General features: G+C 53.8%; 5 protein-coding genes and 1 non-coding gene across 15 annotated transcripts; 2 read left to right on the forward strand and 4 right to left on the reverse strand.

Moving 5' to 3' along the window:
* Positions 1-2,331: 2,331 nt before the first annotated feature.
* On the reverse strand, positions 2,332-24,755 carry Snapc4 (small nuclear RNA activating complex polypeptide 4). Of its 3 annotated transcripts, XM_042681268.1 has the most exons (24): positions 24,686-24,755; positions 21,557-21,698; positions 21,101-21,147; positions 20,149-20,316; positions 19,914-20,039; positions 19,383-19,461; positions 19,000-19,081; positions 17,498-17,602; positions 17,345-17,417; positions 17,045-17,209; positions 15,701-15,848; positions 15,389-15,495; positions 15,138-15,232; positions 12,458-12,552; positions 10,844-10,923; positions 10,153-10,614; positions 7,896-8,124; positions 7,428-7,498; positions 6,876-6,986; positions 6,287-6,314; positions 5,150-5,799; positions 4,235-5,110; positions 3,262-3,385; positions 2,332-2,542 (listed from the first exon to the last, which is right to left on the reverse strand). In XM_042681268.1, the coding sequence occupies exons 2-23, from the start codon at positions 21,687-21,689 to the stop codon at positions 3,269-3,271; spliced, it is 4,047 nt and encodes a 1,348-aa protein (XP_042537202.1). In that variant the 5' UTR covers positions 21,690-21,698; positions 24,686-24,755; the 3' UTR covers positions 2,332-2,542; positions 3,262-3,268. The 3 variants fall into 3 exon arrangements, with proteins under 3 accessions (XP_042537202.1, XP_042537201.1, XP_042537203.1); XM_042681267.1 differs by having other exon boundaries at positions 4,235-5,799; XM_042681269.1 differs by lacking the exons at positions 2,332-2,542; positions 3,262-3,385 and having other exon boundaries at positions 4,734-4,905; positions 5,696-5,799.
* Positions 24,756-26,088: 1,333 nt separating this feature from the next.
* Entr1 (endosome associated trafficking regulator 1) lies at positions 26,089-34,819 on the reverse strand. Of its 3 annotated transcripts, XM_042681180.1 has the most exons (10): positions 34,692-34,819; positions 34,460-34,609; positions 33,746-33,814; positions 32,736-32,851; positions 32,063-32,479; positions 30,340-30,413; positions 29,607-29,718; positions 29,244-29,306; positions 27,963-28,102; positions 26,089-27,016 (listed from the first exon to the last, which is right to left on the reverse strand). In XM_042681180.1, exons 1-10 carry the CDS (start codon positions 34,759-34,761, stop codon positions 26,917-26,919), a joined length of 1,311 nt encoding a protein of 436 aa, XP_042537114.1. In that variant the 5' UTR covers positions 34,762-34,819; the 3' UTR covers positions 26,089-26,916. The 3 variants fall into 3 exon arrangements, with proteins under 3 accessions (XP_042537114.1, XP_042537115.1, XP_042537116.1); XM_042681181.1 differs by lacking the exon at positions 34,460-34,609; XM_042681182.1 differs by lacking the exons at positions 33,746-33,814; positions 34,460-34,609.
* Positions 28,522-28,591, forward strand: Trnaa-ugc. Its single transcript has one exon. It is a non-coding gene; the product is annotated as a tRNA-Ala (tRNA).
* A 107-nt stretch (positions 34,820-34,926) lies between the features above and the next one.
* On the forward strand, positions 34,927-46,105 carry Pmpca (peptidase, mitochondrial processing subunit alpha). Of its 2 annotated transcripts, XM_042681041.1 has the most exons (14): positions 34,927-35,010; positions 36,454-36,656; positions 37,040-37,119; positions 37,518-37,600; positions 38,746-38,840; positions 39,546-39,646; positions 40,380-40,643; positions 41,629-41,721; positions 41,804-41,922; positions 42,279-42,369; positions 42,482-42,544; positions 44,212-44,356; positions 45,807-45,985; positions 46,027-46,105. In XM_042681041.1, the coding sequence occupies exons 1-13, from the start codon at positions 34,943-34,945 to the stop codon at positions 45,974-45,976; spliced, it is 1,575 nt and encodes a 524-aa protein (XP_042536975.1). In that variant the 5' UTR covers positions 34,927-34,942; the 3' UTR covers positions 45,977-45,985; positions 46,027-46,105. The 2 variants fall into 2 exon arrangements, with proteins under 2 accessions (XP_042536975.1, XP_042536974.1); XM_042681040.1 differs by having other exon boundaries at positions 45,807-46,105.
* Positions 46,106-48,855: 2,750 nt separating this feature from the next.
* On the reverse strand, positions 48,856-57,021 carry Inpp5e (inositol polyphosphate-5-phosphatase E). Its single transcript, XM_042680892.1, has 10 exons — positions 56,189-57,021; positions 52,909-53,032; positions 52,333-52,430; positions 51,781-51,905; positions 51,544-51,663; positions 51,338-51,445; positions 50,775-50,936; positions 50,565-50,680; positions 49,900-50,036; positions 48,856-49,648 (listed from the first exon to the last, which is right to left on the reverse strand). The coding sequence occupies exons 1-10, from the start codon at positions 57,019-57,021 to the stop codon at positions 49,516-49,518; spliced, it is 1,956 nt and encodes a 651-aa protein (XP_042536826.1). The 3' UTR covers positions 48,856-49,515.
* Positions 57,022-58,252: 1,231 nt separating this feature from the next.
* Sec16a (SEC16 homolog A, endoplasmic reticulum export factor) lies at positions 58,253-98,828 on the reverse strand. Of its 5 annotated transcripts, XM_042680942.1 has the most exons (32): positions 98,728-98,828; positions 90,704-91,410; positions 87,747-90,277; positions 86,189-86,325; positions 83,617-83,714; positions 81,036-81,159; positions 80,363-80,561; positions 79,574-79,748; positions 78,797-78,939; positions 77,650-77,711; positions 77,411-77,549; positions 76,820-77,068; positions 76,491-76,588; positions 75,671-75,752; positions 74,460-74,577; positions 74,207-74,318; positions 73,983-74,088; positions 73,073-73,213; positions 72,176-72,289; positions 71,725-71,908; positions 70,057-70,302; positions 69,155-69,237; positions 67,232-67,384; positions 65,056-65,133; positions 64,807-64,863; positions 64,547-64,658; positions 64,043-64,180; positions 63,624-63,718; positions 62,845-62,919; positions 62,248-62,307; positions 61,444-61,521; positions 58,253-59,743 (listed from the first exon to the last, which is right to left on the reverse strand). In XM_042680942.1, exons 2-32 carry the CDS (start codon positions 91,341-91,343, stop codon positions 59,675-59,677), a joined length of 6,696 nt encoding a protein of 2,231 aa, XP_042536876.1. In that variant the 5' UTR covers positions 91,344-91,410; positions 98,728-98,828; the 3' UTR covers positions 58,253-59,674. The 5 variants fall into 5 exon arrangements, with proteins under 5 accessions (XP_042536876.1, XP_042536873.1, XP_042536870.1 ...); XM_042680939.1 differs by having other exon boundaries at positions 67,232-67,312; positions 87,747-91,410; XM_042680936.1 differs by having other exon boundaries at positions 87,747-91,410.
* Positions 98,829-108,129: the final 9,301 nt, after the last annotated feature.

Raw genomic sequence — 108,129 nt, forward strand, 5'->3', positions numbered from 1 at the left:
GGCCATGGCCAGGCTTACAGGGGTCCTGGCAGAGGTCAGTGCAGCCTAACCAGCACATATTGACCACACAAGGCTTGGCAGCCACCCTGGGTGCCAAGTGGGACACGTGAGGGCTTGTGCAGTGGCTTCAGTCTAAGCAGGCACGGGCAGTTTGTTCTCTGCGCCTCACATACAAGCTTCCCCACTGGCCTGGCTTCCCCCTCATCCTTGCCCCTGGGCATCCCCACAGCCAGTCCCAGGAGGCTGCTAATGGCAGGACAAAGCTTGGCCAACGTACAGGAAGGAGGGGCAGCAAAGCCTGCTGCTGACTGCTCTAGCCATCTCTTCCAGCAGCCCTTGGAGCCTTGTGCCCACCATGGGTGCGGGGAAACCCCAGGCCGCACCTCAGCCTGCAGAGCTGGTTGAACTATGTTGCCACTTGGCCTGCCCGGTTGGGTTGAGGCAACAGCAACTGAGGCAGCAGCTGGGAAGGGCAGGCAGCTGGCAGTTGGGACCGCTCCCTTTCTCTGACCCACAGTGGCATCTAGCTATGCAAGACATAGGCAAAGGTCATCCTAGACCCTTGGGAAGCAGGGCCCATGCCATGCCTAGGTCAATTCACAGGCAGGGATCCAGGGATCCATTCCCCTCACAGGGAGCCAGGGCCAGGTCCCTAACCCAGTGCTTGACCTGGGATATGAACAGGGATAATGGTGCCTTCCTCGTGTTCTTCAGAACAGGGCAGTATCTGGCACCTGAGCCCCAGCCCTGTGCCGTCCTGGAGTAAAAATGGAAGACCCCATGGAAGAAGAGGGAGTAAGTCAAGCACAAAGGGCCAGGAGTGTGGCTCAAGTGGCAGAGCACCTGCCCAGCAAGTATGAGGGCCTGTGTTTAAACTTCTAGTACTACCACAATCAACCAACAAGCAAACAAACACTGTATTAAAATTAAGGCAGGAGCTGGGCTCCAGGTGGCTCCAGTCTATAATCCTCTGCAGGAGGCTGAGATCTGAGGATCATGGTTTGAAGCTCATCCAGGCAGGAAGTAGAGCTGTGGGTCAAGTGGTAGAGCATTAGCCTGAACTCCAGGCTCTAAGTTCAAGTCCTAGGAGCTCCTTACCCCCTTAACCACACACAAAATTAAACTAGGAAGCCAGACATCAGCGGCTCACGTCTATAATTGCAAATACTCAAGTGACTAAGATCTGAGGATCATGCTCAAAGCTGATCTGGACAGACAAATACAAGACTTTCAGGGCTAAGAATGTAGCTTAGTGGTAGAGTGCTTGCCTAGCATGCATGAAGCCCTGGGTTCGATTCCTCAGTACCATATAGACAGAAAAAGCTGGAAGTGACATTGTGGCTCAAGTGGTAGAGCTCTAGCCCTGAGCACAGACAGGCTCAAGAACAGAGCCCACCCCCCCCCCTGTCCCCCCCCAGGACTGGTGGCACACGACTGTAATCCTACCTGCTCAGGAGGCTGAGATATAAGGATCATGGTTCAAAGCCAGCCCAGAGCAGGAAAGTCCATGAGACTCTTATCTTCAATTAATCACCAGAAAACCAGAAGTGACACTGTGGCTCAAAGTGCTAGAGCACTAGCCATGAGCTCAGGGACAGCACACAGGCCGAGTGCAAGCTCTAAGACTGAAAAATAACCAAACCAAACCAAACAAAACACAACAACAAAACCCACAAAAAATGCTGAAATTCAGCAGCAAAAAACCTCTCAAAATTCCCAATAGGTAGCCACTGTTGCCATGGTGACAGCAGATACTGGCACTAGGACTGGGGGACATGCCTGTCCTTTTGCTCTATTTGTAGTAGAAAGAGGAAGCATGCTACAAAAACAAAGCCCACAGCAGGGTCACGGGCCTGAGAGCCTGCCTGGGGTTGTGCAGCATAGAACTACAACCTATGTTCACAAAACAGGGAAAACAGCATCTCCATTCTCTTCTGGCAAGCCTCAAGCTCATGAGCTTAATAAGGCCCTGGAGCAGCCTAGGGAGGCTCTGAGGACCTGTAGCTGAGCCGGCTGGTCCCACACAGGTCTCCAGACCTGCTTTTTTTTTTTTGTTGGTCGTGGGGCTTGAACTCTGGGCTTAGGCCCTGTCCCTGCGCTCTTCAGCTCAAGGGGAGCGCTCTACCGCTTGGGCCACAGCACCACTTCCGGTTTTCTAGTGGTTTATTGGAAATAAGAGTCTCATGGACTTTCCTGCCCTGGCTGGCTTTGAACCGTGATCCTCAGATCTCAGCCTCCTGAGTAGCTAGGATTACAGGTGTGAACCACTGGCGCCCGGCTTGCCCTATTTTTTAAGACAACAAAACCACAAAAGTTCATCTTGCTTTTTAATTAAAAAAATAGAACATTTATTTCTTCCAATATGTGGATTTGCACGCAGGGACCAGGCCAGCTTGTGTCTGCTGGTCACTGTAGTGTCATTCCCTCTTAGGCCTGTCTGCAGGCTGTCAGCTTCCCAGGCTTCAGCCACTTCTCCTGCGGCCTGTGATGGGCTCCCAGGTAGGCATGGGGCCTGTGCTTCTGGGCCATAAGAGTCCTTGTCCTGAAACACAGCAGTGCCCCATCAGGGGGGCACCCTGGTCCCCAGGCACACCCACATAAGCCCACAGACAGTGTTGGCAGGCAGGAACCCCAGCAGCACCACACCATGTAAGGACAGGGGCCATGGCTCAGGTGGGCTATACAGAGGCTGGCTGCCGAACTCCTGACAATTCTGCCCTTCCTACTCTAGACCTGTTTGTCCCTGGGCCTGCTGTTCCAGGGCCCACTTTGTCTCAATCAGTACATGCCAGGGCCACCAGGCACCAGCTGCCCTGGTCCTGGTGACCAGTAGCAAAAGCAAGCAAAGCCTGCTCATTGTAGGCCTGTGGTCAGGGGAGACAGAGCCTAAGCAGGTAGACAGACTCTGCGTGTGTGCTGTGTGAAGCAGACACTAGTAAAGCGACCTTAGTGTGGAAAGAGGGCCAGTCAGGCCCTCAGAAGTCAGGGTAGGTGTTTCTGAGGAGGAGACCTCAGTGAAGAGAGGAAATGAGTGCCGGAAGTGGATGAGGAGTGCCAGGTGAGATGCTCTGCTAGGGCCTGAGGCAGAAGGCTGTGTATGAAGCCCCTTAGAGGCCTAGGCTCAGATCAGTGTTCCTGGAGAATCCCCGAGTGTGGACTTGCCTCCCCAGGTTCAGCCACATGCCTAACCCCATCACACCTGCCCCAGCTCACATCCTTGCGGGTCAGGGGGAAGGGTGGCACCCTTCACCAGGTACTTACCTACTGCTCATGGCAGCCGCCTCCGCTTCCGGGCGTGCTGGGCATGACGGGTCCTGAGCACATGAAGGTCATCAGAAGTGTCCAGCTGGGAAGGGGCTGAGGCCTTGCCGGGGTGTGGGGACCTCTGAAACGAAGACCCAGGGGAGTGACCTTTTCAGCCACAGCAGGCAGGGAGAGCGCCATGGGTCGTGACCCCCCCAAGTCAAAACACTCGGAATGTGCCGTTCTCTGCCCTTGCCCAGGACAGGCATGTGGCACGAGCTGAGTCATGTAGTGACCATGAGAGGCCTTCCTGGGGCCTGGCTTTCTGCCACCATCCTCACATGGGGGCCTCCCATCATGTTTAAGCAGTGCCTGGCAACTGGCCTCTCGATCCCTAAGAGGCCTCCTTCGGGGGGGGGGGGAGGGGGGGTGGCCTCTGCCCCTTCAGCTCAAGGACTCCATGGAGGATCAGACAGCCTCCTGTGGAAGGGCAGGCGCTAAACCTGCGCATTCCCATGTTCCCGCCTCACCCCCGTACAGGGCCTGTACGGCCCTTCTGGCTTGGCACAAAATCTGGGGAACAGCAAGGACACAGGCCCACACCTTTTTTGTTCTAAGGCTCACAGTGCCAACCCAGCTCAGAAAACTCTAAGGGAGCACAAGAGATGCCTGGCAGAGCTCTGCCCCCACAGCAGCACAGAGGCAGCAGCCCACCTCGGGGACAGCGTTGGATGAGGCCTGAGCACCCTCGACTCAAGCGTGCAGTGTGTGGGGATCTGGCCCCCACAGCGAGCCCCCCTTTACCCACAACCCACATGGGTGGCTTTGATGTAGAAGCCCCAGTCCTAGTGGGCTGAGTGAGCTTCCTTCTCAAGAAACCCACAGGCAGCCCTGCTGGGCAACTTCCCCACGCCTGCTCCCACTCCCACCCCACAGGCTGGGAGGCCCCATGCGGCCCCCTGCTCAGGGGAAGTGGGCCTCATGCCCTTACCTGGGTGGGGCTCACGGCCACCGGGCCCACTTGCACTACACTGGACATGTCCTTGCAATCCAGCTCCCCCAGGTCGTCTTCACTCTCCGTGTCCACCCTTGGGGCCAGTGACAGGGTGGTGGGGACACCACAGGGAGGCAGAGTGGCCAGGAATGCAGGGAGCGCGAAGGTTGCCAGGAACCGTGTCTTCAACAGGAGGTAGGCCGGGTTGTCCCGGAGCCGCCTCCGCACCAGGCCCAGCGAGGACTGGGTGGCCCCGGCCTCCGGCTCGGCTCCCGCCAGCAGAGAGGCGGCCTTCTGCTCCAAGGCCTTCTTATGGAGTAGGAGGCTGGACAGCACCCGCAAGTTGCACAGGGCAGGGGGCTGGTAGGGCAGCCTGCTCTCTAGCTGGGGCACATGGGCACCTTGCTGCCCCCTCAGCCACTTCCTCAGGGCAGCCTCATTCTCTTGGGAGAGCAGGCCCAGGTCCCACGCGCCCTTCTCAGGCCTCTCCAGGCTCAGTGACCCCGAGGAGTTCCCTGGTATCCCCACTGCATCACCCCTGCAGCCAGGGGCACTGTGGGTAGGCAGCTGGTTCAGTCTGGGGGGTTCTGCTTCTGTGTGGCTGGCCTGGGCCTCTGCTGGGGCACACTGGGGCTCACCGTCTTCAGCTGAGCTTCGCGACAAGAGGCCTGGGGGGGGCAGTGTCGTGGAGGAAGGGATAGGCTCTGGGTCTGCACTGGCTGGGGACAGGCAAGGGGTCTCAGCAGGGGGAGGTGGCAGTGTTGCTGGCAGCCCTGCAGGGTCGGGAGTGGCCACCTGCCCAGACACGCCCACCATAGCTTGCACGGGCACAGGGAGCAGCCCCTGTGCTGTGAGCACCCAGGTGACTGGCAGGGGCAGGCTGGCTAAGGGAGACCCCCCCTGGGGTGGCAGGCTGAGGGGCTGAACAGGCAGCTCAACAGGGCAAGGGGTGGTGGGGAAAAGGGGCAGGACTCTGGGCAGGCTCTGTTCCTGGGACGTGGCAGGGGCCTGAGGCTGCCCTAGACTGCTTGGGGGACAGCTCACAGGGCCCTGACTGAGGCCCAGAGCAGGGAGGCTGCAGGCAGAAGAGGCTGTACCGTGGGCTCCTGGGAGGACAGGGGTGAGGGTCACAGCTTGTAGGCCAGCAGGCCTCTCATCCTTGGCTGAAGCCCCAGCCTCCTGCCAGGAGCCCCAAGGGCTTGCATTGGCCAGCACAGGGCTCCCGGGCCCTGACAGCGTGGGGTTGGTAATGGTAAGGCATGGGGCTGGGAGGCCCTGGGAGGCTGGGGGCAGAGAGGGCTGCAGGACCACAGGTGAGGAGACCAACAGCTGGGGCTGGAGAGCCACGGGGGCCTGGGTGGCCTTCTTGGCACGCGACTCCCGGAGCCGCTTCTCTCGCAGCAGCTCAGACACTGTCTTGGGCTTGGGCCGGGGGCCACATGGGGCAGGCGCAGGCACCTGGGATGAGGCAGACTCAGTGTGGCAGGACCCCAGCCCTCTGCACCCTACATGGCTGGTGTTCTGAGCAGTGCCCTGGGGTGGCGCATTCGGGAAGGGGCGGCCTGTGGAAGGAGAGACACCAACTCAATGAGGAGCTCTGGGCACATGAGGAAGCCTATACGTGGTATCTGTTGAATACAAGGCCCGAGTCCTAGGTCTGACCAGAGGCCGAGCTCTAGCTACCCGTTCTCAGGTCTCCCGCCTCACCACCCAAAATACTGGGCTCTCACAGCCTCTCAGCCAGGGTAGCCAATGTGCTGGGAACCCAGACTGTTTAACAGACCACTTAGGAACAGCCGCTAACTCTCAAACATCTTCAAAACCAGGATAGTGGGGCCTCACTGATTCTGCTCACTGTGTGACAGGGCACTGGGGAATGGGACTGCCAGTGGATTCCAGGAGGGAGCCCTGGCTGCTCTGCTCCGGGCTCCTCCAGACAAGCTCTCAGCCTGGACTGTCCACCTGCTGCTGGAGGCTGCACTCAACGCACAGGCAGGGCACTTGTGACCTTTCCCACCAAGTTCAGGGAGACACATGGGGCACGGGTACCTGGGGTGCTCCGGGCACTGGCGGACTCCTAAGGACGAAAGCAGAAGGGAGTCAGGTCTGTATAGGTCCCTGCTAGGCAGCCCCCTCAGTCTCTCCCACATTTCTGCACAGTTCAGCGGTGCTGGCTGCTGTGCTCTCCTGGGACAGCCCACTCTGTAGATGCCTGGCCAGAGCCCACTGGATAACCAAGCCAAGGCAGTGTGGGGCCTGAGGCCCAGGGGCACCAGAGTTGTACTTGATCTTTAGATTAGTGACACATTTCACTGTCCTCCAGGAAACACCTGGGGGGAGGCCTCCTGCTGACAGAACTCATGGAAATTCAGTTTTTGGAGCAAATGGTGCCCACAGCTCCCAGCCTAGCCTCTGTCTAGGATGTTAGAGAATGCTGGGCTCCCAGCCTATGGCTGAGCTTCATCCTACCTGCAACTGCCTCCCAGGAGGGCCTGGGCAGGACAGAGCGGGTGGCTGTTTTGGGGGATGGGCCCACTCTTCCACAGGGTCTGGGAATGCCCCTCACCAGTGGGGGAGGTCACTGCCGGGGAGGGGACGCCCGCCTTGCCCTGTTTCTTGTTGCTTCCAGCACTACTACCTGCAGAAGACGTGACAGTGGTGCTTGAGCACCAGGCTGGAGTGCTGTGAGCGGCCGGGCCTTCCTCTCTCGAACAACCTCCATACAGCCTGCAGTGTCTATCTGGAGCAGCTGAGGGACATGGGGGGGGGGGGGGGGGGGTTAAGAGCCACCTGGCCCCTGCTCCAGCCCCACACAGAGCCCCGGTGTCCAAGGTGTCCCCATGGGATAGAGGGAGCCCTAACAATGGCTGCGCACAGAGCAGATCCAAATTCTTCCCTGCAAGCACGGTCACAAAGGCATCACAGGCCCAGGGCCTGGACCAGGGGCGTGGCCGCGCTGCCCATGAGCACAGTGCGGCCCAGCCCTGGCTTCCTCTGTGCTCCATCCTCACCTTCTCTTCCTTTCAGCTTCTACTTCAACCTGGGGCCCAGATGCCACCCCATTCCCAGGACACCAATGTACCCCATGGGGGCAGTAAACACTGACTAGCCACATTAAACCAACCACACTTATTTTCAAGGATCAAAAATGTCCTAGTTTGTAGAACTGCAAGAACAAGGCACAGCTCACCTGGATAAACAGCGTGAACACTGGAGTGCTGGCTAGGTGTGCATGCTCCAGCTTCATCCTGACGCTGTCAGCTGGGGGACAAGGCACGTGGGGAACAGCTCCGACTGCAAAGTTCCCCTACTGGAGCCTCAGGTTGGCTGCCAGGCAGGGGCAGGAGAGGCCTGGAGGGGCCCAGGCTGCCTCCTCTAAGGGGCAGCAGGCATCCCCTTTAAGCCTGCTCATCACCAGGTGCCTCCTTGCTTGGCAAGCGCAGCGATTCTTTGTGTAGCCCATATACTCCTCCTCAAAACCTTTGGGTACTGGTGCCTCTGACTCTCTCTGAGGAGCCCATCCTAGTGTGCTCCACCCCTCAAAGATTCCCAGAAGTGTTTCCCAAAGACCAGCTTGCCACAAGGAGGCATTCAAGCTCCTGTCCCTGCTGCTCTCCTTTCCCCCCACCCCTAGACCCCCGAGGAGCCTGGGTAGTACCGTGAGTCTGCACTGCCCCCGGCCTCCGGGAAGCCTGTGTGCAGGGCAGGGTGACGTCACCCACCCAGGGCGTCACGGCCAGCAGAAGCTTGCGATCCAGGAGTCTCTGGCGTAAAGTATGTCTCTGGCGCTGCCGCCACAGCCTCTTCAGGTGGGGCCCAGTCATGCCGTCTCCAGGGCCAGGTCCTGGGGGTGAGTCAGGCAGGGCTGGCTGCCTCTGTCTTTCCTTCTGCAAGGAGAAAGGCTACCTAGGCCCTGGGACAGACCAGGGTCCCTAGGGTAATCCTAGTCCCGTGCACTGGAGGCCAGAAAGGATCGTGCAGGGACCCCCTCAGTGTATGATGAGACAGGGAGGGTCTGTGGGATCAGGGTGGTGCCACAGTGGTGGCCCACCCATGAGTGTGCTCGTGTTTGTGTGCATGTGTGCTCAGACTCTCAACAGCACATGCTCCACGCAGCCCTGTTGGTTCTCAGCACCATCACTGAGGCATCTTCTGCACATGCAGCATCTCCTGATAAGGAGACTGGAGGCCGGGGCCTCCTGGATACCTCCCAGACTAACCTCCAAAGCATATGCTGTGGGCTCTGCTAGCTACATGGTGAAGTGTAATGTTCTCAGGCACAGCCTGCCCCTGAGGAGGGTAGTGGGGTCCCAAGGCCTGGCTCCTGCATGTTAACAGTTCCTTGGGCCCTTGGTAGCTCTTTTACTAGCAAGGCTACCAGTACACATAGCAGCAAAGGCCATGGGAAGTACGCTGCTTGTCTGCAGAGCTGCAGCTTCACTCTGCTGCCCTGAAAGACCACACTGCTGCTCTAGACAGAGTTGCACCCACACCTAGGACCCCAACATTTTGAAGACAGAGATGGAGGAGGGGAAAAACTGGGAGAGAACAAGGGAGTGACACTGTTCAAAAGAAAACGTACTCACTGCGTGACTTACAAAACTGTAACCCCTCTTTACATCACCTTTACAATACAATTTTTAAGAAATTATATCAAAAGCTGGGCACTGGTGGCTCATGCCTGTAATCCTAGCTACTCAGGAGGCTGAGATCTGAGGATCCAGGGTCAAAGTCAGCCTGGGTAAGTCAGTCCATGACACTCTTATCTCCAATAAACCACTAGAAAACCAGAAGTGGCGCCGTGGTTCAAAGTGGTAGAGCGCTCACCTTGAGCTGAAGAGCTGAGGGATAGTGCCCAGGACCAGAGTTCAAGCCCCACAACCAGTTAAAAAAAAATTACATCAAAATATTCATCTGCACAGAAACTGAGCGGTTAAATAAAAAACTGAAGACAGGGACAGGCAGACACCTATGACCAGGCAGGCCAGGGAGGGCTGGCTCATACTCTGTACAAGAGGACAGACACACCCTTGCAGGTTGTGATACATGGAGGACAGCTCCTTCCCTGCCCTCTTCCCTTCCCCCCACTTGGGACTGAAACAACGCAGATTTTCCTTCAAATGAAGTTAAAGTATCTCATTTGCAACTGTAGGAATGGGAATGTAGCTTAGTGGTAGAGTGCTTGCCTAGCATGAATGAAGCCCTGGGTTCAATTCCTCAGTACCACATAAACAGAAAAAGCTAAAAGTGGTGCTGTGGCTCAAGTGGTAGAGTGCTAGCCTTGAGCTAAAGAGCTCAGGGGCAGCACCCAGGCCCAGAGTTCAAGCCTCACGACTGACCAAAAAAAAAAAAACAAACCGAATGAACCTATGGAGATCTAACAATGAACCCCCATAGCTAACGTAGGCCAATAAAAAAAACAAAACTTTTTTTCCTGTTGGTATTAGGGCTTGAACTCTGGGCTTGGGTGCTGTCCCTGAGCTTTTCATCTCAAGGCTAGTTCTCAACCACTTGAGTCACAGCACCACTACTGGTTTTCTGGTGATTAACTGGAGATAAGAGTTTCATGGGCTTTCTTGCAGGCTGGCTTTGAACCTCGATCCTCAGCAATCAGCCTGAGTAGCTACCAGCACCCGGCCAAAACAAAAAACAACAACAACAAAAACTTAAAATGCTTGTAAATCCAAATGCCCGCTCAGCCATGTTCTGAATTGTGACTTGAAAGCAAACATGTTCGCTGCCAGCCTCAGGAAGGCTTCCGGCCATGGGGCCACGCTGAAATGAAGCAGTACATTCCAGCACGTGCCCCAGGGACACACTAGTGCAGGCTAGACACCAGGCTGCCATACGGTCCCTCTGCCTCCGCCTCCACCACTTCCCCCTTGCCTGTATTCTGGGGTGCTCAAGAGACCCACCTCGCAGGCTGGCTCCTCCACGTTCACTGGGTGAGTGTCTGGTGGGTGTGGGTACTGGACCCCTCTTGGGATGGTGCCTTGTATCCTGGAAGGCGGCTCCCCTCCAGGAGCAGAGGTGGTAACTTCCTTGGGGCGACTTGGGGCAGTATCAAAGCCCTTGGGGAGGGAAGAGGAGGCACCTCCTTTCTGTGGCTGGCTACCACTTTGCCTGGCAGGAACCCACAGGTCCAGGTCTGGTACTGTGTACTGTGGGGGCAGCAGCACTCTTGCTTGCCCCTGAGGCTCTTCCAGTTCCGCCTCTGAGCTCTCACTGCTGCTGCTGCTGCTGCTGCTGCTGCTGCTGCTGCTACTGCTGGCATCAGCACTGTCCTCACTGCCGCCGTCACTGCTGCTACTGGAGCTCCAGCGGACCCTGCGGCGAGGCCTCCGCCGCCGCCGCCGTCTAGGGAGACTCTGATTCCTCTGAGGGAAGGAAAGGGCCACTTGGAGGGGCAGCTAACCCAGCACAAAGAACAGCCTCAGGTCAAGTTCTGCCCAACCAGGACACTGCCAGGGGAAAGAAAGGGTGCTGCTCACGGCAGGGGTCTGGCCTGTGGCCTCTGCTGCCCTTCTTCCCCTAGCAGTCCCAGTGGCTCTCCTGGGATGGGCCTTCTGACTTCCAGAAAAGCTCCAAAAGGAACAAATGTCTTACCCCAACCATGATTTTCCACTTGCTCAGACACTGGGAACCTGACCGATGAGGTAGTTCAGAAGCAATTTTTGCCCAGTGACCTACGAAGGCAAAACCACAGGGGTACTGCTGCATGCTGCTACCTTACACAATACAAGCTGATAAACTTGTGAAGGGTCTGTAGCCTCCAGGAACAAGGCAGGGCCTTCAGCACCAACTACCCACTCCCCTATGCCCAGCAAAAGACCAAGTCACTGATGCTGATGCACCTGCATCTTGGGATGACCAGCCCAGAAAGTTCTGGGTCCAGTCGTGGGGCCTGAACTCTGGGCCTGGGCGCTGTCCCTCAGCTCTTCAGCTCAAGGCTAGCGCTCTACCACTTGAGCCATAGCGCCACCTCCGGCTTTTTTCTTTTTGCTTATGTGGTGCTGAGGAATCGAACCCAGGGCCTCAGGCATGCAAGGCAAGCGCTCTACCACTGAGCCACCTTCCCAGACCCCCCCACAAGTTCTTAATATGATCATCCAAACCAGACTACAGCCACACTTCAAGACATTTCTAATGATTTATGTGTCAGCAGGAGTGATACCCGCACCTTGAGTTTATGATGCAGAATGAGAAGGCGTAAAGGAACCCTTTCTTATGTGTCTTGAGCCAGGCAACACCACAACTAGATTTAGTCTAAGGAGATATTGTTAACATAAGCAACTTTTTTCTTTTTTTTAACTTAGGGACTGGGCACTGCCTCTGAACTTTTTTGCTCAAAGCTAGTGGCTCTACTTGAGCCACAGATCCACTTCTGGCTTTTTGGTGGTAAATTGGAGACTAGAGTCTCACGAACTCTCCTGCCTAGGACAAGCTTTGAACTGTGATCCTCAGATCTCAGCCTCATGAGTAGCAAGAATTATAAGCATTTATAGCTCCTATTTAGCTCAATAACAAAAATGAAGAAATGTTCAATGTCTGTGGAGAGAAGAGCTCCTCTTCAGGATCAGCGGTGCGGCTGCTCATGGCTACATGCTGTCAGGAGGCACAGGGGTACTACAGCTTTCCCTGTGCAGGCTTCTGCCAGAGAGTAGTAGTTAGGTCACTCTACTTCCTTCTATGCATTTGCACTTCTGGATTTTCTATACAGATTGATAGTAATTTGTAATAGGGGCGGAGAGGTGTGGCTCAGTGGTATAGCACTTGTCTAGCATGCATGAGATCCTGGGTTCCATACATTACTCCCCCCCAACACCCCAGAAAAAGACAGAGCAAAAGAAATTCTAATAGGGGAGGCCCCCCATCATCTGTCACAGCGGCCTTCTTAGGGCAAAGCGTTAAATGGTTCAAACTCTGGGCCTCTAAAGTGGCTGCAGGGGGGCTGGGAAGGTGGCTCAGTGGTAGAGTGCTTGCATCGCATGCATGAAGCCCTGGGTTCGATTCCTCAGCACCATATAAACAGAAAAAGCTGTAGCACTGTGGCTCAAGTGGTAGAGTGCTAGCCTTGAGCTGAAGAGCTGAGAGACAGCGCCTAGGTCCAGAGCTCAAAACCCATGGCCGACATACATACATACATACATAAAGTGGCTGCAGACCCTCAAAGGGACTAAAGCCAGGAGACACAGATGGGCAAACACCTCCATGACTCACCAACACCATATTTTTCTATTAATTCAATTAACTGCTCCTCTTCTTTTGCATTCCATCGTCCCTTCTTCAAGCTGAAATGTAATCTTCTGAGATAGCTGAGAGCAATGTGGAAACAAAGGAATATTTTAGTCTCCTAACTTCCCAATAATTTCTTAGGCATGATATCAAAAGCACAAGAAATGTAATGATTGGGCTGGGAATGTGGTTTAGTGGTAGAGTGCTTGCCTAGCATGGATGAAGCTCTGGATTCAATTTCTCAGTACCACATACACAGAAAAAGCCGGAAGTGGTGCTGAGGCTCAAGTGGTAGAGTTCTAGTTTTGAGCAAAAGAAGCTTAGGAACTGTGCCTAGGCCCTGAGTTCAAGCCCCAGGACTGGCACAAAAAAAAAGAAATGTAAGCCGGGCGCTGGTGGCTCACGCCTGTAATCCTAGCTACTCAGGAGGCTGAGATCTGAGGATCGCGGTTCAAAGCCAGCCCGGGCAAGAGAGACCGTGAGACTCCTATCTCCAATAAACCACCAGAAAACCGGAAGTGGTGCTGTAGCTCAAGTGGTAGAGCGCTCGCCTTGAGCTGAAGAGCTGAGGGACAGCGCCCAGGCCCAGAGTTCAAGCCCCACGACTGACAAAAAAAAAAAAAAAGAAATGTAAAGATAAACTTCACCAAAACCTAATACTTTTGAGCTTCAAGGGACCTCACCAAGAAAGACAATGGCTAGGTGCAGTGGCTTCTAAACCAAGCCACATAGGAGGTAGAGACTAGAAGGACTGCAGTTTAAGCCAGAGTTAGCAAAAAGTTGGCAAAATCCCCATCTCTGCAAGTAAGCCAGGAGTGGTAGTACAAGTCCATAATCAAGGGCTAGGAAGTTGGCTCAGTGGTAGAGTGCTTGCTTTGCATGCCTGAGGCCCTGGGTTTGATTCCTCAGTACCACATAAGCAAAAAGAAAAAAGCTGGAAGTGGCGCTGTGGCTCAAGTGGTAGAGCACTAGCCTTGAGCTGAAGAGCTCAGGCCCAGAGTTCAGGCCCCATCACCGGACCAAAAAAAAAAAAGTCCATAATCAAGTAATGTAGGAGGCCAAAGGAAGACTGCAGTCCAAGGCCAACTTTAGGTAAAACCACAAAACCCTGCCTAATTATTAACTAAAGAGAGCTAGAAACATGGCTCAAATGGCAGAGTGTAAATCTAGTTTGAGGCCTTGAATTAAAATCTTGGTACTGCATAAAAAAAAAAAAAAATAAGTAGGAGCCAGGCATTGGTGGTTCACGCTACTCAGGAGGCTGAGATCTGAGGAGCATGGTTCAAAGCCAGCCTAGGCAAGAAAGTCTGTGAGCCTCTTATCTCCAATTAACCACCAGAAAACCAGAACTGGTGCTGTGGCTCAAGTAGTAGAGCTCTAATTTTGAGCAAATTAGAGCTGAGGAACAGTGCTCAGGCCCAGAGTTCAAGACCAAAAAAAAAAAAAAGTAAGTAGGAAGACAAGCTACAGATTGGAAGGTTATTTGTAAATGGCCTATCTGATAAGGGGCCTGTAAGAGAATATACGAAGAACTTTTGCAAGCTAATACAGAGATGACCTAAACATGGCAGCACACATTTACAATCTTAGCACTCAGGAGCATGAACGGTCTGAGACTAGTCTGGGTTATATAGTGAGAACCTGTCTCAACCCTTCCCTCCAACAAAACCAAAGAACAGTAATTTAACAAACACTTGACACAGGGCTGGGAAGGTGGCTCAGTGGTAGTGCTTGCCTTGCATGCCTGAGGCCCTGGGTTCGATTCCTCAGCACCACATAAGCAAAAAGAAAAAAAAGCCAGAAGTGGTGCTGTGGCTCAAGTGGTAGAGCGCTAGCCTTGAGCTGAAGAGCCAAGGGACAGCACCCAGGCCCAGAGTTCAGGCCCCACGACTAGAACCAAAAAATAAATAAATAAATAAACAAGATAGATTAAAAAAAAAACACTTGACACAAATGCTCAGAATGTTCTCAAGGTTAACACATAGTAAGTACCTATCTTCTCTTTATTTCACTAGTGACGCTGCTCTGAACATTCTTGTAATAGTAATATATTGTTCCCACTTTCAAGTTTTTTGGGTTTCTTATCTATTGATTGTTTTGGGTTCAGTTTTCTTTTGCATGTGCTAAGGAACTTCCCTAGTACCCCACAAAGACTGTGTCATCCTATGGTCCCGCCAAGTGTGTGACATTCCAACCCCCTCCGATTTGCCGTCCTAGTGCAGATGGCACTGCGGGTCTGGCTTGTTTCTGTAATGACTGACTGGGAGCATCTTTTTAGTGCTTCGTGGACATTTGTGACAAGTCTGTGGAAGGGTTTTCTCAGACTTAACTGGGTGCTGTGCTACTGAATGGGGTTTCTGCCTGAGGTAATCCAAAGGACTTAAAAGTAGTGGGGTGCAGTATGTACCCGAGCTGCCAGAAGGAGCTGCTGCCTATGTGGACCAGGGAGCCACCAGCATCTGACTCTAGACAAGTAACTCAAATAGCAGAAAAGTCTGGACTGGCAAAGAAACAGCTTCTCCTGCTTCCCTCAACCCTGATATAGGAAGCCCAAGAGCCAGCCTCTCCTAGGACCGTGCATCCCTGAGTGATGGTACCCTCCTGGCCTCAGCTCCCTGGCGTGACCCAGGAGGCCTCCACACATCCCCAGGGCTGCAGGGCTCACCGGTCCCGGCACTGGGCATCACTCCTGCCTGGCACCTCTTCTCTGATTTTAAACCAGTCCTGCTCCCCGTACTTGGCAACAGCCTGAAGCAGCTTCTGTAGGAAGGGACAAACAAAGGTACCTCTGAGGGTATGTATAACTGTACCCCATTAACTTGAGGTTAGCTGAGGAGACACTGTAGGCAAGCAGCCACTTGGGACATGCCAGGTAAGCTTCCTGGGCACCCACCCCCTCAGGTCCCACAAACTCACAGCGTCTTCCTCAGGGGTCCAGAACCCCTTTTTCAGGCTAGGATCCAAGCTCTTGGTCCATCGGTAGATCAGCTGCATCGAGTCTCTCCCTTCCATGTAGTAGACAACTGGGGGTGGAGGGGATGTGTGGGGGTCTGCACAGATGTCCTGTGCAGATGGAGGACAGGGCTGCACACAAGATGGCCAATTACAGAGTCACACAGAGGAGAGCCTAGGACAATGTTACCCTCCCTTCTATGCCAATCCCTAATTTCAGGTATTGGGAGGAGAGGGGGGTGGAATGGGAGGCATCCCAAGAGGCCTCGTGCTCACTTCTGCGGTATGGGATGTGGTCCCCGACACGCATCTCCTGGACCAGCTGGGTGAGCATGTGGTCCTCCTCCTCTGTCCACTCCTTGCGCTTCAGTGCTGTGTTGTGCTGCTGGAATTTCTGCAGGCACTGGAAGGCACTGCGGCCGGTCTTCCCAAGGCCAAACAAAAGCACACAGGTGTTAGTGGGCCTTACCCCGAGGACTGAGCATATGGGTGTTAGTGGGCATTACCCCAAGCACTGAGCAACAGGCAGAAAGGCTCTGTGGGGCCTCCAGAGTACAGGAGGGCCTAGGAGCCAAAGGGAGCGACCTTCTTCCAGGCTCCTGCAGGTCAAAGCATGTTGCCTCAAGATGGAAATACCAAACATGGGACACACAGCCCCACAGCCCCCGAGAGGACCAGCTACCAGGGAGAGGAGAGGGCATGATTATAGGGAAGAAAGCTCCCAATAGTAACTAAGATGATGTCCAAACCATAGAGCAGGACATCTGAGCCCTCTCCAGCTCAACAAGGTGGCCAAGGAAGAGAGAGAGAGAGAAAGAAAGTATGTATGTGTGTGTGTGTGTGTGTGTGTGTGTGTGTGTGTGTCTCAGACCTTGAATTCAGAGCATGGCACTGTCCCTGAGCTGTTTCGATCAAGACAAGCACTCTACCACTTTGAGCCACAGGGCCACTTCTGGCTTTGTGATAGGTTAACTGGAGATAAGAGTCTCATGGACCTTCCTGCTAAGCTGGCTTTGAACCATGATTCTCAGATCTCAACTGCCTGAGTAGCTAGGATTATAGCATGAGCCGCCAGAACTTAGCTAAAAAATTCATTGCAAATATAACTTACCAAGTAAATAAAAATCACCAAGTTGAATGAACAAAATTACACAGCAAATCTACCAAGAGGCCTAAGAACCCTAATTTTTAGCATGATCGAAGGCCCAGAATAGACCAGAACCGACCCACTCTGCATTTAGAGGTGGATAGGCCTCTCCTCAGAAAGCAGAAGGGCTTCTGTGAATAGTTTTAGCAAGTTTAGTTTGTCATGCCCTTGGGTTCTGCCACAGACAAGTGGTAAGCTTTTTAACAATGACAGTCCCTCACACTGAAGGATGCAAAGACCGCACGACACCTATTTGAACATGAAAAACTGCATTCCTAGAAGAATTTAGGGTCAGAGAAACAAAAACACAAAGGACATATTCCCTAGAAATCCACTTACAAGTGTTATGCCAGATCCTCTCGTGCCCTTAAATGATGATCATGGGACAAGAGACCCAAGGAGAGAGCTTTTCTCACCTTAGGAAGCAGATAAGCTACCGATACACGTCAAGCCTACACAATGCTGCCTCTTACCCCTAGCTCCTCTGCAACTAGCTGCCATTCCAGGTGGCCATGCTTGGCTGCGATGGCCCTCAGCCGCTCTGCCTCCTCTGTGCTCCAATCCTGCTTGTTGATGCTTGGGTGCTCAGAGCTCTGCCAGAACTTCTGAATCTCCTCTGCACTGCGGCCTCCTTCAAACTACAGCAGAAAGCCAAGGTACACAGACTTCAGGGCGGGTGATACCAAGCACACCCAGACACAGCTCTGGACTGAGCCAGCTCCACTGGCTGGAAGGGACTATGTACTGCGTAAATCAGGCCTGTTCTGACTCACATTGACATTGGAAATCTTCTCCCAGTCATGGCTGTCCAGCCTGTTCCCCAGCAAGGCTTCTTCTGGAAGCTGGCTGGAGAAAGGCGCAGGGAAACAGTGTCACACCCAGCCTGCTGGCTTCCCCTTCCACCCAGGGGGGAGGCCCCTGCTCACTTGATATCCTGGATCTCCTTCTCCGCTTCCCTGACTTGCTTCTCCAGGGCCTGCCTCTCTGGCTCACTGGACACACGGCTCTGCTTCTGGCGTAAATACTCAAGCCTGCAAGGGAGAGCAGACACAAAGGGGCTAGAGGCCCTGGTTTTCTGAGCTGCCCATGTGGGATTTGTCTATGGCACAGACAGGAGAAAAAAGACTGCCAGAGTTTGCTTCCTCTCCTACTCTGGCTTTTCATCACAAAGAAAGCTGTGGTACAGTCTCTGAGATGTCCCTTGGGCCAGAACAGTGTTGTCTAGGACAAGAACAAGCTGCCATGCATTTGCAGAGGCAGGGCATGGCTCCCTAATGCCTGTGTCTCAAAGCCTGGCCCACCCTGCCAAACTAGGCACATAAAATGCAGGTGCCTGCAAGAAGCCTTGACCCTTAGGCCTCACGCTGATGCTATAGCCATGAACTGCTTCCCAGACCTGCTGAGGGATGAGTCCCTGCTGCACACTCAGACCATGCAGACACCCCTGCCACCTGGCCTAGCCCTAGGCCTCTGGTGCTCCAGATGTTGTATGTTTCGAGACCACTAGAGAAGCCACCACTTAAAAGGCCAAATTTGAGGGCTGGAAAGGTGGCTCAGTGCATGCATGCATGAGGCCCTGAGCTTGACTGCTCAGCACCACATAAGCAGAAAAAGCTGAAAGTGGCGCTGTGGCTCAAGTGGTAGAGCACTAGCCTTGAGCTGAAGAGCTGAGGGACAGCGCCCAGGCCCAGAGTTCAGGCCCCATGACTGACCAAAAAAAAAGGCCAAATTTAAGCCGGGCACTGGTGGCTCATGCCTGTAATCCTAGCTACTCAGGAGGCTGAGAGCTGAGGATTGTGGTTCAAAGCCAGTCCAGGCAGGAAAGTCCATGAGACTCTTATTTCCAATAAAACCACCAGAAAACCGCAAGTGGGCTGTGCCTCAAGTGGTAGAAGGCTTGACTTGAGCTCAAGAGCTGAGAGACAACACCCAGGCCCAGAGTTCAAGCCCCACGACAAAAAAAAAAAAAAAGCGCCAAACTTGGAGTCTTTGTTGGAGTGCTAACGGGTGGCAGGGGGACTCCAGTCTCGTGAGCCCACAGTCTCAGCTGCTCTCTCTTGAAGGTAGGGCCCCTGGCTCCAGGGGGGCGACAGCATCTGCAGTCATGTACAACAGCAGCGCCTGCACTTTAACACTCATGTGACCTTTCTTACCAGCAAGCCCACAAGGCAGGTCTCGAGGACAATCACCTTCCACGGGAACCAGAAGCCCAGAGAAGAGAAAGTGCCCAAGGCACACAATGAAATGAAGCTAGCTGTTCAGCCAACTATGATGATCTCTTATGGAGGAGGACAGAGTGCAGGTAAAGGCATCTTGGGCTGGCAGAACAGTGGCAGAGGACAGAGTGTGTTGGGCCAGACTTCACAAGCCCACAAGGCTGCTGGGTTTCTGCTTCAGAGAAGACTGGATGACCTGTCTGCAGACTTACTTTAGCAACTTGGGCTGGAGCAGACGCTGCAGGCGGTCGCTCACCACAGACTTCCGGAGCAGGGCTTTCTCCCAGTGCTTCCCTGGGGACAACAGTAAAATCATGACATACTTACTGTCCTCTGAACTGTCTCCAGGCCCAGGCACCACTGCTGGCTCCCAGCTATAGCAGAGAAAGTAGGTGCACCAAGGCCTTTCTGGATGCAGGTGAGCAGCTGGCTAGGTCTCTCTCCAGCCAGTAACTGCCTCTGAGGCCTACCTAAGCCTACGACAGGCCTTCCGGGGTGGGTGTTCTGAGCAGGAGGGAAAGAGATGGGAAGTGAGGGATAGGCAGTAGAGTGTAGAAGCTGGGAAGCCCACCCACGGGCCTGCCATGGCTCTTACACTTGGTCACCAGGAGCGCCTCGAAGGCCTTGATTCCTTGGGCGGCCTTCTCTCGAGTGTCTTCATTGGCAGGGGGACCCTATCAAACACGGCGGCGTCAGGATGTGTAGACCTTCTGTGCTCACCTTCAAGGACTATTGCCTTCCCCCAGGGCCCCACCGGGACTCAAGAGTGCCCATCCACATACAAGGCCAGGCAATCTGATCTCCGCACCCTGAACTGCTGCTACACAAACAGCTCTGGGCATGACTACTGCACAGGGTGGGTTCAGAGGACTCCATGCTCATGGCACAGAGCTGCCATTAGGAATGGTGAATCTATACTGGGCTTGCTAATGCCCCACACTTTCTCCAGCCCCTTGATGTCCTACTCCCAAGCAAGGGATTGGCTTGCCCCCCTTTTCGTAAGGAGGCTGGAGAATGTATCCTGAAGGATTAAAAGAGCGAAATACCACTTCCCAAGCACCTGGGAACTAGAACCCTTCTCACAGGCACAGAAGCCTTCTGATGAAAACAGGCTATGACCACTCACCACTCCAGTGACCTTGTCCTTGAAGTACGGCTTCATGAAGTGGCCTATGTACATGTTGGGAGGCAGGCTTCTGCCTTCCTTCATCTTGAGGCCTTTGGAGCCAGCCAAATCCCATAGAATTTCCTCCTGGGGTAGAAGCAGTCATGTGTGGGAAGAGGGCAGGCTGCAGAGAGTATCCCCACCCTATGCCCTGTCCCAGGAACCTGGCTAGGAGCTTCAATGCAGATGGTCCTACCTGCTGCTCCCGGTTCTGGGCCAGCAACTGGCTGACCTCTGCCAGCTTCTCTCGGATGACCTCTTGGTAGACCATATTGAGCTGCAGACAAGTCTCAGGGTCTTCAGGGAGTGTTTTATCCTTGTGGTCCTCTTCATCATTGCTGGCCTCACCCCACCTTTCCCCTTCCTGGTGAAGAAACAGAAATGGCAAATGAGGAACTGGCACCTAGAGGCATTCCCACTCCTTGAGGTCCAGTCATATTCCAGTTCCTGGGCCTCTGACGTGACACTGGTACATGAGCACCAAACGTGGAAAGAGGTGACCCAGGGAATGGAGAGAGAGGTCGGGCTTGGTAATGAGCCTATCATTCTTGAGGAGGAACATGAGAACTCTTTTCTTTTTCTTTTTTTTTTTTGTCGGTCGTGGGGCTTGAACTCTGGGCCTGGGCGCTGTCCCTCAGCTCTTCAGCTCAAGGCGAGTGCTCTACCACTTGAGCTACAGCACCACTTCCGGTTTTCTGGTGGTTTATTGGAAATAGGAGTCTCACGGTCTCTCCTGCCCAGGCTGGCTTTGAACCGTGATCCTCAGATCTCAGCCTCCTGAGTAGCTAGGATTACAGGCGTGAGCCACCAGTGCCCGGCATTTTTTTTCTTTTTCTTGTTGATCGAGGGGCCTGAACTCTGGGCCTGGGCACTGTCCCTAAGCTCTTCAGCTCAAGGCTAACACTCTACCACTTGAGCCACAGCACTACTTCTGGTTTTCTGGTGATTCACTGGAGATAAAGTCTCATGGATATTCCTGCCCGGGCTGGCTTTGAACCTTGATCCTCAGAGCTCAGCCTCCTGAGTAAGTAGGATGACAGGCGTGAGCCACTGGCACCCGGCCGAGCAACAGAGTTTAAATGCACACCCCTCCAGGCCACTTTACAGGGTAGCAGCAGGTCTGTCTCAGCCAGGTGAGTAGTAATTACCAAGACTGGAGCACCAGTGGTGTCTGAGTCTTCATTGGGCAGCGAATCTGTCAGAAATACAAGCACATGGTAATGAAAAAACAGCAAGAAGAATGGGAGCAGTGGGCAGGAAGAGCATGCAGGGAAGGGATGAGCCTCTACAATGGGTGCATCTGCAGAGCTAACTATGCAGTGATCTTGGGTGGTCTGGGCTATAGTAACTGCCAGGCTGGCATGGTCACCCAGAGAATCCAAGAGCCCAAGGCAGGATGGCAGCAGAGGCAGGCTGCCTACACAGAGACAACAGGTCCAGGGGCTAACTACGCAGTTTTTTGCGTTGTGGTAAAAGTGAAGGCCAGCTTGAGAAAAACTCAGAACCTGGCAACACAGCATATGTCCTCAATATGACAGAAGAGAAGGAAACCCAAGGACACAAGGATCCAACCACACCCTAGGGGGTCACATACAGAGGCTCACCTGCTTCAGAGCCTGAGGAATCGAGACTTGATTCAGAGACTTCCAAGTGCATGCTGGAAGAACTGGGATCCAAAATCCTTTCCAGCTCCTTGATCTCCTTTGTTATTTTCTCTCTTTCTGCATCTATGTCCATGGCTTCTGCCTGCCTCCACAATATGAGTGTTAAGAATCAAGAGTGCCCACATCCCATCCTTCTTCAAACAGACACACCTACTCAGGACAGCCGGAGCCTACTCCAAAGCCGAAACTGAGTTCTCTAGAAGGTAGACAGACCCATGCCCAGATGTGGGGAGCCTGGGTCTGTAATCTGATTCTCTTTGGCATTTCAATAACTCATACTTGTTTTCAAGGAATGTTACTGGTTAAGTCTGAGGAAAAAAGAAACTGGGAAGAGAGATTATTACAGAAAACAAGCACAGGGGCTGGGAAGGTGGCTCAGTGGTAGAGCACTTGCCTTGCATGCATGAGGCCCTAGGTTCGATTTCTCAGTACCACATAAGCAGAAAAAGCTAGAAGTGGCGCTGTGGCTCAAGTGGTAGAGTGCTAGCCTTGAGCTGAAGAGCTGAGGGACAGCGCCCAGCCCCAGAGTTCAGGCCTCACGACCAGCCAAAAAAAAAAAAAAAGAGAGAGAAAAAAAGAAAACAAGCACACACCCAAGGGCTAGCCACAAAGAAGAAAACCATCCTAAACCCAGTGTAGTAACACATGCCTGTAATCTCAGCATTTGGTGAGAGTCTGAGGATCCCAAATCTCTGGCCAGCTTAGGATGTGAGACTGTCTTTTAAGAAAAAAAGGAAAGCCATTCTCCCCTGTCTTTGGCACATGCTTCTCCCAGTTCTCTCAGCTGAGTGCCCACGCTGCAACAAAACAAAGCAACCACCAGGGTGCAGCCTTCTGATGCATTAGGAATGCACTACTCTTCATTCACCCAGGGGATGACTGCAAATCTGTAAACAGAACACAGCTGACCCCAGTTGGACCTGCAGAACCTGAAGACCACTTGCAAGTTCAGAGTGGCCATTTGGCCAGGAGGCATCTTCTTCAGAAAGCCTGGCTTCTAAAGAACGAGCAACTGGTTCTTTGAAGAGAACTACACATTTCCTGTCCTTGTTTCCAGACAAGTGAACAAGGTCACAGTCCCAAATTCAGATACTGAGTCGGGTTCCACAAGACCACTTTCCACGACATCACAGGCTGCCTTTTTGCCTGGTGCCCCCCTCCTCACAAAAGACAACCTCACAGACTCCTTGTGGAATCCGGGGTGAGGGGTTGGCTGAGGTGCTGGTGGCTCACACCTGTAATCCCAGCTGCTCAGGAGACTGAGATTAAGGATGGCAATGTGAAACCAGCCTAGGTAGGAAAATCCATGAGACTTATTACCTCTAACCATCAAAAAGCTGGAGGTGGAGTTATGGTTCAAGTGGCAGCGTGGCAGACTTGAGTGAAAAAGCTCAGGGTAGCGCCCAGGCCCTGCAGGAATAGCAGGAGAGGAGAGGTGGGGGAGAAGAGGGGAGGGGGGGAGTGCGGGAGAGGGGTGAGAGAGGAGAGAGGTGGGGGTGAGAGAGAGAGCAGGGGGGGAGAGGAGAGAGCAGGGGAGAGGGAGAGGAGAGAGCACCAAGGGGGGAGAGGAGAGCTGGGGGAGGAAGAGGGGGGAGCACGGGGGAGGGGAGAGGAGAGGGGAGAGCATGGGGGAGGGGGAGAGCACGGGGGAGGGGGGAGAGGGGAGAGCATGGGGGGAGGGGAGAGCATGGGGGGGAGGGGAGAGCACGGGGGGGGGGGAGAGGGGAGAGCACGGGGGGGGGAGAGGAGAGGGGAGAGCACGGGGGGAGAGGGGAGAGCACGGGGGGGGGGAAGAGGGGAGAGCACGGGGGGGAGAGGGGAGAGCATGGGGGGGAGGGGAGAGGGGAGAGCACGGGGGGAGGGGGAGGGGAGAGCACGGGGGGAGAGGGGAGAGCAGGGGGGAGGGGGAGAGCATGGGGGGAGGGGAGAGGGGAGAGCAGGGGGAGGGGAGAGCACGGGGGGAGGGGGAGGGGAGAGCACGGGGGAGAGGGGAGAGCAGGGGGGAGGGGGAGAGCATGGGGGGAGGGGAGAGGGGAGAGCAGGGGGGAGGGGGAGAGCATGGGGGGAGGGGAGAGGGGAGAGCAGGGGGGAGGGGGAGGGGAGAGCACGGGGGGAGAGGGGAGAGCATGGGGGGAGGGGAGAGGGGAGAGCAGGGGGGAGGGAGAGGGGAGAGCACGGGGGAGAGGGGAGAGCACGGGGGGAGGGGAGAGGGGAGAGCACGGGGGGAGGGGAGAGCACGGGGGGAGGGGGAGAGCATGGGGGGAGGGGAGAGGGGAGAGCAGGGGGGAGGGGGAGAGCACGGGGGAGGGAGAGGGGAGAGCAGGGGGGAGGGGAGAGCAGGGGGGAGGGAGAGGGGAGAGCAGGGGGGAGGGGAGAGCACGGGGGGAGGGGAGAGGGGAGAGCACGGGGGGAGGGGAGAGGGGGAGAGCAGGGGGGAGGGGAGAGCAGGGGGGGAGGGAGAGGGGAGAGCAGGGGGGAGGGGAGAGCACGGGGGGAGGGGAGAGGGGAGAGCAGGGGGGAGGGGGAGAGCACGGGGGAGGGAGAGGGGAGAGCAGGGGGGAGGGGAGAGCAGGGGGGAGGGAGAGGGGAGAGCAGGGGGGAGGGGAGAGCACGGGGGGGAGGGGAGAGGGGAGAGCACGGGGGGAGGGGAGAGGGGAGAGCAGGGGGGAGGGGAGAGCAGGGGGGAGGGAGAGGGGAGAGCAGGGGGGAGGGGAGAGCACGGGGGGAGGGGAGAGGGGAGAGCAGGGGGGAGGGGGGAGAGCACGGGGGAGGGAGAGGGGAGAGCAGGGGGGAGGGGAGAGCACGGGGGGAGGGAGAGGGGAGGAGCAGGGGGGAGGGGGGAGAGCAGGGGGGGAGGGAGAGGGGGAGAGCAGGGGGGAGGGGGGAGAGCAGGGGGGGAGGGGGGAGGAAGGAGGCGGGAGCTGGGGCGGACGCAGCCCTGCCTGCCGAGCCCCGGGCCGGGCCGACGGGAGCACGCCGGGGCCGCCCGACCCTCCCGGGACCCGGCTGCCGGCCCCGGGGAGCGGCGCCCCTCGGCGGGGACGGCCCTGCCCGGCCGGGCCCCCTCACCTGCGCAGCGGCCGGCACGGTCTCAGGGTCTTCACCTGAGGGGACGGCCCGGACCCCTCCCGTCGCCAGGCGACCGCAGACCCACGCTTCCGGAGGCCCCGGAAGCGGGTGGTGCCGCAGGAAGTCCCGCCTCCGAGCAGCGGCGCGGGGCCTGCCGGGAGGGCCGCACGGCCCCGCCGCGCCGCCCCGCCCCCCCAGCCCCCCGCCCGCCCCCCGCCCCGCCCCCCCGGCGCCCCCGCCCCGCCCCCCCCCCCCCCCCCCCCCCCCCCCCCGCCGCTGATGGCGCGGGCGTGCGGAACCCCGGGCCGGGCACCGTGGACTGGGTCCATCCCCCGCCCCGCACGCCGCGCGGAGCCGGCCCCACGGGCGCCCACTCGGGGGCGGACGCTCCGGCTGACAGGAGCGGGCTCGAGTCCACGGCTCCTGCCTTTGGAGACCTTGCCAGCCCGAGAGTGCGAAGACACCCGGCCCCCCCCCCCCCCAGCCTGGCAGGACACTCGGTAGTCAGCCAGCGGGACCGGGCCACGCGGCTTAGAACTGGCAAGACTGGACAGATGAACGCGGGGTGCTTCCGGGCGCCCGGAGTTTCTGCTGTTCACCAAGGCCTGCCTGCAATGGGGCTCAAAATCCGGGCACGAACTCCTACGCTACCCAGGAACACCTCACACAGACCAAGCGAACTGCAGACACGTGGCTGTGCCCCTCCACCCGCGTCGGCACCTCACTCCACCCCACTAGCCTTAGCCTGTAGCTGCCACCGTCGCAGGGAGCCAGAGCCAGGGCAGGTGTGGCCTGAGGGCTGCTCTGGGTGGCTCCCCTGTTCCAGGCCCAGCCAGTGAAGGAGCCCCAGACCTCATCTCACTTGCCTGTCCCTCTGCTCCAGAAAGTCTTTCTCACACAGGCCTGGGGACAGGTCTGCAGGAGATGCAGACTGTTCTGCCCTAACTGGCTGACCTGGGAGTGGAGAGAGAATGGGATGCATGATTCACAAGGTCCATACAGGGGCTAGGAAAAGCCCCCGCTTTACCTGTAGTTAGTCAGAATCTAGCAGTTTAAATATCTTGTCTGAAAACCCAACCAACCTCATTTGTAGGGGCATTCTGAAGTTAGAATCCCCTGTCCAACACTCCCAAAACACTGCTCTGTAGCTTACCCACCATGCAGACAATGTGTTACCCCCAGTCTGCCCCTGCTCCCAAGGGCAAGGACCTAAAGGCTGAATAAGCCAGCACACGTTATCAGCAATGCCAGGATACCCAAGAGACAGTCCTTGGTGCCAGAGGACAGTAGGAAGGCATGCCAGGAGGGCCGATGCAGGCCTATGCTGATTGCAGGTCATTACACAGGCCTGCTGGCTCTCAAGCATGAACAAACAGCCAAGCCAAAGTGAAAAGGCGATGCACGTTAACTTCAGCATTTATTTAAACAGAAAGCTGTCAATCTGAACAGGAAGGGAAAGGAACTTTTAAAAATGTAACATTGATAAGGAAATAGCCAAAAGGCACGGATGGCTGTTGTATCTTCCCCACTGGAAACCCGGCACCCCCTGGGAGGCCTGCATTTGTTCTAACTTCCTGAATTCTCATACAAAATGGCCCATAGCAGAACCTCTAGCCAAAACCAGCTTTCCCGAATTAAAGTATCTATTTCATCCCTGAAAGCTCAGTGGTCAGACAGCTTCACAATGTGGGATGTCATGACCTCAGTCCCCGCAGTCATCTACTCAGTGGAACCTCTGTGCTGGGGCCACGGATCACAGGAGCTGCCCTGTAGAAACTACCGGGGGCTCGCACTCAGTGGGGCACCGAGTGATCATAAAGACACCAAGTCCAAGTCCCTATCCAGGCTGCTCACCTCTGCAATAGCTTATAAAATCAAGGCTGAGTAGTGAGCTTCTCATACAGTTCATGTTCTGAGATGATAACAAAGTTATTAGCTCAGTGGTACTTTCATATTTAAAATTAAAAGATGACTGGATTTTGTAAAACTTTTCAATAGGTTACTGCATCTGGAAAACAGTGTGAACATCACCAAGAAGCACTGCACATAAACTGACAGGAGCCGCTCCAGTTGCAGGTGACCAATAATAAATACTCTTTTAGGTCATGAAATCAGCATCTCATGATAAACACTTTGGGTGAAGACTGCATAGTTAAGGGGTGCACATTCAGTTAGGGGTGCAGTGTTGATCTCAGCACACACACCTGGGGGCTGGAAGCAGCTAGTGGTTCTCAAGAGTTCTCCTCCCCATCTTTAATTTCAGAAATTCTGTCTATAGATTTAAGGATTTCAGCAACAAGATTCAGTGTTTCTGCCCCAGAAACCAGCTGCCTAAAATGGAAAAACAGATATTAGGGGCAGTTACTGCAGTGATTCAGCAACAGAAGGACTAAAGCAAAGGGGTTCCAGAGGGGAAACCCTCTAGTTGGCTGGGGCTCAATAGGAAAATGACTCTTATTACCCACCAGTGCTGGTATGCTGGCCAGCACCATATACAGTACCATACACCCCAGACTGGGGGCATTTGGCCCCCAATTTACAACAATGGAGAGGAAGCCACTGTTCTTCAGAAATGGAAAGGCAAATTATCTTTCCCCAGGCCATGTGTGTTACAGTAATCTTAAGATGCCTGGGGCGGCCAGGAGCCATGGCCAAACATGATTGAGGGCATGCTGTGCACTGTACTTGGTAGGTAAGCTTTATTAAATAAATTTATGACATAGTGTGCTTTCAATTTCCCATAGGTTTATCAGGATACACCTGTATTACATCAAGCTTCTATCATCATCAATAATAACAGCAACTAACAGTGCCTTCTATGAATGCACCTGATTCTCATAATAGGAGAGAAATTATTATCATTCCCTGTATTCAGAACCTTTGGTGGCTCACATCTGTAATCCTAGCTACTCTGAAGACTGATATTTAAGGATCAAAGTTCAAAGCCAACCTGGGTAGGGAAATTCATGAGATTCTGATTTTCAATTAACCACCAAAAGGCCAGAAGTGGAGCTGTGGCGCTAAGTAATAGAGTGCCAGCTTTGAGTGAAGCTTAGGGACAGTGCTTAGGCCTTGAGTTCAGGCCATAATAATGGCACAAGAAAAAGCTGCCTGGCTGCCATAGCACAGCCTGGTGGCTTAACAAGACCATCCACTGCACTTCCTTCTCTGGAACCCCCCAGTCCAGTTATGGACTGCAGAGCCTAGGTACCACCCGGAACAGCATGCCAACCTTGCCTGTCACCTGCCACGGGGCTTTTGGGCCCCAGTCACTCACTTTATGGATGCGTGTGCGCTGTTCATGACCACACGGAGGTTCTGCAGGGCTACGTCGGTGTTCTGCTTCACCACTGTCAGGCTGGCGCCTTGCCCTGACCGCAGGGCTTCATTCTCCCGCTTGAAGTTGGAGATCTGTGCCTGGGGAGGGTGGAAGATGGAGGAGGGGAGGGAGGAGTCAGCATCGGGGGCAATCCAGTTGGAAACAGATTTCCCTTGGTAGAGACAAGGACTTGGCCTCGGACTGGCACCCCTCGGGACAGATGCTCTTGCCTAGCTGGGGATTCTCCTAAGGGAGGGGCATACACCTCAGACACAAGCATGTACTGAACTCCAGAACATTCTAAGAAGTACATACCCCACCTGGACCTGGGGCAGGGATCCCTTTGTTTCAGGCCCAAACAGAAAACTTTGGCCATTCTGATTTGAAGCAGACATGAGGTAAACCCAATGGAAGGTCGTTCGCTTTTTCTTCTTGTGGTTCTGGAGATTGAACCCAGGGCCTGAACTACATTCCTAATACTTTCCCGTTTTAAAATTTTATTTTGATGGGGCTGGGAAGGTGGCTCAGTGGTAGAGCGCTTGCCTTGCATGCATGAGGCCCTGGGTTCGATTCCCCAGCATCACATAAGCAAAAATAAAAAAAAATTTTTTTTGAGACAGGGGACTACCAAATCGCCCACACTAGCCCCAAACTTGGCAATCACCTGACTAGCCTCCCCAGTAGGCATGTGCCTCCATGCTTGGTTCACATCTTTTTCTTTTTTGCCAGTTGTGGGGCTTGAACTCAGGGTCTGGGCACTGTCCCTGAGCTTTTTGTGCTCAAGGCTAGAGCTCTAGCACTTGAGCCACAGCGCCAATTCCAGTTTTCTGGTGGTTAATTGGAGGTAAGTCTCATGGACTTTCCTGCCTGGGCTGGCTTTAAATCACGATCCTCAGATCTCAGCCTCCTGAGTTGTTAGGATGACAGGCATGAGCAACCAGTGCCTGGCTCACATCTTTTTCTTGAGCTCACATATACATGGCTTCACAGGAGAAAAGGAAACTTTTTTTTTTCCGGGGTAAAGGGGGGTGGGGGGGACCTTGAATTTAGGGCCTGGGCTCTGTCCCTGAGCCTCTCTCTGTGCTCAAGGCTAGCGCTCTACCATCTGAGCCACAGCCTTTCTGTTTATATGGTGCTGAGAAACTGAACCAAGGGCTTCATGCATGCTAGGCAAGCACTCTACTATCAAGCCACATTCCCAGCTAAAAAGGAAACATTTAAGGTCTTTTCTCTGATTACCTGGAGCAAGCTTATTTCTTGCTTTAGCTTCATGACATGATTTTCTGCCTTTACAGCTCGTTTCTGTTGTCCAAAAAAAATAAGCACAGTTATCACTGACAGCACATTCTCAGTACAGGAGACTTATTATCCTGATGCGGCCTTCCCCAGCCCCACCTCTATGGGCAGAGCCTCCAGGACATCTATCCCCAGCACCTGGGCTCTACCCTGGTTCACGGATGGCCTTAGAACCACCCACCCTGGGGTAGAGAGTACCCACAATACCAAGGGATGCTAGTCTACTAGACAGGCCCAGTGAGCACACAAGCACGGTTCGAGGTGTGCCCTGCCCAGCTGGCTAGCCCAGAGCAGAGCCCTCCGTACCGTCATCAGCTCAAGGTTCTGCTCTACTTGCTGGACCACTGACTCCAGGTCATGGAAGTCACTCTCCTCCTTGATCATCTTTGCCTCCAACTTCCGCTCAAGCGTCCTCACCCTTGTAAAGGAAAGGTCTGAGTTGAGTTCATGCAATCACTTTATTTCTCTTTTTATTGGTTGTGGGGCTTGAACTCTGGGCCTGGGCGCTGTTCCTCATCTCTTCAGCTCAAGACCAGCACTCTACCACTTGAGCCACAGCACTCTTGTTTTTTGGCAGGTAACTGGAGATCAGACTTTCATGGACTCTCCTGCCTGGGCTGGCTTTGAACTGTGATCCTCAGATCTCAGCCTCCTGAGTAGCTAGGATTACAGGCGTGAGCCACCAGCGCCTAGCCATGCCATCATTTTCAAGAACACTTTTAAAGACACTTTAACTTGGGTTAGTGGATAAAACACACTGAGAATCTAACCCCATAGGTTGAACCTCAAGCAGAGGTGAGGCAGCAGGGCCTCTTGAACCACTGTGCTGGGATCCCAACAGAAGAAACGGGGCTGCCTTGGGCTGCAGCTCCCTGGAGTTGTGCTGATTTGGGTCTTAATGCTGAAAGATACTTTCATATAGAGGACAAGAAGTGTAGCTGGTGTTAAGAGATTTACAGGGTAGCCGGGTACTTCGATATCACTTAGAAACCACGTTCCCTGAGTGATAAAGTTCACTCCTGACTAAAAGCTTACATACATTTCTGTTTGGCTTTCAGAGAAGCTCTGAACCTCATTCAGCTTTCTTCTTAGCTTAGAATTTTCATCCTTCAACTGTAGAGAAAGAAAATCCTGATTAAAAAGCCCAGTATGCCTCACTCACAACTTTTCTTGTGGTGCTGGGAATGAAATCTAGGCCCCTGTGCATGTGAGGTAAGTGGTCTCCTTACTGAACCACACCCCAGGCAGAAATACCTTTCCTCAGAATTTTTTTTTTTTTTGGTCAGTCATGGGGCTTGAACTCTGGGCTTGGGCGCTGTCCTTGCACTCTTCAGCTCACAGCAAGCGCTCTACCGCTTGAGCCACAGCGCCACTTCCGGTATTCTAGTGTTTTATTGGAGATAAGTCTCATGGACTTTCCTGCCCGGGCAAAGGCTTTGAACCATGATCCTCAGATCTCAGTAGCTAGGATTACAGGCATGAGCCACCGGTGCCCGGCCTTTCCTCAGAATTTGGACTCAGGGTCTTTTGTTTGCTAGGCAGGTGCTCTACCACTTGAACCTTTTTATGCTTTATAGTTGAATTTTTTGGTAGGGGTTTGCCAGTCCTGAGACTTGAACTCAGGGCCTGGGCACTGTTCCTTAGCTTTATCACTTCAAGGCTGGTGCTCTACCACTTGAGCCATAGTTCCACTTCTGGCTTTTTGCTGGCTTGGTAGATAGGAGTCTCATAGACTTTCCAGTCTGGGATGGCTTCAAACCACAATTCTCATATCTCAGTCTCCAGAGTAGGGTTACAGATGTGAGTTACAGTGCCCGGCAGGGCTTGCATTTTTTAGTGTGGCTGGTCCCTGGGGACATCTTCCTACTACCCAGTGCATCCTGCATAACTATTATAGGAACAAGCAACCATGCCTGGTTCATGGATGGAGACAGGGTATCACAAACTTTCTGCCTGGCTGGCCAGGAACCTTGATCCCCTAGCTGCCACCTCCCAAGTAGCCAAGATTACGTGTGTAAGTCATCACACTTTACCAGAACTGATACACAGAAATACCCTAGGTCAATGGAATCAACACACAGCATACTTAGGGAGAATGACCTGTGGCCACAGACTCCAATTCTTCCCACAGAAGTCTTGTAGGATGATTGTTATTGAAAACTCTACTTCATTTAGGATGCTCAACAAGACGTCCATGTCATGGACGTGTCCATGTCATCCTCTTCTGATAACCCAAGCTGCCTGGAGCCAACCAGCTCTTAACCCTCAGTGCTCCTCACTGAGGTTCATACCAAAATCAACCTGAGGTAGCCTTCCCCTTGGAGAAACTCCTTTCTTGTCATTCCTGGGGCTTGAACTCAGGCCATGGGCACTATCCCTGAGCTTTTTTGTTCAAGGCTAGCGCTTTACCACTTTGAGCCAAAGCGCCACATCCAGTTTTCTGGTGGTTAATTGGAGGTGAGTCTCACAGATTTCCATCTCGGGCTTTGAACCATGATCCTCAGATCTCAGCCTCCTGACCGGCTTGTTTTATTTTCTTTTTCAGTGCTGGGGTTGAACCTAAGGCCTCCTTGCACACTAAGCAATGCTCTGGCACTGAGCTCCTCCTCCAGTGCATACCACAGGGACTCACTCTCACAGCATGTTCCCTGAACATCTGTCTGGTCTACGCAGCTATGCCCAGGACACCCAGGAAGCAGGACACTAGGAGATCACTGCTCAGACCTGGGCTCCATGCCCAGCGCCATAAGGCCCTCACTTACTGCTTCATAACTTATCTGCAGTGTCCGCAGGTGTCTGTCTCCTAGGGACTCTCCATGGGCCGCAAAGTCTGTGCTAGGACTCCCTGCTGGAGATGCTGGAGAGACACGTGAGTCTGTGTCACTCAGAGTCCACGGGGGCAGAGACTCGGTCCCAACCAATTCCGACGGGGTGGAGAAAAATGACAGGTAGGTGGCGCAGGGTGATGTGCTGGTGCTGGCCCTGGGCGGGTGGGTCTGCTCCACAGCAGATGGCATATAGGCCCCGTTCCACCCATCGTCCTCGTCGTCCTCTTCATCCAGGAGGTCCCCAGCCCCTGTTGGGTCTTCGAAAAATGGCTGTTGATATTCCAAGCCATACCCCATGGTCTGGGGGTTGGAGGAGCTGTGGTCCAGACCCAGCGTATGCCTCGAGGTCTCCTAGAAACAATGAAGGCAAATGCTGTGACCTGGAAGCCACCACATACCCGTTTTCTTTCTCATGTTCAGCCTGAGACCTGAAGGGATTCCCCTGTCATCTACCCCAAAGGGGCCAAACTTGAGCTGCAATGCTAACCCTCCACTAACAGTAAGAGTTCCCAAGTTTTGCTCCTCCTGCTCCCACTGTACACTCCAAAGTACTGCGAGTTAGAAGAGATGCCCTCTAAAGCCATCTGATGCAGATCTTCACATGTACCTTTGGGTAACTTCTACTGCCGGCTGTGTCCTCTTTGGATAAGCCAAGGTTCTTGGTTTTCAGAAACTCCTTAAATGAAAATGGGTTCGCCTCTTCAAGGTCTTCAAGTTTGTCATCTGAAATGGGCATCGGAAAGACAGTTAGAGGGAACTGTCTCGTTCATCCCTCCAGAGCCCAGCATGTCCTTGGAAATGCCACCACCATCATTTCACCATGACTCAAGACAAGGGGAAACAATGCTGCTTCCTAAGGGGTCAGAGCATACATGCATCTGCATCCTTGCCGCTTCTCAGTCCCCAGTGGAACTCTTTGGTAACACCCCCCTCCCCTTCCTTGGCAGTACTTGGGTTTGAACACAAAGCTGGCTAGACAAGCTCTCCATTGCCTGAGGCTGGTAGGTATGGTTATCTGTGAGGCAGGGTCTCCCTTTCTGCTCAGGCTGGCCTAGAATGTGATCCTTGTGGGTACTTCCCACCATAGCAGGGTGACCCAGTTGTCTCCCGTTTTCTTATAGTGCCACGACCTTATACAACTAGGTAACCACTACACAACTGAGCTCTACTCCAGGCAATCCCTGGAGTCTTTTCTCGTTACTGGGCTGAAGGTACCATGAGATGGGACCCGGAAGCCCCTCAGGTAGTGAAAAGATTGGGAACTGTCCCATCTTCCCACACAGGTAACTAAGTGAACTGTCCCTCAGCCTTTCTCTACACGTAGCCACATTTCAGTCCTTTAGCCTACATGCCAGCCTGGGTAAGTGGGCTCTGACCCTGCTGGCCCCTCTGGTAAAACTTCCCCCTTCCTGGATCTTCCCACATCTACATTCTGTTGCCCTCATCGTCTGCTCCCTGAGTCAGGGTAAAATGCTTGGGGTTCTATCTGTACTTGGTTTTTGTGGCTTAAGGTACACTCCTTATATCCTGGCAAACCAACGGCTTCCTCTGCAGGACATGTGACTGGCACCAAGTGGTGGATAAAGAGAGAAAGAAAGGATCACTGAACTACTCTACCTCCAAAACGTGTCTCATGGGCTCCTGCTGGACCTTGCTTAGTACATTTCCCCTTTCCATAGCCAAAATCTGTAAAGAGACATCATTACCCCACCATGATCACAGGGGATATTACACAGCAGTAGTTTTCTGGGGGCAACTGTGGACTCTCACTGAGGAACTTAAGGGACCAGACCAGGGCTCCTGTCCAGGCAGGTGACCTGGCTCCCAGCGACCGATCCTGATGTCTGGGGCAGCGAAGATGCCTCCAGTAGATTCTGGTGCCTGTGTGTGTGGGCATGCTAGAGATACACAGCTGGACTGTCCAGAATGCCAGTGTGTGTGAGCACACACACGTGTGCGCGAGCACACACACGTGCGCGCACGCTAAACACAGCTGGACTGTCTGAATGCCCTTGTGTGCGTGGAAGTGACACACACCGAGGGCCTGTCCGAATGCTCCAGAACCAGCCCAGCCCCTGACCTAACCGCCTACCCACCTGCACCGGTGCTGGCCGAGTAGCTGCCTAGCTCTGCCTCGCCCGCCGCCAGACGCATCGCCAGCGGCCGCCAACTCTAAGAGTTGGGAGGCTCCCGGCCCTTCCCCGCACCCGGCGGCCCGGGGGCCGGCCTTCCTGCGCGGGGGGCCGGCTGTGGGGAGGGGCTCCCGGGCCAGACGAGAGCTGGGCGGCGCCCGGCCTGCGCGCCCCGGGCGGCCGGCGCCCCGACTCTCACCTGTGTCTCCCACGGAAGCCAGCACCGGGCTGGGCACATAGCACATAAACGTCGGCCGAATGCCGAAGAAGTGGGGGTGCAGGTCCCCGCCATGGGGGCGCTCACAGTCTAGCTGGGGGAGACAAGACCGGCGCTCATAGAACGCAGGAGCTGTAAGCGACAACGAGAGCGGCTTCACCGCGGGCCGCCCGGCCCGGCCCCCCGGCCCCCCGCCGGCCCCGCGGGCCCTCACCGTCGGGAACGACGAGGCTCCGGGCCCGGGACAGCGGGGGCGCGCCCGGGCGGCGCGCGTAGCCCGACATCGCCACGCCCGCCTAGCCCGGCAGCGGCTCCATGGTCGGCCGCTGCGCCGTCGCCCGGCGCCGCTCCCAGCCTCTCGCCGCCGCTTCCGCCAGCGCACCGGAAGCGCGCGCGCGCCGCCGCGGCCGGCGGGGGCGGGGCCCTCGGCGGAAGCGGAAGTGACGGCAGAAGAGCGGCGGTGCGATGGCGACCGTGGTGTCGGCCGCCGCGCGGCTGCTGCGCGGCTCCGGGGCCCGGGGCGGGCGGCCGAGGTGAGCCGTGGCGCGTCCCGGGCGTCGTCCCGGCTTCCGCGCGTCCGGGGGCGCCGGCGGGGCACGCTGCCGGGCCGGGCTCCGTCCCGCGCCGGCCTCGGCCCACCCGGGCGTCCCGCGTGCGGGCGTCCCGGCCACCCCCTGCGGGCGTCCCGCGTGCGGGCGTCCCGGCCACCCCCTGCGGGCGTCCCGCGTGCGGGCGTCTAGGCCACCCCCTGCGGGCGTCCCGCGTGCGGGCGTCCCGGCCACCCCCTGCGGGCGTCCCGGGTGCGGGCGTCCCGGCCACCCCCTGCGGGCGTCCCGCGTGCGGGCGTCCCGGCCACCCCCTGCGGGCGTCCCGCCGGCCGGGCCGGCCACCCCCTGCGGGCGTCCCGCGTGCGGGCGTCCCGCCGGCCGGGCCGCCTCGGGGCCTGGGGCTGCTGGGGTGTCCGCCCCCTGCACCGCACGGGCTGGGGTGAGGCGAGGGGAAGTAGTTGCTGTGCCCAGGGGGTGACTGGACTGAGTATTGACGGTGTACATTTACTGAAGTGAGGTGCGTCTAGTGGTAGAAGGTACTGGAAAAGTCGAGGCAGTGGGATGAGAGGAGGCTCGAGTCGGGCAGGGTGAGATTGAAGCCAGGAGCTGGCGGAGGGAGTAGACGCGCGGAAAGCCCGGAGCAGGAGCGGGAGTTGGGTGCTCAGCAAATGTGTCGCTGGGACGGGCTGACGAGTCATTATGACTTGGACAGCTGGAAGGCGGGAAGAGGCTGGATGTGGTGCCGGGCCTTCCAGACCCCGTGGGACTGTGGCTTCTGGTTAGACTATAGCGAAGGTGTGAAGGGCACAGCTGGCGTAGCTTTGTATGGACACATTAGTTCCTGCTAAAAAGCCTTCTTTTTTTTTTTTTCCGGTGGCTCATGCCTGTAATTCCAGACTGAGGTTTGTAGTTCAAAGCTAGCCCTCTAGCAGCAAAGTCCATGGGCTTTTATTTCCCTTTAACTACCAAAATGTTTAAAGTGGAACTGTGGCTCAAGTGGTAGAGTGCCAGCCTTGATAGAAAAGGCTCAGGGACAGTGCCCAGGCCCCGAGATTGTCCTAGTTATTGACTGAGTGCCCAAAACCTGTAAAAGTAAATGCTTCAGAAAGGGAGAAGTTGCTAGTACTGGGGTTTAAACTCAGGGCCTGGGCACTGTCCCTTAGCTTTTTCAATCAAGGCTGCCACTCTACCACTTAAGCCACATCTGCACTTCCATATTTTTGATGGTTAATTGGTGCTAAGAGTCTCACTAACCTTTGTGTCCTGATTGACCTTGGACTATGATCCTCAGGTCTCAGCCTTCTGAGTAACTAGGGTTGCAGGCCTGAGTCACCGGTGCCTAGCTTGAGAAGTTGACTTTCAATGCAGAGAAAAATAATTCCGTACACCCATGTGGTCATCACAGGTATGGGCGTTTCTATTTCACAGGTTTGGACTCCCTGCACACAGGCAGTTCAGCAGTGGAGGCGCCTACCCCAGCATTCCCCTCTCTTCCCCCTTACCTGGTGTGCCCAAGACTGTTTTTGCTACAGTTGATGGACAGGAAAAGTTTGAAACTAAAGTTACCACACTGGATAATGGACTTCGGGTAGCATCTCAAAATAAGTTTGGGCAATTTTGTACAGTAGGAAGTAAGTACTCCTGGTGCATGGGGTGGTCTTTCATGCTTGACTGTGTGGTGCCCTCAGTTCACTGTCAGTTGTAACTAGCGTACCAGTTATGAATTGTGGCCTGAGTGAAGGCTTGTTAAACAATCAGAAAACAACCCAAATAAGAAGCAGTGGTAATTACTGGTGATTGCATTTAGCAAAATGGCTGTCCCCTTCACCCTCCCTTCTTCCTGTAATTCTGAAGATGTTCACCATGTGCAGGATTCCCTGGAAAGCAGGGCATGGTCAGGATAATGAATGTGCTCCCCTATAATTATGTTGGCCATAACAGTCATGGTTTTGAGAGATTTTTCTAGATTAAATCTGTTTTGATTATTTAACCTGTCAATTTTTTTCCTTATCAGTTCTTATTAACTCGGGATCAAGATATGAAGCAAAATATCTTAGTGGAATCGCTCATTTTCTGGAAAAGTTAGCATTTTCGGTCAGTGTCTAATTTGTAACTTCTGTGACTATGCTCTTGGGTAGGAATACATACACACATATGTATATATTTTTATTTTTTACTTTTTTTTTTTTTGGCCCGTTGTGGGGCTTGAACTCTGGGCTTGGGTGCTGTCCCTGCGCTCTTCAGCTCAAGGCGAGCGCTCTATCACTTCAGCCACAGTGCCACTTCCAGTTTTCTAATGGTTTATTGGAGATAAGAGTCTCACAGACTTTTCCTGCCCGGGCTGGCTTTGAACCGCAATCCTCAGATCTCAGCCTCCTGAGTAGCTAGGATTACAGGCATGAGCCACTGGCGCCCGGCTAAAAGTAATACTTTTTCTTAGATATATTTCAGTTATTCTAAAAACTGCTTATTTAAGCTTTCTTATTTTATAGTCTACTGCTCGATATGACAGCAAAGACGAAATTCTGCTTGCCCTGGAGAAGCATGGTGGTATCTGTGACTGTCAGACTTCAAGGTATGTCAGCTTCATGCATACACAATTATGTGCGTATGTGGAACTCTCCTCTTTGTCTCGGTCAGAGTCCCTTTGAGCCCTTTCTGTTGGGAGGCTGAAGAGATTGATGATGGCCTGAATAGGTGTTGAGTGGAGAACTGGGGACAGAGAAACACAGCCCCCAAATGGGTGCAGACTCCACCAATTCAGCAAGTCTGTCAGCTGGCAGCCAGGGACACAACATGATCTGAGACACTTGAAGGGTGGACACGAGAGCCAGGGCTGGGCGGGGGAATGACAAGTTTAGACTGGAGGTGGAAAGAGGCACAGAAAATGTGGCATTGGGACTGTTCCGGTTGACAAGATGGGGTAGTCTAGATCCAGGTGCGGCCAGTGGCCAGTGCCCAGGTCTGGCTGCAAGCAGCAGTATGGCTGTGGTGCAGCCAAGGCATTTATTTGCCCAGTGTGTGTCGGTACCTAGATTCAAAACTCCAGCCCTGTGGAAGAACCTGAGCAGTGGGGAAGCTCTTCAAGGGGCCCTGGTAAACCCTCCTTGGTCCTGCAGGCCCATGGCTCAGCGTGGCCTCTGCTTTGTCCTCACATGGCTGTGCAGCAGTGCAGCACTCCTCCTCACAGAGCTGTGATCTGGTGTCCTGCACGGGCCCACTCCCTTCTGGGACTTGGATTCGCTCGATCTGACATCCTACTGTTCTGGCTTGTTCCCTCCCCATCCTCCTCCAGCCTTGTGCTGTCTGGAGTGTTAACTAGACTACAAGCTCCCTGAGAGCAAGACCAGAGCTGTGGGAGCTGTGTATGTTTCCACATGGACCAAAGCTGTGGAAGGCCACGAGTATTTGTATGGGCCATGCGCCTTTCCCTGTGGACCAGTCTTCCTGCCAGGGCCTAGGAAGCACAGGAGAACGGGCCTCTCCTGAAAGAGTGTGTTGGTGAAAACTGCAGAAGAGTTGGCTGCGTTTGACTCCATGGTGTATTCCGCACAGGAGCCTCATCTGCAGGCAGCCATGGCTTCTCCCACCAGGGAGTTCATACGAGGGAGAAGGGAAGAAGACTGCAGGTCCTAGACCCAAACAGTAGAAAGTCCAAGCTGGAGCCCCAAGTCCGATGCGAGTTTGGCTCCTAGCAGTGCTGACTTCTCTTTCTTACAGAGACACCACCATGTATGCGGTATCTGCTGACAGCAAAGGCTTGGACACTGTGGTCGGCTTGCTTGCTGACGTGGTTCTGCACCCACGCCTAACAGGTATGAGCCACAAGGCCGCCCTGGGCCAGCAGGCAGCAGGGTCAGTGAAGTGCTGGAGTTAGACCAAGGCCGCCCTGGGCCAGTGGGCAGGAAGAACACTTGTCACTGGAGCTGTCCATTCATGGGCCAGGGACAGTGCGACTTCATTGAACATGGTGCTGATGTTCAGAAAAGTCTGGCGTTGTAGAGTGTTCGGTGCTTGAATACCTTCCTCTGCCCTTTGAGAGTTTCACTAGGATTTAGTCTTAGAGACAGTCACAGACTGCGTCCATACTGCCAGAAGTTTCCACTGCATGACTCCTCCTTCCTTGCGAATGACAGGACTTTGAGTTCCCACTTGGAATGAGCCTTGGGGAAGAGGTGCTGGGCACCCCAGCTGCCTGGCCTCATACCCCAGGCTTAGTTCTGCCTTAAGATCCTGGGGTACTTGGGCTAGCCAGCTGAAAAAGGGCGTCCTGACTGGTTTCCTAAGCACTATCATGTCTGCCCTGGCGCCTGTGAGGCAGCCGGCGTGGGGCAGGGTTAGAGGGAACTAAGGCTCCAGGCCCCAGTCCCTGCTTACCCAGGCTCCTCACACAGATGCCCCGCCCCTCAACAGTGGAAGTGACCCCTGCTCCCACCCAACCCAGCCTAGCTCAGCACCTGGATTAGTGCCACCTTCTGTGTTGTGGCTGGTGCACCCTAAACCCGTCTCTGTTCTTCCAGATGAAGAAATTGAGATGACACGGATGGCTGTCCAGTTTGAGCTGGAGGACTTGAACATGCGACCTGACCCCGAGCCACTTCTCACCGAGATGATCCACGAAGTAAGAGTCCCCATGGCAGTGCCTGCCTTGTGGGGCCCGAGGTCCCTGCGCTTACCTCATAGTTGTATTTGCAGAAGCTGCTGTGTGTGTGGACTTTTGGGTTTCCGTTTCTTAAGTGAGTAACAAGATCTTGGCGGTTCTCAGCTACAGGACCCTTTTAGTTTATATCTTCTGTGAACTTTTGTTCTTGAGAGGTAGATTGCACTACATTTACTTTCTTGGTAGAGAGACTTGAATTCAAGATTTCCCAGCATGCTTGGCAGGCATTGTACTACTTGAGCTATGCCTCTAGCCCATTTTGCTCTAGTTATTTTTGAGATTAGATTTCATAGGGGTTGGAGGCCTGGCTCAGTTGATAGTGCACTAGTCAGTGAGTATAAGTATTAGGTACTGAGTTCAAATCGTGGTCTCAGACCCCCCCCCCCCCAAAAAAAAATAGTATCTCACTTTTTTCCCAGGCTGGCCTGTACTGTGGTCCCCTATTGGTGCTTCCTGCTGAGGTTCAGACATGCCCACTCTCCCATCTATTGGTTGAGATAGATCTTGTGAACTTTTTGCTCAGACTAGCCTTAAACTGAAACTCTCTGCCTCCATTTTTATGCATTTTCTTAACAAGCAGACGGTGTCTGACATGAGCATTCTTTTCTCCAGAGACTGAGCTGGAGGCAGTGCCAGCTGTTGGGGAGACCTCTGTGTTCCATTCCTCACGCGTGTGTCCCTCCCCATTCTCCAGGCTGCATATCGGGGGAACACTGTGGGCCTGCACCGTTTCTGTCCCACAGAAAACATAGCAAAGATTGGTCGAGAAGTGCTTCATTCCTATCTGAGGAACTACTACACCCCTGACCGCATGGTGCTGGCTGGAGTAGGTGTCGATCACGAGCATCTGGTAGAATGTGCCAGAAAGTACCTCCTGGAGGCCCAGCCCGCTTGGGGGACAGCCGAGGCTGTGGAGGTTGACAGATCTGTGGCACAGTACACTGGGGGGATTCTCAAGGTAACCTGCCGTCCTGGCTGTGCGCACACCTGGTGTGGGCTCTGGCGTGCGTGTGCCTCTGTGTGCGTCCCCCCTCAGCGGGCAGCTCAGCCCTGCACAGGCACGGTGTGACATGCACTGTGTGATAGAATGAGTGGAGAGAGGCCAAGAGTGCTGTGTGTTCTTTGTCATGTTTCTCGTAAACTTTCCTGTTACTTTTACTTCTTTTTTTCCTTTGGCTGGTCCTGGGGCTTGAAATTAGGGCCTCCAGGGACCGGGGAGGTGCCTCAGTGGTAGAGTGCTTGCCTCACATGCATGAGGCCCTGAGTTCGATTCCTCAGCACCTCATAAGTAGAAAAAGCAGGAAGTAGCGCTGTGGCTCAAGTGGTAGAGCGTTGGCCTTGAGCTGAAGAGCTGAGGAACAGCTCCCAGACCCAGAGTTCAGACCCCCACAACAGAAAAAAAAGAAAAATTTGGGTCTTTGTCTCTCTGTGCTCAAGGCTAACACTACCACTTGAGCACCACTTCTAGTTTTCTGGTGGTTCATTGGAGATGAGTCTCACGGACTTCCCTGCCTAGGCTGGCTTTGAACTGCGATCCTCAGATCTCAGCCTTCTGAGTAGCTAGGAAGACAGGTGTGAACCACCAGCATCCTGCTCATTCTTACTTTTAAAAACAAAGAGGCTGGGCGCTGGCTCATGCTTGTCATCCTAACTATGCAGGAGGCTGAGATCTGAGGATCGCGGTTCAAAGCCAGCCCAGGCAGGAAAGTTTGTGAGACTTATCTTTAATAAACCACCAGAAAACCAGAAGTGGTGCTGTGGCTCAAGTGGTAGAAGTACTTGCCTTGAGCTGAAAAGCTGAGAGACAGCACCCAGGCCCAGAGTTCAAGCCCCACAACTGATTTTAAAAAAGAAAGGAACTGAGTTTGGGCCGAGAGCCTGCTTGTGCACGACTTGTCCACCCTTGCACACAATCTCAGCCTAACACTTGTGTGGCCTCACAGGTCGAGCGGGACATGTCCAATGTCAGCCTGGGCCCAACTCCCATCCCCGAGCTCACGCACATCATGGTCGGCCTCGAGAGCTGCTCCTTCCTGGTGAGTGCAGGGTGGGTCGGCGCGCCCAGGTCGGTGGTGAGGCCACTCGCGGGTGACCCCACCCCACTGTCCTTTCCTGCAGGAGGACGACTTCATCCCCTTTGCCGTGTTGAACATGCTCATGGGAGGAGGGGGCTCCTTCTCGGCCGGTGGGCCTGGCAAGGGCATGTTCTCCCGCCTCTACCTCAACGTGCTCAACAGGTGGGTGCTGCCTCTGGCGGGCACTGCCTGCCTTCTGAGACCACTCGAGAGCTAGGCTCTCGGGGCTCACGCCTGTAATCCTAGCTGCTCAGGAAGCTGAGGTCCAAGGATCACAGTTCAAAGCCAGCCTAGGCAGGAACGTCCTTAAGACTCAGCTGCAGGTGGCAAGGTGGCACAAGTAGTAGAGCACTAATCTTGAGCGAAAAGGGCAGTGCCCAAGCCCAGAGTTCCAGCCCCAGGACTAGGGGGAGGGGGGAGAGGGGGACGGGGATGTGCATGTGAGCCATGTTTTCTGCAGTGGCTCATGACGTGATATGGCCATGACCTCCCCCTCGGCCTCTCCGTGTCCCTCACAGGCACCACTGGATGTACAATGCAACTTCCTATCACCATAGCTACGAGGACACGGGCCTCCTGTGCATCCATGCCAGCGCTGACCCAAGGCAGGTGAGGGCCACGCTGCATCACCTCCGCCCCCGCCCCCCCCCATCATGACCCACCTGGCCAGGCTGACAGGCCCAGATCACACCCTCATTTTCACTCTTGCTCTTCTCCATAGGTTCGAGAAATGGTAGAAATCATCACAAAGGAGTTTATTTTGATGGGTGGAGCTGTTGATGCGGTGAGTGAGGCCTCTGGACCCCTTGCAGCCTGTCCCAGCCGGGTTTGGGTGGCCGGCGCCTCTCTGGTCTCCCAGCCCCAGCCGCAGGACACTGCGCTCTCTCTGCTGCCCACAGCAGTCGTGAGTGAAGGCAGCCCTGGGCCTTTTCCTGGCTAGAACATACTTTTAATACTCACGTGAGTTTTAAGTTTTTAAAAATTTACTTACTAATTTTATTATCTTTAGGTAGCTGTACAAAGGAGTATTCAACAAAGCAGTATGAATGCAATCCACCTTGGTTTTTTCTTTTTTTTTTCTAGTCCTAGGGTTTGAACTTAGGGCCTGGGTGCTGTTCCTGAATTCTTTTGCTCTACTACTTTGAGCCACAGCACCACTTCAAGTTTTCTGGTGGTTAGCAGGAGATAAGAGTCACAGACTTTCCTACCTGGGCTGGTTTGAGCTGTGATTCTCAGATCTCCGCCTTCTGAGTAGCTAGGATGACAGGCATGAGCCACCCATTGCCCAGCTAGTTTGCACTTATTTTGATGTTTGGAAGGTCTGTCACTTCCTGGGCCAGAACTGGTTAAAGTAAAATTTTTTAAAAAGCCAATTTGCATACACCTGGGGAACTGCCAGTGCCCAGATGCACGTGCCGTGCATGCGCTGTGGGCCTCCAGCTGCTGGTGCTTGGTAGCACACACTGCTTGCAGGTTTTCTTTGCTGCATGTGTTTTCTAAATTTTCTCTAGTGTTCACACAGTTACATTGTAATCAGAAAGGAATTATTTACTTAGGAAATAAAACCTGTTGGAACTTCAGTACTTTGCTAGGCGTGGTGGCAAGGGAGCTCTCTTACTCTAGTATCTTGCTAGAAAATGCTTTCTGCTAATGTCAGTTTGGGATAAACTAATAGTATGTAAATATCTGTCTGAAATGCAAAAAGAAAAATGACCTGTGCAGAGTGAAGACTTCCCTTCCCTAGAGAGGGTAGCGCGTCTCCACGGCCATCTGCTTCCCATTGTGTGCTTTACAAAGTGGCGGCCCGCAGACCCGGTAGCTGATTGTTGCTTGTGCTGCTCTGGGCCTTCATGACCCCATTCCTCGAGCCACAGTGTTTTGTCCACACCCGGCCAGAGGCTCAGTGTGTGCAGAGCACCATTTGGTGGATTCCCCAGAGGCCTGGGGCACTTTGGTGAGCTGTCGCCTGGCCCAGGGTATGCAAGGACCCGGATCTGCTCTTCACTATTTCCTCCTGGTTTCCTTATGTGGTCCGCTTTGGGGCCTGGCCTAGAACTGAGCATTTCACCTTCTGCAGCAAGCAGCCAGGCAGCAGGGAGTTGGGGCACAGCACCCTCACGCCAGGTGTGCCTGGAACCTTTGGGCCCGTGGATGGCCTTTTTGCTGGGATGTGTTTTGTTTTTTTTTTTGTCGGTCGTGGGGCCTGAACTCTGGGCTTGGGCACTGTCCCTGAGCTCTTCAGCTCAAGGCTAGCACCCTACCACTTGAGCCACAGTGCCACTCCAGCTTTTTCTCCTTATGTGGCGCTGAGGAATTGAACCCAAAGCCTCATGCACGCAAGGCAAGCGCTCTACCACTAAGCCACCTTCCCAGCCCCCTGGGATATGTTTCTGTGAGTCCCTCTGCCAACTAGAGCTAGCTGTTGGTGACCATGGAGGTGTGTGTCCTCAGGTGGAGCTGGAGCGGGCCAAGACACAGCTGATGTCCATGCTCATGATGAACCTGGAGGCCAGGCCTGTGATCTTTGAGGACGTGGGGAGGCAGGTGCTGGCCACCCATTCCAGAAAGCTGCCCCATGAGCTGTGCACACTCATCCGTGAGTACGCGCTCAGTGAGGCAGCCGCGCGTGGGGGGGTTGGACTGTGGGGGTGGACAGGAGTCCCTTAGGGTCCGCTATACATAAGCCTGGTGTTCACTAGGCAGCCTGGGTAGGGGGGCTGGGTTGTGGGCACTCACAGCCTGCCTGGCCTGCGCTGGCTCCTCGGAGCGTGTGACCTGGCTTCCCTGCAGCCCGCCCTCCTGGGCCTACAGTCCTGCTGGGACTCGGGAGCACCCTGTCCTTCCCTTAGGAGCCTGCTCCGGTCCTTGATTGCAACTGTCCAGTCTCCTGAGGCTTCGTCTTCTCTAAAAAACAAACCTAAGCTGGGCACCAGTGGCTCATGCCTATAATCCTAGCTACTCAGGAGGCTGAGATCTGAGGATCATGGTTCAAAGCCAGCCCAGGCAGAAAACTCCATGAGACTTTGATCTCCAATAAACCACTAGAAAACCGGAAGTGGCGCCGTGGCTCAAGAGGTAGAGCGCTAGCCTTGAACTGAAGAGCACAGGGACAGCGCCCAGGCCCAGAGTTCAAGCCCCTTGACCTGGTGGCTTTCTGGGCCCCTTTTTCTTCTTTCTCCCTGTCTCCCTGTCTTCCTCTCTTCCTTGTCTTCCTCTTTCCCCCTCTTCCCCTTCCCCAACTCCCCCCTCCTCTTCTCTCCTCGGCTCCCTCTTTCTCTCCCTTCCCCCTCCTCCACTCCCTCCTTCTCTCCCTCCCCCTTCCTCCACTCCCTTCTCCTCCTCCCTTTTGTGCTAATAGAGGGTCTTGAACTCAGGTCAGGGCCTGGGTGCTGTCCCTCAGCTCTTCAGGTCAAGGCAAGAGCTCTACCACTTGAACCATAGCACCACTTCCAGCTTTTTCTGCTTATGTGGCGCTGAGGAATCGAACCCAGGGCCTCATGCATGCAAGGCAAGCACTACCACTGAGCCACCTTCCCAGCCCCCCTTAGCTTTTTTGCTCAAAGTGTGCTCTACCAGTTGAGCCACCACTCACTCCACTTACAGATTTTTAATGGTTAATTAGAGACCAGAGTTTCGTAGACTTTGCTGCCTGTGAACTGTGATCCTCAGATCTCACCCTTCTCCGTAGCTGGGATCACAGCATGAGCCACTGTGCCTAGCAGCTTTAATTTTTAGACAGGATCTGATTATAGTTCAGGTTGAGCTGCAACTCTGAATCCTCTCTCTAAACATTGGGATTACAGGCATACACCCCCAAGCATGGCTGTCTGATGCATTTGAAAATAACTAGAGCCATCGATAGCTTCGCTGTGGGCTGGGAGCTGCCTCTGTCCTTTCAACCTGGCCCACCCCCCCCCCTCAGCGGCAGGGGGCCTGGAGCCCTCTGCGGCGCCCAGGCTGGCCAGAGTAGCGCACCTCAGCCTCTCCACCCCGGTGCACACACATGTGCTGGCATTGGCCCAAAGCTCTCTCGCTGTCCTTGCCAGGCAATGTGACGCCGGAAGACATCAAGAGGGTAACTGCCAAGATGCTGCGTGGAAAGCCCGCGGTGGCTGCTCTGGGAGACCTGGCTGACCTGCCCACCTATGAGCACATCCAGTCTGCGCTGTCCAGCAGAGATGGGCGTCTGCCCAGGACGTACCGGCTCTTCCGATAGAGCCCCTCCTTATCCCTGGGGGCCTGAGGCTGCAGGCGAGCCTGCTTCCACACGTGTGCCTGTGTGACTCAGTGTAAGGCGGTCTGGTCTGGCTGTATAAACGGCATGCACAGGGGCTGTTGACCTGAATGAGCTGATGTGGTCTTCATGGAGCTTTCCCCAAGGAGCAGGCACCGCCCTCGCGCCAGGGAGAGGCAACAGAGCTTAAGGTGCTGGGTTGGGAACCACCTTTTGCTGCCTCAGAGCTGGGCCCCTAGAGCTGGACATGTGCTCCCCCGCGCCTGACACCCAGCCTGCAGCTGCTGGAAGAGCTGGAGGCTGGGCCGGCCTGACACTGCACACAGGCTTGAGTGCCAGTGGCCTGCTTGTGCTGCCACAAGAGCATAGGCCCTGCCAGGAAAAGAGTGGCTTCTACCACAGTATTCCTTCGCCCTCAGCTGAGAGACAGCCTAGGAAAAGATCCTTAGTGGCCACTAAATAGCAGCCCGCACCCTGAGAATTGCCTGTGTGGTACAGCATTTCAGCCTCTTTTGCCTCCATTATGAAATGCATTTGGGTTCAGGAAGTCATCGTGCTGCTATACTCCGGACAGGGGCTTCCTTAGGCCAGAGTCAACCCATGGTGCCAGCATAGCCTGTAGTCAGACGCTTGGCGGTGGAGAGATGGGCCTTGAGCCTGTGTGTGCCACTGCAGGTGGTCCTGGAACATGAGTAGTTCTCAAACAGACTCTTGCAGAACTTAGCAGGAGCTCTGGCAAGGGTTGGGCCTGGGAAGCTAGATAAGCCACAGGGGCAGTTCCTACCAATTGGTGGCACATGGCAGTCCATGGTGTGGGAAGCTGTGCTGCATGGTTTGTTAAAGGCAGCAATCTCCCTGCTGTCTGTAGTGAGTACTGAGAAACCCAGACTTTCCAGGCATCAGTATGAGATCTGAGGATCATGATTCAGTGATTCAAAGCCAACCCAGACAGGAAAGTATAAGACTCTGATCTGTAACTAACAATCCAAAAACCAGAGGTAGAGCTGTGGATCTGGTGGTAGAGTTGCTACTCCTAAGCAAAAAAAAATCTAAAGAACAGCGCCCAGGCCTTAGGTTTCAAAGGATCTGTACCCAAGACCCCCAAAAACTAATCCCCCCCCCCAAAATGGGGGCCCAGCCCTAGTACCTCCTAGTTTGTTTTAGCCTGCCACCTGTCCTTACTGTCCACAAGGGAAGTGTCTCCGCAGACTACTGGCTGGAAATCACTCCATCCCCTGCAGCTGGAGCACGGGAATGGTCTGCCTGAGACCCCTACCATGAGCCAGGTGTTGGGACTTAGTAGTTACCACGTGGGGATGAGGCTACCGCTGGAGAGAGCCTTGCAAGACAGGTGCCCCCAAGAAGGTGTAGTCACAGCTGGAGCCAGCTGCCCGGGGTTCCTCTTCACCTGCCAGCCGTCTCAAGACATTCAGAACACCAGGAGTGGTGTTCTGAAAGCTGGCACTGCCAGCCAGGGGCTGCTCTGCAGTGACTTGTTACACTTCTTTGCCTGGGGCACCCGCTGTGCCCTGCTCTCTGTGCCAAGGCTGCTCCCTCCTTCCTGTCGCCCTCTGGGCTTCCAGCTCCCCTTCCTTAAACACTAGTGTGCAAAACTTCTGCCTGCCCCGTGGATTCTGAGGTCTAACAGCACTGTGCGCCACAACCAGTAGAGCCCCACGGGGTGGAAGGCAAGCCAGGCTCAATGGTGTATTCTTTTGCTAGACTGGCACTCTACCACTGAACCGTACCAGCAGACCTTTTGCTGCCCGGGCTGGCTTTGAGCTGTGATCCTCAGTTCTCAGCCTCCTGAGTAGTCAGGATTACAGGTGCAGTCCACCAGTTTCAAGGCTTTGTTGTGTTTTGTGAGCCAGGAGCACTGGGTATAGCCCAGGTGGTGTCACTCAGCATCCTGAGTGCTGGGATTATTCGCTCTGGAACATGCTGCCTAGTTAACCATGAGCTCAGTTTTAAAGACACCTGGTTAGATTTTCATTAACCTGAATTTTTAACTTTCCAATTGAAATGCTGTAATGCTAGTGTCAAGTTCATTCACCACACTTGGGCTCCTCAGATGTAATGACTTCCCAAGATTCAGCCGAAACTAAGGTGCTCCAGTGTCCGAAGGGTTTGGCTCAGCCTGTAAAGGGTGTCAGTGGCTCACACCTGTAATCCTAGCTACTCAGGAGGCTGAGATGTGAGACTTGAGGTTTGAAGACAGCCCAAGCAGTAAAAATTTGTGATTGTCATCGCTAGCCACCCACCCAAAAAACCAGTAGTAGAGCACCAGCCTTGAACAAAAAAGCCCAGGAACAGCATGTAAGGCCCAGAATTTAAGCCCTATGACTGACAGAAAAATCCTTCAAATCCTTCTCATTTCAAGCCTCATCACCACAAAAACCTTGCAGACAGACTGCCGATTTATTTGGAATCAAGCAAAACTAGAGTCTGGCCATCTGGGTAGCTTGAGGGATGACCTACCCTGGTCACAGCTGCATTGCCTTCAGGTTCACGTGTTTGTAGAAGCTGGTGCTAACAAGCGTCACCTGGGGTCTGCTTGGACTGCAAGTCATTGCAATTCGGGTCAGTTAGTCTGGAGCAGCGGCCCCTCTTGGCTAACCCTGCGTGTGTCTTGAGCAGCAGACTGGCGCTTTGTAGCCTTGAGAATGAAAAGGGCCTGCATACAGATGCTTCCTTCGAAGACTCAGCCTTGGGCTAGAAAGTTCACAATTCAATATACACATTTATTTAAAAATATAAATATGGAAAAATAAATAATTTTAGAAGACTGGTGTGGCTATCCCTAGGTTTTAATACACTCAAGGGAGCAGCAGAGGGTTTTAAGCTCTAGGGACGGGAGGCAAGGTGGAGCTGTCTGACTTAGGGTGTGGTCCCGTTCTGTGGCTGCTGTCACTAAAGCAGATGGTCGCAATCCATAGAACTCGAGTTTCACAAGGCCGGGCTTGGCCTGGGGGGGGGGGGGTCGGAGCCCTGAGACAGCCTAGCAGAGGGATGCCAGGCCACATCCTCAAGTGTCTAGCTTTGGTCTCTGGTGGCAGGGTTCGTGGCAGCTAGGGTCTGAGTGTCCAGGAGATGCCCAGCCCTGACCCGGATGCCTGTGTGCCCATGTGAGGGTTCTCTGTGGACACCTAGAAACTAGGGCTCTGGTTTGGGGTGTGAGTGAACGGAGGAGAGGCTTCTGGCACTAGTGGGCATGAGGGGAGGCACCTCGTTCGGTCCACAGCTGTGTGGGGGTTGAGGGGCGCCCCCTGGAGGCAAAGGCCTGCCATGCACCCACGGGGACGTGCCAAATGAGAACCGCTCACCCAGCTAGAGGAAGGCCGCTTCTGCCCCACGACAGCCCCCCCCCCCCCCCCAGCTGCCCATCACTGCTGCTGCTTGTGAGGAAGCAGGACAGGACTCCCAAAGGGGCAGGAGTTGCCCAAGAGCAAACTTCTGCCTTTGCAGCGGCCTGTGCTCCAACATTCGCCTGGGCTGCCATGACCCGTCTCCAGAGAGCGACTTCAGGAAACAGTACAGACAGTGCTGGAGCTCTGGTTCTTCAGCACTTGCTGTTTCTGCATCTCTTTTGAAATCCGTCTTTTAATTCCTATCAAGTACAGTTCTCGGTCAAACTTGCCGGCAGCTAGTGGGATGCTGTGGAGGAGGAAGCGTCAGGAGAGCGCCCAGCAGGAACTAGGGCTTTCTCATCTAAAGCCCTGTGCCTGTTCCCAAAGGGCCCAGCCGGGGTCACAGGGCAAGCTTCTGCATGCGCCGCGGGCTCATGGGGCAGTGACCACAGGGTTGCTGGTGCCACAACTCAGGAAGGGTCACCCCACTTGACAGGAGCCACTTGGAGCCCAAGCTTCAGCCCACTGCTGTGCGGGAAGACACCCAGAGGGACTTACTTGTCCCGTCCTGGCCTCACTTTGACCCGGAACAGGCCGTACACAGGGCGGTGGTCAGATGTCTTGATGCCAAGGCAGGAAGAGTACTTTAAGGGACAAATGTCCCCCTTGTGGCGGCTTCTATACAAGACTCGGTCCTTTAAGAGACAGTGAAGCAGGAGCAGAGCTAGTGCAGGCCGCCCCTCTGCACGGTGAGCCCCGGGCCCCAGCCCCAGATCACCCAGCTCTCTGGCAGCAGTGGGAGCTGTGTTGCCTCTGTGGCCGCCCCACTGTCTCTAAACCATGCCATGCCCAGCATGAGACCTGGGCTGGTAAGAGCAAGACCAGCTGGGTGCAAGGGCTTCCCACTCACTCCTTCCAGGGGTGGAGCTGTATGGAACGAGGGCCCAGGGCCAGGGCCCATGTAGCGGCAGGACATGCATGAGCTGTGCCCAGCCGTGCGGCCCGGAGGGGGCCTTGTCCCACGCACACTTGGCCAGCCAGCCGTGCGGCCCGGAGGGGGCCTTGTCCCACGCACACTTGGCCAGCCAGCCGTGCGGCCCGGAGGGGGCCTTGTCCCACGCACACTTGGCCAGGTAGTCCCTGGCCTCAAGGCAGCTGCCTGGCTGGATGTCATGTGTCAGTGCCACCCAGGCTGGTGGTGGTCACCAGTGCTGGGACCATACCGTGTAGGAGGGGGTTCTCTGTTTGGAGGTGCTGTCGTAAGTATCCTTCCCAATATCAAACTTGTATGACGGGAGGAAGTGGATATCGGGCTCCTGGAAGCCCTTGAAGATGGACCCTGCAAGGAGCACGCAGGTCGTTAAGAGAAGCTCAAGGAGCCTGCTGCCTGGCCCAGGCTGCCAGCCCGCGCTGCCCGGCCTCGCACCACCCACCTTTCTTCATCTCCCGGGTGAGCTGGTCATGCCGCAGCAGGGCTGGCACGTCCACCTCCAGGTCCTGCTTCAGGATGGCCTCCACCGCCCGGCGCCCTCCGCTCAGGCGGAAGTTGAAGTCTCCAAACCAGAACACCTCATCGAACCGGGTGGTGACATCCGCTGGGCACACGGGGAAAGAGAATGGCGCTGGCCTTCGCGAGTCCCAGGCCACGAAAGGGGACTCATCTGTGCTCCACTCCCCAGAACCACAGCCTGGCAGCAGCTCCGGGGACCGGCAGGAGCATCAGAGGGGCGCTGCTCAGGCTTTGTGGTTGAGTTGAGCCCACGGCAGGTGATCCAGAGGGTACCCAAGCAGTCCCCCAAACCTCCAACAGCTGTCCTGATGGGTATGGGATGGACCACGTCTTTCCAGTTCCTTTGCCCAGCCCGACTAAGCACAGCCAGTGGTCAGCAAGGAACAGCTGGGCCCAGCCAGTGCACGGCGGTCTCAGTGGGAAACTTCCTGCGCTCGGCCTCTCCAGAGCCCCAAGAGAGTGTGGGGCAGAGGTCACAGTCCTCACCTGCGCTGGAGCGGTAGGGGTTGGTGTCTGGTACAGTCCTGGGCAGGGCCAAGGCCTGGATGGTCCTGGCGTAGTCCATTAGCCTCTCGGCCACCTTTCCGTCTCCGGCTGCGGGAACAGGACAGGGGTGGGGTGGGGCCTGGCACCTGTGGCCTCCGATGCATCTAGGGTGGAGAGGAAGCTGCCCTCACAGGGCAGTGACTTACAGGTGAAGTGAGAGGTGATGAAGAGGAAGGAGGTGCCGAAGAAGGTGAAGCTGAGGCCCAGGGCTCCCTTGGTCTTGATCTGAGACACGATCCGAGTGGTCACAGTGGAGCATTCCACCTCTGTGTGACGGGGCAAGGGGACTCAGTGGGCAGTGGGGCCGTGCCCGGCTGGGCATGCCGTGTGTTCTCTCCCCACCCCCTCCGCCATGTGGTTGGATGGGTGCTGCTGGCACCTACCCGAGCAGAACCAGATGAGGTCCCTGCGGATGAACAGGGACATGTACAGCACCCCGTGCGCGGCGGAGGACAGCAGCACGTACCGGGGGCCCAGCGTCTCCTGCAGGCGCGTCTCCCACTCCCGCCTGGAGGAGGAAAAAGGACAGTTGGGGACACAAGGGCTTTCAGCCCCACTTCCCCCTTCCTCCCCGGCCGGCCCCAGGGAGCACCAGAGGCGGCTCCCTGATTTTGCTTCATCAGGCTGCACGAGGAGACATTTATTCACCTTTTTTGGCAGTACTTGGATTTGATTTTCTGGGGTCTTAGGCTTGCTAGGTTGATGCTCTACTCTGAGTCTTTGGTCCCCTAACATCATGGGCTTTAAATGGCCCAAACCACTGTTCATGAAGAGGCTGGTTTGCATTTCACCAGACACGGAGGCAGGCTGCCTGTACAGCTCACTGGGGTCTCAGCCTCTCGGCTTGTCCTTGTGCTCTCAGGACACCGGCCAGCCTCGTGGTGTTCAACAGGGTTTGCTGCCCAGGGGTAATCACAAGGTGCCCTGCACCCTACCTGTCGGAACAGCCTTCCTGGACCCCGATGACGTACAGGTCCTGGGTGTAGTCGGCCTCGCTGGGCAGCAGGAATTCGTCCAGGCTCACTGGGAGCTCCTGCAGGGGAGACGCACGGGGTTACCAGGGCCGCCAGACGCCTCCCAGGCCAGCGTGCGAGTCCTTGCTCTGCCCAGGAGGCGATTATGAGGCATCTCTTCTGAAGGAGCCGGCGCCCGGCGGCATGCAGCCTCCCAGAGGGCTCAAGTGAGGGCAGCTCCCTTAGCTCCCTCTTTTCCTCCCCAAAGCATGAGTCTGTCTCCCAGCAGCTCCCCACCCGTGCGTGGCTCCTCCCTGCCGTGTACCCCCCAGCCTGGGCTGACCGCCTCTCTGCGCAGACACCATTGGGCATGCCCAACACTGGTCTCTCATGGAGACTCATGGTGGGAGGTATGGCTGGGGGGCCAGAGGGGGTACCCAGCTGCCCTCCTCACACACATGCAGTGTGGCTGGCAGGGGCTGGACCAGGGCCAGGAGTTCCCGCCCCTGAGGCGCAGCTGCCCCTGAACCCGAGCCTGCCCCACTCCAGCTCTCTCACCTTCTGGCCCTGCATGTTCCAGGTGGCCACAAATAGGGCCACATTCCGGTCTGGGAAGTACCTAGCCAGCTCATCTGCCCCCAGCAGGGCCCCGCTGGCCAGGAGACTCCCCTCCAGATAGCTCCTGCAAAGCAAAAGCAGACAAAGGGCTCTAGCATGACAGCGCTCAGCTAGCTCAAGAGTCTCCTGCATTCAGGATGGGGTACATGGGGACTCAGGACTCGTGGTCCCTGGGGCTATGAGGCCCTAAGAAACAACCTGAATGCCCACAGGATGCCAGTGAGCCATCTGCCCTGGACTGGGATTTCTCCTGGCCAGGACACCAAGCCCACGCTCAGCTGTGACATCTCAAGCATGGCTAGCTGGGGACAGGAGGGCGTCTGGCCCTGGAGATGCCAGCGCTGGCCTCGCAGGACACACAGGTGCCCCATACGCCACAAGGCTGGCCAGCCAGCCACGCAGACACGCGGCATGGGCGCAGCTCTGAAGGCCGTCCGGTTTCTGTTGCGTTGTGTGGCTCTGAAACTATGGTGCAAGAGCCACAACAGACCCCATACGAACAACACCATGGCTGCGTGCCAGAAAACGGTATTTACAGGCACTGAACTCTGAATGCAACCTGATTTTTTCCCAGCCATTTCTAAATAGAAACGGCTTTGATGGTTGCCTGCGGCTGGGCTTGCGGGGCCCTGTCCCTCCCCCCCCTGCTTCCCTCTCCAGGTACATTCTCCAGACCCTACCAGGGGCGGCGGCAGTGGCCACCCACCCTGCTCCACAGGTCTGCGTCCCTCCCACCCGCCTTTCCAGCGGGGAGGGCTCTGCCTAGGGCAGAGGGAGGGCTGCGTCCGGCTTTCTCACCCTGCCAGCTGTTCCCGTGTGCTCCACCACATTGCCTGTACAGTCCTTTCTTTCTAGAAGCCTTCCCTGCAGAACGCTATCCAAACTTTATTCTACTCCGCCTGGCGCCAGCCCTGGGCTAAAGGAGGGCACTGCTAAGCCAGGAGTGGTCTCTACAGTGAGAGGAGATGGCTAGAGGGTGAGGTCCGTCCAGACGCTCCTATGACAAGCCTAGGCAGCGCCTTTCACACCCTCCAGGGTGAGGACACCCCGTCTTCTGTGTGCCACACCCCAGCAGCCTCCAACAGCCACAGGCACAGACTGATCAGGCTGACAGATGACACGGAGAAAATGGAAAACAGGTAAGGCACAGTGGCTCACAGCTGCAACCCAGCTACCAGAGAGATGGAGATGATGAAGGAAGGATGCTCGAAGGCCGAAGTTAGTGAGATTGCATCCCAAAAAACCAAGCTAGGTGTGATGGCACACACTATAATCCTAGTGGCCCGGGAAGCCATAGGAGGAGGGTGGCAGGTGGGAGGTGACAGCCAAGGCCGATCTCGTGTGTGTGTGTGTGTTCGTTCTAGTACTGAGGTTTGAACTCTGGTTGTAAGCACTTGTCAAGTTTATGGCCTTAAGGCACAGCAGGCTCCACTGCCCTTGGCTGTAGCTGGCCTTTGCTGCTCTCCCAGAGCAGGGAGGCACCAGGCCATGGCCGTGGAAGCTCCACAAAGCCCAGAGCCAGGGCAGGTAGAGAGCACAGGGAGGAGGAAGGTGCTGGGCCCTGCCTCACCCACCACTGTCCAAGGCAGGAAGCTGAGGCTCAATCCTCATTTTCTAAGTGGTCAAGCTAATCCAATTGCACACAACTTAAGAACTGTGGCAGTGCTTCACGGTGCAGATAGTCTCTTTAAAAGGCCCCCCCATGGTGACCAGTGTAACAGAGGTGATGGGTCTGGTCTGTTAACATCTAAATGGGCCCAGGGGCTCACTTCCGGTGTGGTGAGGAGGGCTCACCTGCAGAGCCAACCACAGGCCCATCTTCCGTGGCCACAGGAAGTGGAAAGGAGGCTCCAGAACCTCAGAATGTAGCTTTTTTGGACACAGTCTCCCCAGAGGAAATTGCTTTGGCATCTCTGGGCGGGAGCCCGGGTGCAATGACCACGGTAATGCAGCCTCCAGCCAGGACGTCTGCTCTCGGCAGCGGGGCAGAGCCGCTGGACCTCTGCCTCCATAGCTGGGATCGCTTGAAATCTGGTGTGTGGGCACTTGAGGGCAGCCCCAGCAGGATGAGACTGGACTTTGAGGGGGAAGGGGAGGAGAGACATGAGCTCGGGGACTCCAGATGAACGCAGACTCTGGCTTCAGGAAAGGGGCACCAGGACCGTGCTTGGCTGTCATGGGCAGAGAAAGGCTCCCATCAAGTGAGTTTCTACAGATTACTAGCATTACAGACATGCTGGGAAACAAGGACCTGCACATCCTCAGTGTGGGAGACCAGACGAGAAGCTGAGAGGAGTGCTCAGCAAGCTGCATCTGGGATGTGGAGCATCTGCAGCTCAGGATACTGTAGAGGCTCCCCGAATCTCCTGGGGGGCGGAGGACAGGGGCACCCAGCCTGTGCAGCTCTCCTTATGAGTGAGCAGGTTTACACCTGGCTAAACATCCTGATAATATGCCACCTTGTGCCCAGAGGCCATGGGAGAAGCATGCTCAGCCCTTCCAGTGGCACCCCTGGGCTCCTAGAATACAGTTAGCAAATAACAGCATGAGAATGGAGGTATGGCTCAAGTGAGAGCCAGCTGAAGTAAGCAAGCCAGCAAGCCAGCCAGCCGAGGTGGTGAGTTCAATCCTTGGAACAAGGAAAAAAAGAGAGAAACCAGGTTCAAGGTAACATGGCTCTGACAAAAACACCCATTACAGGGTGCTGGAGGCTCACATCTGTAATCCCAGCTACTCCAGATGCTGAGATCTTAAGGATCATAGTTCAAAGCCAAGCCTGGGGCAGCGAAGTGTGCTCCATCTCCAAAATAACCAGCCACTGAAGTAGTACAACTTAGCAAGCAGGCATGCTGAAGTAGCAAGAGGCCCTGCGTTCAAACTCCAAAACAAAACAGTCCCACTGACAACGAATGCTATCTCACACAAAGTACAAAAAGACAAACTCCAGGAGCAAGAAGAGGGCTGGAGTCCAGTCTCATCTGCTTACACAAGGAGTGAGCACAGTGACCCGCTTGTACAGGTACACTGTGCCCATGGATGGCACTGAGTCACAAAGGAAAAGTTCTGGAAGGACATTGTGTCTGGGAGACCTGCCTAAATCTCTGCCGGTGCATCTTAGATAGTCTCTATGGGGTGTTCGTGTGGTCCCTCACATAGTGACCCTAGAGCAGGGGTCACCGGGTAAGGCCAGGTGCTGCTCCCCTCCCCCCTCAGGCCCTACCTGCTCCGAATGTCCTTGGTGCGGATGGGTGCCAGGAGGCTGAAGGAGGATCGGGCGGCGTGGAGCGGGTGGTCGTCAGAGGCCAGGGGGCTCCGGGGTCGGCAAGTGCCCAGGCTGCTGTGGGCCCGGACCAGCTTGCTTTGTGCCCGCGGCTTGCGGTCAGCATGCTCTGAGTCAACCTCATTTGCTGCGCTCGCAGGGTCGGAGGCCGCGCGGTGGTCGGACGCGGGCGCTGAGCGTGGGGGCCGCAGGCCGGGGGGCGGCGGGGAGCTTCCAGTTGGCAGGGCCTCCCTGTGCAGGGGATCTAGGGAGGTGCTGGCCACTCCAGAGAGACGGTTACTCCACCCGGGTGGACTCCCCCCCTCGCTGCCCATAGCCCTGCGGGCTTTCGGGACCTCCTGCAAAGACGGGCCCAGGCAGGGCGCAGGGTGGCCCTGGGCGGCCGCGGCGGCCGGGCCCTGGGCCTGGTGCGGGGAGCCCGCGCTCGGGCTGGCGCCGTCCCGCTCCGCGGCCGACAGGTCCTCCTGGCTGGTGGGGAAACGCCTCCTCCTCCAGGCCTTGTCATCGAGAGACAGGGCTCGCTCCAGGCGGGGCTTCATGGGGGGCTGCGGGGTGACGGGCTTCGCCTCTGCTTGGGGGTCCTGGCTGCCGGCGGGGGCTGGCACGCCGAGGGGGGGCGCGGGGCTCTCCTCCGAGCCCTGACCGAGAGGCGCGGCCGGGGCGCCCGAGCCGGCCGGGCCCTGGCGTGCGCTCAGGAGCCGTCCCGGGGGCGTCGCCTCGTCCGTGGGCCCCGGCCGCTCGCCGGGGCGCAGGCACGCCGACTTGGACGGCATGGTGGGGCCCGCCGGCCGGCACCCCGCGGCCCGGGCCCGGGGAGGCCCCGCGGTGCCGGCCGCACCCGCCCCGGCGTCGGGGAGGCCCCGCGGTGCCCGCCCGGCGTCCGGGATGCGCGTCAGGGGTGGCCGGCGGCGCGCACCGAAGAAACCCCGGGCGGCTCCCTCCCTGGCCTGGGGCGCTTCTGGGGCCGAGGCCGCATGGCTGGAGCCGCGCGGTGCCCAGGTGCCTGGAAGCCCGGAAACCGCCGTGAGTGGGCCCGCTCTCCGGGAGGACGCCAGGGCGCGGGCGAGCCGCGCCGCCCGCCCCCTCCCGGGTGTCCAACCGACCGGCCCACCGGCCGGCCCTCCGCCCCGCCCTCGGCGGCCGCCCCCTCCGCCCCCGGCCCTCAGCCCCCACCTGAGGTCGGACTCCGCCGGGCCGGGCGCCGGGGGAGGCAGGGCCAGCACGGCCAAGGTGGCCCTAGCAACAACCGCCGCCCCGCGCAGGGGTCGCCGGGCTCTGTTCAATGGCCAACCTGGTCCCGGCCGGGCTCAGGGGCGGCCCCGCGCACCGCCCGGCCCGCGCCGCCACGGGCTGCGCGCCGCCCACAGCGGCCCCTGGCGGCCGGAGGACCGCAAGGCACGGCCGGTCCCTCGGGGCAGAGGCCCCGCCCCGAACAGATTCAAGGCAGCAAAGGCCCCGCCCCTCGGCAGAGGCCCCGCCCCGAACAGATTCAAGGCAGCAAAGGCCCCGCCCCTCGGCAGAGGACCCCTTCCTCCCCCCCTCCCCATTCAAGCACAGCAGAGGCCCCGCCCCGGGCGCGGACAGACTCAACCACAAGGGCCCCGCCCCTTAGGGCAAAGGCCCCGCCCCAAACAGATTCAAGGTAGCCAAGGCTCTGGCCCTGGAGCATTGGCCCCCTTCCTGCCCCCCCCACCCCCCACCCCCCAGACTCAAGCACAGCAGAGGCCCTGCCCTGGCGCTGACAGATTCAAGCACAGCAAAGGCCCCGCCCCTTGGTGAAGAGGCCCCACCCTAGACGGATTCACGGCATGCAAGGCTCCGCCCGTGGGGCAGAGGCCCCCCCTTCCTCCCCCCTCCCCCCCAGACTCCCGCACAGCAGAGGCCCCGCCCCATACGCCGCCAGATATCAGACCCAGCGCACACCGCGCCCCCAGCACCCTAACAGACCTGGAGGCCTGGTTGTCAAAATTTGTAATCCCACAAATCACAAGCCTCAGGGTAAGGTATTTGAGAGCCCAAAATATTTTATTTAACTATTTGCATTTAGGAAAAATAGCAGCTCCCACCTCCAAGGAAGCTTCTTGAATCAAAGTGGTTGGCAGTGGACAGAGCCAGGGCAGGGCTGGACTAGAGAGAGGAGGGTGGGGGCCTTTCTCAGTGACTGGTGGGAATGGATGGATCCAGGCATACTGGTCTATGGAACATTCTGGAAACTATTCTGGGAGGAGGGGGATCTTTCCTAGATGATGAAGTGAACCAGAAAACTGGCAAGGGCTGTGCTAATTCCACATTCTACAATTTCTACACTTACATTTTAAAGACCAAACAAACCGCTTATGTTGCCCCAGCAGAACCTACCCAAATTATTACCTACTGATTTTTTATAAATATTTAAATATTTCTCTTTTTTCGGCCTCTTTAGATCAACAGCGAGGGCAGTCGTAAGAACAGTCGGTGACGCTTTAAAGCTCTGAGTGCAGAGGCGGCTCTCCTGCAGGGTGATATGGCTGAGTTGCTGCTGGAGGTCCCCACGTGGGAATTAACTCAGGGGCAGAGAAGCCACGTTCCAGAGCATCTCCAGGAAATCTTTCAAGCACTCCTTATAGGTGCTCCCGACTCCTCTGAGGATGTCTGCTTCAGAAGAGCGCTGAGGAGCTGGAGGGCACACGAACCCCTCATGGTGGGCAGTGTTTCTCGGTTTGCAGCCTGGCTACTTCCTCTGGGAGGAGTCTGGCCAGCTGCCAGGAACCCCGTTTCCACACTGCTTCAGCATGCCTGCCACTGCAGCTGGGCCCAGTCCTCATCAGGCCACAGAGAGCTGAAGTGAGACTCTGAAACCAGGGCTTCCCTCCTGGATGTGAGCCAAGGCAACTGCTCGCCCTCCAGCACACCCTTCCTTTGGCTGTGACCTCTTCCCAGCTCATAAGACAGGGGAGAGCTGCCAGCGTGGTGCGTGCTGGGGCTGGGGCTCCCCCACTTGGGTCAAGCACTCATGCTTCTCTCGGTGTCCTGGAAGAACCTGGGAATGGGAATCATCTGCACTACTTCTCAGCTGGGTCTCAGGGAGGCAGGCCCTGGTTGCGGAGGAACAGGGAGCAGGACTTTCCTGTGGTCCAGCCCTGCCCAGCCAGCCTCACGTCATGTGGCTCTCAAGTGGCTGAATCACCATTCTTAAGTCATCGTAAGTGACTCAGAAAGGAACACTGTTCTTTTATGAGAAAGATCTTTTGTCAGATTCACTCTATCCAGCATCTGAGAGGATGGAGTTGGTTTTGCAGTAATTCACACACATGGGCGGAAAGGAGGGGGCGCACAGTGTGGCCGGCTCTGAGCTGCGGCTGTATCCACGGGAGGCCTCCAGACCCGAGGCAGGTTGCGGAAACAGTCATCTTGGGGTTCCAAATGAGAATCCAAAATGAATGATTTCTAGTTCAACACCGGATATTTCCTCTGGCCAATTCTTCCCAGTCTTGAATTCCCCGAGTTGACAGAGGCCTACAACAAAAGAAACAGCAGCACCGTCCTGTACATGTCCACTGGGTACTGCCCAGGGAACCCGTGGTAACACAGACAAATGATTACCGGTTATAGCCATAAGAACTGAAGAGCTGGCCCCAATCTCCCTTGAAGGGACTGAGATTTCAGCACTCAGTGTTTCCTACTATTCTAGGTTGTAGAAGTAGTTCAATTTTAGTTTGCTATTTTAAGGGCCATGAGGAATGAGGCTAATTCTGCAGAGTTGGCCCAGCTGATTGCTTGGTGAGTCTGGGGTGAACAGTGGCCTGTGGTCACATGGTGCCACATGGCATGGGTGTTGTCAGGTACCAATGGAGATACCACCAGCATTTGCTCTTCTCCCCTTTCAAGATTTCATTAGGATCAAAGCGCAGGGATCTAGTCTACTGAACTACAGCTGAGAGGAAAAGGGGAGATAAAAATGACCAAAGCTTGAAGCTATGAAGGGGACACTGGTGATAACTGGGGACAGGACAGCCCTGGCTGACGCGGGGCCGTTGCAGGGAGCACCAGAACCAGTAGGAGAGTTGTCAGGAATGAGCAGGGCAGCTTAGGGGTGCGTCTCAGCAGTAGAGTGGCTGCCTCGCTGTTGGAAGCTGAGTTCAAATGTCTGTACTGTAGAAAGGGGGGAACTAGAAGGGAGGCCAGGCCTAGCAAGTGGCTGCGGCAAAGTCTATGTGACTGTGTGTCACTTAAATGTCACATTCAGATTGCCACGTGTCCACCTGAACCCTTCCCCGTTCTCCCACAAAGCTCCCCGCGCCCCGCCCCCTTGCTGATCACACACCAGACTATCTTCTCCCAGGCAAGAGACTGACAGACAGAAAGCAGAGGAGACAGAACACAGGAAACTATCCAGAGAGCTTCTCTGTTCTCTGGCATAAGTACACACATGACCAGGGCTGGCGAGTAGGGCAGTGCCCACCGGCCTTAAGAATAGAGTCGTGTCTCCAGGCCGCAGAGCGAGGATGAAGGGCCTGGAAGCTCAAGATGGGCACAAAAAAAATGCAAAGACAGCTTCAGTTCTGAAGCAAATTCCTGCCCAAGGATTCCACCCAGCCCAACCATCAACCCAGTGACCAGGGCAACAGAGGTATTTTCCCTACAAAGTCACCACCATGTCACGAAGCTCCTAGAAGGTGTGCCACCAAGACAAAGGTTTTAACGGGAAAAGGCAATGTGGAGGGTTCTACACCAGCAATTGCAGCTTGAGACAGGCCCCAGGGGGTGGAGAAGAGATGGGAGTCTGTGGCCACAGGCTCCATAATGGCAGGAGCCATAAAGCCCAACATGAAAAGCCACACATCACACACTTGCCCCCTAGAAAGGAGAAAGATGCTCACTTGGTCCACACCCAGTGCTGGAGCAGAAGGCCCCGGGGGTCCAGACCCTCCCCTCCTGTGGAGGCGGCCACCAGAAAAGGCCTGAATCTGAAGATCCCAAAGCAGTGACGGGAGCATGGCATGAATGGAGGCGGAAGTTGGCTGAGAACCCAAGGGGGTGGGAGAGGTGTGGGAGGGGGGAGGGGCCAGCGGCCCATCTCCTCACACTTCTGTGGGTGAGCAACTCTGGATGAGAAAAGGAAGAGTCTGGGGAAGAAAAGACACATTCACTGAGCAGCATGGTGCCAAGTCAGCAGGTGAGAGAGTCAGATTCAGGCAAAGGTAGATGCTACTCACCTGTGCTAGGTGAGCAGGGTTGTAGAAGGGCACTGCCCCACTGGGAGGGGCCCCAGCAGGGCCGTGGTCACCGGTAGCCTGCAAAACAGAGAAGCTACCTGAGCAACTGCTGCCTCAGCGCAGACACAGGCTGTTCCTCAGAAAGGTGCTGGCGCTCTGAAGAGCCACAGCGTGGGGCAGAGGCAGCTCTGACAACACTGGTATCATTATGAGTGGCAACGATCAAAGCAACATGCAGAGCGAAATGCTTTAAACACCACTACGTGCAGACAGCGCAGGCCAGAGAGATGCCCTGTAGTGTCGGCCAAGCAGTTAGGAGACCGGAAGTAGGTGTGTGTCAATACACAGATGAGAGACAAGGTCTGTCCCCAACCCCCTATAAGATGCCATCAGACAGTCCTGCTGGCCTCACACAGACTTCTTCAAGTTACTCAACAAGAAGAAACCTTTCTTCCCAAAGGAGCTTCCTGACCTGGGAGACACTGTCAGGCCAGGCTGCCTTGTAGAAAAACCGAGAACTCATCCAGGTGCTCTGAACCCCGGGATTAGTTCACAGATGGGGCACCTGGAAGCTACCACAGACTCTCCGCTCTGAACCCCAGGGTCAGTCCCCAGACGGGGCATCTGGAAGCTGCCACAGTGTCCACGGGCCACTTAGGGAAAGAAGCACTACATCTCAGAAGGCTTGGCTAAGACAAAGGTGTGTTAGTGACAAAGTGTGGAACGATGGACCAGCACTCTCAAAGGGACAGTTCTACTACACACACCAGCCCATGGAAAGAGAGAGCGGCCAGCCACAGGTACCTGATGAAAATGCCGGCTCACTTCCTGTGAGAGCGAGCTCATTGAGCTACAGCGCGAGAGCTACGGAACAGCAAGAACACACACAAGATACAGACGTGAAAATCAGCATGCACGGTGTGCTCCCAGGCGCCAGGTGCGCTTCCGAAAGCTTTATGATGCCGTTAGGATCAACAGAATTCAAACAGGGCAAAGCCAGAGTTAGCTTTCTTCCTACTTTAACACAGGTCTTGTCAAGAAACCATTCGTCTTGTGGAGGAGTGGGAGCTCTCACTTACACCTCACAAGTCAAGCACAGTCGCGCTGCGCCGAGGGAGACCCTGGACGAAGGAAGGCAATGCCACCCTCCCCCCACTCACAGCTCCTAAATGGTGATCAAACAAGTGTCGTGTTTTTCTAGGAACATAAGGTTTTTCAAGCATTTTGCTCCATCCTGCCCTTGTTGTTTCTGAGTCTATGCAGCGCCCCTTCCTGTTCATTTGCACTCCTTTTCAAAGGCTGGAAGACACTGCCTTTGGGCAATAAAGCTGAGCCTGCCAAGCCTCGACCAAGGGGTGGGGCAGGAACGGGGTCACTGCAACAGGCCAGGCCACTCCCTACCTCTCCTCCCTGGGAACCATCCAGTCTGGAGGGCGTGAGTTCTGGACCAGGGGCTGAAGCTGAAGAGCTGAGCTCCTGTGAAGGAAACAGGAGATGTGGCAATTACCCAGCCCAAAGGAATTGAAGTCTTTCTCACCAGGAGGAAAAATAATGGCAGCACCTAGCCAAACATGTCGTGCAGAAGGGGTCTCCCACAGAACCCCACTGCTCTGCCTCAGGGTGACAGCACAACCACTCTGTGCCTGGCACGGCCCTAATGGCTGTGAGGCGCACGGGGCCTTCTGATTCAAGCCCATCACCACTGCCCTCTCCCACAGTGTAGTGAACTGGAGCCAGGCTGACCCAGGCCTGTCCCGTTCCAGATGCCCTGCTCTGGGCTGCACAGTGTGTGGGAGTCACTGTTCCTTTTAGGTGAGGCTATCCCTAGCTTGCGTTACTTACAGCCAGACAATTTCTTATCTGCGTTGTAGCTTAATTTTTTACGATTCTTTAAAAATAGTGGCCAAATGCATATAAAATGGACCTCCCTAATTCACAGCGCACTAAGCACTTCCTCTTGTTGTGCAGCCATCACCCCTACTCATCTCCACCAATCCCCACCCCCTCTCTGGCCCCGGGCCCCCACTTCTACTTGACCTCTGTGTTGAGCAGTGAGAGCAGAAGGCCATCTGTGCGCACACGACACAGACAAGCACAAGGGAAGGGGATGTTGGACCGGACAGGATGGCAGGCAGGCCCTCCCTGGGCTTTCTTCTTCCATCTCATTGTACTCCACTAACCTGGGCTTCTGGGCTGGGTTCTGGCTTGGGCTGAGCCCCAGCTGGAGCCTGTCCCCTGCTGCCAGCGCGGTCTGCAAGCTGTGGCTCTTCTGCATCTGTGAATAAGGGGGCAGGAGGCCATCACCATTTCCCAATCTCCAGGACATCCTTTACAACCCACAGGGTTGTAAGGTTGTGGCCTCATGAAGAGGCCACAGGGAGTCCACAGGGAAGGGTCCCACTTTGGCCTTCGTGGAGGAGAGGCCACAGGGAAGAGGCCCATTTTGGGCCTTCATGGAGGAGAGGCCACAGCTGCTGAGAAAGTGCAGGCTGGCTCAGCCACTCTTAGTGGGAGATGTGGGCCAGAGGCTCCCAGACAAAGACTGGTCAGGTCAGCCAGTGGAGGCAGAGGAGGACCTGCTCAGGTGTGTGCTGCCTACCTGGATTGGGTATTAACAAATTAGGAGGGATTGGGAGTGGGGCGAGTGGAGCGAAGAGGTCGGCGGGAGCAAGAGCCGGCTCATTCCGCTGAGTCCCACTTGGGTTCAGAACATCCACGTAGCGAGCCCTGGACCCACCTACGAGGGGTTGAAGAAACAAATTCCAGGTGACTGTGGGGCCTGCGATGTCAGCGGGGCAAGCAGGGGCCCAGAGGAGGAGAGGTTCCGTCCGAGGAACCCACTGGCTTGCGTCTGTGCACTTCTGGGAGGTTGCCCACGCATTTCCACCACGTCACACATGTCTCACAGGGCGTTTCTAACCGAGGGGACACATCTGCACCCATGGGTCATCAACACGGGTGCGAAAGAGTACCATGTGCACGGAGAAATAGACTCTTGCCACAGGTCTACCTCCATAAAACGTTCCAGCACTGTACCAGAAGGCTACCCAGGGCCTGCTCAACGGCTCTACTAGACATCACCCAAAAATGCTGGGGCTATTACCTGCTTTTCTAGAAAACACGTTCACGGAGGCTGTGGGAGGCCCTTGGGGCCCAATAGGAGCTGTCTGTGGAGCCCTGGGGAATGATGTTGGAGGCGGGGGTGGCGCCTTCTTCTGCAGGGGGAGAAACAGCTCAGAAATCCACCAAGTGTCCCAGAAACCCAGTTAGGACTTTCTAAAGGGAGGGTTAAAATGCCTGAGGGTTAAAGAGCAAAGGAGGGGATTTCTTCCCCTTGCAGCCAACACCCCAAGAGCAGCTTACCTCCTCTTCTGGCTCATTCAGATTTACCCACTGGTTTTTCTTTTCATCCCAAACAATCTGCCAAGATTTTAAAAATGAAAAAAATCAGTAGATTAAAGCTCAACACAACAGAATCTGATCACTTTGGAAACATTAAGCTTGAGGACAAGTACGTGTTTATATTCTATTCTGAACCAGATGCACTGCACACCAACAACAGGCAATCTTTAAAATACCCTGCAACTTTGTGCTCCATTTCATGATACTCACTGATTTGTTCTTGTCATCTGGCAAATAAGCTTCTGTCCTTTTCTTCCCGGGAAGCCAGCGAGAGAACCAGGACTCACTCTAAACATAAAACCACCACAAGAGCCTTGAGGGTGACGTTGTATGGAAAGCACCCAGCACAATTTACAAATCCTGTCTGAGTCTGGCACAGAGACAGAGGGCAAAACAGGAAGAGGGGCCAGCCCAGGGAGTCAGTGCTTACTGAGGACAGAGTCAGTATGAGGAAGTGAAGTGGCCGGTGAAAGGACGGCGGTGATGCTGTACACCGCTGTGAATGCGCTTCATGCTCCTGCTCAACTATGCATTTAAAAGGGTTTGTTAAAGCCGGGGTGATGGTACAAGCCTTTAATCTCAGATACTTGGGAGGCAGAGGCAGGAGGATTGAGCCAGGAACACATTTGTGAGATCCTATCTCAAAAAGGACTGGAAGCATAGATGACGCGGCAGCATGCTTGCTAGGGAGCCTGGGTTTGATCGCCAGGACTACAAAAAAAGGACAAGAGCGGAGAAGGGTTGGGTGAGGGTGCTCTATCTCATGTATCTATGTGCAGTACCTCCAAGGCCTCTTGAATATCAGGCAAGTGGTCCACCACTGAGGCATACCCCCTTGTTTTATGTGTATCTTTAGGACAGTTCACAGCTGAACCTGGAGAAAGTCTCAGGCTCCTCACTGAGGAGTACATGCAGGTAGACCGTCAGGAGGCTTCAACCCAAAGCCCCGGGGCTCTTCCACAGCACAGAACCTGGGTGACACAGTGTGTACTTTCTGCCTCAATGAGTAGCTTCTATTGAACAGGAAAGCGAAGCCCAAAAGGGCAACACAGCCACAGACACCCCAAGTTCTATTTGGAAAGGTACCAGGCCTGGTCCAGAGTCTGCAAGTGCCTGCTCACTTCAAAACCGAAGGGCTGGGGAGCTGGACTCTGGTGGCTCATGTATGTAATCCTAGCTACACAGGAGGCTGAGATCTGAAGATCATAGTTAGAAGCCAGTCCGGGCAGGAAAGTCAGTAAGACTCCTATCTCCAATTAACTAGCAAAACACTGGAAGTGGTGTTGTGGCTCAAAGTGGTAGAGCTCTAGCCTTGAGCAAAAGAGCTCAAGGACAGCACCCAGGCCCTGAGTTCAAGCCCTGCAACAGACAAAAGGATTGCTGGCATGGTTCAGTGGTAGAGTACTGAAAAGCTGGGGATGTGGTCCCGTAGTGAGTGAGAACCACCAAAACCTTTTTAAGAAACACAGAGCAACAAAAAGAATAGAAGCATTGTGCTTTGCCTCCTAAGTCATGTTTTAATTAAAATATTTATTTTCAAGACACTTGCTAAAAACCAAACAAAACCAGCCAATTGAACCCTCTTAAAATGCACAGATGTGTGCTCTATGGGCACCATTAAGATCATGAAGGCCTGAGAGGTGCCCACACCTGACAAGGATCCGCACTGCACGCAGGAAGAGCCCTGGTTAAAATCAGAGCAAGCACTAGGCGGGAAGTGAGGAGGGAGACAGCACAGACGCTTCAGCACTATTGCTCCTCGCCGAAGCCAGCCTGCCACAGTGGAGCATCACCAGCCCACAAGGCCTCCAGAGCCCAAATGCCAGGTGAATCCAAGCTGGGGAAGCAGTGAACAGCCAACAACCTGCTCCTTTGAGACCCAACGCAAGCACTTTAGAAACCACACAGCCCCGCCCAACACAGAGCACACACAATCCCCGTGACAGCACACTCCTTTCCAGGGAGCAACCAAGGAAAATACTACCATGGACTACTAAGAGAATATCTGTGTGCCATGATTTGTGATGACCTCAAAGGAAGCATAATCCAAACACCAGAGCTGGAGCAATGTTACTGTGGCTCACACACAGCAGCAACTACAGGGTATCAGGGAACGAGGCTGCTGGCCATGTTCTGGATAGAGCTGCTGCCCTCACTCACCTGGGTTTGTTCACACACAGGAACGCTCACTCCACTAGCTGCCTTGCACTTTACCTGCTCACCATGCATGTGCTATACCTCCAGAAGGTTTAATTAAAATGCACACAAATGCATTTTCCTTCACCCTGACTTACAAGAATTGCCCCAGGATGCCGAGCCTCCCCACGTGGCACCTGCCCAGCCTCTGCCCAAGTGGACGGGTATGGTAGGTTTGGCTGTGCTGTACCTTCTTTGGTTCCTTGACTTCTTTTCTGACTGCCTGTGCAGGTCTCTTTGCCTCAGGAGTAGGTGTCAGAGCTGGAGCAGGCTGTGTTGAAGCTGAGCTGTTATAATCCCAAACCGGGGGGTTCTCCAAGCCCTGCGCCGTCCTTGAGGTGCCCTGTCCCCAAGTAACACAGGAATTGGCTCTCAACTTAGTTCCTCATGAGGGACCAAAGAAGCTAAGGGAAGTGCTTCCTACAACTGCCTTCCCAAGCAAGGCAGGGGAAAAAGATGCTCTGAGGCTCCTAGTCAGCTGCAGACATGGAAACCACTCCTAGCAAGGAGTGACATGATGCTCACGTACGCAGCAAGGACAAGACTGCTTAGATTGTCAGCATGCATTTCTCAGGGCCTGGGTGCTATCCCTGAGCCTTTTTACTCAAGGCTAGCACTCTACACTTGAGCCACAGCTCCACTTATGGCTTTCTTTCCAGTGGTTAATTGGAGATTAAGAGTCTCATGAACTTTCCTGCCTGGGCTGGCTTACAACCAGGACCCTCAGATCTCAGCCTCTTGAGTAGCTAGGATCACAAGTATGAACCACCTGCACCTGGCTCAACATGCATTTTAAAAAATAGTAAGAGGAGGCTGGGCAATGGTGGCGTTTGCCTCTAAGCTGCTCAGGAATGCTGAAATCTGAGGATTAAGGTTCAAAGCCAGCCAAAGTAGATAAATTTGCAAGACTACCTCCAATTAACCAACAAAATGCCAGACTGAAGGGGTGGCTCAAGTGGTAGACCATGAGTGGAAACACCAGCCATGAGTGGAAAAAGTTAAGTGAGACTGTGAGGCCCTGAGTTCAAGACCTGGTATTGGCACATACACACAAAAAAAGATAAAGAGGTCTGAAAACAACAGCTCATGCCTATAATCCAGCTACTCAGGAGGCAGAGATCAGTAGGCTCACAGAAGCCACCTTGGGCAAAAAGTTAGCAAGACCCCAACTCTAGCTAGGCATGGTGGCTCATGTCTGTCGCTCCAGCTACTTGGGAAGTATCGATAGAAAGACTGCTTCAGGTCGTCTGGGGCAAAACCATAAACCCTATCCCCAAAATAACTAACAAAGAAAAAAAAAAAAACTGGGGCATGGCTTAGGTAGACCACCTGTCTACCAAGGGTGAGGCCAAGTTCAACCCCTTGGTATCACCAAAATGAAAAAAAGAAAAGGCTGAACGGGACTTTGAAATATTCATTCTTGGTCTAAGACTACATTCACATGGTTAAGCTCTCCCTTTTGCTTTTCCAAGGACAGGATGTTTAAAACATGGTAAAGCTCATAATGCAAGTTCAAACCATAGGAAATTATCCACTGACAGGACATCCACATAGGGCTAAGTGTCTGTAAAGAAGCTTCCAGAACAGATTTGTATAAAAGCATCTGTCTTTCCCAGTTGGGAGTGAACAGAGGAGGTATTTGTACCAAGCCTTTCTGCTGGTATGAATGGCAGCCTCAGAAAACCAATGAACATGTCGGGTCCTGTTGTACTAGAGATGTGGAAGCCAAAAGGTTCTCCACTTTAATAATAGCCACCAGTGGCTCATGCCTGAACCCTAGCTGCTAAGGCTGAGAGCTGAGGATCATGGTTCGACATCAGCCAAGGCAGGAAAGCCCATGAGACTTATCTCTAATTAGCTACCAAAAAAGTGGACGTGGAGCTGTGCTTCAAGTGGTAGAGCAATAGGCTTGAGCACAAAAGCTCAGGGATGGTGCCCAGACCCTGAGTTCAAGCCCCAGGACTAGCACCAAAATAATAGTAACAATAATAATAATAAGGGATTTGTTATATTTGCGTATTTTTACACCTCTGAATTCTCTCTCCACCTTTCCCTACCAATGCCTTTTGACTCTTCACATGTTTTTTGTTGCGTTGTAAGAGTGGGACAATACCAAATTAGCAGGTTTTCCACCAAAATCCTCTTCACTTAGCTCTGGAAGGGAATTTCTGACAGGCAGGTCCTGTGGTGCCACTCCTGTTAAAGCAAAAGAGAGAGACGGGGTTGTGTGCTGCTGCCCCCCAAACCAGAAGGAAGCACGGCACTGTCACAGTACCTCTGCTGAGTAACAAACAGCTTTGCGGGACTTGACCACACTGGTGTTCACTTCTAAAGCCAGACTGAAGATTTCCCCCAAGGTATGGTTACATTTTTGCTTTTTAAAACCAGGCTTACAGCTAGGTGCCAGTGGCTCACGCCTGTCATCCTAGCTACTCTGGAGGCTGAGATCTAAGGTTCGAGGTTCAAAGCCAGCCTGGGCAGGAAAGTCCGTGAGACTCTTATCTTCAATAAACCACCAGAAAACTGGAAGTGGCGCTGTGGCTCAAGTAGTAGAGCGCTCGCCTTGAGCTGAGGAGCTGCCAGGCCCAGAGTTCAAGGCCCTTGACAAATAAAAGTTAAAAAACAAAAACAAAAAACAGGCTTCTATTTTCTTTTGCTCACATGGACAAAGCTGAATCAGGCACAGGCAGGCACGATCACCACTCAATCTGACTTCCAGACAGAAATACGTCACTTTCAGCTATGCATCCCACAGGGACTTAGAAGGACCACCATGAGCAGACCCTGCAGATGTCCCAAGGCTGCTTTGCCACGTCTGAATGGCCATTACCCTTCACGTCATAAACAGCCAAGTCACACAAGGGCTTGACAGTGCAGTGAGGCTCTTAACCCCTTTTAGCTCCTTGGCGGGGGGTGCGGGGGTTCTGTAATGTAATAGAACTTTTGGTCCACAAGCAATGCCTCAATATGGAGGCCAATGTAGTTCTGCCCTTAGCAGAGTACCACAAGACACACCTGGGTCCAGGCTCCTGGTCTCCTGGCGCAGGGGGCCACTTTCTGGGTGTGGCAGTGCCCCCGGTGGCAGGGGTAATCCCAGATGCGGAGCTGCAGCATCAGGCCTGGCATGTTCTGGGAGGCCAAGCGCAGATCCTTGAGATCCATAGCCAGGATCTAGTTCCGGGGGGCCCCGGGAAAGCGGCACAGGGAACATTGGCACCCTGGCAGGATGGGCTGGCTGGTCATCAGGGAGCGTCTGTGGAGCTGCAAGGCACAATAGGGAAGTATGAGTCTAGGGTCGTCAAGGCTGAGTGTACACAGGAGGCAGACACTGTGCATCGCCATGCTTCTCTTACACAGGGATGGCTGAAGCCATCACCCCCCCCCCCCCAAAATCAGGGGTCTAGAGAAAAGGTCAACACTCATTTTCTCAGGGCTAAGAGCAGAATGGACACTGGTACCCATCACGTGTTGGGGCAGGGGCCTCAACCCACAGTATGATCCCCAAACCACACCTGGCTTGGGTGCCGCTATGTTTATGGAGCCCTCTCCTTCACTACCAGAAGTCAAATGGGCCACTCATGCCCAGAGCAGGACCCATGGCCTGCCACATCACCAGGGCAAGGGGTGCACCATGAACAAAAGCAGAGAAAACCAGGCACAGGGGTACGTGCTTGTGGTTCCGGCTACTCAGGAAGCAGAGGCAGGAGATTGCTTGAACTACTAACTTTTGGGTAACACAGCAAGACCCTGTCTTTAAACAATAAAATGAGCCAGATACTGGTGGCTCATGTCTGTAATCCAAGTTACTCAGGAGGCTTAGACCTGAAGATTCCAGTTCAAAGTCAGTGAGGGCAGACAAATCTGAGAGAGTCCAACCACCAATTAACTAACAAAAAGTCAAAAGTGGAGGTGAGGATCAAGTGGTAGAGTGCCAACCTTGAGTGAAAAAGCCAAGTAAAAGTTGCTAGGCCCTGAGTTTAAGCCCTATCACTGGCACAAAAGATAAAAAGAAATTAAACGAAACGAAACTGTCCTGGGGAAATGAAACAAGGACAAAGAAAACCATCCCTGAGAGAAAAAGCCAACCAGAGTGGATGGGGAGTCCATGGACTTGGCTCAGGAGGTGGGGTAGGTGGGCAGACTGTGAAGGGGTGGGACTGGTGGCAGTTGAGTCAGTTATGTGACTGGAATACCAAGTGGGAAGGGAGGGGCAGTACTGGAGGTCAGTGTCTGGGGGCTGCTGTGGGCACATCAGATGCATACTGCTACTCTCCCATCCAGGAAGGAGTTACGGGGCATGAATAAGAGAGGTGTGAATCCCAACTCCAGGAGGGATGGGGTGCCCTTTCCTAAGAAGAGAACAAGGGGAAGCAGATGCGGGGCAGGTGTGGCAGGGGCTTTGTCCTAATGGTGCACGTTCACCAGGTTCCCACAGGCACAAACAGCCAAAAGGCAGACTCAGGGGACGGGGCCACCAGGACGGGGGATCAGCGACATCAGCAGATGATTATCTGAAGCTTTGGGACTTGATGAGCTCAACAGAAGAATTAACATAAAGGGAAATGTGGAGACCAAGGGGTCCCCCAAACTACTGTGGTGGCACGCACTGTCTCCATTCTCATGGCAGCAAAAACCAAAATAAGTTCCCTGCCCAAAAGCAGGTATCAGAGAGCAATGTCCCACCTGAGGGCAGCAGCTGCACGTCCTGGCTCAGGGGCTCCGTGCTCCCCATCAGTAGGGGATTGTCAGCTCCCAGCCCTGCTGGCTGGCCAATTCCTGCACCATCCAACTGCTCTACCTCAGAGCTTGGTGTGCTGGGACACTGCTGGGGGTCTGCTCCATCCTGGTTCCATAGCACAGCCCCCTCCTAAAGGAGAACAGAGTTAGAGCCTACATACAACATTCTACTACCAGCCCAGGCAGCCCTGCACACAGCCTTCTGCCTGCTGATCTGATCGCTGCCTCCACAATACCCAATGTCCTTCCTGTACAATTAGGAAATTCCTGCAATATACACATTTCCTATGTTAATTGCTGCAGTTGAACATCTGCAGTATGAGAATGGGCACAAACCATCTTGTCACACATCTACAGGCCAAGGCCTAGGACAGGGCTGTGCTGTCAGAAGGCATACCTGGATCTGCCTCTCCACACATCGCAGTTGTACCAGCCAGGCAGGCTCCACAAAAGATTCCTCCTCCGGCTTCTCCTTGAGCTGAGGGTCGAAGAGGCGTAACTGGGAAGCCATCTAGAAGCCCAGAGGAACAGAGAAACTGCTAGTGCAGGTGACACAAGCAAAACAGTGTCCTGACAGTGCTAAATGGGACGTTAAGGTTTTAATTGGCAAATGCAGGTGGGTAATCAGAACCTAAACAGTGGAGTTCTCTGTAGACCTCACATGCTTGTGGGATCAGCGGGCCTGACGATCAGCCAGCAACTGACCATGTATCCTTGACTCCCTTGTCCTCGTGCTCACATCCCTTCCCAGGAGGAAGGGATATTGCGAGGCCATGCTGGGTAAGACGAAACAAGTATGGCCTATGTTGGTGACTACTAAAACTGAGGGATGGGGACAGGGGACTCCTCAGTCTCTGTACTTTTGTGTAGACTCAAATGCTTCCATGATAACAAGCTTCCCTAAGTATCATGAGTATATGCTCAGGAAAGGAACTACTTGACACCTCACACAATGGGGCCACAGTGTGTGGACAATGGCGGAGTGTTCTCCACACCAACCTTTGGCAGCTGGCCACACACTCCATCAGATGTGTAAGGAATAGGCTTGCAAACGCGCAGCCAGGACCACCTTAGCTGCGGAACTGCATGGGGGAGCTCGTGACCTCCAGGTTAATCTGCCTCAATCACCTGGAACAAGGAGCCTGCTCACAGAGAAGCTTACTGCTCGGCTTCCACATTGGCATGACATACCTGAAGAACTCCTGTGCTAACACTGTAAACCCAAGCCAAAGGACATTTCAGTATCTTAACTCCAAGACAGGTCTGAGAAGTTTTCAGTATCCCGACTCCCCACCTGCACCAGCTGGGTGACGAGCACTGGGGAGAAAGCGGCAGGCTGCGCCAGGATACTCTTGGCGATCACTTCACAGTAGTGGAAGGCCTGGGTGGCAAGCCCCATCTCAGCCAGGCGACAAGAATAGATGAATTTGAACACCTGCAACAACAAACACAGCTTCACTGTCCCCGGGCTTTCCCTGTGTTTCCTGAGAAGATGCTGTATGTTTGACTCTCTCTGGATGTCTCATTACCAATACCACCCACCATCACCCCTTATCCTCTAAGCCTTATCCTCTGAGGCTCTAAGGTCAAATAATTAAGCTTCTAACCAACCCGTTCTCTTCCCCTGCAATGTCTCTGACATGGCCAGCAGTGGGGCCAGACTCTCCACAAACTCTGCTAACCACTTCATATGCACACTGCGGCCTACTACGTACGGCCCTTTCTAAACACAGCTGATGTCAAAGTACTTGAATGGTTTGTAATGTTGAATATTTTAAGAACCAAAATGCTAACAAATATCCTCAGTATCATTTAGCTTTTGAGCATTGATTAAACATCTCTACAAGATGTCCCCTCCTAAATCTCATCATTATTTGTACAAGAGTTCAAAAAAACCCAAAGAATCACTAGACACTGTGTGGAAAATGAACTATACAACTTGTGGGTAGGGACAGGAGAGAAAAACTGGGAGGGAGCAAGGGATGCAGTGACACTGTCCAAAAGAAAATGTACTCTCTACCCGACTTATGTAACTACAACCTCCCATATATCAATATTTAATAAAAATACGTAATAACATATTAATAAACATATAAAATTAAAAAATAAAGTAACAATCAAAATATTTTTTAAAAAGAATCAAGTCTTTCAGCACTGCTCCCCCCTACACATACACAAAAGCCATGCCACGTGCTCTTGCTTACCTGGAAATTAGGTAAGAGGCAGGTCTGGGCCCCAAGGGACTGAGCATACTCATAGGCCTCTGTCCTCTGGATGGCTTCATTGGTGGCAAACTTCAAAAATGGCAAACTGTTGGGGAAGGAAATTGAAAAAGTGACCAATTATAAGGCTGGCCATTTCTCAATTAACAGAGGGGAATCGTTTTCTTCTTGAAGGAAAATAGACGCGGCCCCGCTGCACTCCTCACCTGTGATTTGAGCCTATCAAGACAAGTTTTGTGGTTCTCTTCGTGTAAACCCCAAATCCAACTTGAGCCATCAGGTAGCAGAAGTGTGCGGCATCCAAAAGGCCTTTGGAGGCTGAGGAGAGATGGAGCAGCGCACTTCAGTTCCGAGACATCCTCCTTTCCCAGTGACGTGACCAAAGACACTAACAACAAAGCCAGGGCTCTGACAGGTCTGCAGGAGAGAGCACAGCCAATGGCCACCCCACCGACCCACCTAGCGTATCGCCCATTGTGGCCATGGTCCTGGATTCCACATCCATGTTGTTGTTCAGGTTGGATAACACCATAGCAAGATGTGGCCTCCAGTCTCCCCACTTCTCATCTCCACAACACTACAATCAGAACACAAAACATATCCTCATCCTCAGAAGAACACCACTAATTCCCTAACGGTCAAGCCCAATGAGAAAGCTGAGCAACATAAGTCAAGCTGGGCACTGGTGGCTCATGGCCTGCAATCCAAGCTATTCAGGAAGTTGAGATCTGAGGACTGTGGTTCAAAGCCAGGCAGGGCCGAAAAGTCTGTGAGATTTTTTTTTGGGTACGGTCGTGGGGCCTGAACTCTGGGCCTGGGCACTGTCCCTCAGCTCTTCAGCTCAAGGCTAGGGCTCTACCACTTGAGCCACAGTGCCACTTCTGGCTTTTTTTCTTTTTGCTTATGTGGTGCTGAGGAATCGAACCCAGGGCCTCAGGCATGCAAGGCAAGCGCTCTACCACTGAGCCACCTTCCCAGCCTAAGTCTGTGAGATTTTTTTTTTTTTGGGTCCGGTCGTGGGGCCTGAACTCTGGGCCTGGGCGCTGTCCCTCAGCTCTTCAGCTCAAGGCTAGCACTCTACCACTTGAGCCACAGTGCCACTTCCGGCTTTTTTCTTTTTGCTTATGTGGTGCTGAGGAATCGAACCCAGGGCCTCAGGCATGCAAGGCAAGTGCTCTACCACTGAGCCACCTTCCCAGCCCAGTCTGTGAGATTTTTATCTCCAATTAACCACCAAAAAGACAGAAGTAGAGCTGTGCCTCAAGTGGTAGAGCACAAACTTGAGCTTTTTAAAGAAGCTCAGGGATAGCACCGAGCCTATGTTCAAGCTCCAGTACCAATGCATACACATATACACTCAAAGAGAGACTAAAGTCTCAGATCCTGTGATGAAGTCTTTTTTTGTTTTTTTTTTTCTTTTTTGGTTGGTCATGGGGCTTCAACTCTGGGCCTGAGCACTGTTGCTGAGCTCTTCAGCTCAAGGCTAGCTCTCTACCACTTGAGCCACAGCACCACTTCCAGCCTTTTCTGTTTATGTGGTGCTGAGAACTGGACTCAGGGCCTCATGCATGCAAGGCAAGCACTCTACCACTGAGCCACCTTCCCATCCCCTGTGATGAAGTCTTTAATGAGAACAAACCCAACAGTGCAGGGCCCAATGCAGCACTCACCGTGGATGCAGCAGGCATCCGCCCGGACATGAGCTGATAGACTGTCTGCAGAGGATCATTGATCGGAAGACTATTGGCAAACCTAGGTGGACACGAGAAAAGAAAGATTTAACTTTGACTCAGTTACAGAAAAAACCCTGAAGTCTAATTTCAGCTCTTTTATTAATGGTCAGATTGAAGTTTAGCCTTGGCAGATGACAGCTATCTCAGCTTCAAAAAGCATAAAAAGGGGAAAGAACAGGGAATTTGAGGTCTTAAAGGAAATATTGGAAACCAGCTGGGTGCCAGTGGCTCACATCCACAATCCTAGCTACTTAGGAGGCTGAGAAAGGGAAGATCATAGTTCAAGGTTAGCTTGGGCAAAAAAGTTTTCTCAAAACCCCTTCTCAACCCATAGCTAGCTGTGGTGGCACAAAGGTGGAGTTTGGGAAGATCACAGTTCCAGGCCAGCCCAGGAAGATAAGTCTATGAAACTTTGTCTCCAAGGCAGAAGCTGTCCAGGGTGGTGTACGTCTATCCCAGCTATCCTGGGATCAAGACCTTACCTCAAAAATAACCAATGTGAAAAAGGACTGGAGGAATGAATCGGTGGTAGAGCACCTGCCTAACAAGTGCACGGTCATGAGTTCAAATCCCAATACCACTGAAAATATTAATCAGTTGACAAAAAAAATTAAAAATTGCTCAATAGCTTGACCCAAGGAAAAAAAACCCAGTAAGCTCAGAGCTCAAGCATGGCAGCCTCAGAGCACAGCAGGTCACGTGTGTGGTGCAGCCATGGGCTTAGCACCTAGCAAGGACTGTGTGACAGCTGTCTTACCTGGTCATGACACGGGCATGTGTCCGGCTGTCCATCTTACTTGCAAGCAGCAGAGCGTGACCCCACAAGCCATTTTTCATTGCAGACTCCAAAGCATCCTGCAATGCATTTGGGATTTGTGTGAGTCACCTCACTCTGTAACTAGGACCCAGACTACTGTGCCACCTAGGATCTGCGGATGCTCCAGGAGGGGACAGTCCCCTCCCCACTGAGGGCCTAACGCCAACAACAGTGGAATGTGGAGGGGCCAGGGGCTTCAGGACCATGCAACACCAAGAACAAAAGGGGTAAGTGCAGAGGCACCTGGGGTTGGTCTCAAGACCACACACCTTCTTGCGGCCATACAGCAGAAGCTCTCGGAACCGTTCGGTTTCCTTCTCAAGCATGCTGCTGGTGGTGGCTGTCTGGCTGTCAGTAAGGAATGAGAGCTGCGCTTCACCGGACTCCTCCTCCTCCGCTTGTTCCACAGCCTCATTAGTGAAGTCTATGAGGTTGGCTTCGTGGGGTGACTTCCCAGGAAGCCACACTGTCCTATGATCTCGTAACAATAGCTCTGCGATGTCGGTCCCCACCACGGTCTGTAAGGCCACCAGGGGGAGGGGGGAGCAACACAAGGCTTTAATGTGAACAGAGGTTCCAGCAAGGTGACAAGACAGGCCCCTGATGCTGTCAGATGAGAATCCTGATCAGCTGACTGCAGGTGGCAAGTTAGAACACCAAAGACACAGTGTGTCCTTGATGGGGCCAAAGGGCTGAGACGTCTCAGCATGCCCCACACAGCATCCTGCCTTCCCCTCCTCTCCCCAGGCTGAAGCCAAGATGCCTTCTTGGTGTGGCAGGCCTGACACTATGACACACACAGGAATGATCCTGACACCAAAAGTCAACAGAGAGGACATTCTACAAGGAAAGGAACGTACCCCATTCTGTCTGCACAACAGAATAATAAAATTCCATAGAAGACTTGCAGACTCTTTGTCAATCAAGTTTTCATTCTGCAAACATTTTGTAGCTTTGTTCTGTGCAAAATTAATAACATCCACTTTATGGGTGTCGTCTCTGGAAGAAGAACAAGTATTCTGAGAATGGAGGCCAGGGCTGTGAAGCCAAACTCAGCAACTGTCTCTGTGCAGACTCAAGACACCAACGAGGAACTTACTTGCCGAGAGGTCCGGGGAAGGAGCGCATCTCCTCCTGCTCGGGTGTGTGCTGCAGTAAAGTCTAAAAGCAGAGGGGACAGGAAGTAGTTCACACATGTGGTCCAAGCCCCGGATGCTGCCTGCACCAAGAGCCCAGGATGCAGATGCCCTCCTGAGACCCTGCCTATCTTACTATGTGGGGCACACGGTTTTGTCAGTGGGCCCACATGGGCTAAGACAGATATACTTGGCGCCTCTGCCCCTCAGCCTGCTGCTACTGCTCCAGACTCCCTCACAGCACCCTCTCCACCTGTCCATACCAACACCCCCCAAATCAAAATCAAAAGATGTGAATAAAAATACAAAACATCCAGAAGTGCTAAATCTAACACCCACAGCAGTTGCTTAAAAGACCAACTACTATGTGAAAAACCCTCCACCAAACAAAACTCCCCAGGTTGTAGCTTCACAGGCATAAACATTTCCCAGAAGGATGGGCAAGGTGAATCACACCAGCAATCTTAGCTATTAAGGAGGCAGAGATAAGAAAGGTCAGAGTTTGAGGCCAGTCTGGCAGAAAAAGTTAGCAAGACCTCAACAAGCTGGTTCATCCAAGGTAATGGGAGAGAACTAACAGAGAGGCTGACTGCAATCAAGGCCAGCCTGAGCAAATAAAGCAAAACCCTATTCAAAAAAAATAACTAAAGCAAACAAGAGCTGGGGGAATGACTCAAGTTGTGGAGTACCTGTCTAGCAAGTATGAGGCCCTTAGTTCAAATCCCAGGGCTGCCAAAAAAGGAAAACAAAACAAAACAACTAATTCCCGGGTCTGTGTTTCCAAACATAAGAGTCAAGTTGGTTGCAGAAAAATCACAACCCAGCTGGGTGCTGGTGGCTCATGCCTGTAATTCTACCTACTCAGGAGGCTGAGATCTAAGAATCGTGGTTCAAAGCCAGCCTGCGCAGGAAAGTCTGTGAAACTCTTATCTCCAATTAATTACCAGAAAACTAGAAGTGGTACTGTGGCTCAAAGTAGTTAGCACTACCCAGAAAGATCTCAGGGACAGCACCCAGGCCCAGAGTTCAGGCCCCAAGACAGACCAGAAACATAAATAAATAAAAATAAGTAAATGATAAGGCATGTGGCACAGAGGTCCCTAGCCTTACCTCCAAGCTATGGATCTCAACCAGCGCAGGCTGTCCTTCCGAAGGTAGGTTAGGAACCACCTTAATGAGGTGACCGCCAGGTCCAAACCTGGCACAGATGTGAGGCACTGAAAACTTCTCAGGAGAAGTCGGTCTTGATGGAACTGCAAACAATTCAACAGAAGAAGCCATTGGCTTGCTGCTCCCTGTGCTCCACAAGTACAGTCCGACTCCTGAGCAGCTCCACCAGCTCAGCTTGGCCTGACCACCACAGAGCACCCAACCACAAAGACATAGGAGACACTAGGAGACTAGGAGAAAGACCAATGCTAGTCCGAGGGGATTTCTGTGTTCTGGAAGCCTCCAGAAGCAAGACTTGCTCAGTCAGATAGATACACAGAACAAGTCTACCAAGGGGAAATGAAGTTTCCTCCAAGACTGCTCACAGACATGGCCAGTGCTGGGGCCATGGGCAATACCTCCAAGGGCCTATCCTCAGAGATACACATTGTAACAACACATGTGTGGACCTGGCCCCAGGGGCATCCAAGGGCCAGCACTGACCTGCATCCCCAGTTCTACCATTCTGACCTTAGGATGCACAGAGGAGCCAGGCCAGGCCCGCCCTTCAGAAATCCCAATCAAGAACTGACTCCTACAGGGTAGGATGTCAGGCAGGAGGATCTTGGACTTATCCAAGACACCCTGCACTACTTAGTGACACTAAGTTTCAACAAAAAGAACCTACTTCTCCTTTTGACCCACTGGTAGCCTCCCTCAGTGCTGCTGAAAACACACCTTGCTCCACGGCAGGCCAGGTGCCGTCAACAGGATAGCCATACTCTGGAAAGCCATGGGTAGTGCCGATATTGCTGCCATAGGTGCCATAGACATAATCGCCATGAAATGAGCCAGAAGGAGGCGGGGCCTCAAAGGAACCAGTAGTCACGTTTTGGCTTCTGTAAATCTGACTCTTGGGAAAGAAAGCAAGCAGGGAAAGTGAGCTCCCACAAGCATCAAGAAGGTGGTGGGCACAAAATTAACAGGACTTAAGAAACAAAGAACTTCCACTCATCTGGTCGAACCACTACTAAATAGCCCCATGCTGCTGATCACATGTATGGCATATATGTGTACACCGGAGGGGAACCAGGAAGACGACACAGAACTAGAGGGAATCAGGGAAAAACATACAACAGCGGGACCCATTAGCTGCACAGGACATTGACCAAAATGAACTAAGCAACTTAATGGCAGCGATGGGAGGGAGGGAACAAAAATGGGAAAGAGGAAACAGCTGATGCTATGCAAAACAAAAGAAATGTACATACCACCCAATGTGGAAGAAATAACTATCGCAAACCTCATAGAACTCATAAATGTTATAGACTGTGATAGACAATTTGCTCCAGGAAAGTTAGAATGCGTTTGTGACTTTAACTGAGCATCACTATCCCACAATACTGTGAAATTTGGAAACTTATGTAATCACTTCATCACAACAAAAAAAAAAAGGTGGTGGGCACACTGTTGGAACCATGGAACTGAGCTACAGACAGAAATGCCCGCCCATCCTACTGGGCGCACCTGGTGTGAGTGTGAGCTGAGGCTGCTGCGGCGGCTGGGCAGACTATGCCCACTGCGCAGACTCCGAGCTGAGTGCTCGCTGTGGACGCTGCGCCGGTCGACCTCCTCCCCATAAGGGTCCCTATGAGGCTCAGTGTCATCATCAAAGCTCCCCGTGAAGCGAGGGTCATATCTCCAGTGATCATCACACTTTTCAAGCCTAGAGGAAACAGGAGCTCAGGGCAAAGAACAAGAGACAGGACAACTCCTGGGGATGACACGCATCTACTAGCTAACTCCAAAGGCCGGGCTGGCCCTCCTCACCATCCTCCCTTCCATCCCAAGGCAGTCCTCATTCTGAAGCGTCCCCAAGTTCAACCCGGGTGGCCTCAGAGAACACAATGCAGATATACTTCCAGTGTGGTCTCTTTTCTGGGCCATGGCAGGACAAAGAGACATGGATGGAGAAAAGAGGGGGCCAGACAGAAGGCAACCCCAGAGCCACCGTGAAGGCACTCATGGTAGGCTGGTTCTCTTCCCACAGCCCAGAGCTGGAAGCCCCAGAGATATGGCCAGCCCTTCCTCTTTCCAAGTATCAGACAAGCTCTCTGATGAACTCAAAGACAGGAGAGTAGGTAAGCAAGCACATGGCAAGGCTTAACCTAAACTCCTTCAGCTGAACGCTATTACCCACCTGTCCCCATAAGCATAGGTTTCCTTCCTGTATGGGTCAGGCTCGGCATCATACCAGGGCCTTCGGTCCCAGACATGGGTATCCCTGAGTCTGGAACCATGGTAACGTTCCCAGCGACCCGGGTCTGCAAATTCAGGAAGAAGGGTCAGTGGGGCACAGAAGGAAGAACCACCCAGCTCTCCTGGAGCAGTCATCTTGTCTTCTCCCCCCTGCTGAGGACACCAAGGCTCCCAAGGATCCAACTGCTCAGGATGATGGACCTGGCCCTAGAGTATGGACCTTCACAACACGGACACCAGGTGCATCCTGCCTCTGAGACACCGCACAGCTGTGGGCAACCGTTCAAGGTATTTCTTTTCTTTTTTCTTTTTTTGTGCTAGTCCTGGACTATAACTCAAGGCCTGGGCACTGTCCCCAAGCTCTTTTTTTTTTCCCCTTAAGGCTAGTGTTTAAACACGTGAGACACAGATCCACTACTGGCTTTTTGGCAGTGGACTGGAGATAAGAATCTCACAGTTTTAGCCGGGCGCTGGTGGCTCACGCCTGTAATCCTAGCTACTCAGGAGGCTGAGATCTGAGGATCGTGGTTCAAAGCCAGCCCGGGCAGGAGAGACCGTGAGACTCTTATCTCCAATAAACCACCAGAAAACCGGAAGTGGCGCTGTAGCTCAAGTGGTAGAGCGCTCGCCTTGAGCTGAAGAGCTGAGGGACAGCGCCCAGGCCCAGAGTTCAAGCCCCACGACCGACAAAAAAAAAAAAAAAAAAAAAGAATCTCACAGTTTTCCTGCCCAGGCTGGCTTCAAACCTCCATCCTCTGATCTCAGCCTTATGCTGAGCATGATCCATATGTGATTACAGCTGTGAGCCACCAGTGCCCAGCTGAAACACGTTTACTATTGAACGGAAAGAGAACAGACATCTGTGGGTGCTGGTGGCTCAACTTATAATATCCTAGCTACTCAGGAGGCTGAGATCTGAAGATAGTGGTTCAAAACCAGCCTGGGCAGGAAAGTCTGTGAGACACTTATCTCCAATAAACCACTCAGAAAACTGGAAGTGGCGCTGTGGCTCAAATGGTTGAGTGCTAGCCTTGAGCTGAGGAGCTGAGGGACAGCGCCCAGGCCCAGAGTTCAGACCCCACGACCGGACCCAAAAAAAAAAAAGAACAGACTAAGAAAGCACTCTGCCATTGAACTATATCCTGAGCCCCAAATACTACTTTTTAATTTTTAATTCCCAATCACTTGACTATAAGTTTTACTAATATTTCTTCTTCCTAAAGTGATCCAGAAGAAATTAAGAAATAATTCAGGGTTGGGAATGTGGCTTAGTGGTAGAGTGCTTGCCTAGCATGCACAAAGCCCTGGGTTTGATCCCTCAGAATCACATAAACAGAAAAAGCCAGAAGTGGCACTGTGGTTCAGGTGATAGAGTGCTAGCATTGAGCAAAAGAAGCTCAGGGACAATGCCTAGGCCCTGAGTTTAAGCCCCACGACTGGCAAAAATAAAATAAAATGAATACATACATTAAGAGGGAAAGAGCCCTTCTGGGAAACTGAGGCAAAACATGGACACATCAGGCGCTCCGGAGCTGTGGAGCCTGAGGTATAAGAATGTACAGCTAGGGGGGGCTGGGAAGGTGGCTCAGTGGTAGAGTGCTTGCCTTGCACGCATGAGGCCCTGGGTTCGATTCCTCAGCACCACATGAGCAAAAAGAAAAAAGCCGGAAGTGGCGCTGTGGCTCAAGTGGTAGAGTGCTAGCCTTGAGCTGAAGAGCTGAGGGACAGTGCCCAGACCCAGAGTTCAGGCCCCACGACCGGACCCAAAAAAACAAAAAAAACAAAGAATGTACAGCTAGGGGCTGGGAAGGTAGCTTAGTGGTAGAGTGCTTGCCTTGCATGCACGAGGCCCTGGGTTCAATTCCTCAGCACCATATAAGCAGAAAAAGCCGGAAGTGGCACTATAGCTATGGTAGAGCACTAGCCTTGAGCTGAAGAGCTGAGGACAGTGCCTAGGCCCATAGTTCAGGCCCCATGACTGACCAAAAAAAAAGTACAGCTAGAACAGACAAAAGAACTCCCCTTCTCTGTGGGCCTGTTCTCTGAGATGCCTGTCCTGCTTGGGAGCAGGTCTGGAGGCTAGCCAAGAAGTACCAGACCAACTCAACCAGATGTTCCACATCCACTGTCCCCCGCCAATAAGCAGCGACTTGCCTCTGGTGGCTTCTGAGACAATGAGACTAAACAGCTAGTTTTTCATTTATTTCCATTTCATCAGCTCACAGTTGAGTAGTCAAATGGACAATACAGCAAAAACTAGTGTTCACTATACTTTGTTAGAAAGTCAAGGCAGCCACCATTATGACAGAGATGTAGCATGACATAGGATGGAAGCCATCAATGTGATTACTCTTAGATACAAAGAATTTTCAACTATTGTCCCTTGAATAAGAACAGGAAGAGATAATTTAAAGAAAAAGTTTGCTCAAAACACACAGCAGAGTATGACCCACACACAGCAGCTCGTTCACACAGAGTCATATGGACATTGCACTTGCTAATCTCTAAATTCTTGAACATACCTCCATAATCATACTGGCTGGAGTAATAATTTGCATAGTAGTCGCTCTGACTGCTCCACCCACTCCTGGAATTACCATATCCTTCAGGATACCCTTGCCTGAAAAAACACAGAGCTGTTGAACACATTACCTACTGAAGTATGGCAAAATGTCAGTAGTACACATTATACCATGGCAGCGAGCACTTACCAAAGCCATCTGGTTGTGAAAAAACGCTAATTACAAGACCAAAATGGTTAAGAGAGCTGAGGTTATGAATTTCCCACCTTGTAGCTAACTGAAATTTAGCTCAACAAAATCACTACTTGACAGTACTAAGAAAACTAACACATTTCTTATCCTTAGTGCTACATCCTAGGAGTTTTTAATATGTTTAGCAGAACGAAACAACATAAATTGATTTTAACCAACTAAAAACGTCAACTTTAGTGGGGCACCTGTGACTCACACCTGTAATCCTACCTACTCAGGAGGCAGAGATCTAAGAAGCACAGTTCAAAGCCAACACAGGCAGGAAAGTCTGTGAGACTCTTATCTCCAACTACCTACCAGAAAACCAGAAGGGGCTGTGGCTCAAAGTGGCACAATGCTAGCCTTAAGGGAAAAAGCTAAGGACAGCACCCAAACCCTGAGTTCAAGCCCCATGACTGACAAAAAAAAAAAGTCAATTTCAATAGTTGTTAGGCCCAACCACTAGTGTGGACTCCATGTGACTTTGAGAGACAGAGCATAACTATGAGTAGAGCTGGATCCCCTAAGCCTGATGTACATCTGCATTCTATAGGCCTAGATCTACTCATGGCCCTAATCTGAGCCAAAGAAAAGCTGAGATTTAAGCCATGTGCTTACAGGCTCTTGCCTGTAATCCCATCTTTCAGAAGGCTGAGATCTGAGGACTGTAATATGTAACCAGCTCAGGCAGGAAATCCATGAAAATCTCATCTCCAATTAACCACCAAAAAGAAAGCTGGAAGTGGAGCTGTGGCTCAAGTGGTAGAGTATTAGCCTTGAATGAAAAAGCTAAGGGACAATACCCAGGCCCTGAGTTCAATTAATGTGCAAAAAAACCCCAAAAACCAAACCAAAACAAAAAAACAGCTGGGTACCGTTGGCTCACACCTGTAATCCTAGCTACTCAGGAGGCTGAGATCTGAGGATCGCAGTTCAAAGCCAGGCAGGAAAATCATGAGACTCTTATCTCCAATAAACCACCAGAAAACCAGAAGTGGCGCTGTAGCTCAAGTGGTAGAACACTAGCCTTGAGCTGAAGAGCTGAGGGACAGTGCTCAGGCCCAGGGTTCAAGCCCCATCACCAACAAACAAACACCGACAAAAAACACAGAACAAAAATTGAGATTTAGAGCTCCTCTAGTACTCTTATAATTCTTTTTCTGCTGGTCCTAAGGCTTGAATGAACTCTTTCACTGTCTGAGTCCTTCTCTGTATATCTATCTCTGTCTCTTGCTCAATGCTAGGGATAGAATTCAGAGCCCCACATAAGTTAGGCAGGTGCTCTACAACTCATCTACAGCTCAGCACCTCAACTAAAGAATTAGATCTCTAGAAACAGTATCAATAGCATTGAACTTCATAAAGAACCACACACGTGGTTCAGTGTCTGTCTTCGGGGGAAGGTACACTGAAGTCAGTTAAACAGGCAAAGATTCACAGCAAAGCCTTTGCTCTTCAGATAAGCCACAAAACCTTGAAGAACTAGCACATGGAACCTTTTGGAAACAAGCACTGAGGCTTTGTACATTAGTAACTGGATGTTCACACTGCTAGGCTTATGAGCAGTGTGTCCTCAGGGCAAAGCTCACTCCTATGAGCAACATTCAAAACTCTGGCAAAGAATGACCACAGGAGCTGAGGTGGCAAAGTCAGAAGTGACCAGGACCCACACCCATTGTTTGCTCAAAGCCACCAATGGCCCTTGCATAGACATAGCTCAAAAGCCGACTCTGGAGCTCTAAGACACAGTGGACTTTGACCTAGCTTACAGGCTTACTCAGAGGGCACACACCATGGTTCTTTCCAAATCTCTATTGCATGATTACAAAGCAGAGCCATGGCTAGCAGTAGTACAGGAAATGCAGGCCAGAAACAGATGTAACCCTTCTAGCAAAGGAGGCAGAGCCAGGTACAGAATACAGGTCCTATATTCGGGAGTCAGCCTGACAGATCCATCCACAAATTACGCCATCTTTGTGACTAGTCTTCCCGGGTGTCTGGAGACTTCAGAGGAAGCTGAACTAGTTAAAAGAGCCTTGTGCGGCCAGCAGCAGACTGCCAGGACAACAGAGGCGCCTGGTGACAGGGAACCACCACTTGTCCCTGAATGGCACAGAAGCTGCTTCTTTGTGGCTCTGTATAAGGTCTGGCCTGACCAGCAGGTGGGGACAAATGGTAACTGACCAATTCTATTGGGACTGCATGTGAAAATATACCAACATACATAAGTTTGTACAATCCTTTACAGACACAGAATGTTTCCAGTCATCAAGTTACTATCGTGGCCACACAAACACCTGTCAGGCATTAAAGTAAAGCAACAGCGTGGATGTGTTCCCACCTGGCTGTGGGCCGGTCAGAGCAGTGGCTTGCTCGGGAGCTGGGCCGCTCAGGATCTGGATAGCGGTAGTTCTCTGTGTAAGCGGAGGCTGAGCTGTCATAGGGCCTGTATCGAGGATCATACAGGGCGTAGACGTCCTGTGGGAAGGAGGTTTAGGCAGTTAGACTCCAAAACAAGCAGTCAGTTATCGAGCATCCAGCTTGAGCTTGTGCTTTCAGATGATCACTCTCCAAAAGCAGGACTGTAGGCGGGCTTCCTTCATGTGAACAGAGAGACAGAGGGTCGACCTCAGGCTGTCAGCCCAGGCCTTGCTAAGACAACCCAGACAGATCCACAAGGCCTTGCCAGCGGGCAGCGACTTTCTGAGGGCACCATGAGGCGTGTGCCTCTTCAAACCTCCACTGACAAGGCCTGTGATCATTCATGTCCTGCTTTAGCCACCACCTCAGCCAAGCAAGAGGACCACTGACCCACTGGAACCTGCAAGTCATAGGTAGCCTCACTACAGAACCATGGCCTGAGCCCGTGTCTGAACATGAGAAAATCTGAAAGGAGGTAAGACAAAATACATGTGAGCTAGAACTCATCCTCCTGTGTATAACTGCTTCAACTCTGCCACTGCCCGGCAGATAATGAAAAAAGTTAAGTTTCTGACCACCATTGGAAACGACAGCAACATAAAGAAAAAAATGTGCTCATATAAAAGTATTTCCACGCTTCAGTCCCAGTAAGAGCCCACAGCAGCCTGTGGCTCCTCTCACTCTCCTGTCCCCAGGTCAAGCAGATGTGGGCTCCGTGGTGTGGAAATACTGTCTAGGCTCCTTTCTAGAAAAAGATTCCCAGGAAAGACTTACAAGATGTCTAGCATTACTCCTGTTGTTTCTTAACGCTGGCTGGCTTGGGGGGTTCAAACTATGTAAAACCCAGGCAGGGTGGCATACTGAGCTTTTAAGAGGCTGAGCCCAGGAACCAACCTTCGCTAAACAATAAAACATATAAGAAGCTGGGTGCTGATGGTTCACACCTGTAATCCTAGCTATTTAGGCTGAGATCTGAGGATCACAGTTCAAAGCCAGCCCAAGCAGAAAAGTCCGTGAGGCTCTTATCTCCAATTAGCCACCAGAAAACCAGAAGTGGTGCTGTGGCTCATAGTAGTAGAGCACTAGTCTTGAGCAAAAGAGCTCAGCAACAGTACCCAGGCTCTGGGTTCAAGCCCCAGTCTGACAAAAAAAACAAATCAACAAACATATGAGCTTCCAGAGGATAAACTTTGCAACACAGAGCTCTAATTCTGCACCAAATAGACAGGTGTTACAAGAAAGGGGGCTTTTTTGTCATATAAAATGGGATGCTGTGTTGTATTTAAAAAAAAGAAAAAAAGTTAGCAACAGCAATTCATTACAAGCAATTCAATGAACTGCTGTTGGTAGGAGCCTAAGGGAAGAGCTGGGTGGTAGCCAGAGAGAACTTTTCTCAGGTGCACTGTGAAGGCCTGGAGAGAAGAAATACAACGAACCAAAGTGAGGGCAGGAAGATGGCTGAACACTGGCACTCTTACCTGGTAATACAGGGAGGCTGTCCCAGGATCAGACAAATAGAGTGAGGGGTACTGGGACTGGTAGGCATCGTACAACGGTCTGTAATAGTAGTGGGATGCCAGGTCTGGAGGTGGTGGGCCAAATGCATTTGGAGGTGGTGGGTGCAGCCAGGGCTGCTCTGATCGTGGGGCTGCCTGGCTTGAGCTGGTGGACACAGCCGATGCACTGGAGGACTGAGGTGGCGGAGGCAGCAGCTGCTGGCCTGTGTCAGCTGGAGCTGGACTTGATGGCCGGGCTGAGCTTTGGGACCGTCCCTGTGCAGATGAACTTTCTGTATTGGCAGGTTCTGAACATGGTGCCTGGGGCACCTGGGGAGAAGTCTGTGGCTGAGGAGGGACGAGCTCTGGCTGGGCTTTTCCCACACCACACTGGTCCTGTGCATCTTTAGTCACCTGCTGATAGAAATGGTCTGCATTATGCGTTCCAGGCCCAGATTGTCTGGGATGATTGGCAACTGTTTGCTGAGAAGCTGGGCAGTCTGAAAAGGATGAGCTATACATTCTTCCAGAATTTTCCAAAGTTCTGTTTAGAGTGAAGTCTAGGGCTCCAACTGTTTCTTCACGGTTAGTGCACTGATCTGCCTTCTCATTATTACTAGGTACCAATGTACTGCTTGCAGGCGGGACTAAGGTCACACCTGGGCTTCCAGCAAAGCTATTAAACTCAGGAGGAACTCCTGCTGCACTGCGATTCTGACTTTCTGCAAGAGGAGTCTTTGGAACCGAATAGGACAGTGACTGAGCCAACAAACAGGCAGGCTGGCTAGAAACCATTTCAGAAGACCCAGAACCACGAGGCACACTGCTGGGGGCAGTACTGTTAGACAGAGACAAGCCAGTGGCAGTATTAGCTGGGACCCCAGATACTGCAGCATGGTCTCCAGAATCACCACCAGGAGGCGGGCTGTTACTCCCTTTGGCATTATCCCCCACTACGGCATCTCCCCAAGACTGAGTCTTCTCGTTAGGACTCACTAAAGACACGGAAAAATGAACAGGCTGAGCCAAATTATAGCTTTGGTCAGGCTGGGCAATCAGAATGGGTTGATTCTGCAAAGATTCGGTCGGTGGTGAAGACAGCAAACTTGCATAACCAGAACTGGCCTGCGATGGAAGGGCCTCCTCTTCGCCCACCTCTGGGGGGTTCTCAAGGTTTTCCGAAGCACCAAGGCCATCTTGGTTCTGCAGAGGTGGGGCAGCACCTGGCTTCCGCAGCTGCTGCCCAGACACTCCCTTGGCCAGAGGCTGAACAACTTCTGGCGGCTGGGGTTTTGCAGGCACGTACAGCGCAGGGGCAGCGGGGGCTAACAGGACGTTGCCACCAAAATCTGGCAGTTCATTTTGTGCCCACAGAGTTGTTGCTGGGCTTTCACACTTCACGGCTCCCTGTGTCCTGACTGAGGGCCTCTTCTCAGGTGTTGGGCGCATAGTATCCAATGGTGGCCCTGTATGTGGAAGTGTGTGTCCAGCTTCTGCAGTGGTGGTATGTGGCGGCAGGGGGCAGGCCTGGGGTGCAGTGAGGGTCTCCATGTTGTCTGGTGGCTGCTCCAGGTTACCTGGAGAGGCATCAGGCATCCTGGCAGCTGCTCTGCGCTTCTTCTGCTGGTCACGGGTTCCCCTCACTTCAACCACCATGTTGGCACGATCTGCCTCGACTGGTTTTACCCCAACTAAGTGAGATTTTACTGGTTCAAAAGAACTATTTGCGCTTGTCTGAAACACCCCTGTAGGTTTGGGAGGACTTGGAGCTGAGGGCTGAGACAGGCTGCTGCGGTAATTCTGGCTCCCGGTGGTCTCATCTGTCTCCCCTCCAACGGGAGAAGAGTCAATTTGTTTAAAAAAACTGCCTGAAGAATCATCTTCGGGTTTTCCGATTTCCTGCTGAATAAATGTGCTCCCCAATTCTTGGGGCCGGGTTGACCCTGGAGGACTCCTGTGGCTGTGGCCACTGTAGCTGGATGACACACTGTCAGACCGTGCAGGGTGCAGTGGCACTTCAGGGGCCTCGAGATGCAGTCCCCCACCTCTGGTGAGACCCACAGCACTAGGTCTGGGGGCACCTGGCCCAGGAGGGGCTCCGTATCGGAAATGATCATTCGAAGAGGAAGAGTCCAAACTCAGGGGCTCACTTGGCAGAACCTCCTGATTTTGAACAAACTCTAAGTTTTCCACATTCTCATACTGTGAGCCATGAGCACTGAGAGTCCCGGTGCCTGCCGCATCACCCCACATATCACCAGCAACGTTTCTAGCAGTTTGCTTATCGTGCTGAATGCCGGTAGACGGAGAAAAATAGGGCTGTGCACCAACTTCCTGCTGTGCAGTCTCACTGCTGGAGCCCTTGAGAAAGGCCTGGTAGACACCACCAGCTCCGTGTGCGGGCGGGAGCGGATGGCCCAGTCCAGGACTAGAGGAGAAACCATCCAAGTCCATTCTGCCAGCAAAGCTTGCTTTTTCAGATGAGAGATTCTCCTCATTTTCTGCCTCCTCTCCTTGGAAAAACATTGAGAGAGATCCTGAGGATGCTTCTAGTGGCGTCCGGCTAGTCCCAGTCCCCAAGGGATAGTGCACCTGGTTTTCTGGGCTATTTCCCTGAGTGAGCAGATTCACAAGGGCAGGGTCTAGCAAATGCTTATTTACTTCTGGATTTTGCATGAACTCTTGGCTTGCCCACGGACTTCCGATTCTGGGATTTTGCCTGGATGTATGCTGAGGGAGAAAGTGTGTTCCACTCCGCAGGTGAGCCACCTCAGTCCCTTCGCCCCCAGCCGAGGGTGCTGGGGGACACACCGTGGACGGAGAGGGGAAATGGGAAGTGCTGGTGGCCTGGGGTCCCACACTCTGAACAAGTCCCTCTGGGGAGGGCAAACAGTGATGCCGGGGAGTCTGTGAGTCTCCTGGCGCTGGCGCCCACTGACCTGGCATCTGTTGACTAGGCTGGGAGAAGAAGGAAGATGCTGATGGGGCTGCTACACCGTCATGTGGGGTGCGTCTATTCAGAGGTCTGTCGGGCCCAGGCCCACTCTCAGGCAGATGTCTCCCATGAGATGGGTCAGGACCCACTCCTGGAATGTAGTGAAGAGGATATGGTGGATTTTGAATTTCAGGCCCCGAGACAGAACTGACCTCAGTGCTCCTACTCATCTCAGATCCAGGCAGCAATGAAGGGATGGATGCAGTAGGAAACGGACTGGCATCTGTTCTCGGGTGTGACACAGGTCCTGGCAGAGACTCATGGGGTCCTTGGGAGCTATCTCCAGCATTTGTGTGAGGTGCAGGCAAACCAGACCACTGAGAACACACTGGGAAGGCTGAGCCATGCAAAGCAGGCAGGCTGCTCTTGGACGAGCTGCCCAAAGGTGTGTGTTGGCGCGTCTGTCTATTAAAAGCAAATGGATCTGTTACTGGCGGCAATGGGCAAGTTATCGGAGCTACTGGTGCATTATTACTGGCTGGCCTCCTGTAAGGACTGTTGCCACCCCAAAACATGCTCCGAGGATTCCCAGCCGGAGGGGGACCAGCCATGCTAGATGGGATTGCCTGGGGTGGCGGCTGCATGTCGGATCTTTCCCACAGGAGATGCTGCTTAAAGAGGAGGCAAGGTAGAGCTTTTCCTTAACTTGAGCTGGAAAAGAAAAGAAAAATGATCATAAAACCCATATTTACAGTCCTGACTATAATAAAGGAAACTATATGTGCATATAACTACATATTCTCTCTCTCTCTCTCTCTCTCAAAATGGCACCTAGTCAAATTCTGAGGACATCTTTCCCCTGCTTCTGCCCTAGCAAAGAACCTTGGAGCTACTTCAGGAAGCTCTGGAAGGGGCTGGATGAGGCAAGGACACTGAGGGCTTGGTCACCAGTGGTCTGAGTGAGTGTAGACACCCATGTCCCCTCTAGGACTTGTTAGATAGCCTGCTTCTGGATCCTCCCCACCCCAGCAGAGACAGGAGCAATCCGACAACCATTCTGATACTACCAGAAAATGCCTGCTAGTCCTAACACTGCTCTGTAAACTACCACCAGGTCCAAGAAGGAGCAACTGCACTACTGAGAAAAAAAAAAATCTGGAGCTATGCTCATGGCACAAGCGGCAGAGTGCTTTCTTAGCAAGGATGAGGTCCTGAACTCAAATCCTAGTACTACTGGATGGATGGATGGATGGATGGATGGGATGGGATGGAAAAGCTGGTATATGCTTATAATCTCAGCACCCCAGAGGCAGAGGCAGAGGATCATGAGTTTAAGACTGGCTGGTCCACATCAGTGGATTCCAGGTCATCACAGGCTTCATCGTGAGATACTATCTCAAAAAAAAAAATTCATTTCATACTTTTTGTGCATGTTATTTTTAAATCTGGAAAGAAAAACCCAAAAGTTTAAACTGTGCTCTCCCCTTTTCTTTAGTGAAAAGATATTATGAAAAACAGTTGTGCTAGCTGGGTTCTGGTGACTCACGCCTATAATCCTAGCTACTCAGGAGGTTGAAATTTGAGGATTACAGTTCAAAGCCAGCCCAGGCAAGAAAGTCCATGAGACTATCTCCAATAAACCATCAGAAAACCAGAAGTGGCGCTGTGGCTCAAGTGGTAGAGCACTTGCCTTGAGCTGAAGACAGCGCCCAGGCCCACAGTTCAAGACCCACAACCAAAAACAACAAATTATAAAAGTTACTAAATGTGCTAGACGCCTGTGGCTCACACCTGCAATCCTAGTTATTCAGGAGGCTGAGATCTGAGGACTGTGGTTTGAAGCCAGTCTGAACAGGAAAAGTCCATGAACCTCTTACCTCAAACTACTCAGAAAAGGCTGGAAGTGGCCCTGTGGTGTTAGTGGGTAGAGCACTACCCTTGAGAAAAGGAATCTCAGGGACAGCAGCCAGGCCCTGAGTTCAAGCCCCAGGACTGGTACACAAAAGTTACTAAATGCCTATTTTTTTTGGCCAGTCCTGGGGCTTGAACTCAGGGCTGGGGCACTGTCCCTGAGATTTTTTGCTCAAAGTTAGCACTGTACCACTTGAGCCACAGTGCCATTGCGGCTTTTTCTGTTTATGTGGTACTGAAAATCAAACCCAAGAGCTGGGCGCTGGTGGCTCACGCCTGTAATCCTAGCTACTCAGGAGGCTGAGATCTGAGGATCGCGGTTCAAAGCCAGCCCAGGCAGGAGAGACCGTGAGACTCCTATCTCCAATAAACCACCAGAAAACTGGAAGGGGCGCTGTAGCTCAAGTGGTAGAGTGCTCTCCTTGAACTGAAGAGCTGAGGGACAGCGCCCAGGCCCAGAGTTCAAGCCCCACGACCGACAAAAAAAAAAAAAAGAAAATCAAACCCAGGGCCTCATGCATTCGAGGCAAGCACTCTACCACTACGCCACCTTCCCAGCCCCTTCTCTCATTTGTTTATGATCTAGTTTTCATCTGAAAGCAGTGAAACAAAGTTGCCTCTGACCACTGGAACTGTAACTAGGCTGGGAATAAAAACCCTAAAAATAAGTTACAGCAGGTTTACAACTATGGGGTGATTGCTTTTACAAACTGCCAACAGGGATAAAGCTAAACTTTTCTAGAAAAAAAAAAAAGAAGAAAAATCCTCACTGAAATGTTGTTTTTGCTGCTCTTTGATTTTGAGTAAGACAAGATGAATACAATTCTGACAAACTAATGTCCTTTGGAAGCAAAATTCAAGTTCTGCACCGTGAAAATCCTTTTCTTGGCCTCTGTCCTTCTCCCCAGCATCACTCCCATAAGCAGATGTTAAGCTAATCCAAGAGAAAACTGAATCAAAGGAAGAAATCCTAGGAGGTTTCTAGGGTTCAATCCACACTTACCTTTTCTTTTTTTCTTTTTTTTTGGGGGGTTGGGGGTCCGGTCGTGGGTCCTGAACTCTGGGCCTGGGCGCTGTCCCTCAGCTCTTCAGCTCAAGGCTAGCGCTCTACGACTTGAGCCACAGCGCCACTTCCGGCTTTTTTTTTTCTGCTTATGTGGTGCTGAGGAATCAAACCCAGGGCCTCAGGCATGCAAGGCAAGCGCTCTACCACTGAGCCACCTTTCCAGCCCCACACTTATCTTTTCAGAAGTATGATGTTTATACCTTTGGAAATCTTTGATACATGGGTAAAAAGAAAACATTGATAGATGTATTTCTAAGAATGCCATTTGGAAATTTTGAAAGTTTCTAATCCTTACCTGAGCACTAATCCTTTGCATCTATGAATTTACTATTCTTACTGCCTCTACGTGTTCCTTCCTATGCTGACAGGGGACCCTTTCTAACTGACAAAGCGTCTTGAAACCCCACCTGAATTCAGTTAGGAACACCAGAGAGTTCACTTGGTATTCACTGTCATTTTTTAATTTTTGCATGTGTGCCAGTCCTGGGGCTTGAACTCAGGGCCTGAGCCCTGTCCCTGAGCTTCTTTTGCTCAAGGCTAGTGCTCTGCCACCTGAACCACAGCTCCACTTTTGGCTTCTTTTTTTTTTTTTTTGTCGGACGTGGGGCTTGAACTCTGGGCCTGGGCGCTGTCCCTCAGCTCTTCAGCTCAAGGCGAGCGCTCTACCACTTGAGCTACAGCGCCACTTCCGGTTTTCTGGTGGTTTATTGGAGATAGGAGTCTCACGGTCTCTCCTGCCCGGGCTGGCTTTGAACCGCGATCCTCAGATCTCAGCCTCCTGAGTAGCTAGGATTACAGGCGTGAGCCACCAGCACCCGGCTCCACTTTTGGCTTCTTTTGCTAACTGGACATAAGAGTCTCATGAACTTTCCTGCCTGAGCTGACTTCGAACTATGATCCTCAGATCTCAACCTCCTGAGTTGCTGGGATTATAGGCATGAGCCACCAGTGCCCAACTTCACTGTCATTTTAAAAGCAGGAACAGTTATAACTTCACCTCACATGGACCAAAGCTCTTTCCCCTGTCTCCCGCCCCCATTTCTCCTATGAGCTTGGATTCTCCTCCATTTGTCCAACAAAGACACAGCAACTCCTTACATCTCCACGTCACACTGAAACCAGGCTGCCAAGAAAAACAGGCCTCCTAGGTTATCTTCCAACACAAGACCCTTACCACTTTAAGCAGTTAAAAACAAAAACAAAATTTTAAAATAAAATCCATAACCCTACTACACTGCTGGTGGGAATGTAAAGTAGTACAACCACTCTTGAAAGCAGTCTGGAGGGTCCTCAAAAAACTACACATAGAGTTTCCCTATGACCCAGCCATATCACTCCTAGGCATCTACTCTGAGCATCATGAACCAGCATATGATAAAGACACCTGCACATCCATGTTCACTGCCACAATCCTGGCTATCCACAATAGCCCAGATATGGAAACAATCTAGATGCCCCACAATAGATGAGTGGATCCAAAAATGTTGTACCTATACCCAATGGAGTTTTACACAGCAGTTAGAAAGAATAAAATAATGACGTTTACAGGGAAATGGATGGAATTGGAACAAATCATGTTAAATGAGGTAAGCTAAGCTCAAAGAGACAAAGGATGCATATTCTCTCTGATAGCGGAGGTCAGATCTAAAACGTACTGGGATATGACAAATTACACAGGATTCTACATACTCATACACAGCGAAACCAAAAGAGGATAGTCTTGAGAGAGAATCACCTAAGCCCTTTTTTTTTTTTTTTTGGTGGGCCGTAGGGCTTGAACTCCGGGCTTGGGTGCTGTCCCTCAGCTCTTCAGCTCAAGGCAAGCTCTCTACCACTTGAGCCACAGCGCCACGTCCAGTTTTCTGGTGGCTTTTATTGGAGATAAGAATCTCACAGACTTTCCTGCCCGGGCTGGCTTTGAACTGCGATCCTCAGATCTCAGCCTCCTGAGTAGCTAGGATTACAGGCGTGAGCCACCAGCACCCGGCTTCCATGAGAGTCCTATCTCCAATAAACCACCAGATAACTGGAAGTAGCACTGTGGCTCAAGTGGTAGAGCACTCACCTTGAGCTGAAGAGCTCAAGGATAGTGTCCAGGCCCAGAATTCAAGCCCCAAGACTGACCGGGCGGGTGAACAGGTGTAGCAGAGAAGCACACTGAACACTGATGAAAGTGAACTACACAAATCATGGGTGACGATGGGAAGGAGGGAATGGGAGAGAACGAGGGCACAGAGGACACTGTATGAAAGGAAATGTACTTATTACCTGAAGCATATAATAAACATAACCCCTCTGTGTATCACCTCCACAATAACAAAAAACAAAAAACAAAAAATGAAATCCATAGCAGAGGCCTAGCGGGCAGATTCAGAGGCGTCACTGCGACAGCAGCCGGCCTCTGGTAAAGCAGCTCAGGGCAGCCACGTCTCTCAGTGCAACCTGTGTCTCCATTTTTAAAATGAGAAAGTCTGGCCGGGCGCTGGTAGCTCACCCCTGTAATCCTAGATACTCAGAGAAGGCTGAGATCTGAGGATCACCTTTCAAAGCCAGCCTGGGCAGGAAAATCCATGAGACTCATCTCCAATTAACCACCAGAAAACTGGAAGTGGTGCTGTGACTGAAGTGGTAGAGCACTTGCCTTGAGCTAAAGAGCTGAGGAACAGCACCCCGGCCCAGAGTTTAAGCCCCATGACTGGGGGGGTGGGGGGGAGGGGGGAAGAAAGCAAGAAAAGAGAGAGAGAGAGAAAGGAAGGAAGGAAATAAATGAGAGTTTGGATGTTTCTTTTTTCCTCCTTCTGAGTGTAATCTTATGCGTGTCTACTCATGGTAGACTCTCAGAAGGCCTAATCCCTATTGCTGTTTAATACAAAAATTCTATCCAAATCTGAATTAGACATTTTATACTCTTTTTTGCAGAAATTTAAAATTTGTTTTCTCAACTCTAGTGAATTAAGAATTTTGTTGTTGTTTTGTTGGTCACAGGCTTGAATTCTGGGCCTGGGCACTGTCTCTCAGCCCTTCAGATCAAGGCTAGCGCTCTACCACTTGAGTCGCAGCTCCACTTCCGGTTTTCTGGTGGTTAATTGAAGATAAGAGTCTCATCGACTTTCCTGCTTGAGCTGGCTTTGAACCTCGATCCTCAGATCTCAGCCTCTTGATAGGATTACAGATGAGAGCCACCAGCACCCAGCTAGAACTGTTTTATAAGCAAACATCACCTACAAAGGAGCACTGCCAGCCCTTATCATCCACAATTGAGAGCCTTTTAGCAAATGTTCTAATTCCATTTGGAACAATCTTATGATCTGAACATTGCTCTTTTAATCTTCTTTACTCACCAACAGAAAACAATGAACTGTCTGATATTTATCCCAGGATTATGGGAATTTCTGTTCTGTTCAGTAAGCTCTCTTAACTTTCTAAAAAGCACCTGTTTCAGAGAGACCTGCTGATCTTCTAGAAGATGTATTATTCATGAACACTGCTCTTCAGCCAAACTGACTCTGTACTTATGTAAGACTTCTCCAAGAGTAAGTTCAAATGGCTGGGCTATGGGATCAGAGGGTATTAGCTCTAGAGAGGACAAGGGAGTGATATTAGTGAGCACACCCCAAGTAATGAGCACACCTCAGCCAGCAAACGCCTCTCACTGCCTCCAGCTGTGTGAGACAAAAGGAGTGCACCAGGAAGCTCAGTTACCCTCTGCCCACAACCTCTTCTTGATGAGACCAGTGGCACTCCAGTTACACGAGGGGCATCTGGCATAAACATGATAAACCCCACCTCTTCTAAGGTACGAATCTGAAGAAAGCAGACAGGAGGTTGGAAGAGCCTAAACACTGCTAAAAATGAGGAAGTTCCACAAGGACACTCTGAAATTCATAAATGTTAACAGACGCAAGGAGGAATAATTTCAAAATCTGCATAGTGCTGGGCACAAGTGGCTCACACCAGTAATCCTCCCTACTCAGGAGGCTGAGATCTAAGGATCATGGCTCTAAGCCAGCCTAGGCAGAAAGGTTGTTAAGACTAAGACTCTTATCTCCAATTAACCTGCAAAAAAGCTGAAAGTGGAGATGTGGCTCAAGTGGTAGAATGCCAGCCTTGGGAGAAGCAAGAGATAGGTCTGAGTTAAAGCCATAGAACTAGCACACACACACACACACACAAACACACACACACAAACACACACACACACACGCTGCATGGTATCTCAGAAAATTTCCCTGACAAGTTGGAGATTCAGCGAGGTAAATCCCATGAGGAGTAACCAAGTCACAAGACCAAGGATGAATGCCTACTTCACCCCTTGTCTTGTCTTGTACAATACACTGGGCCAGAAACCTATGGCAGAGGATGGAGAAGGGCGGCAGGGCGGCTGCACGGCGCCGAAACGCGCAACAGCACGCGCAGGGACAGCTGTCTGTGGTTCCTCGCCGGCCTCCCCGGGGACGGCAACCGCGCCTCGGCTTAACCCGGCACCGCTCCGCCCCCCTCGGGTCCGTAGGCGAAGCGGCCAGGGCCGGCTCGGCGGGCCGTGGGCTCGGGGCGCCCAGGCTGCACCGCAGCGTCCAGCTTCCCCTGACCGACCCTGGGATCGGGCGCAGCCCGGGCCTCCTCGCGACGTTCTCAGCACCGAGCCAAGAAGCGAGCCACACCGAACTGCGGTTCCAACGCGCCCCCTCCGCGGCGCCGCTCCGGGAGGTCTCCGAGGCCGACGCCGCGGCCCCTTCCACGCCGCCCGGAGCCTCCTCGGCGGTCGCCCGCCACTAAGTCGCTGGCCTCTCCGGAGCGGGAGCGTCAGCGTCCGGCGACGGCGCCTCCCCAGCGGCCGCCCGCCCGGGCCAGGGAGGCCCCGACCGCGCCCCACGCCCGCCGCCGGCCCCGCACGCCGAGGCCCTGGTCGGTCGCTCTCACTGGCCCCAGCGTCTCACCGAGACGCGCCGCCCGCTCGGGGCTGGGCCCGGTGCCCACCGCGCCCGTCCTGGCCGTCCGCGGCCTCGCCCCAGCGGCTGGCCGCCGCCCTCCTCCGCACGCTCGCCCCTCACCCGCGCGACTGCAGCCCGGCCCCTCAAGCGCCGCGGGCCACAGCCCACCCGGCGGCGGTGACGAGTGCAGACATGGCAGCCGCCGGAGCCATCTTGGCATATCCGGCTCCGGTCGTCGCCGCCGACGTGTCCGCGGCGACGTCAGCACGCGCTCCACCCTAGCACCGCCCCCTGCCGCCGTCCAATACTTCACCGCCCCATTTCCCCTGTCCCGCCCCCTAACACCGCGTCCCCACCCACGCGGGTTCTTGGCCGCCCCAACCCTTCGTCACGCCATCTGGCCCCGCCCTTTACCCAATCATTGGTGGCCTCGTCCCATGGCCACGCCCCCAGGGGGCTGTCCTTCACAGCCCCAGCCCCGGGGCCCCGCCCCTCGCGAGTCGGGCGAGCCTTTGCAGCCGGCGAGGGTGGGGGGCGTTGCCTAGGTTACGACGGCTCTGCCTGCCACTCCTCCGTTTTGGGGATGTGAGAGGAGATAGGGGTTTTAAAGCGAGATCCCAAGTGAGACTCAGTACGGAAAGACCGAAGCCAGTAGCTCCACCCACCAGGAATGGCCACTCCACGGAGCCGAGCGCCCAAGCGGCCTTGCCTCCAGCGCGGTCCTCCTTTCCGTTGAGCTCGGTGGCAGGCCGGCGGGCCGAACGCGCTTGCGCCGCACCGCCCGCCTGGTGAGCGTCGACGTCAGGCCGCGCATGCGCCACGCCGCGCCGGTTACCTGGTTACCGCCTGCGGACGCCGCGGGCCGGTTCCGGGCCGGCCGGGGCGCCCTTCCGCCCTTCCGTGGCTCGGCCCGGATCCCCGCCCGCCCGGCTGCCCTGCCCGGCGCCTCCGCAGCCGAGGCCCGCGTCTCGGGGTCCCCGCGGAGGGGACGCTTCGATCCGAGCTCGCTGGGCCGCCCGCGCCCGCGCCGCCCGCGGGAGGTCTCGGAAGAGGTGGGTGCTGGCGCCTCGCCCTCCCCCGCCGACGAGCTCGGCCGGGCCCACTCACCCGCACCCTGCCCTGGAGGCCGGGGCCCGGCCCGGGGGGCCGGCGGACCGGGGCACGCGAGGTGACGCCGGCGGGGAGCAGCGCCCAGGCAGAGCTGCAGGCCAGCTGGGCCGAGCCGACGTGGCGCTCTGCTCAGCTAACATTTACCTTTCTGGAGCCAGGTTCCAAGGGGGACACGTGGTGGGACTCCACCCTCGGCCTCCCCACCTTGACCAGGCACTCCGAGTCGCTCCGACCCACCTCTCCGCAGAGGGTGGCAGGGTGGAGAGGTGAAGCTGGCGACCTCAGTCTCCAGCTCACTCCTCCTCCTCCGGTAGGGAAGCCATGGCTGGCCCAGTGTCCAGGCCTGATGACTCATATGGAGAGCCAGAGAGCTGAGTGTAGAATGCGGGCCTCCTCTTTCCTCCCCCGGGCAGGGATGTTAAGAGAGTCAGCTGAGTTGTCTAGTTCTAGTCCCTGCAGGCGACTGCTCTCCCGCCTCCAGCTGAGAGGAGCAAGCTCCTCAGGCCCCTGGGCCCGTGAGGCCGGATCTCTAGAGTCACAGATCCTCCATTAGGACCTAGCTTGTTCTCAGGTGCTGTGTGCCCTTTGTTTGCTTCCTTAACCGCTCTGAGTATCAAGTTCCTCTCTTAAGATGAAATCTGGATGGTAATAGGGTGCTGTTGATGCACCAGGCATAAACTGAGATGGGGTGGATAGGGCATCTGGTGACCAGCAGGGCACACACAGGGGCCTGTGCTAGAAGGAAGCAATGGCCTTAGTACTGCTGCTGCTCCCCCCGCCCTGCCTGCCACTTCCCATTGGTGCTTGGAGGCTGGAAAGTTCTCCTGGACCTCTGGGTGGGCATTGGGTATGGAGCTGAAACTGGGCTGTGCCACCCTGGAGCACACAGAGCACAGGGCTCATGTGTGAGGAGACTGTGCTGGAAGTCGCTGTCCACTGTCACCCAGAGCTTCATCATTGTGTTCTCTCCCCTCGCTGTGCTGCCGGCAGGGTAGCACCTGGGCGCCCGCCACATAGCTGGTCCTCACTGTGCCAGACTTTGAGTGTAAGCTACACACAGGATCGTGAAAAGTTCATGCTATCTTGTAACGAGGTTTTACTTATTACACATTGAAATGATAGCATTCTGGGTAATTTGGAAATAAAATGCATCATTAAGTTGGTTCACCTGTTTTTTTTTTTTTCTTGATTATGATTAGGAGAGCTGAAGTTCTGTGTGTGGCTGGTGTTATGTACCTGCTGCACACTGCTGGCTTAGGTGGCATACACGTGGCTGCAGGGCCAGCCCGGGCTAGTGGGAGGCCTAAAGGGTGGAGCTGGCTCCTGCCTGCCTCTGGGAGACCAGCCAGACCTCCATCTGCACCTGAGGAGGGAGGAGTGTGCGAGGGGTTGGCCGAGCAGCCAAACCAGAAGCATGCTGGGGTCTAGGGACAGACACCAGATAATCACATGCTAGCCTGGGCCTCCTCTGCACACCTTCTAGAATGGTCCTCACTGGGTGAGAAGGGGGCACCCATCAGCCTTGGGGTTGGCCAGTAATCACACCGTGGTATCTCCAGCATCTTGAAGCAGGTTGGCCCATGGCAGGTCTTAGAGAATGTTTTTTTGTTTGTTTTTTTTTTGAGTCATGGAACCACACACCCACCATATAAGGCTGTATAAACTACAGAAGCCACGGGGGGCAGAGTAGAAGGCCCTAGGCAGATACTGACTGTCAGCATCTGGAAGATACTGCCACTGCCAGTCAGGGCTAGAGGAAGAACAAATGACCTGGGCTCTCTTAGTTGTAGTGGAGCACTGGAAAAGTGGGGGACCTTCTCCCTAACGTGGGGTGCAGTTGTTTGCTGAGCCCTACCATGTGCTGGGCACCGCTGGGGCTGGGCAGAGGCCGGAGGAGCCGGGCAACAGGCCGTGCGCTGGACAGCCCTGGGTGTGGGAGCAGGGAAACATCCGGAGGAAGGGCGGGGGAAGCGGGAAAGGGTGGTCTGGGCCGCAGAGAGGCTGGCAGAGGTCAGCTTCTGCAGACTCTGAAGGACGGGCAGGATATGTGGAAGAAAAGGGACTTTGGTGAGATTCACAGCAGGAAGCAGCTCAGTCTCCAGAAGGTGAGGTGAGAATCTCGAGGATCCCAGAGGCATCTCAGGTGACCCAGGTAAAGGTGGAGCTGCTGGGGCAAATGGTATATACGCCCCTCCCTCCCTCCCCGCTGTGACCCCTCTGGATTGGGACCCAACTGTGCAATCCCTGAGAAAGCCCACCCGCGGCACAGCACGCAGCTCAGAGCACAGGTGTGCTTTTGTGGTGATGGTTGTCTTGTCCAGGACCAGGGTGTGAACTGGGGACCTCGCCCTTACACAGCTTGCTAGGCTGCTGCTCTGTCACTTGAGCCATGCCTCCAGCCCTGCTTTTTGCTGGTGGTTTTGGAGATGGAGTCTCATAGGCTTTTCTACTTGCGTTGGTTTTGAAATGCTATCCTCCAGATCTCAGCCTCCTGAGTAGCTAGGATTACAGGAGTGAGCAACCAGTGTGCAGCACAGGTGTGATTTAAGTGGCAGGTGTGGACTTGGTACCCTGAGGGTCTGAGGAGGGAAGGGCCTTGGGTCTCCTCAGAGGGGGGGGGTTCTGGTATCTGAGGGATGTCACTGGCCAAGCTGATTGTGGCCTGGATTCCCAGCAGAGTGGCCTGCTGAGCCCTGTCCACCGTTCTCTGTGAGCACATTTCCCTGTTTGAGGTGATCAGACCCCAGGGCCGCCTGGTCCTGCAAGCAGAGATGATCCCTGATGTGGAACGTGGAAGAATTCTCCCTCACTTTACACCTCAGTTTTCTCATCTATAACACTTTCCAGGATGCTTACAAATCCAGGACGGTCACCGCTGGCTGAGAGCCCTGGCAGAGCCCTGGCAGCAGGGGGAGGCAGAGAGCCACCTCCAAGTGGCTCAGGAGGGAGCGGCAGGGCTTGGCGTCCAGGATGCCTGGGGCTCACTGTAGGGGGCTCATTCTGGATACTCACTGCAGCCCCCAAGGGTGACCTCTCACCTCAAGTCTCCCCCGGAGGCAGGAACTTGAGCTTCATGGAAAACAGGAAATGTGTTTCATGCTCTGAGCTCAGCAGTGTGGCCCTCACCTCTCTGAGGGCCGGTGGTGTTACTCTTACGCACAGAGGCCTGCACTGGCCATTAGCGCACATTCAGGCCAGCAGGTGGCCAGCCGGCCTCCAGGTCAGGGTCCTGTTCCCTCCTCTCCTCTCCTCTTCAGCTAAGGAGTTGGGAGAGAATAGCTCCACCAGCCTCTTTGGGGTCACCTGGGTGGCCACAGGCTTCCTAGAACTTAGATTTTTTTGTGCCAGGACCAAACGCTGTAACAGAGGGTGTGTTTACACCTAGCCAGAGAACACTTTGAGCAGTAAACCCAACACAGCCTATGACCTAGGAACACACAAGGTTTTAGAGGATTATAGATGCACACGGTCCCTTGATTGCACATCACACGCTATGGGGCCCAGGAAGGAGCTGCAAGGTAAAGGTGTGGTGGAGAGCAGTGCCAGCCTACCTGAGGGCACGTCCCTGCCACACTGTTAATGTCTGCCCATGCAATACCGGCCGAGGGCACTTCCCTGCCACACCAATACGTCTGCCCGTGCAATGCAGGCTGCAGGCCTCCGCCTGAGGGCCTGCGTGTCTCCACCTTGCCTTGTGGATGGCGACCGTGTCACTATGGGGTTTCTGGGCTCGAAAACCCACAGGTGGGACCCCCAGAACATGGGAAGCCCATGACGACAGCAGCAGCCTCAGCCACACACAGTGCCAGAGGCCAGGAGAGCCCCTGCCATCCCACACCTGTGTGGGGGGGGGGCTGGTGAGCCCCTAGACCACAGCAGGCAGGCCCCACCGCAGCATGGGCGGTACTGTGCCCTTCAAGCCTGGCACCCAGAATAGCTCTTCCCCAAATCAGCCCCACTGAGCCCACACTGCAGACTGGAAGACGTGAGTCCTTTGTGTTGTGATGAGGGGGTCCTTTGTGAACAAGGGCCCTGCAACATGCCACCCAGAGACCCAGGGTACATACAGCACCCCACACACACTTGGGAAGGGTCCCTCAGTAAAGAAGCCCTGTTTTCTCTGGCTCAGGGTTTCCCACTGACCACCCAGGGGACACCTCTCTTCTGAAATATGCACCATAGCTCAGCTTCCTGCAGCTACTCGGGAATCTGCTGTTCACGTACAGTGTGAAAATACCTTTACACAAAAATGCCAGGAGCCTCTGTTGGGGCTGCGGGCCGCCATCATCTCTGCCTCTGCCGGTAGCACTGTCTGCCGCCACAGGAGGCTTAGGAGGAAGTGGCTTGCGTTGATCCCTGAGGAGCCGAGGAGCCCCATGGGAGAAGCAGCCGCCGCAGAGCCTCTGGTGTCTCAATGGGGCAGCGGTGTTGGTTGGCCTGGGGCAGGTGAAGGCTTCAAAGCGTCATGGCTAATAAATTGGGATGACCCGCCCCTATGTTGGGTTTGGGCCCCTGATGCTGTGGGGTCCCTCTTTGTCCCAGCCAGAGAGGCACAGGGCCACCCTTGAGCTTCATGCTGGCTGCAGCAGTGAGCGAATCCCCGGGGCTGCAGTTTGTTTTGCTGGGGGTGGTGGGGGAGGGGGGCCGGCAAGGTGGGGACGGGGGTCAATGTTGATTTGGGGAGGTCTGAACCTGCACTGAATAGGACAGTCGTCACAATCCAGGTACGATGTCTGAGTAGCTGAAATGTGACCAGTCCATCCTCACGTGTGAGGCTGTGTAAAACACAGGCTACATTTCAGACACAGCCAGAAAAGAGGTTGAGGATGTAAAATCCCTCTTGGTCTATTTATATTGATTGCTTGTTGAAAGATAATATTTTGGATCAATTGGATGAACTGAGATGTTGCCAATTCTCTCCCTGCCCCTCGCTTGGCAGTTAAAAGTCACAGCTGGAGCTTGTCAGGCGAGGCCTGTACTACTTGAGCCACCACCCCAACCTTTTTTTTAGGAAGGGTCTCTTGTTTTGATGTGGGGTGCCATGGCATGGGCTGTGACCCTTTTATTTATTGTCTCCTGTGTAGCAGGGATCACAGGCATTAGCCACCGTACTCGGCTTCTACTGATTTCTCTTTACCTTTTTAAAGTGGCGACTGGAGGAAGACAGCCATGCGGCTTCAGCTGCACCGTGCTGGCCAGGGCTGCCCTGGGAAGTCCTTCCTCTTGGAGGGGACGAGGCTCTAGCCCGAACTGCGCAGGCTGTCATGGAGCGAGGAGGGCTGGCAGGGAAAGGGGCAGCCCTGGGGTTGACTTACATGACTTGAGTGTTGAAAAGTGGAAGATTCCAGATCCTTGGAAGTGATACCCCTGCTGGCCAGTGCCCTGGGCTTCTGGGGCTGTGTTCCTGGAGGTGCGTTCGGCATCTGAGAGGTGGCCTGGGCCTTGCATTTGTCATCGTTTGGGACTGCTGTAACAGAGCAGTGCACACACACACACACACACACACACACACACACACACACACACACACACACAGGGTGACAGCGTGGCTCAGTGGTAGAGCGCTTGCCTTGCATGCATGAGGCCCTGGGTTCGATTCCTCAGCGCCACATAAACAGAAAATGCTGGAAGTGGCTCTGGCTCAAGTGGTAGGGCTTGAACTGAAGAGCTAAGGGACAGCGCCCAGGCCCAGAGTTCGGGCCCCACGACCGACAAAAAAAAAATTTATTCTGCAGTTCTGGAGACTAGAGTCCTGCGATCAAGGAATGTACTAGGTTCCTAGTACCAAGGTACTAGGGCTGGTTCCTCCCAAGAGCTCTTATTTCCACCTGCAGGTGCTTTTACCCTTGGCCCTCCCTCGCTGTGCTGGCTGCGTCCTGTCCTCTCCTTATAAGGACTCACTAGATCCGTGTCTTAATGGCCTCCGTAAAGGCCCTGCGCCTCGTGACTGGCCTCCGTCTCCTAGCCAGAGTGACTCCATCTTGCACCATTTAGTGCCAGACTGCAGCACCCAAGCCCTCCTTCCCCGGGACGACAGTGTCTGCCCACGCCTGCAATCCCCACCCCCATGAGGGGGAAGGAGCTCACAAAATGTGCAACTTTGTCAAGGTCATTTGAGTTGTAGTCACTTCTGTTCTGACACGAGGTGTCGCTGTCGTCCAGACACTGCTATAAACTCCGAAGACTCATGGGAAGTGTGTGTGTGTGTGTGTGTGTGTGTGTGTGTGTGTGTGTGTGTGTGTGTGTTCTAGGAGACTACGAGAATCCAGGGGACAGGTCTATAGGAGATATGGACCAGGCCCGGGCTAGGTAAATACAGTCCCTTGTAGTTGTCCACTGCTCTTTGAGTAACCTCCACTAAGACTCGTTTTCTCATACAGGCTGGACTTGTATATGTCATTCTTTAGGCTGTGGGTGTCAGCACAGTTTGGAAGTACACAACTCTTCAGCCCTCCTGGGGAAATTCACACATACCCTGTCCCCAAGTACAGCCCCATTCTAAGGTCCTGGGGCTTGGGGACTTCAACATAAGAATTCAGCCCAACACGGACTCTGGAGCAGGGTGTCTTGTCTGAGCTTGAGAGAAGGGCTGTGTCCCTCGGGGGTGTCCACGTAGTGCTGGGCAGGGCAGCTCCTTGGTGGAGCCTGGCAGAACAGGTAAGTACAAGCTGGAGGTTGATGCAGGACCCCCTGCATCCGGGCTGTGTGGATGGAGTGGGCCTCCTGGGGTCCCTTGGGGACATCCATGCCACTTCCCGTGACTCTGTTGGGCACCGGGGCATCACGGGCAGTGCTCAGGCAAGGCCAGTGGTGGGCTGTGGGCAGTATGTGGAGGGCAGGGGCCGTGCTGAGGTCAGGCTGAGGCCAGGGGCTGGCTTCTATAAGGAGCTCATCTCCATGTGCCTGAATCCACTTTTAGTTGGATGCTGAGCAGGACTGGTTTAAACATGGGAAGGCCTAGGCTCAGAGTCTACCCGGCTCTCCTCCCTGAGCACCTCCCAGATGCCAGGGGCTCCACGGCTTCCTGGGAAGCGGAGTTCTCCTTCGAGTAGAGGTCACGCTGGAGCCAGCTCGGCACCCGGGAGGCTGAGACGGGAGCATCATGGTTGTGAGTCTAGCCTGAGTTATACACTGAGACTGTCTCTAAAAGGAAGCCAGCTGAGGGTCACCTGTCCTTGCATCGTGGGGATGGGGTCGACCCCTTGCTAGTCCCTTCCCTTTTCAGATGTTATGGTGAGGCTCAAAGTCCAGCAGAATAACCTTTTTAGCATGTACAGCTCAGGGGCATGCATAGAACCAGGCGGGCACTGCCAGTTTCCCAGGGCTGGAACCTCCACAGCCCTCCAGTCCTCAACCTCCTCCCGCCCCTCCCCAGGACCGTCAGTCTGTGTTTGGTCTACCGATGCGATTATTGAGGTCCTTTGCTATGGATGGAGTCCTTTGGGGACTGGCCGGAGGCCCTCCAACCATCCACATGGTAGCAGGTGTCAAAGCAAACTTGCTTCTTTTTTTTTTTTTTTGGTCCGGTTGTGGGTCTGAACTCTGGGCCTGGGCGCTGTCCCTCAGCTCTTCAGCTCAAGGCTAGTGCTCTACCACTTGAGCCACTGCACCACTTCCGGCTTTTTTTTCTGCTTATGTGGTGCTGAGGAATCGAACCCAGGGCCTCATGCTTGCAAGGCAAGCGCTCTACCACTGAGCCACCTTCCCAGCCCACAAACTTGCTTTTTATGGCTGAATAGTCCATTGCGTATGTGTCAGTCAGGGTTCTGTGGAAACAGCCAATGGAGTATACACAGAGAGAAACCCCGGGTTCACCCGTTCTCAGACCTCAGACATTGTGGGGAGCGGATGCACATGGTGTGGGTGAGATACAGAGTCCCGCTAGGGGACCCAGGAAAGCCAGTGGGTTAAAGGAAGTTCTTGTCCGAAGGCCATCGGGCAGGAGGTCAAAGAAAGGCCCGGCTGGTGTTTGAGGGCGAGGCATGGAGGCCTCACAGGTCGGGTGACTCCCCCTACCTGGGCTTTTGTTCTACTCAGACCTTTAGCTGATTGGAGAGCCCCTCCACGCAGAAGAGCAAAGACCCTCTGCTTTGCTCCTCGTGTCCAGTCATGCTCCAGTGGATGCCGGATGGTCATGGTGACCCTCAAAGTGCCCCTCACAGCAAGGGCGGACCATGCACGATGCAGCCTGCTGTCCGTGCAGCACTGTGAACATGCTGGTTTTCCAGACCTGCAGCCCTGTCTCAATCGCCATTTCTATACGCCATTTCCACCTTGGAATGACTTGTGTGCTGGTGTTCTTTGGGCAGAATTCAGGCTGAGTCCACAGCTCTAGAGACCAGACTCCTGACCCTGAGCTTGACAGGGCCAGGGGAAAGGGGCCACACCCAAACACAACAGAGAAATCCCGGG

Source organism: Dipodomys spectabilis, unplaced genomic scaffold (assembly GCF_019054845.1).
Source record: "Dipodomys spectabilis isolate Male_0828 unplaced genomic scaffold, ASM1905484v1 ptg000067l, whole genome shotgun sequence".
Taxonomy (NCBI): domain Eukaryota; kingdom Metazoa; phylum Chordata; class Mammalia; order Rodentia; family Heteromyidae; genus Dipodomys; species Dipodomys spectabilis.

What these genes read in the sequence shown, in the direction of transcription:
- Snapc4 (XM_042681267.1), bottom strand. Translation starts at nt 21,689, where the DNA reads ATGGACATAGATGCAGAAAGAGAGAAAATAACAAAGGAGATCAAGGAG. An exon ending in AATAGAAAAATATGGTGTTG is followed by an intron (nt 10,924 to 12,457) that starts GTGAGTCATGGA and finishes TTGCCTTCGTAG; the next exon opens with GTCACTGGGCAAAAATTGCT. An exon ending in TGGAGGAGCCAGCCTGCGAG is followed by an intron (nt 8,125 to 10,152) that starts GTGGGTCTCTTG and finishes TTCTCCTTGCAG; the next exon opens with AAGGAAAGACAGAGGCAGCC.
- Entr1 (XM_042681180.1), bottom strand. Translation starts at nt 34,761, where the DNA reads ATGTCGGGCTACGCGCGCCGCCCGGGCGCGCCCCCGCTGTCCCGGGCC. An exon ending in GCAGTAGAAGTTACCCAAAG is followed by an intron (nt 32,480 to 32,735) that starts GTACATGTGAAG and finishes CATTGTTTCTAG; the next exon opens with GAGACCTCGAGGCATACGCT. An exon ending in AAGAAATAAGCTTGCTCCAG is followed by an intron (nt 28,103 to 29,243) that starts GTAATCAGAGAA and finishes CACCCTCCCCAG; the next exon opens with GCACAGATCTCCAACTTCAA.
- Pmpca (XM_042681040.1), top strand. Translation starts at nt 34,943, where the DNA reads ATGGCGACCGTGGTGTCGGCCGCCGCGCGGCTGCTGCGCGGCTCCGGG. An exon ending in TGTGACTGTCAGACTTCAAG is followed by an intron (nt 37,601 to 38,745) that starts GTATGTCAGCTT and finishes TCTTTCTTACAG; the next exon opens with AGACACCACCATGTATGCGG. An exon ending in TCTGCACCCACGCCTAACAG is followed by an intron (nt 38,841 to 39,545) that starts GTATGAGCCACA and finishes CTGTTCTTCCAG; the next exon opens with ATGAAGAAATTGAGATGACA.
- Inpp5e (XM_042680892.1), bottom strand. Translation starts at nt 57,021, where the DNA reads ATGCCGTCCAAGTCGGCGTGCCTGCGCCCCGGCGAGCGGCCGGGGCCC. An exon ending in CCTCATCTGGTTCTGCTCGG is followed by an intron (nt 51,664 to 51,780) that starts GTAGGTGCCAGC and finishes CCCGTCACACAG; the next exon opens with AGGTGGAATGCTCCACTGTG. An exon ending in CATCACCTCTCACTTCACCT is followed by an intron (nt 51,446 to 51,543) that starts GTAAGTCACTGC and finishes CTGTTCCCGCAG; the next exon opens with CCGGAGACGGAAAGGTGGCC.
- Sec16a (XM_042680936.1), bottom strand. Translation starts at nt 91,343, where the DNA reads ATGCAGCCGCCACCCCAGGCAATCCCATCTAGCATGGCTGGTCCCCCT. An exon ending in CACAATGGGCGATACGCTAG is followed by an intron (nt 74,319 to 74,459) that starts GTGGGTCGGTGG and finishes ATCTCTCCTCAG; the next exon opens with CCTCCAAAGGCCTTTTGGAT. An exon ending in GCCTCTTACCTAATTTCCAG is followed by an intron (nt 73,214 to 73,982) that starts GTAAGCAAGAGC and finishes TTGTTGTTGCAG; the next exon opens with GTGTTCAAATTCATCTATTC.